Source organism: Aulonocara stuartgranti (genome assembly GCF_965226115.1).
Source record: "Aulonocara stuartgranti genome assembly, chromosome: 13".
Taxonomy (NCBI): domain Eukaryota; kingdom Metazoa; phylum Chordata; class Actinopteri; order Cichliformes; family Cichlidae; genus Aulonocara; species Aulonocara stuartgranti.
The window spans coordinates 330,222-452,500 of NC_138949.1; the positions used below are offsets into that span (position 1 = coordinate 330,222).

The 122,279-nt window shown below is 38.1% G+C and overlaps 1 protein-coding gene and 7 long non-coding RNA genes across 14 annotated transcripts; 5 read left to right on the top strand and 3 right to left on the bottom strand.

Annotated features, from left to right (window-relative positions):
• Positions 1-11,005: 11,005 nt before the first annotated feature.
• LOC309720326 lies at positions 11,006-17,717 on the bottom strand. The gene is made up of 3 exons (XR_014280471.1): positions 17,385-17,717; positions 11,296-17,196; positions 11,006-11,107 (listed from the first exon to the last, which is right to left on the bottom strand). It is a non-coding gene; the product is annotated as an uncharacterized lncRNA (long non-coding RNA).
• Positions 17,718-20,772: 3,055 nt separating this feature from the next.
• Positions 20,773-26,324, bottom strand: LOC309720202. 6 transcript variants are annotated; one of them, XR_014280431.1, is made up of 10 exons: positions 26,240-26,324; positions 25,831-26,152; positions 25,527-25,647; positions 25,078-25,160; positions 24,575-24,776; positions 24,314-24,463; positions 23,435-23,823; positions 22,824-23,318; positions 22,617-22,726; positions 20,773-22,130 (listed from the first exon to the last, which is right to left on the bottom strand). It is a non-coding gene; the product is annotated as an uncharacterized lncRNA (long non-coding RNA). The 6 variants fall into 6 exon arrangements; XR_014280434.1 differs by lacking the exon at positions 26,240-26,324 and having other exon boundaries at positions 23,435-23,582; positions 23,680-23,823; positions 26,063-26,128; XR_014280435.1 differs by lacking the exon at positions 26,240-26,324 and having other exon boundaries at positions 22,824-23,005; positions 23,253-23,318; positions 26,063-26,128.
• A 273-nt stretch (positions 26,325-26,597) lies between these two features.
• Positions 26,598-111,433, top strand: LOC309720204. Its single transcript, XR_014280438.1, has 3 exons — positions 26,598-26,675; positions 110,627-111,150; positions 111,351-111,433. It is a non-coding gene; the product is annotated as an uncharacterized lncRNA (long non-coding RNA).
• LOC309720443 lies at positions 29,095-30,812 on the top strand. Its single transcript, XR_014280487.1, has 2 exons — positions 29,095-29,650; positions 30,080-30,812. It is a non-coding gene; the product is annotated as an uncharacterized lncRNA (long non-coding RNA).
• Positions 36,431-41,019, top strand: LOC309720993 (ATP-dependent DNA helicase PIF1-like). The gene is made up of 5 exons (XM_082558299.1): positions 36,431-37,524; positions 37,847-37,927; positions 39,401-39,517; positions 39,634-39,737; positions 39,840-41,019. The coding sequence occupies exons 1-2, from the start codon at positions 36,476-36,478 to the stop codon at positions 37,869-37,871; spliced, it is 1,074 nt and encodes a 357-aa protein (XP_082414425.1). The 5' UTR covers positions 36,431-36,475; the 3' UTR covers positions 37,872-37,927; positions 39,401-39,517; positions 39,634-39,737; positions 39,840-41,019.
• LOC309721079 lies at positions 81,389-83,697 on the top strand. The gene is made up of 3 exons (XR_014280652.1): positions 81,389-81,708; positions 82,439-82,466; positions 82,886-83,697. It is a non-coding gene; the product is annotated as an uncharacterized lncRNA (long non-coding RNA).
• LOC309720806 lies at positions 90,682-93,032 on the top strand. 2 transcript variants are annotated; one of them, XR_014280568.1, is made up of 4 exons: positions 90,682-90,753; positions 92,417-92,533; positions 92,650-92,753; positions 92,856-93,032. It is a non-coding gene; the product is annotated as an uncharacterized lncRNA (long non-coding RNA). The 2 variants fall into 2 exon arrangements; XR_014280569.1 differs by lacking the exon at positions 90,682-90,753 and having other exon boundaries at positions 92,291-92,533.
• A 122-nt stretch (positions 111,434-111,555) lies between the features above and the next one.
• LOC309720203 lies at positions 111,556-114,821 on the bottom strand. The gene is made up of 4 exons (XR_014280437.1): positions 114,584-114,821; positions 113,318-113,412; positions 112,295-113,183; positions 111,556-111,631 (listed from the first exon to the last, which is right to left on the bottom strand). It is a non-coding gene; the product is annotated as an uncharacterized lncRNA (long non-coding RNA).
• Between the last annotated feature and the right edge of the window lie 7,458 nt (positions 114,822-122,279).

A 122,279-nucleotide genomic window follows, 5' to 3' on the forward strand; every position in this document is an offset into this window, starting at 1 on the left:
TCTCTTTTTTTTTTCTTTTCTTTTCTTTTTGCCTGTCCCGTTTGGCTCTTTTGCCATCAGAATTGTTGTCTAAAGGCGAAGAAAGATGCCCAACGGATTTACTTTACCAAATTGACCATCCCAGCCTTGCCGTAATGGTCCATTTGATTCACCTTTTATTGTTTATTTTATTTTAACTTGCTGAATACGGGACAGACTTGACTGGGGGAAAGAAGGGGAGAAAGAAAGAGGGAAAGAGAAACAGCTGAGAAGAGGGACGGGGGAGAAGGGCAAAAGACAAAAACCAACAGAATGTGCAGAAAAAAAATGCATATATCAATCACCTGGATCACCTGCTGAGAAAGAAAAAAGAGAACAAGCAGAAGAGAACAAGAGTAATAGAATAAACAACATCACAATGATATATGGGAATATGACAGTAAATACTAAATATTAAACATTATTGTGCAGCACATAAGATCAACAGAACACAGTGTGCTTTGAGGTAGGAGCCAAAAAGGGTGTAGTTTGTGGGTGTGATCACCCGTGTGTACACCTGTGAGCATGGACGCGCTTGTTTTTTTTTTAAAAGGTTCCTTCATGTAATGATCTGCTAGAGGGTGTGGGGGGGCCACAGCCCCGTCCACCAGGGTATGAAGCAGGTATGGAGGAGATCAAAACTCCAGACATCCAGAGGCCCCCAGAACACAAGAGACCAAGGAAGACCAACAGAGGGGCAGCCGCGCCACTGTCCCGGAAAGAGCTGAGGAGAGCCCCAGATGAGGGCTCACTTAGCAGCCGCGGAGCAGAAGCCAGGGAGAGTTGCAGTGACGCGCCCGTGAGCTCTGCCGGCAGCCAGCTGTGCCTGAGTGACCGAGCCCCAGGCCGAGAGGCCGGGGGCACCCCACCTCCGAAGTGGCCCGAGCGAGCCCCAGGCTCCAGGCCCCGATAAGCGGCCGCCAAGGAGTGAGCCGGTGTGTACCTGGACGCCCACCCCCAGACACAAAGAACCACCAACGCACCGACACCTGAGGGAGTCCGCCACTGGCAGGGGAAGTGGTGGGTGGAGATAGGCCTCCAAACCTTGGAGGGCCTGAGATGTCCCCAGAGAGGTGGCGTCTGATACCCAACCTGACATATAGACACAGACATACAGGCACACACAGATACAAACATCCATTCCCACCCTCATGCTCTCATATGCACTTACTCCACACTCAACCAACGTGGAGACAGACATAAAGAGACGCTGTACACACGATCACACTCCCCAAGCGTACTCTACGAACCGGGTCTAGGTACCCTTGCCCCTGGAGGGGGAAACTGCACCCAGACCCAGGTGGTGACCGCCCGACTACGCAGCAGCAGGGAGGCCCCACACTCCAGACCCCAGTCGGACGGCCAACTCCTCCTCCTAGCCCCCCGCTCCAGCAGGCCGCAGAGAATGGGGGTGAGAGAAGACTCCAAACCTCCCTCCACCCGCTCATTGTAGTGTTGATGCTTGTGTGTTCTAAGGTGCATTTAAAACCCAGGAGGGCATGGAGCTACCTGCCAGAGAGCAGCAGGTAAGCGCATGGTCCCTCCTGCTAGCCCTCAATGTCTACGTGTATTCAAAATTGAGAGGTGGGCAACGACGCCAGGGGTGAGGTGTACACCCTGATGGTCTATTGGAGTCCGTGTAGCGTGCCCACCCCCAAGATCCTATATGTATGTGTAATGAGAGTGTGAGTAATGTGAATGTCTAAGTTGTGGGATAAAATTGAGGCAGAGGCAGCCAGAAGGGGACGGGGGGGGGGGGGGGGGTAGCCTCCTCTGCACCCTGGTGACATACCCCTACTCCAAGGTCCTGCATGTGTGGGTGGTTGTGGTGGAGCGGGAAGAGGGAGGCAGCTGGAGATGGGGAGTGAAGGAAGGGAGGGGCAAGTGACCCCTCCCTGGGGCCAGCTCCCCCGCTGACCCCAGTAGGCACTCCCACCCTCCGCGACCCGCCAGGGAAAGGGGGGCCCAGGCCCATCCAGACCGGGCCCAGTGCAGCAGCGCTTCCCGGCCCCACAGAGCCCGGGACAGTCCACCCAACCCCACCACAGAGAAAACTGCACCCACCCCACCATCCACTCATCTTCCAGACTACATAAGACAATAGACGCCCAGGCTGAGATCTTCCTCCACCTCTCCTGTATCTCCCCCTCCTGCAGAGAGAGTTCCTGAAGAGCGGAAAGCTCCTGCAAGATGTGACAATCTCCCCCACCAGTTGAAGAGCCCCCCAGGTGGCTCGACGCACCGGCGGCACCCTGCTCCAGGGCTGGGCCCCCATGCACCCACCCGCCCACAACCCTGGCAACACACCAACCAGGACCCAAGGTCCCGAGGCCCGGCCAGGGCCCCAGCCCAGAGACGGAGCGCCCCCAGAACCTCACGCCCATCCCGGACCCACCCAGGGCCAGCCAGGCTACCAGGTCAGTAACCCACGTCCGTCAGCACAGACCCTCCCCTAGCCCCGCTGCACGCAGCCGCGAGGAAACAGTCACCTGAGAGCCAACAGAGCCCCTAACCGGACATGACCGCTACCCTGGGTTGAGCCCCCCAAGGAAGATGCCTCCGGGGAACCCCCCGACGCCCTAAGCCTGTCCCTACCCCCACACCAATCACAACAGTGAAGGCGGGACCAAACTATGACCCCCCACCCCCACTAGGTGATGGAGCTGATCAAAGGAGCCCAGAGCAATTGATCTGATGTGGTGGCAGAGGCTGTATCAAGACTAATGTAATCTAATAGATAATTTCTATATTGGTTAGAATTAAGATTGTTTTTATTTTTCTAGTTCATGAGGACTGTTTTCTTGGCTATGCATAGGGCAGTGAAAACCATATGGGTTATATTGTTTTCTGAAGTGACATTATCTAAGCTGCCCAACAAACACACTAAGGGGGAAGTTGGAATGTTACATTTCAGACACTTTGATAAGTCTTCACATATCTCGCGCCAAAACTTCTGAACTGGTGGACAGAACCAAAGAGCGTGGATATAATTGTCCGGTGAATTGGTTTGGCAGTGTGAGCAGTTGTTGGTAGACGTAAAGCCCATCTTGAACATCCGATGACCTGTATAGTGCACTCTATGTAATATTTTGTATTGAATTAATTGAAGACTGGGATTTCTAATTAGATGAACTGAGACTTTCTAATTAGAAAAAAAAAAAAAAAAACTAAACTGAGACTTTCTAATTAGATGAACTAATGATCTGAGACCAGAAGTTTAGGTCTAAGTTAACTGATAAATCCGCTTCCCATTTTGCAATAGGAAGTGATATTGATTCATCTGTTTTAGAAAGCATTCTGTATATTTTGGATAGTAATTTGGGGGGTTTAAGAGTAAGAAATTGAACCACACTTGGTGGTGTTTGTAGTTAAACTTGACCCGGTTTAAATTTCTTTTTTACTATGGATTTAATTTGTTGATATTCTAAAAATCTTTTCTTGTTGATCCCATATTGTGTAACTAGTCCGTCAAATGGAATAAATTCTGTTCCTTCTAGTATATGTTCTAAATATTTGATTCCTTTACCACTCCAATCTGAAAAGTTTATCATATTATTGTTTTGTAATATGTCAGGGTTGTTCCAGATAGGTGTACGTTTGCATGGGATTAATGAAGACGCCGTCAATTTTAGAAACTCCCACCATGCTGTCAGAGAAGAGCTGATGTTGATGCTTTTAAAGCATTCATGTCGTTGGATGTTTGAGCTGATAAATGGTAGGTCTGAGATCTCTAGATTATTGCAAAGTGCTTGTTCTACATCTAGCCAAGGTTCATCTAAGAGGGTATGTTTTAGCCATCCTGAGATAAACTGAAGCCTGTTGGCTAAGAAGTAGTGCTGAAAGTTAGGCAGTTCTAGTCCTCCTTTATCCTTGGTCTTTTGTAGTGTTTTTAAGCTTATACGTGAGGGTTTATTTTTCCAAAGGAATTTGGACATACATGAATCTAGAGATCTGAACCAATCTTGTGGCGGTTTAGTTGGGATCATTGAGAATGAATAATTTATTTTTGGTAAGACCATCATTTTTATAGCGGCAACCCTTCCCATGAGTGATATGGGTAGACATTTCCATCTAGCCAGATCATCTTCTACCTTCTTTAAAAGTGGGATATGGTTTAATTTAGTTAGATCTGCAAGCTTGGGAGAAACATTAATACCTAAATATTTTATATTTCCCGATTGCAGTGGTGTAGAAGAGGAATTATGGAAGGAGCAATTAATCGGTAGGACTGTAGATTTTGACCAGTTAATTGAGTAATCTGATATTCTTGTAAAAAGAGGTTATCAATTCAATCACCCCAGAGATATTGGTTTGTGAATTTTGGAGAAAGAGTAACACATCATCCGCATAAAGGCTGATTTTATGTTCCACGTTCTTGCATTTTATGCCCTTAATTACTGAATTCTGTCTAATTGCTGCTGCTAGTGGTTCAATAAAAATTGCAAACAGTGAAGGGGAGAGTGGGCATCCCTGCCTGGTGCCCCTCAAGAGACAGAAGCTGGAGGATGTCTGGTCATTTGTTCTAACACAAGCTGTTGGGGAATTATATAATATTTTTAACCAGTTTATGAAAGAGGATCCAAAACCAAATTTGTGTAAAGTTGCAAATAGAAATTTCCAGTTAACTCTGTCAAATGCTTTTTCTGCGTCTAAAGAGAATATTGTAGTTTCTAGGTTTTTACTGTATGAGTAGTCTATTAAATTAAGTAATCTACGTGTATTTGTTGATGAGTGCCTACCTTTTATGAAACCAGTTTGGTCAGGATGAATTAAGAGGGGGGTTATTTTCTCCAGTCTCTTTGAGAGAGCTTTGCAGATTATTTTAAGGTCTACATTTACAAGGGATATTGGACGATAGCTTGAGGGATATACAGGGTCTTTGCCTGGTTTTAGCAGGAGATTAATGTTTGCAGAATTCATATTTGATGGAAGTCTGCACTTTTCTTTGATTTCTAACAACGTTCTGTAGAAAACTGGTGCTAGAATCGACCAGAATTCTTTGTAGAATTCTGCAGGAAAGCCGTCTGGACCTGGAGCCTTATTATTGGGCATACTTATCAGGGCTTCCTGGAGTTCACCTGGTGTCAGTGGTGAATCCAGTGCCATTGCTTGAGTGTCCAATAATTTTGGAAGAGTTATGTTGTCTAAAAACTGATCAATTTCTTTTTTAGATGGGTTTATTTGTGGTGAATACAACGTTTTTGTCACGGCTGGCGGAGAGCTGTGTGGAGTGGAGGAAAAGGAGGGCCCAAAATGCAGCAAACTGATGATACGAGTGACGTTTATTTACAGGGTGGTAGTGGCAAAAACAGGCAATGAACCATGAGTAATTACAAACGGAAACCTAAACTGGGAGAAACTAAGTGACAAACCTGGGACCATACAAAAGGGGTGCGGGGCAGAGAGACGCAGAGACAGGAACACCATAGAACGCAGATGAATGTAGATTAACGCAGTGATACATGGATGAACGCAGACGAGCCGACGAGGAGCACAGGCAGACACCAACTATAAATACACACACCAGGTAATGAGGAAATGGCACACAGGAGGGGACACAGCTGGAACTAATGGGCATAACGAGACACAGACCTACAAAGTAAAACAGGAAATCTAGAACCCAAACCGGACACAAGGGGGGAGGACACAGAATAACTAGAACAGAGGGAAATAATCACAAAACACAAAACGCTGGGTCAACGACCCAGGACCATGACAGTTTTATAGAAATCCCTGAAAATGTTGTTTATTTGTATCGGATCATATATTGTGTTCCCAGATGAATCTTGAACAGCACATATAGTTGTTTTTTCTTTATTTATTTTTAGCTGGTTTGCTAGAAATTGACCGGATTTATTACCATGTTCATAATTTTGTAGGCGTAGTCTTTGTACTAAGAATTTTGTTTTTTTTATCAATTATCTCATTTAATTCTAGTTTTGTTTTGCATATTTTGTTCAATGTTTCCTGATCTTGGTGGGACGCGTAGGCTTCTTCTAGTGATTTGATGGTTTTTTTCTAATTCCTGAATATTTTTGTTTTCTTTTTTCTTTTTATGTGATGAGAAAGAAATTATTTTACCTCTCATCACAGCTTTCCCTGCTTCCTATAGAACAGAAGCTGATGTTTCGGGAGTGTCATTATAGTCCAAATATGAAGTCCACTCTTTTTTAAAATATTTGATAAAGTCTTCATCTTTAAGCAATGATATATTAAATCTCCAGTTTTTACTTGGTGTAGTGTTATTCTTGTGCATTAGTGTTAAAGATACAGGAGCATGATCGCTGACAGCTATAGGATGAATCTCAGTGTCTGAAATGTCGTTCAGCAGTGAGCTGCTGACCAGAAAATAATCCAGACGAGAGTAGGAGTGATGGACATGTGAGAAAAAAGTATATTCCTTACTGGTGGGGTGAAGGGAGCGCCATGCATCGCAAAGACCAAAGTCACTCATATACTGTTTGATTATATTTGTGGACTGCCAATTACGCTGGTCTTCTATCTCATTATCAGATGAGCTGGTCACTGGCAAATATGCTCTGGATAATGTGTCTACGATGTACATTTCACTTCCTGGCTTGTACTGTACTTGTACCTGATATTTTTGCAGTCTCATTAGGAGTCTCTGTATTCTTGCTGGAGCACTGCTCAATGGCTTTTTCATTATCACTTCTAGTGGTTTGTGATCTGACTCCACGTTCACTTCTCTTCCATATACATACTGATGGAAACGCTCTGCACCAAACACAATCGCCAACATTTCTTTTTCTATTTGTGCATAACGCTGTTCAGTCTCTGTTAATGAGCGTGATGCATAAGCAACTGTATTGCCCTCTTGTAGTAAGACAGCATCGAGTCCACTTTTAGAAGCATCGACAGATAGTGTTACTGGAAGCTGTACATCATAGTATCTGAGCACAGGAGCTTCAGTAAGAATTGTTTTCAATTTCTTGAACACGTGCTGATGCTCACCTTCCCACTGCCATGCAGCATCATCTCTGGTAAGGCCACGTAATGGCTCTGTGTGTTGTGACATGTTTGGAATGAACTTTGCTAGGTATGTCACCATACCCAGAAATCGCTCCACATCTTTTTTGCACTTTGGTGTAGGCATTTTTTTACTGCCTCTATCTTGCTCTGATCTGGTTTCAAACCATCTGCTGAGAAGATGTGACCAAGGTATTTAATTTCCTCCAGGCCTACCTTGCATAAACTTCTCTTCCTTCTCCCAGGAAGAGAAGTTGATGATGGAAGAGATCACTTCCCTTGCATCCATTCACTTGCATCCATGTTGCACACAAACGCTGTCTCAGCAAAACCTGTAATATCATCTAAGACTACTCCAGGTAGAGCACCGCTTTCCCCTCCTGAGACGCCTGACGGTTTGCCAGAATCTGTTCGAGGCAGTCCGAAAGTCTTTTTCCATGGCCTCTCTGAACTCCTCCCACACCCGAGTTTTTGCTTCAGCTACTGCCCGAGCCTGTCGGTACCTGTCAGCTGCCTCCAAAGTCCCACAGGCTTCCTTCACCTCTGGTGTCCACCATTTGGTTCCGGGGTTACCACCACAACAGGCACCAACCAATTTGTGGCCGCAGCTCAATGCAGCAGCTTCGGCAATGGAGATGCTAAACATGGTCCATTCGGACTCAATGTCCCCAGTCTCCCTTGGAATGCTGTTGAAGCTCTGCCGGAGGTGGGTTAATGTAGTTAGTACCTAATGTACACAGATAGCATTCTGTTATGTGTGGGGTTTTTTTTATTAATTATGACCTGGCCTGCTCAGAACCCAAATCTCAACATTATTAAAGCAGTACGGAATAATCTCAATGGGAACAAAAGATGGTTAGCGGGAACAGCAGGAACAAATCAGGAATAACAAGACATGGGAGATTAAACTTAGAACAAGGTACAAACAACTAAAGGCTATAAAAATAAAGGTAGAAATAACACCAAGACAAAGATTGGATCACAACAAGGAACAGAGCAGACCATGTTTTTGGTGTGGAAAATCAGAATTTCAGGCCAACTTTTCAACAACACAAGTGATTATAGAAGGTAGTGCACTTGTGGAGAATACAAAATTGCTTATGACGGGCAACCAAATAGAGCAGGGTTAAAAATGGTGATTAGGATGAGCCGGCAAGGATATCAAAACTAAATAAGCAGAAGAATGAGGCCAGAGGCTAGACTTGTATTGTGTACAGGGCTGACAGCCTTAAATGGAAAAGTCTGCCTTTACTATACATTACACCAAAAGTGTGATATTCTGCACCACATGATACTTGTCTAGTTGTAGGGAAAACAATCACACTACTCTGTCAAGCCATTAATAACTGTTTGTGAGTCACTTTGTGTGTGTGTGTGTGTGTGTGTGTGTGTGTGTGTGTGTGTGTGTGTGTGTGTGTGTGTGTGTGTGGGCTCCAGGGTGTTAATTTCCAGCGATGGGATGAGTCCTTGGCATCCCAGCGTGATTCATATTAAAAGTCAATTGGCCTTAAAATTTGGCCAGACCCCCAAAGTCTGCAGCAGTGAGGCATGACTGTCAACTAATGAGAGAGAAGTTCACAGTCATACTGGCTGAAATTGAATCTGACCAGAGAAGCCAATGGGCCAGAGACAGAGTGTCACAGCGACTGACCATTACACTGATGACAACTTTCCTGCTAACTGATCCATACTTGCCCACCCTGCTCCAGTACATTCTCCCCAGTGCTGGCGGCCAGTTGGTAGTGTGCTTCTGTATGTGTGTATGTCTACATGTGTTTCTGCATGCATGTGTGACACATTGAGATTGATGAAAACTTAAAGAACTCTTACATCTATAGCAACAATTTGCTAGGGATATGTACAAAGAGCAAAAACCTGTTTTGTCAGTAACCCCCTGGCCAGTAACATCAGCAAGTGCTATCAACGTATCCTTGCTCTTAATTTCTCGCCTTTGTGCCTGTCTGGTGAGGTATGTCAGTGCTGGCTGAGAAACAGAACGAGATGAAGCCAGGAAGGCAATCTCCCACCTGCTGGGCTGTGATTTCTGAACTATAATTACTGTGCACACAATTTGCTGCAGCGCGAAACTTTATCACTTAGGACCAGAGCATTCATTACTGGCTTGGAAACTTCTACAGTCTCCTTTCTAGACGTAACAGTTTTTCTCCTCTAACATTAATATATCTGGTTTATATATCTGTGAAAGAGCAATATCAGGCATTCACATTCAGAGGTTCTGTTTAAGTTCTGGGCTGATTAGATGAATGCCCATGAATAATTGTTTTGTTTTTCCTCATTTTGGTAACAATGCCTTACTGATTTGTTTTATTTTTTTCACTGATTTCTTTTAACAGTGTAGAGAGACACTCTCACAGATGTGAAGGTTTTTTAATGACGCTGGTATCCCATCTTTTTAAAAAGACATACTTACTTATATATACTTATACTTATAAGATTGCCAAACTTTAAGTCCTACTTAAACAGAGAAGAAAAAATGTATACATAATGGGAAGAAACAATTTATCTAGCAAATGTTACACACTAATATTAATGCATAAGATCTGTGAAATTAAGAGTAAAAGTGACTACATGTTACATTCTGGCCACTTGGTGGCAGTGAGACTAAAAACATGTCTTCCATTATCACTGAGATAGAAGACTAAAATATTTTACTGAACAATCAGCTGCAGATTGTTGCTGGACATATTGTTGCTGGGGGCTTTAATAAGACATGTTTGAAATCTGTACTCCTCAAATTCCACCAACACATGTACTACCAGGGGAATAGGACACTGGACCACAGTAACATCAAGCATCCCTACAGAACAACACCCCTCCCCCACCTCTCCCTGCTACTCATCCCTCCCTACATCTGCCTCAGGAAAAAAAACCTTCCAAGCACCTGGGCCATTAAAACATAGATGATGCTCTCCTCCAGCTACTGGACTGTTTTGATCTGTCAGACTGCTCCATCTTTCAACAGCAGGACCTGGAGACCTTCACTCACTCTGTCCTTTTCTACATTAAGTGCTTTGTATAGAATGTGACAGTGACAAAAACCATCAGAGTTTTTCTAACCGAAAACCTTGGATGACAAGTGAAGAACAGGTTCAGAATACATAACTCAGCCTTCAGACCGAGGAACAGTTCTCTGTACAGCACTGCCAGAGCTAGCCTGAGGAGGAGCAGGCCAAGGAGGCCTACAGGAGGTGGAGAGAGGGCTTGTGGAGAGGCATCCAGGCCCTCACCACCTGCAAAGGCCAGAGTCCCCCAACCTCTGTCTAGCAGAGAATATCAAGACCTTCTTTGCTTGGTCAGAGACCCATCCCAGAGACTGTGCTCAAATCCTCACCAGGCTGACTCATGCCACCATTGCCATCTGTCTGAAGGCCTCCACCATCATTCCTATTGCCAAAAAGGCTGGAATAGAAAGCCTTAATGACTTCGGATCTATAGCCCTCATATCTGTAGTCATGAAGTGTATCGAACGGATAGTGTCTCAGCAGAGACTGCCGACCTCCCTGTCTCGACCCCTACCAGTTTGCTTATACAGCAAATCGGTCCAGTGAGGGTGCCATCACCATTATCCTTCACTGAGCACTGAGACATCTGGAGAACAGGAAATACTACGTGATCATGCTCTTCATCCTTACCATCAAATCAGACCACCTCCACATACCCCCTGCTAGTGGTAGCAGCAGAACCCATCCTGCGACTGCAAGGTCTGGTTACTGGTTGTTACTGGTACTACTGCTACTGCACTGTCAACATAAGGCCCAACAGCTAATATGTCGTTTTTTTGATACAGTTTGTTGCATCTATGTCTAGTTTATATTTCTCTGAGCCTCTGAACATTTTTGCTGTTGTTCATACGTCTTTATCAGCCACTTCTTCCAACGAAACTCTTTTCCACAAGGTGCACAAGTACACAGGGAACGTAGAGGAGACGCTAGTTGCATTAAGAGGTTTGATTGGAAGAAGACAGATCAATCCAACTGTAACTACAGGGGTCCAACAAAGAATGGCCACGCATCATACTGTCGTCTTCAGAAATTTATTTCTCTCTCTCTCTCACTCTTATTGTCTTCAGACACCGTGAAAACTGAAGAAACACAAAGTTTACAACATAAATGTTTTGAGCTTTTCAGTCTCTCATATCAGTGTCCATAAACAGTCTTGTGCAAGCAGAACAGAGAAAATGCACAATAATGGATATCACAAAAATGTCCTCTCATTACCACTGTAGAACACGTATGCAACATTATACAAACAATATACATGGAACCATACCGTGTGCGCCTCTTGGACCACATGCAGAATAACATTAACGCTGAGGCTGTAGATGCATCTGTAGCCACGTATCCATGCTAGCTCCACAATGCCGTGATTGTGCTCTCAACCAAACTCTGGTCATGTGACAATTACAAACTTTACCTCATACAAACTTTACAGCACTTTACATATTTAACAAACCCATATTTTGTAATCACATATTTTAGACATGTTTTTTAATTAATGTTACACTTTTATCATCTTATCTTGTAAATAAAAGAACTAAATTGAGCATGAATCTATCACAGAAACATGAAATAACCAACTTTATTTTAACTGTCTCAGGGACAGTTACACTCCCACCAAATTACTATGATTTATGAAATCTGTAAATAATTTGAATAAATCTAGGAATTTACAGAACCAAACAGTACTTAATTGTGACAAACTTGCAAGTCAATCCTAATACTTTAACCATCCCATACACATTTACAGAAGTTCCACTGGAACATTCTAGTTACTTTCTATTAGGACCACTAATTTATGTATAGGGCGTTCAAGAGTGGATGGTTTATTGAGCCTTTCACCCTCTTTCGATAGTTTTCTATTTCTTAGTTGTATTCTGGCTCGTTTTGGCTAGTTGCTGAATCCTAGCAACTACATTTACTGCTGTATGCCATTTTGAGAACTTTTTGAGTCTCTCCAAGAAGTTCCTGTCCTCTACTACCTTTGTTTGTAGTATTTGTGTCGTTTTGACCTCTGGATCACCTACCAGAAGGTCTGGAGTTGAGTCTGGTGTGACAAGCTCTCTTTCCCACAGGAAATGAGGTCCAATGAGCCAATTTGAACTGATGAGTTCCGCTACTGTGAGGCCTCTGGAAACGTGATCCGCTGGATTTTAATTGGTGTCAACATAGTGCCACTGTGCAGGATCAGTTGCTTCTCTGATTCTTTGCACTCTATTAGCAACAAAAACGTGAAATCTGCGAGCTTCGTTGTTAATGTAGCCCAAAACCACCTGTGAATCAGTCCAGAAATACTCTTGGTCAATTTGAGCTCCAGTTCCTCTTTTAGCATTCTGCTGACTGCTGAGGACACCACTGCTGCTGTTAATTCCAGCCTTGGTATGGTTACAACTTTTGTGGGTGCAACTCTTGCTTTGCCCATGACTAAGGAGCAATGCACTTGGTCTTCACTCATCACCCGAACATATGAGCACTGACCATACCCACGATTGCTCGCATCTGAAAAGTGGTGGAGTTCTATTCTCTGGACTTTCCCAAGGCTTTCAGGTACATCTTGGGATTTGGAGTCTCTGCAGGTTCTTCAGATCAGTGACCCAACTCTCCCACCATTGTGGCTTCAATTCACCAGGCAGTGGCTCATCCCATCCAATGCTCTTTAGACACATTTCCTGTAGAATTTTCTTTCCTATTAGAAGCAAAGGAGCCAAGAAGCCTAATGGGTCAAACACAGAGGCTATAATGGACAGAATTCCCCGTCGTGTTACTGGTTTCTCCTCCAGGGCAACTTTAAAGGAGAAGGTGTCACTGCTTACACTCCACCTTACTCCCAACACAGTCTGAACTGGGAGTTCATGATGGCTGATGTCCACATCCTGGGCTCCACTAGCTCGTTCACTATGTGGAATTGACTCCAGGACTTCTCTGTTGTTGGATATGAACTTGTGGAGCCTTAGTCTTGCCTTTGCACACACCTTCCGCACATCTCTCACTAGTTCAATGGCTGCATTCACAGTTTTTACACTGATTAGCCCATCATCAACATAGAAACTACTTCTGATGAAGTTGGCTGCTGTGGGATGTTCCCTTTCATTTTGGCTCGCAAGATACTTCATTGCATAATTTGCGCAGCCTGGTGAGGATGCGGCCCCGAAAAGATGGACTTTCATGCGATATTCTTTTGGCTCTGTGTTTGTTTCACCATTTTCCCACCACAGGAATCGCAAGTAATTTCTGTCCTCTCTGTTTACATGAAATCTGTGAAACATCTTCTCTACATCACAGATGATTGCAATTGGGTGTTGGCGAAATCGGCAGAGTACTCCAGTCAAACTGTTAATGAGATCAGGTCCAGTCAAGAGGTGATCATTCAGAGCTGTGCCACTGTACTTTGCAGAGCAGTCAAACACAACCCTGATTTTTTCCGGTTTTCTCGGGTGATAGACGCCTTGATGTGGAATATACCACATATTTCCTTCTCTGGGATCATCTTCAGCTCTTTCAGCGTCACCTCCCTTGAAGACATTGTCCATGAACCTTACATAATCGTCCTTAAATTTGGGATTTTTCTCAACGCTTATTTTCTGGCAGCTCAGGGCGTGCCTTAAAGGGAAGTGGCATCTCTAGGTGCCCATCAGCATTCTGGTGTATTTTCTCATTTAGCAGTTGCGTGAACTGTATGTCATCTTGTGATATGCTCTTTTCTCCAGGAGCTGTGTCTTTGAAGTCTGACTCAAGCACTCTGATGATGGTGGCTGGTGTCAAGGGTGGAAGTTCCTTAACAGATAAGCGATGGCACAGGCCTGTCACTTCTGCTGATGTTGCCATTTTTTGTGAACTGCCAACAATGCTCCAGCCCAGGTCTGTCTTGATTGCATATGGCTCTTCGTCACCTCCCGCGATTACTTGCCGTGGTGCCAGTGCTCTAGGACAGTCGTAGCCTATTAACAGCCCGACCTTGCAATCCATTAACTCAGGCATCTCCTGTGCTATTCTGATTAGATGTTCCCATCTTTTGGCAGTTTCAGAGGTGGGAATGTGTGAACGTTCAGGTGGGATGAAGTCTCTGGTATAGGCAAGTGGCAAGTTGATAAAGCTTTTGGAGGAAAACCCTCTAACTCTGAGCCCACTAACTCTTTCGCTCTGAACAATGTAATCTCTTCCCATCATAGTGGTTAGCTTTAACTTCACTGGCTCTAAACTCATCCCCATCTCCTCACATACCCCTTGATCTACAAAAGTGTTGCTACTCTGTGTATCTAATAGAGCATACACTAAGGTCTCTCTCTCTGGAGTGGTGGTTGAAGAAACCCACACAGGCACGATCATGGATGTGCTCCCACCATCTCCTCTGTCCATGCAACAAGAAAGTGCAGATATGTTTTCTTCTGCCTGCATTCTATGTGATGATGTGTTCACTGGAGTCTTTGGACGGTCTTCGTGAAGAGCTGTTGGATGATGTTTTTTACAAACTCCACAAGTCGCCTTGCGCTTACAGTCTTTTGAATTGTGTCCTCTTCTCAGACAGCCAAAGCACAGGTTATTGTCAAGTATGAACTTTCTTTTGTTCTCCACGGACATTTTAGCAAAGATCTGGCATTTGTGAATAGAATGGCTTTCTCCACAGCAAATACATGTGACTGAGTTTGATAGCAAAGCATTTGCTTTTCTTTCTATATCAGGCTCATTTGAATTGTTCTCCACTCCGCTGTATCCTGTGGTTGTTCTCTCTGATGCTTTCACATTTGTGATGTATGCATTAGCTTTTGGACGCTTTATGTCTCTAGCTGACCTTTCTTCAGTGTGTTTCAAGGCATGAAATGATGTTACAGGATTGCATGCAACTTCCGCTTCTTGTGCAACAAAATCAGCAAATTGTTTGAAGCTTGGATATTCTTCTTTTTGCTGTAACTGCACTGTGACGCGACGATTCCAACGAGAAGTCACCCAGTCAGGAAGTTTTTGGAGCAATTTTTGATTCTCTTCACAGTCATTTAACACCTGCAGTTCTTTGATGTATGGCATAGCATTGCTGCAGGCTGTCAGAAAATCACTGAATTGTCTCAGTTTAAGCGACTCTCTTGAACCAATCTTTGGCCAGTTGTTCAGTTTTTCCCTAAATGCACGCTGAATTATAAAGGGGTGGCCATACCGAGCATTCAAAGCTTCCCAAGCTTGGTCATATGCTTCGTCATCCTTTCTGTAAAAGCTTCCCTCCAATACAGACCGTGCTTCTCCACTGATGTATTTGCGTAGGTAGAACAACCTGTCAGCTGGATTTGTGCATCGCCGCTCTATCAAAGCTTTGAAACTAGTGCTCCACTCTACGAACTTAAGTGGGTCCCCTGAGAAGACTGGGGGCTCAGGTGCAGGAAGTCTGGTGAGGACCATTGTGTCATGCAAGGCTTGCATTAACAATGACTCATTGTTATTATTGTTTGGTTGTTCATTGTTATTATTCTTGTAGGTTTGCTCTGGTATGATTTCTTCAGGAGCTAATGGAGGACAACTGACTGCCGCACTGTGTGCGCTTTTGTCTTCTCCACAGGCTTCACTTGAATCTGCTTGAGAATAAGCCTTTAGCTTTGCAGTTATTACCTGAAGATCTCGCTGATTTTCTAGTCTTTTAAGCTCTTGCCTTTGTGTAGCAATAGCCTCCTCCATCTCTATCTCGGCCTGCTTCGCGGCAAGCTGTGCAGCACACTCTGCCTTTTTTACATTGATGCTTTGCTGCTCCGATAAACAGCTTGAGCGGCAGCTACGTACAGAAGGTCGGGAGATTGTAGTCCCAAATATTGACCGAGCATATTCTCTGTCTAGCACCATGTGAAGTCTCGCATTTTCTGCCTTAGCATCAAACTCTTCTTGCCCCACTTCACTCATACGTACTTTAAGTATTCTCATCAAGTCCGCTGTTACTGCTGTGCAGGAATCAATTTTTCTTCTAGTCTCAGTAGAAGGGGCTGACTGCGATCTCATATCTTCGTATGTATTTTTCACTTGTGACTCTAGCCCTTCGACAGTATCCATCATGTCAGCTAATTCCTGGTCAGAGCACTCATCTTTAAGTTTGGAACGTGTAGCTTTAACTTGTTCTTTCCAGCTTTCATATAGTTTGATAAATTTACTCTCCTTCTGAGAAAACTCTTGTTGCTTAAGTTCTAGCATTTTGGGCGTTAACTTTCGCTCCCTTGAGGATTTCCTGGGCTCTAGTCTTGAAGTATTAGAGGCAGGCTTCTTCAACATTATCTGCTTGATTTCTATTTTAGCATGAATATCACCTATGAGTAACTCCAATTTCTCTCTTTCGACATCATCAGTGTGTAATTTCAATTGTTCATTCAATCTACTTAGCTCTTCCTTAAGGGAATCAATTTGTTCTCTGCATTCTTCAATATGTGATTTTTCTGTGTTTACTGACATTGTACATGTTTCAGCAAACCTGCTGCATAAACAAGTTGTTGCTATATGTACATGCGATCCTGGCAAATATACAATTCTCAGTACAATCTGATTCTTGCAACAATTTGCTTAACTACACCCCTTGTTATTCTTCTTTTAAGTTGAACTCTTAAACATTATTAGAACATTTTAAACAACACCACTTGTAAAATAAAAGGGAACACTTTGGCTATAATGACAGGTTGGTTACCTTTAACTCAGTACCTTTCTTAAACAAAATAAATTATTATTTTAATAGACCTCTCCAAACTCCAAACCTCTCCATGAAGTTGTGGATATATCACAGCCCAACCTGGCGCTGACTGAAGAGCCGTTATCTTTTCCTTGAAGACCGCCAGGGATTTTACAGTTCTTGCTGTGTGCAGCGGCAGAGATTTGCAGAGCTGTAGTTTATGATGGTCAATGTCGCCCTCTATTGGTGAAGTCGTAGTCGTTGCCGTCCAAAGCGCCAATAATGGTGTTTCCTCTTTTTAAGTTTGCAAGCCTCTTTTCCGCTGTGTTCTCGAACCACACACACTGCGCTGTCAAGAAGGTTTCTTCTTTTCTTATTCTGGAACATGCATTGCTTCTAACGTCGAACTTCCAGCCACGTTGGCGGTACGTTTTCACTGTAACTACAGGGGTCCAACAAAGAATGGCCACGCATCATACTGTCGTCTTCAGAAATTTATTTCTCTCTCTCTCACACTCTTATTGTCTTCAGACACCGTGAAAACTGAAGAAACACAAAGTTTACAACATAAATGTTTTGAGCTTTTCAGTCTCTCATATCAGTGTCCATAAACAGTCTTGTGCAAGCAGAACAGAGAAAATGCACAATAATGGATATCACAAAAATGTCCTCTCATTACCACTGTAGAACACGTATGCAACATTATACAAACAATATACATGGAACCATACCGTGTGCGCCTCTTGGACCACATGCAGAATAACATTAACGCTGAGGCTGTAGATGCATCTGTAGCCACGTATCCATGCTAGCTCCACAATGCCGTGATTGTGCTCTCAACCAAACTCTGGTCATGTGACAATTACAAACTTTACCTCATACAAACTTTACAGCACTTTACATATTTAACAAACCCATATTTTGTAATCACATATTTTAGACATGTTTTTTAATTAATGTTACACTTTTATCATCTTATCTTGTAAATAAAAGAACTAAATTGAGCATGAATCTATCACAGAAACATGAAATAACCAACTTTATTTTAACTGTCTCAGGGACAGTTACACCAACTCTTGATAATAGTAGTAACAGTGAATCAATGCTATCATGTTATTATTATTTCATAAAAATGTCCCTCAAGCATGCACTATAAAATGACATTTTTGTGTTAACTGAAGCATCTATTTTACTTAAAGCACATTTAAGCAACAGAAGCTGATTCAATGTCCTTTAGAGGCAAGCTCATTTATATTCCAGGTCTTCAAAAATACTATCATGATCTAGCAGAATGATCACCTCAGTGGAGAGTACTGTTTAAATTACACTGGTTTATTCACGGGAGAAACGTCTGTCAGTGATATGTCCCAGTATTAAGTAAAGGGGGCATATCCAAATGAAGCCCGTGTTGCGGTCCTTATTGTTCTTCTGAATATCACGTGACCAAAGATAAACGAAGTCCTGATTCTCTTAAATGTCTCTGCTTCGTTATCAATCTGAGCTGTAAAAAAAAAAAAGGCAGAAATTAGTTTTTGTATGAGCTGGATCTGAGGTGATTCTGAGGATTATCATTGTAAGGACATTACAGGCAGTGCAGAATTATTAGGCAAGTTGTATTTGTGAGGAATAATGTTATTATTGAACAACAACCATGTTCTCAATGAACCCAAAAAACTCATTAATATCAAAGCTGAATGTTTCTGGAAGTAGTTTTTAGTTTGTTTTTAGTTTTAGCTATTTTAGGGGGATATCTGTGTGTGCAGGTGACTATTACTGTGCATAATTATTAGGCAACTTAACAAAAAACAAATATATACCCATTTCAATTATTTATTTTTACCAGTGACACCAATATAACATCTCCACATTCACAAATATACATTTCTGACATTCAAAAACAAAACAAAAACAAATCAGCGACCAATATAGCCACCTTTCTTTGCAAGGACACTCAAAAGCCTGCCATCCATGGATTCTGTCAGTGTTTTGATCTGTTCACCATCAACATTGCGTGCAGCAGCAACCACAGCCTCCCAGACACTGTTCAGAGAGGTGTACTGTTTTCCCTCCTTGTAAATCTCACATTTGATGATGGACCACAGGTTCTCAATGGGGTTCAGATCAGGTGAACAAGGAGGCCATGTCATTAGTTTTCCTTCTTTTATACCCTTTCTTGCAGCCACGCTGTGGAGTACTTGGACGCGTGTGATGGAGCATTGTCCTGCATGAAAATCATGTTTTTCTTGAAGGATGCAGACTTCTTCCTGTACCACTGCTTGAAGAAGGTGTCTTCCAGAAACTGGCAGTAGGACTGGGAGTTGAGCTTGACTCCATCCTCAACCCGAAAAGGCCCCACAAGCTCATCTTTGATGATACCAGCCCAAACCAGTACTCCACCTCCACCTTGCTGGCGTCTGAGTGGGACTGGAGCTCTCTGCCCTTTACCAATCCAGCCACGGGCCCATCCATCTGGCCCATCAAGACTCACTCTCATTTCATCAGTCCATAAAACCTTAGAAAAACCAGTCTTGAGATATTTCTTGGCCCAGTCTTGACGTTTCAGCTTGTGTGTCTTGTTCAGTGGTGGTCGTCTTTCAGCCTTTCTTACCTTGGCCATGTCTCTGAGTATTGCACACCTTGTGCTTTTGGGCACTCCAGTGATGTTGCAGCTCTGAAATATGGCCAAACTGGTGGCAAGTGGCATCTTGGCAGCTGCACGCTTGACTTTTCTCAGTTCATGGGCAGTTATTTTGCGCCTTGGTTTTTCCACATGCTTCTTGCGACCCTGTTGACTATTTTGAATGAAACGCTTGATTGTTCGATGATCACGCTTCAGAAGCTTTGCAATTTTGAGACTGCTGCATCCCTCTGCAAGATATCTCACTATTTTTGACTTTTCTGAGCCTGTCAAGTCCTTCTTTTGACCCATTTTGCCAAAGGAAAGGACGTTGCCTAATAATTATGCACACCTGATATAGGGTGTTGATGTCATTAGACCACACCCCTTCTCATTACAGAGATGCACATCACCTAATATGCTTAATTGGTAGTAGGCTTTCGAGCCTATACAGCTTGGAGTAAGACAACATGCATGAAGAGGATGATGTGGACAAAATACTCATTTGCCTAATAATTCTGCACTCCCTGTATGGAGCCACCACAACGGTCAAAAATATCAGCAGTTAGGGAGCATTTTGACATGCTATTGTCCAATAATAACATAACGCGCATTCGTGTGTATTTACATTATACAGGACTTCACATGGGTATTCTGCAACTGACACACCTTTACGTTTAGGTATCCACTGGTATGTAGCCCACATGATTATCAAACCATGTATGTAATCAGAACGATGCCACCTTGAAACGAAACCGAAAAAAATATTGAAACCGAAAAAAAATATTGTAACTGAAATAAATGTACTGAAAAAGCTTGTATTGAAACCGGGAAAAAAAAATTGATAGTGAAAAACAATTAATTGAAACTGTAATTTTTTTGTTTTCGCTTACAATTTTTTTTTTCAGTTTCAATCCACTTTTCGGTTTCACTCTGCTGGCACTGTTTTGGCGTACGGGGGCGCGCTGGGGGGGGCGGGGATTCCGACCCGCATGTACTTGCATATGCTGACCAATGACTGTAGAAAAGCAGGGTGAAGCTGACCCCCCCACCCACTAGAAACGTAAAGGCAAATAGGCGGAGCGGTTAGTGCTACGTTTGTGCAGATTTGTGCAGGTAAAATTAGCGTTTGTGCTGCTACGGTTTTTGAGATATTAAACATTATTTTATAGGTCATTCAAAGGTCACCATCCCCCCAGACTGCTCCAAAACGGGCCAAAATGGTCTACTGTTTAGTGCTACGTTTGTGGTGATTTGTGCAGGTAAAATTAGCGTTTGTGCTGCTATGATTTGAGATATCCTGTTATGGTTTACTGCTGAAAAATGTCTTTTTCAAATGACCTTTCACTTTGTGTGTTCACTTGTTCAATAAAGTTCTGTTAAAAAAACCCTCTTGTTGTATTTAATTAGCTAAATTTGTAATGAGTGTATTTTTTTTTTACTTCAATTTCTTTACTTCAATCACTTTTTGTTCATAAAACCACGATGCAAATGCTTGAGTATTTTTTTTTTTTAGAGTGGATTAAAAAAACTTTATTGAAAACTACATTTGAACATTTTACACTCCCATGAACACTTTTTGAGAAACGAACAAGCTAGCAGTCTTTTGCATCAAATACACATTTTCTGGCAGAAAAAACTATTATTTGGCATTACTGTGTCTGAAGGATTCTTAGAACAGCGTTCATCTGATTTCTGAACAAGGTAAGCTTACATTTAAAATACTGAGGTTTTAGTTACTGAGTTAATACATGATATAGCTAACTGTCTGGATCAAAAGGATTTTTTTCAATGTTAAACATTTTCAAAAATGTCCAAGAAAAAAGTTTCTAAAGCACTTTAAAACATGTAGCACACTGGACTAAAGTGCTGTACAGTACATGGGTTAAATACTCAGACTCAATTTAATAAACTCACAAATTCAATAGCTCCATCTTAAAAACAATAATTCCACAAAATATGAAAGTGTAGATTGGTGGAGAACTTGGGGGAGGGGTTGCTCCTGGCTGTATATATAGTTCAGAAATCACATTTTGCTCCATCATAATCAGTGTGTTTTTTTTTTTAGATGTCTCGAAAGCCATCTGTAGACAAGGTTTCCATTTTTGCAGTTCTTTGCAATTCAAAAGAGGCCATAGTCCAAAATGGCAAAATAGCCACTCCAGCTACATCAGTCTGGAAAGAGCTGAGTCAGCAGCTAGAAGACAAGATGTCAGCAAAGGCCCTGTACACTTTTGTGAAGCTAAATAGACACAACATCTGGTCAGCTTTGGAAATCAGTGATCAGGAAAGTAATAGTGAAGGAGAGTTAGATTCACATTGCATTTCTCCTGGACAAGAAAACTGTCAAGCTTTTGAACTAGACGTCCCTTTTGAGGACTGGGTTAAATTTATTCCTGAAAAGGTTGAATACAATGACAAGTTTTCTCCTACCCAAAAAAGGGAATACACAATTTTGAAACCTGGCACTTGGACTCATATCATCAACGATCTTATATGGAAGAAGATCAAAAATACATGTACACTTGTGTTCCGTAGAGCAAAGGTCCATCCAACTGTCAACAATAATTATCTGGACATCAGAGGCGACTGTAAGGAGTGTCATGGCCAGTTAGAAATGTCATGTGACAGACAGCCAGCAATTAATAGTCCAATGGTGCTCCAGTGTTTCATGAGAAATACAGATTTCTCCCTGCACACTGGCCACTCCAAGCAGTTCATGTCTGGAAACCTGCGTGAACAGATCGCTAAAGAGCTGTGTGAGGGCAGAATGGAACCGGCTGTATGGAGGTCAGCGAGGGCAGCAGATCTGATGGATGTTGGAGATCCTGAGCCAAGCCACCTTCCAAATTTGGCCACTCTGCGAAAAGCCAAACAAGAGAGAAAAGACTTGTAATTAGGAGATAAGGACCCCATTGCATCTCTGCAATTGTTAAAATATAGTGTTCCTCACAGTGGTAGCATCCGAGATATTGGACTGGACAGGTTTTTCTGTCACTACTGGAGTCAAACACAGATGCATGTTTATAAGACATTGTCAAAAAAATCTCCCCCAACTGTGTGTTTTGATGCAACCGGTTCAGTTGTGAAAAAACTGCTGAGACCAAATGGCAAATCTGGCCATATCTTCCTTTATAATGGTATTCTGAAAGAAAACAATTGCCCCAGTGTCCCAGTGGTGCAAATGCTGTCAGAGAAACATGATGTTAATGCCATCGCAAACTGGTTGACAGAATGGATTCGTGCAGGTGCACCTGTGCCAAAGGAAGCTGTGAGTGACTTTTCTCTGGCAATTCTGGGAGCTCTGGTCAAGGCTTTCACTCCTCATCCTGATCTGAAGTCCTACCTTAATGAATGCTTTCATGCCCTTCTTGGAACCCAGTCTGCCAAACTCCCCCTTGTTATATCAGGGTTGATGTTGCGCACTGCATCAAGATGATATGCCAGTGGGACTGCCTGAAGAAGAAAACACATCGCGTTAAAGATTTCTTTGTCAGGTCATTAGCAAAACTTCTTCAGTCTCAATGTTTGGACCATGCAAAACAGCTCCTACGTGCTATCACTGTTGTGGCCCTCAGTGAGGCAGAAGGTGATGACAGTTCTGGAGCCCCTCTTCCTTCAGAAAGGTGCAAGAAATACTTGAAAGCCCAAATTGCTCAAGACTCCATCATCATTCCAGATGAACAGACGGAGGAAAGTGAGAGAGTGGATTCAGTGGATGAGATCCAGACTGACCTACGACAGTGGGTAACAGAAATATGTGAGGAGAGCAGGTCACCTGCTGCAGCAAACGGGGATAGAGATAATATTCACTTTCTCCCTGAGATTATTCCTCATATAATAAGACTGGCAAGTTACTTGCCACTCTGGACAGGAATAATGGTCCCTCTCTTCCAAAGCACCAGCATCACAGCAAGTTCAGCCACTGTTGAAGCTGAGTTCAAAAACATAAAACATGGCCTTTTCAAACATGACAACTTGCCTCTTCGAGTCAATTGCTTCATTGCTCGTCATCTTTCCTTCATCGAGGGAAATATGCGGATTTGTTCTGCAAAAGAAAAGGTCAAAGATGAGCCAACAGTGGGATCACTGAAAGTCACAGATGCCAATTCTGGATCCATGACGACTCACAATGCAGAAGACAAAATAAAAATGGATGCTCACCCGTTTGTGGGATCTGATGCTGCCACAAACATTCTTCCGGCTGATGGGGATGCAGTTGAGAACTGGAGGGGCCTAGCTGTTCCACCCAAAAAAAGAAAGATGACTTCCTACCTCTCTTCATGTACCGAATGGCTCCATGCAGATGAAACTTTTGGGGCCAAAAGAGTGAAAGTGGGATTATTAAAAAATGGAAACCTCCATCAGCCTATTAGATTAGGGGAATCGACAATCTCTGTGCTCAATACCTGTGCATTTGATGCATTTTTTCAGTGCTTATGTTGTGCCTTCTGTGACAGCTCCACATTTCAAAATGCTGTTCTGAAAGACAGTGAAAACCCAGTCCTGCAGCTGGTGAAAGCCATTGCCACAGATGGTGTGACCCAACAAACCTAAATGGTAAAATGGTAAATGGCCTGTATTTGTATAGCGCTTTTCTAGTCCCTAAGGACCCCAAAGCGCTTTACACAACCTGTCATCCACACATTCACACACTGGTGATGGCAAGCTACATTGTAGCCACAGCCACCCTGGGGCGCACTGACAGAGGCGAGGCTGCCGGACACTGGCGCCACCGGGCCCTCTGACCACCACCAGTAGGCAACGGGTGAAGTGTCTTGCCCAAGGACACAACGACCGAGACTGTCCAAGCCGGGGCTCGAACCAGCAACCTTCCGGTTACAAGACAAACTCCCAACTCTTGAGCCACGATCGCCCCAGAAGGAGAGCAGAGCTGCTAGTGTAATGTTTGAAGCTGTCTCGTTGAGGTCTGCTGCGATCCAAATCGATGCTCAGTGCAATATCTCTGCTGTAATTGCTAAGACAATGAGGAACATCTCAAGTGTTTATTTTACCAAACACTGCTCTTCACAGCACTGCTACCTCAGCAAAGGGATGACAAGGGAAGTGCCATTTGTTTCTCCTGCTATCTCTGTCCTCAAAGAGTCTGGTATGGCTCATCTTGGCACGGCTGTGGAAGCAGGACTTGGCCTACCTGAGTCTACCTGCCTCAGGCCACTCTCCAATCCATCTCTGTGTCCATCAGAATTCAAAACAGAAGACAGCACCACAGGAAATGAGCTCTGTGCAGGGACAGTTACTCACAGCTACAACATTGGAGATATCGTGTGGATTGATACTGACCTTGCAAACCAAACAGAATTTCCACTGAATGAATTTCCCTCCAACCTGGTTCTCCAAGGAAAGTCGTTCACTTTGAGGGCATTAATTGCTTTCCATGGAAAGATGACCACTGATGGTTTGGGGCATTACACTGCATACTGCAGGAGAGCTCCATGTGTGTGGGAGTGCTATGATGACCTGGGAAATGGAGTGACAGGAGCATCTGAAAAGAAAAAAATACAACCCCATGCCGTGTTATACACAGTATAATGAGTGCTGCCTGCATTTTTCTGTTTTATTTGGTTCATTACAGTTACATGTGTTCAAATGGCTAGTGTGTGTTATCAGTAAGTTCAGTTTTGCACATAAAGTTAAAGTTCTAAATTAAAAATCTTTTAACACTCTTTTCTTTGTCAGTCTGATGTATATTTGCGTTTACACACCCAGTCACCTTCACCCGTAGCCTTGAAAGTACCCGTTCCATTTTTCTGTCAATAATTTTTCTGTATTTGTTTTGTGTTTACCTGGTGGCTTAAGTCAGGGGTCAGCATCCTTTTCATTTCAAAGGGCCCCTTTTCCCCCTGCTGCTACAAAACCTGTCTAGAGCCTAAAAAAAGGAAGAGCCTATAAATATCTAGAAAATGAGTTGTTGTATCTGGTAAGCTATGGAAATGTAAATAAAAATGTTTATTTTTAGATTTGATAAGACAATGAATCATCAAAGCTTTATAACGGAAAAAAGTATTTGTTAAAATGAAGCCAGCTATGTGAGTCCTTTCCATAATAATTGAAAATTAGGAAAGATGGGCAACCAACTTGAAAATTACAGTAAACAGATTTGAAGCTAAGAAACATTAAATCACTTTTAAAAGCCTTGTACATTCAGTGAATAGTCAATGCAGATATTTCATTTAAAAAACAAACTGTTAACAGAACCCTTTCTTGTTGTCTTTATAATAAAAAAATGACTTACTTGGTCTTATAAGAGCCACAGTGGAGGGGCCGGAGAGCCACATGTTGCTTTAGAGCCGCAGGTTGAAGATCCCTCACCTGGGTGCTGTGGAATATTCAGTTTTCTACACGTAGGTAACAACCTATCAAAACAAACACTTCATTTTTTCTGAGACAGCTACATTAATAATAATGAACATATATAATTCAAAACAAAATCACAGAGGCCAACTGGGTATGTAAAAAATAATAATAATTTAGGGATACGTGAATCACTTCACATGAAACTCAGTTTTGCCACAGAAAAAATAAAAACTTTAGCCTACCTTGTGTACGTTTCTGCACTAGTAACAAAAGAAATATCGACCTTTCCGCTGAATAAATTGTGTTACTAAAGTGTAAACTAATAAAAGTTATTATGCAGCAAGCCTAGAAAAAGTGCAAAACTCCACAGCTGCTGAAACTCACTGCCACAGACACTGGTGTTATACAGCGTAGGCCGTAATAATTAAAATCATTATATCTCAGATACTGTAGCAGCAGAAACGCTAATTTTACCTGCACAAATCTGCACAAACGTAGCACTAAACAGTAGACCATTTTGGTTTGTTTTGGAGCAGTCTGGGGGGATGGTGACCTTTGAATGACCTTTAAAATAAAGTTTAATATCTCAAAAACCGTAGCAGCACAAACGCTAATTTTACCTGCACAAATCAGCACAAACGTAGCACTAACCGCTCCGCCTATTTGCCTTTACGTTTCTAGTGGGTGGGGGGTCAGCTTCACTCTGCTCTGGAAGCAACACTGACGACGCGGCTGCGGTCACGGACAAACTCGCACGTGTCTGTTCGGGAATGGCAGATGCCGAGAGGTCCAGCGTTTACATTACCGACTATTTCAAAGTGACAGCCTGAGGTGTTCTTCAGTAAATTGGACTACCGGACAGGAGGACCTGAGGCCCCACCGCATTATTTTTGCTAAATTAAATGTGTTTGTAAGCTAATCCGCAATCTAGCTAGCTAAGATGAGCACTCGGCTGTCGGGGAAACTAGTTTTGTAAAGTTCGTTTAGCTAACCCGTGCAGGTGAATGAATTTACCCTGACTAAAGAAATCAAGAGAAACGCACCGGGCTGCTCAGTGACTAACCACGCTTACTGTACTCTTATTAGTGTGAATGCTTGAAAAGCATTCACAGTATTGTTATTCGAATCTTTATTAGTGTGAATGCTTGAAAAGCATTCACAGTATTGTTATTCGAATCTTTATTATTATTAGTGTGAATGCTTGAAAAGCATTCACAGTATTGTTATTCGAATCTTTCTTATTAGTGTGAATGCTTGAAAAGCATTCACAGTATTGTTCTTCTAATCTTTATTAGTGTGAATGCTTGAAAAGCATTCACAGTATTGTTCTTCTAATCTTTATTATTAGTGTGAATGCTTGAAAAGCATTCACAGTATTGTTCTTCTAATCTTTATTATTATTATTAGTGTGAATGCTTGAAAAGCATTCACAGTATTGTTCTTCTAATCTTTATTATTATTATTATATATTCCGTACGTTTTTTGGCATCTCACTCCTTCAAAACCGTTCAACTTAGAAAAACCATTCAAACACCATTAGATTCCTATTCTTTTGGACATGACTGCTTCTATTTTTCATATTTTTAACATTTATATTTTTAATTTTATTCAACTTTATTCAACAAAAATTTCCCATGTATTTCAATGGGGAGACCCTTCAAATTCTCATTCAACTTACTCATTTTTAAACTCTTACTACTTCCACATACGTTGACATAGAGCCACCATTCAAACTTTAAAACGAAGACAAGACATTCAACTATTGAACTTGTATTTATCTTTTCAATATCTATTATACTTTTTCTTCAGTTCCAGTTTAAGTTTCATGATGTTTTTTCACCCGTTTCAGAGTTTATAATGGGTGTGTATGGGACGGAATGTTGGGGCTAGAGTGAGGCAGCTCAACTGCTAGAGTGAGAGGAGCAAAAAAATTAATCTTAAAATCTTTTTTAAAACTGCTGCTGTGTCCGCAGCGTTTGCTCTACAGGTATGATTTTACCCTCAAAACGTAGCCATCGCTGTCCTCTTTCATCCAATGTGTTTACTATTGTACTAGGTGTTATGGTTCTTTCGTAAATGTCACCAATGCACAGCCTCCTCCCTCCAACTCTTCCATAGACTCTAATGTTAAAATGGCTCAGAAGGTTCGTTTGAAAATCAGAAGAGCATGGTGTCTTTCCACTGTCACCACGTCCATATAATAAACTCCACAGGCATGAAAACTGAGAATTCAGTAGACTAGACATTGCTGTCGCTCACGGTGAAAGAATTTTGTCAATACGACTTTTACTTTTCATTTGGGAATGATTTGTTTCGGCCTGACTTTTCTGTTCATTTTAAGCAGCAAAAGTGAGGTGCATGTCTGTGTCCGTGTGTATGGAGCCCTTGGGTGCAGTCACTATAGCAACCAGGCTCACACCTGCCTGCTTAACGAGCTCTGTCTCTCACTCTGCCAAGATTAAATCAAAAATGTGTGTTACATCTAAGCAGTTGTAGTAAGATTAACTTTTTCAATACGTACAATAAGACAGGTTTGACAGGCTTTTGCCACAGATTAACAGTATGTCAGTAGTTAATATAGGCTAACTGAATAGAGCCCTGAATTATTGCCCTGTTAAATTCAAGTTGATTGTGTATTGGTGGACTTGTCTTCTCCACACAGGTTTTTCATACCTCGGCAGTTTTAGTCAGTTGATGACTTTAAAATAATCTTTTCTGACTGGATAATTAAAGCTCACAGCATCTACCTGTCTGTAGTGTATTTTCCCACATTTTAAATAATCGAATCTCATTTAATGTCTCTGTTTTTAGTCTGTATAGTTTATCTCCCCACGAATACGCTCAAAGTAGTCTTAAAATAAAATCCATAAAACAGTTCAAGATGACATACTTTTTATTTGCTAATTTAATGCCAGTTGCCCTCTTTCCTGAGTATAAGCGAATGAGTGACATAAAGAGAAAAAGTACCAATTTGTATGCTGGTGAGTCTTGTGTATTTTTTTCTCTGTCTCTCTATGACAGAGAAATATATATGCTCATTATTGATGTTCAAACTGATGCTCAAATTTCCAAGCACCACCTGAACGCCTCATCAGTCTTTAACTAATCACTGCACCAACTGCCGTCATTCCGCTTTGCTCTCTGCTGTGGTAAGTACAATACACTCAGTACAGCATTGTTTTAATTTTATGATGGTAAAAATACATGTTTGACATTTAAACTCACATATCAAGTCTTTTTAAAGTTCAACAGAGTTCAAAGAATAAAGAAAGCAAAAAAAGAATAACCTTTGCTACCATTTATATAGGTTTATGACTTTTGCTGTTAGCAGCAGTGCTAACGCTAGCTTCAATGCTAATGCTAGCTATAGTGCTAACACTAGCCTTAGCAGTTGTTAACTGACAAAAAGAATATTCTTGTGATATTCCTGTGATATTTATTGGCGGTCAGTGAGACAAAAGTAACAAATGAGATTTATTATTGCCATTGTGCCTCAGTTTTAACAGTAAGAGTACTTAATGACTTTTGCTGTTAGTAGCAGTGCTAATGCTAGCTTCGATGCTAATGCTAGCATCAATGCTAACGCTAGCTATAGTGCCAACACTAGCCTTAGCAGTTTTTAACTGACAAAAAGAATATTCCTGTGATATTTATTGGCGGTCAGTGAGACAAAAGTAACAAATGAGCTTTATTATTGCCATTGTGCCTCAGTTTTAACAGTAAGAGTGCTAGTTCTACCAGCAGTGCTAACACTAACTGAAGTGCTAACGCTAGCAGGAATGCTAGCGTTAGCAGCGATGCTAAGGCTAGTAACAGTCTAACAGTAGCCTTATATAAGTACTTAAATAAATACTTCAGTTAATTAGTTTGAATTATAAAATGGCTGCTGTATCAGCTGGTGTGCTATATTACTCTATAATTACCCTGCTGACTATAAGTTCAGTGTATCATGTCGTGTGGGCTTTGTTTTTTTTGTTAGTCTGATAACACTGTACAGACAACTAACATGTTATTTCTTGTCTTACACTTTCAGGAACTTGACTCACATCTGTGCTTTGCCTGGTAGGTGTGCACATACTGTTAGAGAAGTACACCAAAATTTAAAAAAAAGAGTCTGACTAATATAAGCTTTAAAGTGATGGGTTCAAACTTTGTGCTAGACCTTTTAAACACATTTTTATAATAAATACACATAAGTTCAGCTTAACAATTGGGCTAAAATATTTTTTTCGTACATTTTTGCACATTACATGTGATTAGTTAACAATTCACTCAATCATATTTGTATTTAAAAATATTATTGCTGAATTTAATTAAATATTTATTCTTTTAAAAAGTGCCAAATTGTGCAACTTTTTGCACATGGCAGCCGACAACAGTTTAGCTTGAATATTTGTTTTGTCCTTTTTCAGTAGTCACAATTAGTTCATACAATTACCATGTGATATAATTTTATTAAAATTATTTTTTTTTCTTGTTTTTTGTTCACAGTGTGCAGAAGAAGAACAAGGACCAGATCTCCAGTCTTCTATCTCACATCCCAACCCCCCAACCCCTCTATCTTCTGTCCTACTCCACCTGTTGTCTCTGCCTTCTTTCCATCTGTATTTCACCCTGTGGTTTGTGAGAAATTTTGCCAAACCAAGAATCTTATTGCGGTTTGATTTAAAGCCGTGTCTCTCCTGCTCTGTCTGTTCTCTCTGCTAAATTTTCTCTCTACCTGTTTTTCACTCTTTGGCTTGCTGCTGAAAAATGCACAAGCCAATAAAGCAATAAAGAGTGCATATTTTGCCTCAACCTGAGAACAAACTGAACAAACAAAGAAAACTCTGCGGTTTGATTTAAAGCCGTGTCTCTCCTGCTCTGTCTGTTCTCTCTGCTAAATTTTCTCTCTACCTGTTTTTCACTCTTGGCTTGCTGCTGAAAAATGCCAAGCCATTAAAGCAATAAAGAGTGCATATTGCCTCTACCTGAGAACAAACTGAACAAATAAAGAAAACTCTAATTCACGGTTTGATTGTGATTTCCCAGCCGTGTTTCTCCTGCTCTGTCTGTTCTCTCTTCTAAATTTTCTCTCTAGCTGTTTTTCACTTTGCGCTTGCTGCTAAGTTGTGCCAAGCCAATAAAGAGAGTGCATATTATTCTCTCGACTGACAAACTGTCAAACAAACAAAGACATCTGTTTCTGAGAAATAAAAACTGAAATATAAAGACAAAGAAAACATCTCCTGCTCTGTGCCACTCTTATTTTATAAACATATTTTTCTAAAGACTAAGAGAAACACTTGTGTAAAAATGCCAAGGAAGCAGAAAAAGTCACAAGCTGCAAAACAACGCTGGAAGAAGTTCCATGAGTTTCATGAAGTACCAACATGTGAACAAGCTGAGTGTGATTTTCCTCAGAGCTCTGCAGAAGACTTTGTGTCTGCAAAGACCAATGCTGATGGTGTCAAACAGGCAGGTCAACATGTTCCTGCACATGTACAACAGGTATCCTATGCAGATGCTGTAAAGATTGGATTGCAGCATGAATTTAATGATCATCAGGTAAACCATAGAGACCAACCTGAGGTGTCAAGTGCCCCACAGGTGGGTTATGCTGATATTGTAAAAAGAGGCCGTCACAGTGATGTGGCAGGACCATCTCATGCAGAAAGAGTGAACTTTGAAAACCAGCCCTCTGTTACACATATCTGTGCATCTCACAGCCAGGCTCATCCCAAATATGGAGACTCCAGAAACAAGCAGTGCACATGTAACTCACTCACATTTCTTGCATTCCTTCATGAGAATGATAACATGACTACAGCTGACCTTAATCTGGTCTTGGATAAAGGTGATGTGATGTACAAAGAGGCCAAGAAAAGATTTCCTAAAAATATTCATTTGGCTACCGATGAGCTGCCAGACAAAGTTGATGCTCGCAGGTCTATGTATGATGTCGACATGACACAGCCTTCCCGGTATGGGACATTTGAAGAACCTCCAGAGGAGGCAGTAGATACCTTTCTCAGCTTAGAAGCAGGACTGAGCTGCCTGTTGTCAGATGTGCAGTATGCCTTACTGATTATGAGTGGATTGTGTATCGCAGTGTTCAGATCCACATCGGGCAAATATGGTTTCTTTGATCCACACTCCAGAACAGCCAGTGGTCTTCCTCTAGCACTATGGTCACGTGATCGTGGTACGGCTGTGATGGTGAAATTCACACTCCTCAGTGACATGATTAAGAGACTCCAGGATTCTTATGAAATGATGGAGATATCACCTTCTTGTAACTATGAACTGAAGCCTGTGCAGTTCTACAGTATGAGCACAGTCAACCTGAGTGATACTATCACAGACACAGTCTGCAGACCAACAGCTGCCACTGCTGTGGCACCTACTCACTCTGATACAACTGTTGATGAAGCAAACTCCTCTTCTCCAAGGAGAAACACAACCACTGATCTTACTGAGATCTCTCCAATGTCTGTTTGTACACCACTGGAGAAACAACAAGAAGTCCGTATGACTCAGTTCACATCACACGAAGCTCCTCAAAATGAATTTACTTTTATAACTACCAAAGAACTATCGAGTGACTTTAATTTCCTTCCATCAAATGATGTTTTTTCCTGTCAGTCAAGGACTGCAATAAAAAATGGTGCTAACTGTGATCTTTCTGATACAGTTATACAAAAAATCTATAAACTGACAAAAGTTAATAAACAGCAAAGGCGCAAAATGAAAAGAAGATTAATGGCATCAGACAAACCAAGAAATCAGAGAAAAGAAAACCAAAAAAGGAAAGAACGACAAAAGTACGCTTCAAATAAAGATTACAAAGAAAAGAAGAAATCTTCTACAAGCGAGGCATATAAAAACAATCCTGAAGTTAGACAGAAACATCAACAATATATTAAAAGACGTTACTGTGAAAATGCTGAATTCAGAAAGAAACAACAACAATATATTAAAAGACGCTACTGTGAGAACGATGAATTCAGAAAGAAACAACAACAATATATTAAAAGACGCTACTGTGACAATGCTGAATTTAGACAAAAACAAAAAAACTATATCACTAAAAGGTATCAAGAGAGCCCAGATTTCAGAGAGAGACAGAGATCTCGAGTGACTCAGCGTTATGCACGTGATAACGCATTCAGAGTAAGACACAGACAACTAATGAAACAACTAATGCGAGACAGGTATCAAAGTAATCTTGCCTTCAGGATTATGCACAATATGAGATGTGCAATGAAAATAAAAAGGAAATACAGATGGGTGAACAGACAAACCCAAGAGAGTGACAACAGTGTGATTAACGAGGCCATATCTGTGTTCAAATCACAAATCAAAGCTGGACCATCATACCCATGTACTGTATGTTTCAAGGCTTCATTTCCAAACCAAGTACGACCCTGCAGAAGGTCAAATTATGTCAAAAACCCACATGTAGTTACAACATGTTTGACAGGAAAGTTTGTTCATGTTTGTGATGAAAACTGCAGAAATGAGCAGTGCAATGTTCCCGATGAGAGAAAGAGAGAGTGGATTTGTCACACCTGCCACGATCATCTTAAAAATGGATCCATGCCAGCACTTGCTGTTGCCAATAAGTTGGATCTTGCTGATATTCCAGCTGAACTGTCTGATCTCAACATACTGGAGAGACATCTCATAGCCAAGTGCATACCATTTGCCAAGATCATTCCTCTTCCCAAAGGCAGACAAAGAGCAATTAGAGGAAATGTGGTCTGTGTCCCATCAGAGGTACAGGAAACTGTTGAAACACTACCTCGATTGAGAATTAATTCTCAGGTGATCAGAGTGAAACTGAAGAGACGCTTGTCTTACAAAGGTCATCAGCTGTTTCAGACTGTAAGCTGGTCTAAACTTGTGCAAGCACTGCATAAACTCAAGCAGATTCATCCACAGTATAAGGATGTGAGCATCAGAGATGATGCTGAGCTGTGTGATCCAACTCTTCCTGATGAAGATGATGAGGATGATGATGATGAAAACATGAATGAGGAAGATTATGATGAGGCTGATTTAATGGAAATTGACAGCTGTGAGAAAAATGCACTGAGTGAAGCACAAAATATAAATGAACAGGACATTGACATGTTACCCTGTGATGGTGAACAATCGCATGAACAGATGAGAGATGATTCAGAGCAAGCAGATGGACTGACTAATGGTGGTTTTGCACTCGAGTCCTGTTTGCAGCCCCCTGATGTGGCTGAGGAGATATTATGTTTCAGTGAAGGAATCTACTCTGTTGCTCCTGCAGAGAGAAACAATCCAATAAGTTTTTTCAAAACACCTAAACTGGAGGCCATGGCCTTCCCTGTGCAGTTTCCTACAGGTCAAAACACACTTGATGAAAGAAGGCTGATCAAAGTATCCCCCAGTGGGTATTTCAAATCAAGACTTTTCTGCATTGATGATCGTTTTGCCAAAGACACAAACTATTTGTTCTTTGCACAGTTTGTGACTGAAATACACTTGGCTACATCCAGCATGACAGTACAGTTAAGGAAGGCAAAGCCTCTGACCAGAGATGGTAGAAAAATAACCTCAGGCATGTTACAAGATAAACATGAGGTGGAGAAACTGGTGCGAAATAAAGATGCAGTGAGATTCATGCAGCCTCTGAGAGGAACCCCAGCCTATTGGGAGAAAACAACAAGAGATCTTTTTGCCATGATCAGACAGTTGGGAACTCCCACGTTCTTTTGCACATTTTCAGCTGCTGAAATGCGCTGGCCTGAAGTGATTGAGGCAATAACAAGGCAGCAAGGTGAACAAGTGAATTTTGAAGGACTCGACTGGTCAGCAAAGTGTGACATCCTGAGAAGCAATCCTGTCACAACAATGCGCATGTTTGACAAGAGAGTTGAAGCATTATTCAGAGATTTACTCTTATCTCCCGCAGAGCCACTTGGCAAAGTCATTGACTACTTTTACAGAGTTGAGTTTCAGCACAGAGGAAGCCCACACATACACTGCCTCCTGTGGGTAGAAGGTGCTCCTGTGTTTGAGGAGGATGATGAGCAAACTGTTGTTGATTTTATAAACAAATACATCACAGCTCAGCTGCCTGATCCACATAAACAACCCGAACTGTACAAAAAAGTAACAGAAGTGCAAAAACACAGTAAGAACCACACAAAGACGTGCTTTAGGAGTTTAAGCTCCGGGTGCCGTTTTGGTTTTCCCAAACCACCCTGCAATGAGACAATGATCACAAGACCCAGTGAGGATGATGCACTGGAAGTAGAAACGGCAAAGAACAAGCTCAGACCACTGAACCAGCTGCTGAATGAACCTGAAACTGCTTCCATGAGTTTAGAGCAGCTCTTGGAAAGATGCAAGTTGACACATGCAGAATATGAGAGATACCTGAATAAAATGAACATGAGGAGTACGATCATACTAAAGCGTGATCCAAAAGACTCTTGGATAAATGGCTATAATCCACATCTGCTTGAAGCCTGGAACAGTAATATCGACATAAGCTTTGTTTTAGATGCTTTCGGCGCTGCAAATTATTTAATGAAATATATATCAAAAAAAGAGGGCGGGCTATCTGAGTACCTGAAAACTGTCATTGAAAACTCCAATAAGGACAGTGTAAATGAGTGCGATGAAATGAGAGCCGTCATGCAGGCATATTCAAAGAAGCGAGAGATCAGTGCACAGGAGTGTGTTGCTCGTGCATGTGGTCTTCACATGAAGCAATGTTCACGTGCTGTAATATTCATACCAACTGATGATAATCCTGTGAAAATGAGTCGTCCCCTGTCAGTTCTGGACAACACAACACCTGAGTCTTCCAATGTTTGGATGACATCTTTGAATGACAAATACAAAGCCAGACCTGAAACACCAGAGTATGAGGAGATGTGCATGGCAGACTTTGCTGCTACTTGCAGGATTGTCTATGGCCAACAGAAAAAAGGTAAAGATGTTTTGCCCCTTCTCAATGAGATGGGGTTTGTGCAAAGGCGCAAAAACAATAAGCCTGCTATCATCAGATTTCACCGCTGCTCACAAGAAAAACATCCAGAGCAATATTACGGAAGACTGCTTAAACTGTACCTTCCTCATCGTTCAGACCACGAACTGAAAACACCATCGTTGCCAACCTATCAGGCTTTCTATGGTGCTGGCTGTGTACAGCTACCAGGTACTGACCATCTTGAGTACGTGCAACACATTGTCAAAAGAAACAGAGAAAAATATGAGAAAAACAGTGAGGAGATCGAGAGCGCTGTTGAGGAATATGAGCAGAACAGAGGTGTGACTGACGAATGGTGTAATCTGGCACCTGAATCAGATCTCGTAAGGTTGCCACTTGTTGAACAAGAAAGAGAGCGAGACAATGAAAATGAACAGGAAGATGTGCCCGACTACAGCCGTCAGGCTGATGCTTCAACAGAAGTCAGAGCCATCAGGGAACCCCCTGCTATTGATCCCACATTGTTACGTCAGATGTTTCAGAATCTGAACAAGAAGCAAGCCTGCATATTTTATGCAGTTAGAGACTGGTGCATTAAAAGAGTCTGTGCTCTAAATCCAGAGCAGTTTTTCTTTTATATTAATGGTGGTGCTGGAACAGGAAAATCACATCTTATCAAATGCATCTACTCAGAAGCATCTAAGATACTGAGCAAAGTGCCCAGATATGCAGACAACGTTGACATATCAAAACCCACTGTCCTGTTAACTGCTTTCACTGGGACTGCAGCTTTTAACATTTCTGGAACAACACTGCATTCTCTTCTCAAGCTGCCTAGAAGCTTAAAACCTCCCATTCAGGGACTTGGCAATCAGCTGGATGAAGTCAGATCAGAACTTTTGAATGCTGAAATAATCGTCATTGACGAAGTGTCTATGGTGTCAAGACATCTGTTTGCATATGTAGATGCAAGACTCAAACAGATCAAAGGGACTCGGAGACCCTTTGGAGGCATGTCAGTCATTGCTGTCGGAGACTTCTATCAGCTACCCCCAGTGCGACAGTCTAAACCTCTCTGTGTGCACGACCCGTCTGAGATCGACCTGTGGCGGGAGCATTTTCAGATGATCACTCTGACTGAGATTATGCGTCAGAAAGATGATGTTGTCTTTGCAGAGATGCTGAACAGAATTCGTGTGAAAGGAAAGTTGGATGAGCTTTGCGAAGCAGATAGAAATTTGTTGTCACAGGCCATAACTGAACCAGCCCTTTGTCCAACTGATGCGTTGCACATTTTTGCAACTAATAAAGAAGTGGATGCACACAACTCTGCAACACTGGCTCTGCTCCACACTCATATCATTGACATCCATGCAGATGATTATAGAAAAGATCCTAGAACTGGCAGAATGGCACTTCAAGACAGACCATTGAAAGGAGGTAAAAACGAGTTACCAGACACACTGAAAGTTGCAGAAGGAGCTCGTGTCATGCTCACCAGAAACATTGACATACAAAATGGTTTGGTTAATGGAGCTTTTGGAATACTACTTAGAGTAGTTCACTCTGAAAACGACCAACACATCATCAAGCTTGGACTTAAAATGGATAATGAGACATCTGGAAAGAATAACCGCACACCAGCAGACGACATGGTGTACATTGAGAGAGCAGAGGAGAATCTGAAGCAGAAAGGAGTGGTACGAAGACAGTTCCCAGTGAAGCTGGCCTTTGCATGTACAATACATAAGGTACAGGGTATGACAACTACATCAGCTGTTGTCTCTCTTAAGAGCATTTTTGAGCCCGGCATGGCCTACGTAGCTGTCAGTAGAGTGACGTCTCTCAGTGGACTGTATCTTCTTGATATGGAAGAGAAAAAAATATTCACCAACCCAGAAATCACTGCAGCGCTTGAGAACATGAGACAAGCCAACCTTGATGACATGATGCCTCTTCTACACGTGAGGCAAACACTGAGCAGGTCAGAGGTTTTCACCATTGTTCATCATAATACAGAGGGACTGCCAGCTCACATTAATGACATCAAAAGTCACCATGAATTGTGTCTAGCAGATGTTTTGTGCCTAACAGAAACACACCTGCGGGGCTCTTTTGTCGCAGAGAGTCTCCACTTGGAAAATTACAATTTGTTCAAACGCAACAGACACCTGTCCTACACAAACTTTCCCCAGATGGCAAACAGAAGTGGTGGTGGAGTTGCTGTTTATGTGAAAAGTGACATTCAAGTGCATGAAAAACAGTACATCCATAATGTAACTGACCTTGAATTTCTGGCTTTAAAGGTTGAAGCACCAGTCAGTGCTCTGATTGCAGTTGTATACAGACCTCCAGACTACACTCTGAGGCCATTCCTGAAAAACCTGGTAAGCCTATTAGACTCATTGGAGATCATGGACTGTCATCCCATCATAGTTTGTGGTGATTTTAATGAGAATGTTTTATCCAGTGCAAACAAACCAATCCTGGAGCTGTTTGAGTCTAGGGGATACGCACAGGTCATCACTGCCCCTACCACAGAGAAGAACACACTGCTTGACCTAATTTTCATTTCTCAGTCAGATCGATGTCTCCATTCTGGAGTTATGAAGACATACCATAGTTACCATGACCCAGTATACTGTGTATTGTCCTGTGATGATTCATGATCTAGATCTTTGAATACAGTAAGTAATATCTATATTTTTGAATGACTTAAGAAAGTAGAGCGATATTTAAAAGTTGACGCCCTGCATTGCAGTATAATGTTTGATGACAATTTTATTTATTACAGAAAATCTAAAATTCACTAACAGTAACCTATAAATGTCAGAAAAATCAAATATAGCAGTTTAAAATGAATAGTGTAGGCATATCCTCTCTGCAGCCAGGCTTCAACATCCTGCCAGGCTGCCCCAGTCTCACTGTGGCTGGGAGGGAGGGAGGGTGGACCAGAGGATTGCCCACACAAAACATAAATGTTCAACAGCTTCTTCATTGTTTCTGAGAGAACAATAATGACTAAAGGTTGCTTTTTAAAAAAACAAACAAACAAACAAACAAACAAACAAACCTAATTACAGCAATAATGACAGTTAAGCCACTTTATGTGTGCCTCTATTTTGAAATACTATTTACAAAAATATTATTATTTTGGTTTGTTATAAACTTTAAACTTTTTCAAAAGTACACAATTATATTTTTGGACAAATTTTTCTATGAAACATAAATTTTTATGAGCTTTTATCATGTTTCTGGCCAGTGCAATCATCAGGGTGGGTCTGGGTTGATAACTGCACATTTCTGGCCAGAAATGTTTCAGCAGTGTTACATATGTAGTGCATATGTTACACTTGCTTTCTGTTACCAGCTGATACCCTACATTTGTATAGACATTTGATGGTGTGAGGTTGGGGAGTTGAGTGGGGGGGGGGTTTCCTTTCCTGTTAGGTTTCCTTTTTTTTCTTTTTTTTTTTTTAAGCAAGACACAGTCCTCCTGTGTCTTCTCCAATCTTCACATGTAAAATCCAACAATGTGAAGCACATAGCAGCCAGAAACTGTAATGCCACAGATCAGAGAAACTTCATCATCACCATCTTCATCGCCATACGATCAGAGCGTGAGACTTCACATCTGGAGCACAGGAGAGATTCTGTGATAAGTCTTCCTTCTAGCTTGTCCCACAAGCAGTCGGTGAGATTTACTAACAACAAAAAGGGTTAATGACATTATTTCCATGAAAACATGTATTCATTCTTTGTGAAGTGTTTAAATTGTGTTTTCACTTGACCTTAGGAGTGTTAGAGTGTATTGTAATGTCTGTACTCAGGTGTTTCCCTCTGTGATCCATCCCCTTCAGAGCCGAGACACTCAGGACTGAACAGACTGCACAGTTTCTGTGACTGAGCCTCCAAAACACCTTCTTTGAAACCACTCATGATAGAAGGGCTTCATATTTGCAGCAGCACTACTACAGGTATTCAGTTTATTACAGGATGTGTTTGTTTCTTAGGACCAGCTCTGAGTGCACACTACCTAACATATACACCTTTCTGTTTATTACAAACCAACTACTCTGGATCATACGGCCAGTTGGCAGGAATGTTGCTGCAGGAAAACATCCCTGGAGATCACCATCATTGTCAGACTGACTGTGCCTCCTCTGTGCAGTGTCAAGATCCTCCCTAAATGAGTGTGTAAGTTAACATTTTCATTATTTTATTCCCTTTGACAAGACAAGTATCACTGATATTTACATTTACAACTACATATTCCTGTTTTCTGCTCTTCTTTTAAAGTCCTCAGCTATCCTGCTTCTGTGCTGCTTGCCACACATCAAACACTGGCCGGATGACAGGGAGGATCCACTCTGAAGTCACTGGACATGATGAGGATCATATGGGACTTCATAGTTTCACAGAAACGTTGTGCTCTGTGATTACAGGTTTTAAATGGACATAATGACTGCCTCTCTCTGATCAACAGGCTAAAGGATTGTTGTCATTGTTAGTGCTCTGTACAATGTATGCTTATTTAGTATTTCATCACAGAGCAAACCTTTATTTATTTAACATATTTTTATTTTGTTTTAATGTTGAATTAACTGTGGGGATTTTTTTAAGTGGGCACTCGGGATGTCATATGACCAGAAATGTGGTAACTGGAATTCAACGTTATGGAAGAAAAAATCTGCTAAGAACAAAACACACACAAAACCCCCCAAGAAAATTCAAATTCATTCCATGTAATCCAATCTAAAACATTTTAAACTGCTGAACAGCAACACAAACAGTGTTAAAAAACAGTGTTAACAGAATGATTATGATGATTTTGTACCAAAGTTTCAGGTCACATGGCACACCTAGTGTGTAGTGTGGGGTATCAGCTGGTAAGTATAGGGTTTTTTTTCATATTTGTGTACTTAGAGTTTAGATAGATAAAGCCTTGTGTATAATAATTAGTCATAACCACAACTCAAAGTCAGGGACTAACTAATTTTGGGACTTTGTGTCTGAGCCCAGGTTAAAACAATGTGTAAAAAAGCATTTAGTGGCATGGCTGAACAATGCTGTATTGATACTTATTTATCCATGTTCACAAAAAGGACTAATGTGTTTATTTGATTATTTGCACGTGTTAAACTGTGTCACCACCTTAGGCTTTCATTTGAGTTTACTCAAAAATCTCTATACAGTTCTCTTTTACCACTGTGTGGACTCTGTTTACATTAAAACATAAAGAAGAATGAGTAATAAAAAGATGTGTAGACAGATTAAGTAGGACGATAGAAACAGCTGTTCAGCCATGTTCTAAGAAACCAACACAATTTAAAGGTTCAGGATTGTGGTTTTAAAAGTTGAATTTTCATGTATTTCATATCTTGCTTATTATTTTTTATTTAGTTATTTAATTTAGTTATTTTTATTTATTCTACTAGTCCTTTTCAGAAAGAAGCTGTAAAATATGACTTAAGATTTTTTTTTTATTTTCTATGACATACAAAACAAATTGATGTATGTAATACTATTAAACATGATATACACATGTGTATATGTCTGAAAAACATTATGCTGTATATTAAAGTTTGCATTTTCTCCAGAATTTTTGTTCATCTTTTAAGTTCATTTCAGTTAGAAGAATTTGAACTTTTAATATTCATTCAGAGATTTTCTGACTCTAAATTTTCTTTTGTCATTACTCATTTTTTTATTATTTACATTTTAAACATGTTTAGCTTTTTTCCAACTTCTTCTGTGTGAACATCAGCTTTCAAAAGTTCTGCACTTTTGTTTTCACTTTAAAAATTCTGTATTTTCCAGCTCATTCAGAATTTTTAACTTAACATTCAGCAATTAATTCATTTCAGTGCATACATTCAGATTCAAGCATTCACACTGCAGTTTCTTCAGAAAATGCACTTTCTAGTTCTATTTTATTATTAGTGTGAATGCTTGAAAAGCATTCACAGTATTGTTATTCTAATCTTTATTATTAGTGTGAATGCTTGAAAAGCATTCACAGTATTGTTATTCGAATCTTTATTATTATTATTATATATTCCGTACGTTTTTTGGCATCTAACTCCTTCAAAACCGTTCAACTTAGAAAAACCATTCAAACACCGTTAGATTCCTATTCTTTTGGACATGACTGCTTCTATTTTTCATATTTTTAACATTTATATTTTTAATTTTATTCAACTTTATTCAACAAAAATTTATAATGTATTTCAATGGGGAGACCCTTCAAATCCTCATTCAACTTACTCATTTTTAAACTCTTACTACTTCCACATACATTGACATAGAGCCACCATTCAAACTTTAAAACGAAGACAAGACATTCAACTATTCAACTTGTATTTATCTTTTCAATATCTATTATACTTTTTCTTCAGTTCCAGTTTAAGTTTCATGATGTTTTTTCACCCGTTTCAGAGTTTATAATGGGTGTGTATGGGACGGAATGTTGGGGCTAGAGTGAGGCAGCTCAACTGCTAGAGTGAGAGGAGCAAAAAAATTAATCTTAAAATCTTTTTTAAAACTGCTGCTGTGTCCGCAGCGTTTGCTCTACAGGTATGATTTTACCCTCAAAACGTAGCCATGGCTGTCCTCTTTCATCCAATGTGTTTACTATTGTCCTAGGTGTTATGGTTCTTTCGTAAATGTCACCAATGCACAGCCTCCTCCCTCCAACTCTTCCATAGACTCTAATGTTAAAATGGCTCAGAAGGTTCGTTTGAAAATCAGAAGAGCATGGTGTCTTTCCACTGTCACCACGTCCATATAATAAACTCCACAGGCATGAAAACTGAGAATTCAGTAGACTGGACATTGCTGCCGCTCACGGTGAAAGAATTTCGTCAATACGACCTATACTTTTCACTTGGGAGCGATTTGTTTGGGCCTGACTTTTCTGTTCATTTTAAGCAGCAAAAGTGAGGCGCATGTCTGTGTACGTGTGTATGGAGCCATTGGGTGCGGTCACTATAGCAACCAGGCTCACACCTGCCTGCTTAACGAGCTCTGCCTGCCACTCTGCCAAGATTTATCTTAAACACTTCTCTTTCAACTGCTGCTGTGTCCACAGTGTTAAAGCCATCATTTTACCCTCAAAACGTAGCCATCGTTGTTCTCTTTCCAACACTGTTTTTCAAAGCTCAGACTTTTACATTTTTTAAACTGTGTGGATCCAAGCAGAGGGATCAGATTTTAGCCATTCAGTGATTCAAAGAATATGACCTTTTAATATTCATTCAGATGTTTTCTGACTCTAAATGTTCTTTTCTCATTTCTTAGGGTTTTCTAATTTACATTTAAAACATTTTCAGGTTTTTTTCCAACTTCTTCTTCTGTGTAACGTTCAGCTTTTAGCAGTTCAGCACCTTTGTTTTCAGGTTAAATACGGTTTTTTTTTTGTTTTTTTTTAATCTCATTCAATATTTTTAACTCAAAATTCAGCAATTAATTCATTTCAGTGCATACATTCAGATTCAAGCATTCACACTGCAGTTTCTTCAGAAAATGCACTTTCTAGTTATTATTATTATTATATATTCCGTACGTTTTTTGGCATCTCACTCCTTCAAAACCGTTCAACTTAGAAAAACCATTCAAACACCATTAGATTCCTATTCTTTTGGACAACACTGCTTCTATTTTTCATATTTTTAACATTTATATTTTTAATTTTATTCAACTTTATTCAACAAAAATTTATAATGTATTTCAATGGGGAGACCCTTCAAATCCTCATTCAACTTACTCATTTTTAAACTCTTACTACTTCCACATACATTGACATAGAGCCACCATTCAAACTTTAAAACGAAGACAAGACATTCAACTATTCAACTTGTATTTATCTTTTCAATATCTATTATACTTTTTCTTCAGTTCCAGTTTAAGTTTCATGATGTTTTTTCACCCGTTTCAGAGTTTATAATGGGTGTGTATGGGACGGAATGTTGGGCCTAGAGTGAGGCAGCTCAACTGCTAGAGTGAGAGGAGCAAAAAAATTAATCTTAAAATCTTTTTTAAAACTGCTGCTGTGTCCACAGCGTTTGCTCTACAGGTATGACTTTACCCTCAAAACGTAGCCATGGCTGTCCTCTTTCATCCAATGTGTTTACTATTGTACTAGGTGTTATGGTTCTTTCATAAATGTCACCAATGCACAGCCTCCTCCCTCCAACTCTTCCATAGACTCTAATGTTAAAATGGCTCAGAAGGTTGGTTTGAAAATCAGAAGAGCATGGTGTTTTTACACTGTCACCACGTCCATATATTAAACTCCACAGGCATGAAAACTGAGAATTAGGTAGACTAGACATTGCTGTCGCTCACGGTGAAAGAATTTTGTCAATACGACCTATACTTTTCATTTGGGAGCGATTTGTTTCGGCCTGACTTTTCTGTTCATTTTAAGCAGCAAAAGTGAGGCGCATGTCTGTGTACGTGTGTATGGAGCCATTGGGTGCAGTCACTATAGCAACCAGGCTCACACCTGCCTGCTTAACGAGCTCTGCCTGCCACTCTGCCAAGATTTATCTTAAACACTTCTCTTTCAACTGCTGCTGTGTCCACAGTGTTAAAGCCATCATTTTACCCTCAAAACGTAGCCATCGTTGTTCTCTTTCCAACACTGTTTTTCAAAGCTCAGACTTTTACATTTTTTAAACTGTGTGGATCCAAGCAGAGGGATCAGATTTTAGTCATTCAGTGATTCAAAGAATATGACCTTTTAATATTCATTCAGATGTTTTCTGACTCTAAATGTTCTTTTCTCATTTCTTAGGGTTTTCTAATTTACATTTAAAACATTTTCAGTTTTTTTCCAACTTCTTCTTCTGTGTAACGTTCAGCTTTTAGCAGTTCAGCACCTTTGTTTTCAGGTTAAATTCGTTTTTTTTTTTTGTTTTTTTTTAATCTCATTCAATATTTTTAACTCAAAATTCAGCAATTAATTCATTTCAGTGCATACATTCAGATTCAAGCATTCACACTGCAGTTTCTTCAGAAAATGCACTTTCTAGTTATTATTATCTATTCCGTACGTTTTTTATAATCCTACTACTTCAAAACCGTTCAACTTAGAAAAACCATTCAAACACCGTTAGATTCCTATTCTTTTGGACAACACTGCTTCTATTTTTCATATTTTTAACATTTATATTTTTAATTTTATTCAACTTTATTCAACAAAAATTTATAATGTATTTCAATGGGGAGACCCTTCAAATCCTCATTCAACTTACTCATTTTTAAACTCTTACTACTTCCACATACATTGACATAGAGCCACCATTCAAACTTTAAAACGAAGACAAGACATTCAACTATTCAACTTGTATTTATCTTTTCAATATCTATTATACTTTTTCTTCAGTTCCAGTTTAAGTTTCATGATGTTTTTTCACCCGTTTCAGAGTTTATAATGGGTGTGTATGGGACGGAATGTTGGGGCTAGAGTGAGACAGCTCAACTGCTAGAGTGAGAGGAGCAAAAAAATTAATCTTAAAATATTTTTTAAAACTGCTGCTGTGTCCGCAGCGTTTGCTCTACAGGTATGATTTTACCCTCAAAATGTAGCCATCGCTGTCCTCTTTCATCCAATGTGTTTACTATTGTACTAGGTGTTATGGTTCTTTCATAAATGTCACCAATGCACAGCCTCCTCCCTCCAACTCTTCCATAGACTCTAATGTTAAAATCGCTCAGAAGGTTGGTTTGAAAATCAGAAGAGCATGGTGTCTTTCCACTGTCACCATGTCCATATAATAAACTCCACAGGCATGAAAACTGAGAATTCAGTAGACTAGAAGCTGCTGTCGCTCACGGTGAAATAATTTTGTCAATACGACTTTTACTTTTCATTTGGGAACGATTTGTTTCGGCCTGACTTTTCTGTTCATTTTAAGCAGCAAAAGTGAGGCGCATGTCTGTGTACGTGTGTATGGAGCCATTGGGTGCGGTCACTATAGCAACCAGGCTCACACCTGCCTGCTTAACGAGCTCTGCCTGCCACTGTACCAAGATTCATCTTAAGCACTTCTCTTTCAACTGCTGCTGTGTCCACAGTGTTACAGCCATCATTTTACCCTCAAATTGTCGCCATTATTGTTCTCTTTCCAACACCGTGTCTTTCAAAGCTCAGGCATTTAAACTTTTTAAACCGTGTGGATCAAAGTGGAGGGATCACATTTTCTTCATTCAGTGATTCAAAGAATATGACCTTTTAATATTCATTCAGATGTTTTCTGACTCTAAATGTTCTTTTCTCATTTCTTAGGGTTTTCTAATTTACATTTAAAGCATTTTCAGCTTTTTTCCAACTTCTTCTTCTGTGTAACCTTCAGCTTTTAGCAGTTCAGCACCTTTGTTTTCAGGTTAAATTTGATTTTTTGATTTTTTTTTTAATTTCATTCAATATTTTTAACTCAAAATTCAGCAATTAATTCATTTCAGTGCATACATTCAGATTCAAGCATTCACACTGCAGTTTCTTCAGAAAATGCACTTTCTAGTTAGTGTGAATGCTTGAAAAGCATTCACAGTATTGTTATTCTAATCTTTATTATTATTATTATTATATTTTATTCTGTATTCCGTACGTTTTTTGTAATCCTATAACTTCAAAACCGTTCAACTTAGAAAAACCATTCAAACACCGTTAGATTCCTATTCTTTTGGACAACACTGCTTCTATTTTTCATATTTTTAACATTTATATTTTTAATTTTATTCAACTTTATTCAACAAAAATTTATAATGTATTTCAATGGGGAGACCCTTCAAATCCTCATTCAACTTACTCATTTTTAAACTCTTACTACTTCCACATACATTGACATAGAGCCACCATTCAAACTTTAAAACGAAGACAAGACATTCAACTATTCAACTTGTATTTATCTTTTCAATATCTATTATACTTTTTCTTCAGTTCCAGTTTAAGTTTCATGATGTTTTTTCACCCGTTTCAGAGTTTATAATGGGTGTGTATGGGACGGAATGTTGGGGCTAGAGTGAGGCAGCTCAACTGCTAGAGTGAGAGGAGCGAAAAAATTAATCTTAAAATCTTTTTTAAAACTGCTGCTGTGTCCGCAGCGTTTGCTCTACAGGTATGATTTTACCCTCAAAACGTAGCCATGGCTGTCCTCTTTCATCCAATGTGTTTACTATTGTACTAGGTGTTATGGTTCTTTCATAAATGTCACCAATGCACAGCCTCCTCCCTCCAACTCTTCCATAGACTCTAATGTTAAAATGGCTCAGAAGGTTCGTTTGAAAATCAGAAGAGCATGGTGTCTTTACACTGTCACCACGTCCATATAATAAGCTCCACAGGCATGAAAACTGAGAATTAGGTAGACTAGACATGGCTGTCGCTCACGGTGAAAGAATTTTGTCAATACGACTTTTACTTTTCATTTGGGAGCGATTTGTTTCGGCCTGACTTTTCTGTTCATTTTAAGCAGCAAAAGTGAGGCGCATGTCTGTGTACGTGTGTATGGAGCCATTGGGTGCGGTCACTATAGCAACCAGGCTCACACCTGCCTGCTTAACGAGCTCTGCCTGCCACTGTACCAAGATTCATCTTAAGCGCTTCTCTTTCAACTGCTGCTGTGTCCACAGTGTTACAGCCATCATTTTACCCTCAAATTGTCGCCATTATTGTTCTCTTTCCAACACCGTATCTTTCAAAGCTCAGGCATTTAAACTTTTTAAACTGTGTGGATCAAAGTGGAGGGATCACATTTGAGTCATTCAGTGATTCAAAGAATATGACCTTTTAATATTCATTCAGATGTTTTCTGACTCTAAATGTTCTTTTCTCATTTCTTAGGGTTTTCTAATTTACATTTAAAACATTTTCAGTTTTTTTCCAACTCCTTCTTCTGTGTAACCTTCAGCTTTTAGCAGTTCAGCACCTTTGTTTTCAGGTTAAATTCTTTTTTTTTTTTTGTTTTTTTTTAATCTCATTCAATATTTTTAACTCAAAATTCAGCAATTAATTCATTTCAGTGCATACATTCAGATTCAAGCATTCACACTGCAGTTTCTTCAGAAAATGCACTTTCTAGTTAGTGTGAATGCTTGAAAAGCATTCACAGTATTGTTCTTCTAATCTTTATTATTATATTTTCTTTTTCCGTACGTTTTTTGAAAGCCTACTCCTTCAAAACCGTTCAACTTAGAAAAACCATTCAAACATCGTTAGATTCCTATTATTTTGGACATGACTGCTTCTATTTTTCTCATTTTTAACATTTATATTTTTAATTTTATTCAACTTTATTCAACAAAAATTTCCCATGTATTTCAATGGGGAGACCCTTCAAATTCTCATTCAATTTACTCATTTTTAAACTCTTACTACTTCCACATACATTGACATAGAGCCACCATTCAAACTTTAAAACGAAGACAAGACATTCAACTATTCAACTTGTATTTATCTTTTCAATATCTATTATACTTTTTCTTCAGTTCCAGTTTAAGTTTCATGATGTTTTTTCAGCCGTTTCAGAGTTTATAATGGGTGTGTATGGGACGGAATGTTGGGGCTAGAGTGAGGCAGCTCAACTGCTAGAGTGAGAGGAGCAAAAAAATTAATCTTAAAATCTTTTTTAAAACTGCTGCTGTGTCCGCAGCGTTTGCTCTACAGGTATGATTTTACCCTCAAAACGTAGCCATGGCTGTCCTCTTTCATCCAATGTGTTTACTATTGTCCTAGGTGTTACGGTTCTTTCATAAATGTCACCAATGCACAGCCTCCTCCTTCCAACTCTTCCATAGACTCTAATGTTAAAATGGCTCAGAAGGTTCGTTTGAAAATCAGAAGAGCATGGTGTCTTTCCACTGTCACCACGTCCATATAATAAACTCCACAGACATGAAAACTGAGAATTCAGTAGACTAGACATTGCTGTCGCTCACGGTGAAAGAATTTTGTCAATACGACTTTTACTTTTCATTTGGGAACGATTTGTTTCGGCCTGACTTTTCTGTTCATTTTAAGCAGCAAAAGTGAGGCGCATGTCTGTGTACGTGTGTATGGAGCCATTGGGTGCGGTCACTATAGCAACCAGGCTCACACCTGCCTGCTTAACGAGCTCTGCCTGCCACTGTACCAAGATTCATCTTAAACACTTCTCTTTCAACTGCTGCTGTGTCCACAGTGTTAAAGCCATCATTTTACCCTCAAAACGTCGCCATCGTTGTTCTTTTTCCAACATCTTGTCTTTCAAAGCTCAGAGATGTAAACTTTTTAAACTGTGTGGGTCCAAGTGGAGGGATCACATTTTAGTCATTCAGTGATTCAAAGAATATGACCTTTTAATATTCTTTCAGATGTTTTCTGACTCTAAATGTTCTTTTCTCATTTCTTAGGTTTTTCTAATTTACAATTAAAACATTTTCAGCTTTTTTCCAACTTCTTCTTCTGTGTAACCTTCAGCTTTTAGCAGTTCAGCACTGTTGTTTTCAGGTTAAATTCAGGTTGTTTTTTTATCTCATTCAAAATTTTTAACTCAAAATTCAGCAATTAATTCATTTCAGTGCATACATTCAGATTCAAGCATTCACACTGCAGTTTCTTCAGAAAATGCACTTTCTAGTTATTATTATATTTTATCTATTCCGTACGTTTTTTGTAATCCTACTCCTTCAAAACCGTTCAACTTAGAAAAACCATTCAAACACCGTTAGATTCCTATTCTTTTGGACAACACTGCTTCTATTTTTCATATTTTTAACATTTATATTTTTAATTTTATTCAACTTTATTCAACAAAAATTTATAATGTATTTCAATGGGGAGACCCTTCAAATCCTCATTCAACTTACTCATTTTTAAACTCTTACTACTTCCACATACATTGACATAGAGCCACCATTCAAACTTTAAAACGAAGACAAGACATTCAACTATTCAACTTGTATTTATCTTTTCAATATCTATTATACTTTTTCTTCAGTTCCAGTTTAAGTTTCATGATGTTTTTTCACCCGTTTCAGAGTTTATAATGGGTGTGTATGGGACGGAATGTTGGGGCTAGAGTGAGGCAGCTCAACTGCTAGAGTGAGAGGAGCAAAAAAATTAATCTTAAAATATTTTTTAAAACTGCTGCTGTGTCCGCAGCGTTTGCTCTACAGGTATGATTTTACCCTCAAAACGTAGCCATCGCTGTCCTCTTTCATCCAATGTGTTTACTATTGTCCTAGGTGTTATGGTTCTTTCATAAATGTCACCAATGCACAGCCTCCTCCCTCCAACTCTTCCATAGACTCTAATGTTAAAATGGCTCAGAAGGTTCGTTTGAAAATCAGAAGAGCATGGTGTCTTTCCACTGTCACCACGTCCATATAATAAACTCCACAGGCATGAAAACTGAGAATTCAGTAGACTAGAAGCTGCTGTCGCTCACGGTGAAAGAATTTTGTCAATACGACTTGTACTTTTCATATGGGAACGATTTGTTTCAGCCTGACTTTTCTGTTCATTTTAAGCAGCAAAAGTGAGGCGCATGTCTGTGTACGTGTGTATGGAGCCATTGGGTGCGGTCACTATAGCAACCAGGCTCACACCTGCCTGCTTAACGAGCTCTGCCTGCCACTGTGCTAAGATTCATCTTAAGCTCTTCTCTTTCAACTGCTGCTGTGTCCACAGTGTTACAGCCATCATTTTACCCTCAAATTGTCGCCATTATTGTTCTCTTTCCAACACCGTATCTTTCAAAGCTCAGGCATTTAAACTTTTTAAACTGTGTGGATCAAAGTGGAGGGATCACATTTGAGTCATTCAGTGATTCAAAGAATATGACCTTTTAATATTCATTCAGATGTTTTCTCACTCTAAATGTTCTTTTCTCATTTCTTAGGGTTTTCTAATTTACATTTAAAACATTTTCAGTTTTTTTCCAACTCCTTCTTCTGTGTAACCTTCAGCTTTTAGCAGTTCAGCACCTTTGTTTTCAGGTTAAATTCGGTTTTTTTTTGTTTTTTTTTTAATCTCATTCAATATTTTTAACTCAAAATTCAGCAATTAATTCATTTCAGTGCATACATTCAGATTCAAGCATTCACACTGCAGTTTCTTCAGAAAATGCACTTTCTAGTTCTATTTTATTCTTCCGTACGTTTTTTGAAAGCCTACTCCTTCAAAACCGTTCAACTTAGAAAAACCATTCAAACATCGTTAGATTCCTATTATTTTGGACATGACTGCTTCTATTTTTCTCATTTTTAACATTTATATTTTTAATTTTATTCAACTTTATTCAACAAAAATTTCCCATGTATTTCAATGGGGAGACCCTTCAAATTCTCATTCAACTTACTCATTTTTAAACTCTTACTACTTCCTCATACATTGACATAGAGCCACCATTCAAACTTTAAAACGAAGACAAGACATTCAACTATTCAACTTGTATTTATCTTTTCAATATCTATTATACTTTTTCTTCAGTTCCAGTTTAAGTTTCATGATGTTTTTTCACCCGTTTCAGAGTTTATAATGGGTGTGTATGGGACGGAATGTTGGGGCTAGAGTGAGGCAGCTCAACTGCTAGAGTGAGAGGAGCAAAAAAATTAATCTTAAAATCTTTTTTAAAACTGCTGCTGTGTCCACAGCGTTTGCTCTACAGGTATGATTTTACCCTCAAAACGTAGCCATGGCTGTCCTCTTTCATCCAATGTGTTTACTATTGTCCTAGGTGTTACGGTTCTTTCATAAATGTCACCAATGCACAGCCTCCTCCTTCCAACTCTTCCATAGACTCTAATGTTAAAATGGCTCAGAAGGTTCGTTTGAAAATCAGAAGAGCATGGTGTCTTTCCACTGTCACCACGTCCATATAATAAACTCCACAGGCATGAAAACTGAGAATTCGGTAGACTAGAAGCTGCTGTCGCTCACGGTGAAAGAATTTTGTCAATACGACTTGTACTTTTAATTTGGGAACGATTTGTTTCGGCCTGACTTTTCTGTTCATTTTAAGCAGCAAAAGTGAGGTGCATGTCTGTGTCGTGTGTATGGAGCCATTGGGTGCAGTCACTATAGCAACCAGGCTCACACCTGCCTGCTTAACGAGCTCTGCCTGCCACTGTGCCAAGATTCATATTACACACTTCTCTTTCAACTGCTGCTGTGTCCACAGTGTCACAGCCATCATTTTACCCTCAAAACGTCGCCATCGTTGTTCTTTTTCCAACATCTTGTCTTTCAAAGCTCAGAGATGTAAACTTTTTAAACTGTGTGGGTCCAAGTGGAGGGATCACATTTGAGTCATTCAGTGATTAAAAGAATATGACCTTTTAATATTCATTCAGATGTTTTCTGACTCTAAATGTTCTTTTCTCATTTCTTAGGGTTTTCTAATTTACATTTAAAACATTTTCAGTTTTTTTCCAACTCCTTCTTCTGTGTAACCTTCAGCTTTTAGCAGTTCAGCACCTTTGTTTTCAGGTTAAATTCGGTTTTTTTTGTTGTTTTTTTTTAATCTCATTCAATATTTTTAACTTAAATTCAGTAATTAATTCATTTCAGTGCATACATTCAGATTCAAGCATTCACACTGCAGTTTCTTCAGAAAATGCACTTTCTAGTTAGTGTGAATGCTTGAAAAGCATTCACAGTATTGTTCTTCAAATCTTTATTATTATTCCACATTCCGTACGTTTTTTGGCATCTAACTCCTTCAAAACCGTTCAACTTAGAAAAACCATTCAAACATCGTTAGATTCCTATTATTTTGGACATGACTGCTTCTATTTTTCTCATTTTTAACATTTATATTTTTAATTTTATTCAACTTTATTCAACAAAAATTTCCCATGTATTTCAATGGGGAGACCCTTCAAATCCTCATTCAACTTACTCATTTTTAAACTCTTACTACTTCCACATACATTGACATAGAGCCACCATTCAAACTTTAAAACGAAGACAAGACATTCAACTATTCAACTTGTATTTATCTTTTCAATATCTATTATACTTTTTCTTCAGTTCCAGTTTAAGTTTCATGATGTTTTTTCACCCGTTTCAAAATTTATAATGGGTGTGTATGGGACGGAATGTTGGGGCTAGAGTGAGACAGCTCAACTGCTAGAGTGAGAGGAGCAAAAATTTAATCTTAAAATCTTTTTTAAAACTGCTGCTGTGTCTGCAGCGTTTGCTCTACAGGTATGATTTTACCCTCAAAACGTAGCCATCGCTGTCCTCTTTCATCCAATGTGTTTACTATTGTACTAGGTGTTATGGTTCTTTCATAAATGTCACCAATGCACAGCTTCCTCCCTCCAACTCTTCCATAGACTCTAATGTTAAAATGGCTCAGAAGGTTCGTTTGAAAATCAGAAGAGCATGGTGTCTTTCCACTGTCACCACGTCCATATAATAAACTCCACAGACATGAAAACTGAGAATTTGGTAGACTAGACATTGCTGTCGCTCACAGTGAAAGAATTTTGTCAATACGACTTTTACTTTTCATTTGGGAACGATTTGTTTCGCCCTGACTTTTCTGTTCATTTTAAGCAGCAAAAGTGAGGCGCATGTCTGTGTACGTGTGTATGGAGCCACTGGGTGCGGTCACTATAGCAACCAGGCTCACACCTGCCTGCTTAACGAGCTCTCTCTCTCTCTCTGCCAAGATTCATCTTAAACACTTCTCTTTCAACTGCTGCTCTGTCCACAGTGTTAAAGCCATCATTTTACCCTCAAAACGTCGCCATCGTTGTTCTTTTTCCAACATCTTGTCTTTCAAAGCTCAGAGATGTAAACTTTTTAAACTGTGTGGGTCCAAGTGGAGGGATCACATTTTAGTCATTCAGTGATTCAAAGAATATGACCTTTTAATATTCTTTCACATGTTTTCTGACTCTAAATGTTCTTTTCTCATTTCTTAGGTTTTTCTAATTTACAATTAAAACATTTTCAGCTTTTTTCCAACTTCTTCTTCTGTGTAACCTTCAGCTTTTAGCAGTTCAGCACTTTTGTTTTCAGGTTAAATTCGGGTTGTTTTTTTTATCTCATTCAAAATTTTTAACTTAAATTCAGTAATTATTTCATTTCAATGCATACATTCAGATTCAAGCATTCACACTGCAGTTTCTTCAGAAAATGCACTTTCTAGTTAGTGTGAATGCTTGAAAAGCATTCACAGTATTGTTCTTCAAATCTTTATTATTATATATTCCGTACGTTTTTTGGCATCTAACTCCTTCAAAACCGTTCAACTTAGAAAAACCATTCAAACACCGTTAGATTCCTATTCTTTTGGACATGACTGCTTCTATTTTTCTCATTTTTAACATTTATATTTTTAATTTTATTCAACTTTATTCAACAAAAATTTATAATGTATTTCAATGGGGAGACCCTTCAAATTCTCATTCAACTTACTCATTTTTAAACTCTTACTACTTCCACATACATTGACATAGAGCCACCATTCAAACTTTAAAACGAAGACAAGACATTCAACTATTCAACTTGTATTTATCTTTTCAATATCTATTATACTTTTTCTTCAGTTCCAGTTTAAGTTTTATGATGTTTTTTCACCCGTTTCAGAGTTTATAATGGGTGTGTATGGGACGGAATGTTGGGGCTAGAGTGAGGCAGCTCAACTGCTAGAGTGAGAGGAGCAAAAAAATTAATCTTAAAATCTTTTTTAAAACTGCTGCTGTGTCTGCAGCGTTTGCTCTACAGGTATGATTTTACCCTCAAAACGTAGCCATGGCTGTCCTCTTTCATCCAATGTGTTTACTATTGTCCTAGGTGTTATGGTTCTTTCGTAAATGTCACCAATGCACAGCCTCCTCCCTCCAACTCTTCCATAGACTCTAATGTTAAAATGGCTCAGAAGGTTCGTTTGAAAATCAGAAGAGCATGGTGTCTTTCCACTGTCACCACGTCCATATAATAAACTCCACAGACATGAAAACTGAGAATTAGGTAGACTAGAAGCTGCTGTCGCTCACGGTGAAAGAATTTTGTCAATACGACTTTTACTTCTCATTTGGGAACGATTTGTTTCGGCCTGACTTTTCTGTTCATTTTAAGCAGCAAAAGTGAGGCGCATGTCTGTGTACGTGTGTATGGAGCCATTGGGTGCGGTCACTATAGCAACCAGGCTCACACCTGCCTGCTTAACGAGCTCTGCCTGCCACTGTACCAAGATTCATCTTAAGCACTTCTCTTTCAACTGCTGCTGTGTCCACAGTGTTACAGCCATCATTTTACCCTCAAATTGTCGCCATTATTGTTCTCTTTCCAACACCGTATCTTTCAAAGCTCAGGCATTTAAACTTTTTAAACTGTGTGGATCAAAGTGGAGGGATCACATTTGAGTCATTCAGTGATTCAAAGAATATGACCTTTTAATATTCATTCAGATGTTTTCTGACTCTAAATGTTCTTTTCTCATTTCTTAGGGTTTTCTAATTTACATTTAAAACATTTTCAGTTTTTTTCCAACTTCTTCTTCTGTGTAACGTTCAGCTTTTAGCAGTTCAGCACCTTTGTTTTCAGGTTAAATTCGGGGTTTTTTTGTTGTTTTTTTTATCTCATTCAATATTTTTAACTTAAATTCAGTAATTATTTCATTTCAGTGCATACATTCAGATTCAAGCATTCACACTGCAGTTTCTTCAGAAAATGCACTTTCTAGTTATTATTAGTGTGAATGCTTGAAAAGCATTCACAGTATTGTTCTTCTAATCTTTATTAGTGTGAATGCTTGAAAAGCATTCACAGTATTGTTATTCGAATCTTTATTATTAGTGTGAATGCTTGAAAAGCATTCACAGTATTGTTATTCTAATCTTTATTATTAGTGTGAATGCTTGAAAAGCATTCACAGTATTGTTATTCGAATCTTTATTATTATTATTATATATTCCGTACGTTTTTTGGCATCTAACTCCTTCAAAACCGTTCAACTTAGAAAAACCATTCAAACACCGTTAGATTCCTATTCTTTTGGACAACACTGCTTCTATTTTTCATATTTTTAACATTTATATTTTTAATTTTATTCAACTTTATTCAACAAAAATTTATAATGTATTTCAATGGGGAGACCCTTCAAATCCTCATTCAACTTACTCATTTTTAAACTCTTACTACTTCCACATACATTGACATAGAGCCACCATTCAAACTTTAAAACGAAGACAAGACATTCAACTATTCAACTTGTATTTATCTTTTCAATATCTATTATACTTTTTCTTCAGTTCCAGTTTAAGTTTCATGATGTTTTTTCACCCGTTTCAGAGTTTATAATGGGTGTGTATGGGACGGAATGTTGGGGCTAGAGTGAGGCAGCTCAACTGCTAGAGTGAGAGGAGCAAAAAAATTAATCTTAAAATCTTTTTTAAAACTGCTGCTGTGTCCGCAGCGTTTGCTCTACAGGTATGATTTTACCCTCAAAACGTAGCCATCGCTGTCCTCTTTCATCCAATGTGTTTACTATTGTACTAGGTGTTATGGTTCTTTCATAAATGTCACCAATGCACAGCCTCCTCCCTCCAACTCTTCCATAGACTCTAATGTTAAAATGGCTCAGAAGGTTGGTTTGAAAATCAGAAGAGCATGGTGTCTTTACACTGTCACCACGTCCATATAATAAACTCCACAGGCATGAAAACTGAGAATTAGGTAGACTAGACATTGCTGTCGCTCACGGTGAAAGAATTTCGTCAATACGACTTTTACTTTTCATTTGGGAGCGATTTGTTTCGGCCTGACTTTTCTGTTCATTTTAAGCAGCAAAAGTGAGGTGCATGTCTGTGTACGTGTGTATGGAGCCATTGGGTGCAGTCACTATAGCAACCAGGCTCACACCTGCCTGCTTAACGAGCTCTCTCTCTCACTCTGCCAAGATTCATCTTAAACACTTCTCTTTCAACTGCTGCTGTGTCCACAGTGTTAAAGCCATCATTTTACCCTCAAAACGTCGCCATCGTTGTTCTTTTTCCAACATCTTGTCTTTCAAAGCTCAGAGATGTAAACTTTTTAAACTGTGTGGATCCAAGTGGAGGGATCACATTTGAGTCATTCAGTGATTCAAAGAATATGACCTTTTAATATTCATTCAGATGTTTTCTGACTCTAAATGTTCTTTTCTCATTTCTTAGGTTTTTCTAATTTACAATTAAAACATTTTCAGCTTTTTTCCAACTTCTTCTTCTGTGTAACCTTCAGCTTTTAGCAGTTCAGCACTTTTGTTTTCAGGTTAAATTCGGGTTTTTTTTTTTATCTCATTCAAAATTTTTAACTTAAATTCAGTAATTATTTCATTTCAATGCATACATTCAGATTCAAGCATTCACACTGCAGTTTCTTCAGAAAATGCACTTTCTAGTTATTATTATTATATATTCCGTACGTTTTTTGGCATCTCACTCCTTCAAAACCGTTCAACTTAGAAAAACCATTCAAACACCGTTAGATTCCTATTCTTTTGGACAACACTGCTTCTATTTTTCATATTTTTAACATTTATATTTTTAATTTTATTCAACTTTATTCAACAAAAATTTATAATGTATTTCAATGGGGAGACCCTTCAAATCCTCATTCAACTTACTCATTTTTAAACTCTTACTACTTCCACATACATTGACATAGAGCCACCATTCAAACTTTAAAACGAAGACAAGACATTCAACTATTCAACTTGTATTTATCTTTTCAATATCTATTATACTTTTTCTTCAGTTCCAGTTTAAGTTTCATGATGTTTTTTCACCCGTTTCAGAGTTTATAATGGGTGTGTATGGGACGGAATGTTGGGGCTAGAGTGAGGCAGCTCAACTGCTAGAGTGAGAGGAGCAAAAAAATTAATCTTAAAATCTTTTTTAAAACTGCTGCTGTGTCCACAGCGTTTGCTCTACAGGTATGATTTTACCCTCAAAACGTAGCCATGGCTGTCCTCTTTCATCCAATGTGTTTACTATTGTACTAGGTGTTATGGTTCTTTCATAAATGTCACCAATGCACAGCCTCCTCCCTCCAACTCTTCCATAGACTCTAATGTTAAAACGGCTCAGAAGGTTGGTTTGAAAATCAGAAGAGCATGGTGTTTTTACACTGTCACCACGTCCATATAATAAACTCCACAGGCATGAAAACTGAGAATTAGGTAGACTAGACATTGCTGCCGCTCACGGTGAAAGAATTTCGTCAATACGACCTATACTTTTCATTTGGGAGCGATTTGTTTCGGCCTGACTTTTCTGTTCATTTTAAGCAGCAAAAGTGAGGCGCATGTCTGTGTACGTGTGTATGGAGCCATTGGGTGCAGTCACTATAGCAACCAGGCTCACACCTGCCTGCTTAACGAGCTCTGCCTGCCACTGTACCAAGATTCATCTTTAGCACTTCTCTTTCAACTGCTGCTGTGTCCACAGTGTTACAGCCATCATTTTACCCTCAAATTGTCGCCATTATTGTTCTCTTTCCAACACCGTATCTTTCAAAGCTCAGGCATTTAAACTTTTTAAACTGTGTGGATCAAAGTGGAGGGATCACATTTGAGTCATTCAGTGATTCGAAGAATATGACCTTTTAATATTCATTCAGATGTTTTCTGACTCTAAATGTTCTTTTCTCATTTCTTAGGGTTTTCTAATTTACATTTAAAACATTTTCAGTTTTTTTCCAACTCCTTCTTCTGTGTAACCTTCAGCTTTTAGCAGTTCAGCACCTTTGTTTTCAGGTTAAATTCGGTTTTTTTTTGTTTTTTTTTAATCTCATTCAATATTTTTAACTCAAAATTCAGCAATTAATTCATTTCAGTGCATACATTCAGATTCAAGCATTCACACTGCAGTTTCTTCAGAAAATGCACTTTCTAGTTAGTGTGAATGCTTGAAAAGCATTCACAGTATTGTTATTCGAATCTTTATTATTATTATTATATATTCCGTACGTTTTTTGGCATCTAACTCCTTCAAAACCGTTCAACTTAGAAAAACCATTCAAACACCGTTAGATTCCTATTCTTTTGGACAACACTGCTTCTATTTTTCATATTTTTAACATTTATATTTTTAATTTTATTCAACTTTATTCAACAAAAATTTATAATGTATTTCAATGGGGAGACCCTTCAAATCCTCATTCAACTTACTCATTTTTAAACTCTTACTACTTCCACATACATTGACATAGAGCCACCATTCAAACTTTAAAACGAAGACAAGACATTCAACTATTCAACTTGTATTTATCTTTTCAATATCTATTATACTTTTTCTTCAGTTCCAGTTTAAGTTTCATGATGTTTTTTCACCCGTTTCAGAGTTTATAATGGGTGTGTATGGGACGGAATGTTGGGGCTAGAGTGAGACAGCTCAACTGCTAGAGTGAGAGGAGCAAAAAAATTAATCTTAAAATCTTTTTTAAAACTGCTGCTGTGTCCACAGCGTTTGCTCTACAGGTATGATTTTACCCTCAAAACGTAGCCATGGTTGTCCTCTTTCATCCAATGTGTTTACTATTGTACTAGGTGTTATGGTTCTTTCATAAATGTCACCAATGCACAGCCTCCTCCCTCCAACTCTTCCATAGACTCTAATGTTAAAATGGCTCAGAAGGTTCGTTTGAAAATCAGAAGAGCATGGTGTCTTTACACTGTCACCACGTCCATATAATAAACTCCACAGGCATGAAAACTGAGAATTAGGTAGACTAGACATGGCTGTCGCTCACGGTGAAAGAATTTTGTCAATACGACATGTACTTTTCATTTGGGAAGAATTTGTTTGGGCCTGACTTTTCTGTTCATTTTAAGCAGCAAAAGTGAGGTGCATGTCTGTGTACGTGTGTATGGAGCCATTGGGTGCAGTCACTATAGCAACCAGGCTCACACCTGCCTGCTTAACGAGCTCTGCCTGCCACTGTGCCAAGATTCATCTTAAGCACTTCTCTTTCAACTGCTGCTGTGTCCACAGTGTTACAGCCATAATTTTACCCTCAAATTGTCGCCATTATTGTTCTCTTTCCAACACCGTGTCTTTCAAAGCTCAGGCATTTAAACTTTTTAAACTGTGTGGATCAAAGTGGAGGGATCACATTTGAGTCATTCAGTGATTCAAAGAATATGAACTTTTAATATTCTTTCAGATGTTTTCTGACTCTAAATGTTCTTTTCTCATTTCTTAGGGTTTTCTAATTTACAATTAAAACATTTTCAGCTTTTTTCCAACTTCTTCTTCTGTCTAACCTTCAGCTTTTAGCAGTTCAGCACTTTTGTTTTCAGTATAAATTCGGACTTTTTTTTTAAATCTCATTCAATATTTTTAACTCAAAATTCAGCAATTAATTCATTTCAGTGCATACATTCAGATTCAAGCATTCACACTGCAGTTTCTTCAGAAAATGCACTTTCTAGTTATTATTATTATTATTATATATTCCGTACGTTTTTTGGCATCTCACTCCTTCAAAACCGTTCAACTTAGAAAAACCATTCAAACACCGTTAGATTCCTATTCTTTTGGACAACACTGCTTCTATTTTTCATATTTTTAACATTTATATTTTTAATTTTATTCAACTTTATTCAACAAAAATTTATAATGTATTTCAATGGGGAGACCCTTCAAATCCTCATTCAACTTACTCATTTTTAAACTCTTACTACTTCCACATACATTGACATAGAGCCACCATTCAAACTTTAAAACGAAGACAAGACATTCAACTATTCAACTTGTATTTAGCTTTTCAATATCTATTATACTTTTTCTTCAGTTCCAGTTTAAGTTTCATGATGTTTTTTCACCCGTTTCAGAGTTTATAATGGGTGTGTATGGGACGGAATGTTGGGGCTAGAGTGAGGCAGCTCAACTGCTAGAGTGAGAGGAGCAAAAAAATTAATCTTAAAATCTTTTTTAAAACTGCTGCTGTGTCCGCAGCGTTTGCTCTACAGGTATGATTTTACCCTCAAAACGTAGCCATCGCTGTCCTCTTTCATCCAATGTGTTTACTATTGTACTAGGTGTTATGGTTCTTTCATAAATGTCACCAATGCACAGCCTCCTCCCTCCAACTCTTCCATAGACTCTAATGTTAAATTGGCTCAGAAGGTTCGTTTGAAAATCAGAAGAGCATGGTGTCTTTCCACTGTCACCACGTCCATATAATAAGCTCCACAGGCATGAAAACTGAGAATTAGGTAGACTAGACATTGCTGTCGCTCACGGTAAAATAATTTTGTCAATACGACTTTTACTTTTCATTTGGGAGCGATTTGTTTCGGCCTGACTTTTCTGTTCATTTTAAGCAGCAAAAGTGAGGCGCATGTCTGTGTACGTGTGTATGGAGCCATTGGGTGCGGTCACTATAGCAACCAGGCTCACACCTGCCTGCTTAACGAGCTCTGCCTGCCACTGTACCAAGATTCATCTTAAACACTTCTCTTTCAACTGCTGCTGTGTCCACAGTGTTACAGCCATCATTTTACCCTCAAATTGTCGCCATTATTGTTCTCTTTCCAACACCGTATCTTTCAAAGCTCAGGCATTTAAACTTTTTAAACTGTGTGGATCAAAGTGGAGGGATCACATTTTAGTCATTCAGTGATTCAAAGAATATGACCTTTTAATATTCATTCAGATGTTTTCTGACTCTAAATGTTCTTTTCTCATTTCTTAGGTTTTTCTAATTTACATTTAAAACATTTTCAGTTTTTTTCCAACTTCTTCTTCTGTGTAACCTTCAGCTTTTAGCAGTTCAGCACCTTTGTTTTCAGGTTAAATTCGGTTTTTTTTTTTTTTATCTCATTCAATATTTTTAACTCAAAATTCAGCAATTAATTCATTTCAGTGCATACATTCAGATTCAAGCATTCACACTGCAGTTTCTTCAGAAAATGCACTTTCTAGTTATTATTATTATTATTATATATTCCGTACGTTTTTTGGCATCTCACTCCTTCAAAACCGCTCAACTTAGAAAAACCATTCAAACACCGTTAGATTCCTATTCTTTTGGACATGAATGCTTCTACTTTTTTCATTTTTAACATTTATATTTTTAATTTTATTCAACTTTATTTAACAAAAATTTATAATGTATTTCAATGGAGAGACCCTTCAAATCCTCATTCAACTTACTCATTTTTAAACTCTTACTACTTCCACATACATTGACATAGAGCCACCATTCAAACTTTAAAACGAAGACAAGACATTCAACTATTCAACTTGTATTTATCTTTTCAATATCTATTATACTTTTTCTTCAGTTCCAGTTTAAGTTTCATGATGTTTTTTCACCCGTTTCAGAGTTTATAATGGGTGTGTATGGGACGGAATGTTGGGGCTAGAGTGAGGCAGCTCAACTGCTAGAGTGAGAGGAGCAAAAAAATTAATCTTAAAATATTTTTTAAAACTGCTGCTGTGTCCGCAGCGTTTGCTCTACAGGTATGATTTTACCCTCAAAACGTAGCCATCGCTGTCCTCTTTCATCCAATGTGTTTACTATTGTCCTAGGTGTTATGGTTCTTTCATAAATGTCACCAATGCACAGCCTCCTCCCTCCAACTCTTCCATAGACTCTAATGTTAAAATGGCTCAGAAGGTTCGTTTGAAACTCAGAAGAGCATGGTGTCTTTCCACTGTCACCACGTCCATATAATAAGCTCCACAGGCATGAAAACTGAGAATTAGGTAGACTAGACATTGCTGTCGCTCACGGTGAAAGAATTTCGTCAATACGACTTTTACTTTTCATTTGGGAACGATTTGTTTCGGCCTGACTTTTCTGTTCATTTTAAGCAGCAAAAGTGAGGTGCATGTCTGTGTACGTGTGTATGGAGCCATTGGGTGCAGTCACTATAGCAACCAGGCTCACACCTGCCTGCTTAACGAGCTCTGCCTGCCACTGTGCCAAGATTCATCTTAAGCACTTCTCTTTCAACTGCTGCTGTGTCTACAGTGTTACAGCCATCATTTTACCCTCAAATTGTCACCATTATTGTTCTCTTTCCAACACCGTGTCTTTCAAAGCTCAGGCATTTAAACTTTTTAAACTGTGTGGATCAAAGTGGAGGGATCACATTTGAGTCATTCAGTGATTCAACGAATATGACCTTTTAATATTCTTTCAGATGTTTTCTGACTCTAAATGTTCTTTTCTCATTTCTTAGGGTTTTCTAATTTACAATTAAAACATTTTCAGCTTTTTTCCAACTTCTTCTTCTGTCTAACCTTCAGCTTTTAGCAGTTCAGCACCTTTGTTTTCAGGTTAAATTCGGACTTTTTTTTTTTTATCTCATTCAATATTTTTAACTCAAAATTCAGCAATTAATTCATTTCAGTGCATACATTCAGATTCAAGCATTCACACTGCAGTTTCTTCAGAAAATGCACTTTCTAGTTATTATATCATCTTCCGTACATTTTTTGGCATCTAACTCCTTCAAAACCGTTCAACTTAGAAAAACCATTCAAACACCGTTAGATTCCTATTCTTTTGGACATGACTGCTTCTATTTTTCTCATTTTTAACATTTATATTTTTAATTTTATTCAACTTTATTCAACAAAAATTTATAATGTATTTCAATGGGGAGACCCTTCAAATCCTCATTCAACTTACTCATTTTTAAACTGTATCTACTTCAACATTCGTTGACATAGAGCCACCATTCAAACTTTAAAACGAAGACAAGACATTCAACTATTCAACTTGTATTTATCTTTTCAATATCTATTATACTTTTTCTTCAGTTCCAGTTTAAGTTTCATGATGTTTTTTCACCCGTTTCAAAATTTATAATGGGTGTGTATGGGACGGAATGTTGGGGCTAGAGTGAGGCAGCTCAACTGCTAGAGTGAGAGGAGCAAAAAAATTAATCTTAAAATCTTTTTTAAAACTGCTGCTGTGTCCGCAGCGTTTGCTCTACAGGTATGATTTTACCCTCAAAACGTAGCCATGGCTGTCCTCTTTCATCCAATGTGTTTACTATTGTCCTAGGTGTTATGGTTCTTTCGTAAATGTCACCAATGCACAGCCTCCTCCCTCCAACTCTTCCATAGACTCTAATGTTAAAATGGCTCAGAAGGTTCGTTTGAAAATCAGAAGAGCATGGTGTCTTTCCACTGTCACCACGTCCATATAATAAGCTCCACAGGCATGAAAACTGAGAATTAGGTAGACTAGACATTGCTGTCGCTCACGGTGAAAGAATTTTGTCAATACGACTTTTACTTTTCATTTGGGAACGATTTGTTTCGGCCTGACTTTTCTGTTCATTTTAAGCAGCAAAAGTGAGGCGCATGTCTGTGTACGTGTGTATGGAGCCCTTGGGTGCAGTCACTATAGCAACCAGGCTCACACCTGCCTGCTTAACGAGCTCTGCCTGCCACTGTACCAAGATTCATCTTAAGCACTTCTCTTTCAACTGCTGCTGTGTCCACAGTGTTACAGCCATCATTTTACCCTCAAATTGTCGCCATTATTGTTCTCTTTCCAACACCGTATCTTTCAAAGCTCAGGCATTTAAACTTTTTAAACTGTGTGGATCAAAGTGGAGGGATCACATTTGAGTCATTCAGTGATTCAAAGAATATGACCTTTTAATATTCATTCAGATGTTTTCTGACTCTAAATGTTCTTTTCTCATTTCTTAGGGTTTTCTAATTTACATTTAAAACATTTTCAGTTTTTTTCCAACTCCTTCTTCTGTGTAACCTTCAGCTTTTAGCAGTTCAGCACCTTTGTTTTCAGGTTAAATTCGTGTTTTTTTTTTGTTTTTTTTTTAATCTCATTCAATATTTTTAACTCAAAATTCAGCAATTAATTCATTTCAGTGCATACATTCAGATTCAAGCATTCACACTGCAGTTTCTTCAGAAAATGCACTTTCTAGTTATTAGTGTGAATGCTTGAAAAGCATTCACAGTATTGTTATTCTAATCTTTATTATTATTAGTGTGAATGCTTGAAAAGCATTCACAGTATTGTTCTTCTAATCTTTATTATTCTATTTTATCTATTCCGTACGTTTTTTGTACTCCTACTCCTTCAAAACCGTTCAACTTAGAAAAACCATTCAAACACCATTAGATTCCTATTCTTTTGGACATGACTGCTTCTATTTTTCTCATTTTTAACATTTATATTTTTAATTTTATTCAACTTTATTCAACAAAAATTTCCCATGTATTTCAATGGGGAGACCCTTCAAATTCTCATTCAATTTACTCATTTTTAAACTCTTACTACTTCCACATACATTGACATAGAGCCACCATTCAAACTTTAAAACGAAGACAAGACATTCAACTATTCAACTTGTATTTATCTTTTCAATATCTATTATACTTTTTCTTCAGTTCCAGTTTAAGTTTCATGATGTTTTTTCACCCGTTTCAGAGTTTATAATGGGTGTGTATGGGACGGAATGTTGGGGCTAGAGTGAGGCAGCTCAACTGCTAGAGTGAGAGGAGCAAAAAAATTAATCTTAAAATCTTTTTTAAAACTGCTGCTGTGTCCGCAGCGTTTGCTCTACAGGTATGATTTTACCCTCAAAACGTAGCCATCGCTGTCCTCTTTCATCCAATGTGTTTACTATTGTCCTAGGTGTTATGGTTCTTTCGTAAATGTCACCAATGCACAGCCTCCTCCCTCCAACTCTTCCATAGACTCTAATGTTAAACTTTCTCAGAAGGTTCGTTTGAAAATCAGAAGAGCATGGTGTCTTTCCACTGTCACCACGTCCATATAATAAACTCCACAGACATGAAAACTGAGAATTTGGTAGACTAGGCATTGCTGTCGCTCACAGTGAAAGAATTTTGTCAATACGACTTTTACTTTTCATTTGGAAACGATTTGTTTCGGCCTGACTCTTCTGTTCATTTTAAGCAGCAAAAGTGAGGTGCATGTCTGTGTGCGTGTGTATGGAGCCATTGGGTGCGGTCACTATAGCAACCAGGCTCACACCTGCCTGCTTAACGAGCTCTCTCTCTCACTCTGCCAAGATTCATCTTAAGCACTTCTCTTTCAACTGCTGCTGTGTCCACAGTGTTAAAGCCATCATTTTACCCTCAAAACGTCGCCATCGTTGTTCTTTTTCCAACATCTTGTCTTTCAAAGCTCAGAGATGTAAACTTTTTAAACTGTGTGGGTCCAAGTGGAGGGATCACATTTTAGTCATTCAGTGATTCAAAGAATATGACCTTTTAATATTCTTTCAGATGTTTTCTGACTCTAAATGTTCTTTTCTCATTTCTTAGGGTTTTCTAATTTACAATTAAAACATTTTCAGCTTTTTTCCAACTTCTTCTTCTGTGTAACCTTCAGCTTTTAGCAGTTCAGCACTGTTGTTTTCAGGTTAAATTCAGGTTGTTTTTTTTTTTTTTTATCTCATTCAAAATTTTTAACTCAAAATTCAGTAATTAATTCATTTCAGTCCATACATTCAGATTCAAGCATTCACACTGCAGTTTCTTCAGAAAATGCACTTTCTAGTTATTATTAGTGTGAATGCTTGAAAAGCATTCACAGTATTGTTATTCGAATCTTTATTATTATTAGTGTGAATGCTTGAAAAGCATTCACAGTATTGTTCTTCTAATCTTTATTATTATTATTATTATTATTATTATATTTTATTCTGTATTCCGTACGTTTTTTGTAATCCTATAACTTCAAAACCGTTCAACTTAGAAAAACCATTCTAACACCGTTAGATTCCTATTCTTTTGGACAACACTGCTTCTATTTTTCATATTTTTAACATTTATATTTTTAATTTTATTCAACTTTATTCAACAAAAATTTATAATGTATTTCAATGGGGAGACCCTTCAAATCCTCATTCAACTTACTCATTTTTAAACTCTTACTACTTCCACATACATTGACATAGAGCCACCATTCAAACTTTAAAACGAAGACAAGACATTCAACTATTCAACTTGTATTTATCTTTTCAATATCTATTATACTTTTTCTTCAGTTCCAGTTTAAGTTTCATGATGTTTTTTCACCCGTTTCAAAATTTATAATGGGTGTGTATGGGACGGAATGTTGGGGCTAGAGTGAGGCAGCTCAACTGCTAGAGTGAGAGGAGCAAAAAAATTAATCTTAAAATCTTTTTTAAAACTGCTGCTGTGTCCGCAGCGTTTGCTCTACAGGTATGATTTTACCCTCAAAACGTAGCCATGGCTGTCCTCTTTCATCCAATGTGTTTACTATTGTACTAGGTGTTATGGTTCTTTCATAAATGTCACCAATGCACAGCCTCCTCCCTCCAACTCTTCCATAGACTCTAATGTTAAAATGGCTCAGAAGGTTCGTTTGAAAATCAGAAGAGCATGGTGTCTTTCCACTGTCACCACGTCCATATAATAAGCTCCACAGGCATGAAAACTGAGAATTCAGTAGACTAGACATTGCTGTCGCTCACAGTGAAAGAATTTTGTCAATACGACTTTTACTTTTCATTTGGGAACAATTTGTTTCGGCCTGACTTTTCTGTTCATTTTAAGCAGCAAAAGTGAGGCGCATGTCTGTGTACGTGTGTATGGAGCCATTGGGTGCAGTCACTATAGCAACCAGGCTCACACCTGCCTGCTTAACGAGCTCTGCCTGCCACTGTACCAAGATTCATCTTAAACACTTCTCTTTCAACTGCTGCTGTGTCCACAGTGTTACAGCCATCATTTTACCCTCAAATTGTCGCCATTATTGTTCTCTTTCCAACACCGTATCTTTCAAAGCTCAGGCATTTAAACTTTTTAAACTGTGTGGATCAAAGTGGAGGGATCACATTTGAGTCATTCAGTGATTCAAAGAATATGACCTTTTAATATTCATTCAGATGTTTTCTGACTCTAAATGTTCTTTTCTCATTTCTTAGGGTTTTCTAATTTACATTTAAAACATTTTCAGTTTTTTTCCAACTCCTTCTTCTGTGTAACCTTCAGCTTTTAGCAGTTCAGCACCTTTGTTTTCAGGTTAAATTCATTTTTTTTTTGTTTTTTTTTAATCTCATTCAATATTTTTAACTCAAAATTCAGCAATTAATTCATTTCAGTGCATACATTCAGATTCAAGCATTCACACTGCAGTTTCTTCAGAAAATGCACTTTCTAGTTAGTGTGAATGCTTGAAAAGCATTCACAGTATTGTTCTTCTAATTTTTATTATTATATTTTATCTATTCCGTACGTTTTTTGAAAGCCTACTCCTTCAAAACCGTTCAACTTAGAAAAACCATTCAAACATCGTTAGATTCCTATTCTTTTGGACATGATTGCTTGTATTTTTCTCATTTTTAACATTTATATTTTTAATTTTATTCAACTTTATTCAACAAAAATTTCCCATGTATTTCAATGGGGAGACCCTTCAAATTCTCATTCAACTTACTCATTTTTAAACTCTTACTACTTCAACATACGTTCACATAGAGCCACCATTCAAACTTTAAAACGAAGACAAGACATTCAACTATTCAACTTGTATTTATCTTTTCAATATCTATTATACTTTTTCTTCAGTTCCAGTTTAAGTTTCATGATGTTTTTTCACCCGTTTCAGAGTTTATAATGGGTGTGTATGGGACGGAATGTTGGGGCTAGAGTGAGGCAGCTCAACTGCTAGAGTGAGAGGAGCAAAAAAAATAATCTTAAAATCTTTTTTAAAACTGCTGCTGTGTCCGCAGCGTTTGCTCTACAGGTATGATTTTACCCTCAAAACGTAGCCATGGCTGTCCTCTTTCATCCAATGTGTTTACTATTGTCCTAGGTGTTATGGTTCTTTCATAAATGTCACCAATGCACAGCCTCCTCCCTCCAACTCTTCCATAGACTCTAATGTTAAAATGGCTCAGAAGGTTCGTTTGAAAATCAGAAGAGCATGGTGTCTTTCCACTGTCACCACGTCCATATAATAAACTCCACAGACATGAAAACTGAGAATTTGGTAGACTAGACATTGCTGTCGCTCACAGTGAAAGAATTTTGTCAGTACGACTTTTACTTTTCATTTGGGAACGATTTGTTTCGGCCTGACTTTTCTGTTCATTTTAAGCAGCAAAAGTGAGGTGCATGTCTGTGTCCGTGTGTATGGAGCCATTGGGTGCGGTCACTATAGCAACCAGGCTCACACCTGCCTGCTTAACGAGCTCTCTCTGCCACTCTGCCAAAATTCATCTTAAACACTTCTCTTTCAACTGCTGCTGTGTCCACAGTGTTAAAGCCATCATTTTACCCTCAAAACGTCGCCATCGTTGTTCTTTTTCCAACATCTTGTCTTTCAAAGCTCAGAGATGTAAACTTTTTAAACTGTGTGGGTCCAAGTGGAGGGATCACATTTTAGTCATTCAGTGATTCAAAGAATATGACCTTTTAATATTCTTTCAGATGTTTTCTGACTCTAAATGTTCTTTTCTCATTTCTTAGGTTTTTCTAATTTACAATTAAAACATTTTCAGCTTTTTTCCAACTTCTTCTTCTGTGTAACCTTCAGCTTTTAGCAGTTCAGCACTTTTGTTTTCAGGTTAAATTCGGGGTTTTTTTTTTTATCTCATTCAAAATTTTTAACTTAAATTCAGTAATTATTTCATTTCAATGCATACATTCAGATTCAAGCATTCACACTGCAGTTTCTTCTGAAAATGCACTTTCTAGTTAGTGTGAATGCTTGAAAAGCATTCACAGTATTGTTCTTCTAATCTTTATTATTATATTTTATCTATTCCGTACGTTTTTTGAAAGCCTACTCCTTCAAAACCGTTCAACTTAGAAAAACCATTCAAACATCGTTAGATTCCTATTATTTTGGACATGATTGCTTGTATTTTTCTCATTTTTAACATTTATATTTTTAATTTTATTCAACTTTATTCAACAAAAATTTCCCATGTATTTCAATGGGGAGACCCTTCAAATTCTCATTCAACTTACTCATTTTTAAACTCTTACTACTTCAACATACGTTCACATAGAGCCACCATTCAAACTTTAAAACGAAGACAAGACATTCAACTATTCAACTTGTATTTATCTTTTCAATATCTATTATACTTTTTCTTCAGTTCCAGTTTAAGTTTCATGATGTTTTTTCACCCGTTTCAGAGTTTATAATGGGTGTGTATGGGACGGAATGTTGGGGCTAGAGTGAGGCAGCTCAACTGCTAGAGTGAGAGGAGCAAAAAAATTAATCTTAAAATCTTTTTTAAAACTGCTGCTGTGTCCACAGCGTTTGCTCTACAGGTATGATTTTACCCTCAAAACGTAGCCATGGCTGTCCTCTTTCATCCAATGTGTTTACTATTGTCCTAGGTGTTATGGTTCTTTCATAAATGTCACCAATGCACAGCCTCCTCCCTCCAACTGTTCCATAGACTCTAATGTTAAAATGGCTCAGAAGGTTCGTTTGAAAATCAGAAGAGCATGGTGTCTTTCCACTGTCACCATGTCCATATAATAAACTCCACAGACATGAAAACTGAGAATTTGGTAGACTAGACATTGCTGTCGCTCACGGTGAAAGAATTTTGTCAATACGACTTTTACTTTTCATTTGGGAACGATTTGTTTCGGCCTGACTTTTCTGTTCATTTTAAGCAGCAAAAGTGAGGTGCATGTCTGTGTCCGTGTGTATGGAGCCATTGGGTGCGGTCACTATAGCAACCAGGCTCACACCTGCCTGCTTAACGAGCTCTCTCTCTCCCTCTGCCAAGATTCATCTTAAACACTTCTCTTTCAACTGCTGCTATCTCCACAGTGTTACAGCCATCATTTTACCCTCAAAACGTCGCCATCGTTGTTCTTTTTCCAACATCTTGTCTTTCAAAGCTCAGAGATGTAAACTTTTTAAACTGTGTGGGTCCAAGTGGAGGGATCACATTTTAGTCATTCAGTGATTCAAAGAATATGACCTTTTAATATTCTTTCAGATGTTTTCTGACTCTAAATGTTCTTTTCTCATTTCTTAGGTTTTTCTAATTTACAATTAAAACATTTTCAGCTTTTTTCCAACTTCTTCTTCTGTGTAACCTTCAGCTTTTAGCAGTTCAGCACTTTTGTTTTCAGGTTAAATTCAGGTTTTGTTTTTTTTTTTTATCTCATTCAAAATTTTTAACTCAAAATTCAGCAATTAATTCATTTCAGTCCATACATTCAGATTCAAGCATTCACACTGCAGTTTCTTCAGAAAATGCACTTTCTAGTTATATTTTATTATTTTTCCGTACGTTTTTTGAAAGCCTACTCCTTCAAAACCGTTCAACTTAGAAAAACCATTCAAACACCGTTAGATTCCTATTATTTTGGACAACATTGCTTCTATTTTTCTCATTTTTAACATTTATATTTTTAATTTTATTCAACTTTATTCAACAAAAATTTCCCATGTATTTCAATGGGGAGACCCTTCAAATTCTCATTCAACTTACTCATTTTTAAACTCTTACTACTTCAACATACGTTCACATAGAGCCACCATTCAAACTTTAAAACGAAGACAAGACATTCAACTATTCAACTTGTATTTATCTTTTCAATATCTATTATACTTTTTCTTCAGTTCCAGTTTAAGTTTCATGATGTTTTTTCACCCGTTTCAGAGTTTATAATGGGTGTGTATGGGACGGAATGTTGGGGCTAGAGTGAGGCAGCTCAACTGCTAGAGTGAGAGGAGCAAAAAAATTAATCTTAAAATCTTTTTTAAAACTGCTGCTGTGTCCACAGCGTTTACTGTACAGGTATGATTTTACCCTCAAAACGTAGCCATGGCTGTCCTCTTTCATCCAATGTGTTTACTATTGTCCTAGGTGTTATGGTTCTTTCATAAATGTCACCAATGCACAGCCTCCTCCCTCCAACTCTTCCATAGACTCTAATGTTAAAATGGCTCAGAAGGTTCGTTTGAAAATCAGAAGAGCATGGTGTTTTTACACTGTCACCACGTCCATATAATAAGCTCCACAGGCATGAAAACTGAGAATTAGGTAGACTAGACATTGCTGTCGCTCACGGTGAAAGAATTTTGTCAATACGACTTTTACTTTTCATTTGGGAGCGATTTGTTTCGGCCTGACTTTTCTGTTCATTTTAAGCAGCAAAAGTGAGGTGCATGTCTGTGTGCGTGTGTATGGAGCCATTGGGTGCGGTCACTATAGCAACCAGGCTCACACCTGCCTGCTTAACGAGCTCTGCCTGCCACTCTGCCAAGATTCATCTTAAGCACTTCTCTTTCAACTGCTGCTGTGTCCACAGTGTTAAAGCCATCATTTTACCCTCAAAACGTCGCCATCGTTGTTCTTTTTCCAACATCTTGTCTTTCAAAGCTCAGAGATGTAAACTTTTTAAACTGTGTGGGTCCAAGTGGAGGGATCACATTTTAGTCATTCAGTGATTCAAAGAATATGACTTTTTAATATTCTTTCAGATGTTTTCTGACTCTAAATGTTCTTTTCTCATTTCTTAGGGTTTTCTAATTTACAATTAAAACATTTTCAGCTTTTTTCCAACTTCTTCTTCTGTGTAACCTTCAGCTTTTAGCAGTTCAGCACTTTTGTTTTCAGGTTAAATTCGGTTTTTTTTTTAATCTCATTCAAGATTTTTAACTTAAATTCAGTAATTAATTCATTTCAGTGCATACATTCAGATTCAAGCATTCACACTGCAGTTTCTTCAGAAAATGCACTTTCTAGTTATATTTTATTATTTTTCCGTACGTTTTTTGAAAGCCTACTCCTTCAAAACCGTTCAACTTAGAAAAACCATTCAAACATCGTTAGATTCCTATTCTTTTGGACAACATTGCTTCTATTTTTCTCATTTTTAACATTTATATTTTTAATTTTATTCAACTTTATTCAACAAAAATTTCCCATGTATTTCAATGGGGAGACCCTTCAAATTCTCATTCAACTTACTCATTTTTAAACTCTTACTACTTCCACATACATTGACATAGAGCCACCATTCAAACTTTAAAACGAAGACAAGACATTCAACTATTCAACTTGTATTTATCTTTTCAATATCTATTATACTTTTTCTTCAGTTCCAGTTTAAGTTTCATGATGTTTTTTCAGCCGTTTCAGAGTTTATAATGGGTGTGTATGGGACGGAATGTTGGGGCTAGAGTGAGACAGCTCAACTGCTAGAGTGAGAGGAGCAAAAAAATTTATCTTAAAATCTTTTTTAAAACTGCTGCTGTGTCCACAGCGTTTGCTCTACAGCCATCATTTTACCCTCAAAACGTAGCCATGGCTGTCCTCTTTCATCCAATGTGTTTACTATTGTCCTAGGTGTTACGGTTCTTTCATAAATGTCACCAATGCACAGCCTCCTCCTTCCAACTCTTCCATAGACTCTAATGTTAAAATGGCTCAGAAGGTTCGTTTGAAAATCAGAAGAGCATGGTGTCTTTCCACTGTCACCACGTCCATATAATAAGCTCCACAGGCATGAAAACTGAGAATTAGGTAGACTAGACATTGCTGTCGCTCACGGTGAAAGAATTTTGTCAATACGACTTTTACTTTTCATTTGGGAGCGATTTGTTTCGGCCTGACTTTTCTGTTCATTTTAAGCAGCAAAAGTGAGGTGCATGTCTGTGTGCGTGTGTATGGAGCCATTGGGTGCGGTCACTATAGCAACCAGGCTCACACCTGCCTGCTTAACGAGCTCTCTCTGCCACTGTACCAAGATTCATCTTAAACACTTCTCTTTCAACTGCTGCTGTGTCCACAGTGTTAAAGCCATCATTTTACCCTCAAAACGTCGCCATCGTTGTTCTTTTTCCAACATCTTGTCTTTCAAAGCTCAGAGATGTCAACTTTTTAAACTGTGTGGGTCCAAGTGGAGGGATCACATTTTAGTCATTCAGTGATTCAAAGAATATGACCTTTTAATATTCTTTCAGATGTTTTCTGACTCTAAATGTTCTTTTCTCATTTCTTAGGTTTTTCTAATTTACAATTAAAACATTTTCAGCTTTTTTCCAACTTCTTCTTCTGTGTAACCTTCAGCTTTTAGCAGTTCAGCACTTTTGTTTTCAGGTTAAATTCGGGTTTTTTTTTTAAATCTCATTCAAAATTTTTAACTTAAATTCAGTAATTATTTCATTTCAATGCATACATTCAGATTCAAGCATTCACACTGCAGTTTCTTCAGAAAATGCACTTTCTAGTTATTATATTTTATTATTATTATCTATTCCGTACGTTTTTTGAAAGCCAACTCCTTCAAAACCGTTCAACTTAGAAAAACCATTCAAACACCGTTAGATTCCTATTCTTTTGGACAACATTGCTTCTATTTTTCTCATTTTTAACATTTATATTTTTAATTTTATTCAACTTTTTTCAACAAAAATTTATAATGTATTTCAATGGGGAGACCCTTCAAATTCTCATTCAACTTCATCCTCTTTAAACTGTATCTACTTCCACATACATTGACATAGAGCCACCATTCAAACTTTAAAACGAAGACAAGACATTCAACTATTCAACTTGTATTTATCTTTTCAATATCTATTATACTTTTTCTTCAGTTCCAGTTTAAGTTTCATGATGTTTTTTCACCCGTTTCAGAGTTTATAATGGGTGTGTATGGGACGGAATGTTGGGGCTAGAGTGAGGCAGCTCAACTGCTAGAGTGAGAGGAGCAAAAAAATTAATCTTAAAATCTTTTTTAAAACTGCTGCTGTGTCCGCAGCGTTTGCTCTACAGGTATGATTTTACCCTCAAAATGTAGCCATCGCTGTCCTCTTTCATCCAATGTGTTTACTATTGTACTAGGTGTTATGGTTCTTTCATAAATGTCACCAATGCACAGCCTCCTCCCTCCAACTCTTCCATAGACTCTAATGTTAAAATCGCTCAGAAGGTTGGTTTGAAAATCAGAAGAGCATGGTGTCTTTCCACTGTCACCATGTCCATATAATAAACTCCACAGGCATGAAAACTGAGAATTCAGTAGACTAGAAGCTGCTGTCGCTCACGGTGAAATAATTTTGTCAATACGACTTTTACTTTTCATTTGGGAACGATTTGTTTCGGCCTGACTTTTCTGTTCATTTTAAGCAGCAAAAGTGAGGCGCATGTCTGTGTACGTGTGTATGGAGCCATTGGGTGCGGTCACTATAGCAACCAGGCTCACACCTGCCTGCTTAACGAGCTCTCTCTCTCACTCTGCCAAGATTCATCTTAAACACTTCTCTTTCAACTGCTGCTGTGTCCACAGTGTTACAGCCATCATTTTACCCTCAAATTGTCGCCATTATTGTTCTCTTTCCAACACCGTGTCTTTCAAAGCTCAGGCATTTAAACTTTTTAAACTGTGTGGATCAAAGTGGAGGGATCACATTTTCTTCATTCAGTGATTCAAAGAATATGACCTTTTAATATTCATTCAGATGTTTTCTGACTCTAAATGTTCTTTTCTCATTTCTTAGGGTTTTCTAATTTACATTTAAAGCATTTTCAGCTTTTTTCCAACTTCTTCTTCTGTGTAACCTTCAGCTTTTAGCAGTTCAGCACCTTTGTTTTCAGGTTAAATTTGATTTTTTGATTTTTTTTTTAATTTCATTCAATATTTTTAACTCAAAATTCAGCAATTAATTCATTTCAGTGCATACATTCAGATTCAAGCATTCACACTGCAGTTTCTTCAGAAAATGCACTTTCTAGTTAGTGTGAATGCTTGAAAAGCATTCACAGTATTGTTCTTCTAATCTTTATTAGTGTGAATGCTTGAAAAGCATTCACAGTATTGTTCTTCTAATCTTTATTATTATTAGTGTGAATGCTTGAAAAGCATTCACAGTATTGTTCTTCTAATCTTTATTAGTGTGAATGCTTGAAAAGCATTCACAGTATTGTTATTCTAATCTTTATTATTATTAGTGTGAATGCTTGAAAAGCATTCACAGTATTGTTATTCGAATCTTTATTCTATTTTATTATTATCTATTCCGTACGTTTTTTGTAATCTATCTCCTTCAAAACCGTTCAACTTAGAAAAACCATTCAAACACCATTAGATTCCTATTCTTTTGGACATGACTGCTTCTACTTTTCTCATTTTTAACATTTATATTTTTAATTTTATTCAACTTTATTCAACAAAAATTTCCCATGTATTTCAATGGGGAGACCCTTCAAATTCTCATTCAACTTACTCATTTTTAAACTCTTACTACTTCAACATACGTTCACATAGAGCCACCATTCAAACTTTAAAACGAAGACAAGACATTCAACTATTCAACTTGTATTTATCTTTTCAATATCTATTATACTTTTTCTTCAGTTCCAGTTTAAGTTTCATGATGTTTTTTCACCCGTTTCAGAGTTTATAATGGGTGTGTATGGGACGGAATGTTGGGGCTAGAGTGAGGCAGCTCAACTGCTAGAGTGAGAGGAGCAAAAAAATTAATCTTAAAATCTTTTTTAAAACTGCTGCTGTGTCCGCAGCGTTTGCTCTACAGGTATGATTTTACCCTCAAAACGTAGCCATCGCTGTCCTCTTTCATCCAATGTGTTTACTATTGTCCTAGGTGTTATGGTTCTTTCGTAAATGTCACCAATGCACAGCCTCCTCCCTCCAACTCTTCCATAGACTCTAATGTTAAAATGGCTCAGAAGGTTCGTTTGAAAATCAGAAGAGCATGGTGTCTTTACACTATCACCACGTCCATATAATAAACTCCACAGGCATGAAAACTGAGAATTAGGTAGACTGGACATTGCTGCCGCTCACGGTGAAAGAATTTCGTCAATACGACCTATACTTTTCATTTGGGAGCGATTTGTTTCGGCCTGACTTTTCTGTTCATTTTAAGCAGCAAAAGTGAGGCGCATGTCTGTGTACGTGTGTATGGAGCCGTTGGGTGCAGTCACTATAGCAACCAGGCTCACACCTGCCTGCTTAACGAGCTCTGCCTGCCACTGTACCAAGATTCATCTTAAGCACTTCTCTTTCAACTGCTGCTGTGTCCACAGTGTTACAGCCATCATTTTACCCTCAAAACGTTGCCATCGTTGTTCTTTTTCCAACATCTTGTCTTTCAAAGCTCAGAGATGTAAACTTTTTAAACTGTGTGGGTCCAAGTGGAGGGATCACATTTTAGTCATTCAGTGATTCAAAGAATATGACCTTTTAATATTCTTTCAGATGTTTTCTGACTCTAAATGTTCTTTTCTCATTTCTTAGGTTTTTCTAATTTACAATTAAAACATTTTCAGCTTTTTTTCCAACTTCTTCTTCTGTGTAACCTTCAGCTTTTAGCAGTTCAGCACTTTTGTTTTCAGGTTAAATTCGGGGGTTTTTTTTTTATCTCATTCAAGATTTTTAACTTAAATTCAGTAATTAATTCATTTCAGTGCATACATTCAGATTCAAGCATTCACACTGCAGTTTCTTCAGAAAATGCACTTTCTAGTTATTATTATTATTATTATTAGTGTGAATGCTTGAAAAGCATTCACAGTATTGTTCTTCTAATCTTTATTATTATTATTATTATTATTATTATATTTTATTCTGTATTCCGTACGTTTTTTGTAATCCTACTCCTTCAAAACCGTTCAACTTAGAAAAACCATTCCAACACCGTTAGATTCCTATTCTTTTGGACAACACTGCTTCCATTTTTCATATTTTTAACATTTATATTTTTAATTTTATTCAACTTTATTCAACAAAAATTTATAATGTATTTCAATGGGGAGACCCTTCAAATCCTCATTCAACTTACTCATTTTTAAACTCTTACTACTTCCACATACATTGACATAGAGCCACCATTCAAACTTTAAAACGAAGACAAGACATTCAACTATTCAACTTGCATTTATCTTTTCAATATCTATTATACTTTTTCTTCAGTTCCAGTTTAAGTTTCATGATGTTTTTTCACCCGTTTCAGAGTTTATAATGGGTGTGTATGGGACGGAATGTTGGGGCTAGAGTGAGACAGCTCAACTGCTAGAGTGAGAGGAGCAAAAAAATTAATCTTAAAATCTTTTTTAAAACTGCTGCTGTGTCCACAGCGTTTGCTCTACAGGTATGATTTTACCCTCAAAACGTAGCCATGGCTGTCCTCTTTCATCCAATGTGTTTACTATTGTACTAGGTGTTATGGTTCTTTCATAAATGTCACCAATGCACAGCCTCCTCCCTCCAACTCTTCCATAGACTCTAATGTTAAAATGGCTCAGAAGGTTCGTTTGAAAATCAGAAGAGCATGGTGTCTTTCCACTGTCACCACGTCCATATAATAAACTCCACAGGCATGAAAACTGAGAATTCGGTAGACTAGAAGCTGCTGTCGCTCACGGTGAAAGAATTTTGTCAATACGACTTGTACTTTTAATTTGGGAACGATTTGTTTCGGCCTGACTTTTCTGTTCATTTTAAGCAGCAAAAGTGAGGCGCATGTCTGTGTCGTGTGTATGGAGCCATTGGGTGCAGTCACTATAGCAACCAGGCTCACACCTGCCTGCTTAACGAGCTCTGCCTGCCACTGTACCAAGATTCATCTTAAACACTTCTCTTTCAACTGCTGCTGTGTCCACAGTGTTACAGCCATCATTTTACCCTCAAAACGTCGCCATCGTTGTTCTTTTTCCAACATCTTGTCTTTCAAAGCTCAGAGATGTAAACTTTTTAAACTGTGTGGATCAAAGTGGAGGGATCACATTTGAGTCATTCAGTGATTCAAAGAATATGACCTTTTAATATTCTTTCAGATGTTTTCTGACTCTAAATGTTCTTTTCTCATTTCTTAGGTTTTTCTAATTTACAATTAAAACATTTTCAGTTTTTTTCCAACTCCTTCTTCTGTGTAACCTTCAGCTTTTAGCAGTTCAGCACCTTTGTTTTCAGGTTAAATTCGGGTTTTTTTTTGTTTTTTTTTAATCTCATTCAATATTTTTAACTCAAAATTCAGCAATTAATTCATTTCAGTGCATACATTCAGATTCAAGCATTCACACTGCAGTTTCTTCAGAAAATGCACTTTCTAGTATTTTATTCTGTATTCCGTACGTTTTTTGTAATCCTATAACTTCAAAACCGTTCAACTTAGAAAAACCATTCAAACACCGTTAGATTCCTATTCTTTTGGACAACACTGCTTCTATTTTTCATATTTTTAACATTTATATTTTTAATTTTATTCAACTTTATTCAACAAAAATTTATAATGTATTTCAATGGGGAGACCCTTCAAATCCTCATTCAACTTACTCATTTTTAAACTCTTACTACTTCCACATACATTGACATAGAGCCACCATTCAAACTTTAAAACGAAGACAAGACATTCAACTATTCAACTTGTATTTATCTTTTCAATATCTATTATACTTTTTCTTCAGTTCCAGTTTAAGTTTCATGATGTTTTTTCACCCGTTTCAGAGTTTATAATGGGTGTGTATGGGACGGAATGTTGGGGCTAGAGTGAGGCAGCTCAACTGCTAGAGTGAGAGGAGCAAAAAAATTAATCTTAAAATCTTTTTTAAAACTGCTGCTGTGTCCGCAGCGTTTGCTCTACAGGTATGATTTTACCCTCAAAACGTAGCCATCGCTGTCCTCTTTCATCCAATGTGTTTACTATTGTCCTAGGTGTTATGGTTCTTTCATAAATGTCACCAATGCACAGCCTCCTCCCTCCAACTCTTCCATAGACTCTAATGTTAAAATGTCTCAGAAGGTTCGTTTGAAAATCAGAAGAGCATGGTGTCTTTCCACTGTCACCACGTCCATATAATAAACTCCACAGGCATGAAAACTGAGAATTCAGTAGACTAGAAGCTGCTGTCGCTCACGGTGAAAGAATTTTGTCAATACGACTTTTACTTTTCATTTGGGAACGATTTGTTTCGGCCTGACTTTTCTGTTCATTTTAAGCAGCAAAAGTGAGGTGCATGTCTGTGTACGTGTGTATGGAGCCATTGGGTGCGGTCACTATAGCAACCAGGCTCACACCTGCCTGCTTAACGAGCTCTGCCTGCCACTGTACCAAGATTCATCTTTAGCACTTCTCTTTCAACTGCTGCTGTGTCCACAGTGTTACAGCCATCATTTTACCCTCAAAACGTGGCCATCGTTGTTCTTTTTCCAACATCTTGTCTTTCAAAGCTCAGAGATGTAAACTTTTTAAACTGTGTGGGTCCAAGTGGAGGGATCACATTTTAGTCATTCAGTGATTCAAAGAATATGACCTTTTAATATTCTTTCAGATGTTTTCTGACTCTAAATGTTCTTTTCTCATTTCTTAGGTTTTTCTAATTTACAATTAAAACATTTTCAGCTTTTTTCCAACTTCTTCTTCTGTGTAACCTTCAGCTTTTAGCAGTTCAGCACTTTTGTTTTCAGGTTAAATTCGGGTTGTTTTTTTTTATCTCATTCAAAATTTTTAACTTAAATTCAGTAATTATTTCATTTCAATGCATACATTCAGATTCAAGCATTCACACTGCAGTTTCTTCAGAAAATGCACTTTCTAGTTCTATTTTATTATTATCTATTCCGTACGTTTTTTGTAATCTATCTCCTTCAAAACCGTTCAACTTAGAAAAACCATTCAAACACCATTAGATTCCTATTCTTTTGGACATGACTGCTTCTACTTTTCTCATTTTTAACATTTATATTTTTAATTTTATTCAACTTTATTCAACAAAAATTTCCCATGTATTTCAATGGGGAGACCCTTCAAATTCTCATTCAACTTACTCATTTTTAAACTCCTACTACTTCCACATACGTTGACATAGAGCCACCATTCAAACTTTAAAACGAAGACAAGACATTCAACTATTCAACTTGTATTTATCTTTTCAATATCTATTATACTTTTTCTTCAGTTCCAGTTTAAGTTTCATGATGTTTTTTCACCCGTTTCAGAGTTTATAATGGGTGTGTATGGGACGGAATGTTGCCGCTAGAGTGAGACAGCTCAACTGCTAGAGTGAGAGGAGCAAAAAAATTAATCTTAAAATCTTTTTTAAAACTGCTGCTGTGTCTGCAGCGTTTGCTCTACAGGTATGATTTTACCCTCAAAACGTAGCCATGGCTGTCCTCTTTCATCCAATGTGTTTACTATTGTACTAGGTGTTATGGTTCTTTCATAAATGTCACCAATTCACAGCCTCCTCCCTCCAACTCTTCCATAGACTCTAATGTTAAAATGGCTCAGAAGGTTCGTTTGAAAATCAGAAGAGCATGGTGTCTTTCCACTGTCACCACGTCCATATAATAAGCTCCACAGGCATGAAAACTGAGAATTAGGTAGACTAGACATTGCTCTCGCTCCCGGTGAAAGAATTTTGTCAATACGACTTTTACTTTTCATTTGGGAAGAATTTGTTTCGGCCTGACTTTTCTGTTCATTTTAAGCAGCAAAAGTAAGGCGCATGTCTGTGTCGTGTGTATGGGGCCATTGGGTGCAGTCACTATAGCAACCAGGCTCACACCTGCCTGCTTAATGAGCTCTCTCTCACTCTGCCAAGGTTAAACCTAAAAATGTTTAGTAAAATAGTAAGATTAACTTTTTCAATAGTACAATAAGACAGATTTGACAGGTTTTTGCCACAGCTTAATAGTTTGTCACTAGTTAGTATATGCCAACTAAGTAGAGCATTGTGATTAGCACAAAGGTTTTTCAGATCTGGGCAGTTGGAGTCAGTTGATGACTTCAAAATCGTCCTTTCTGACTGGATAATTAAAGCTCTCAGCATCTATTGGTCTGTAGTTAATTTCCCCACCTTTTAACTAACGTTTAACTAATCTAATCTCATTTAATGTTTCTGTTTATATTCTGTTTATCTCCCCACGAATACACTCAAAGTAGTCTTAAAATAAAACCCACAAAACAGTTCAAGATTTAATACTTTTTATTTGCTCATTTAATGCCAGTTGCCCTGTTTTTCTGTATGTCACTCATTCGCTTATACTTGGGCAAAAAGGACCAATTTGTACACTAGTATAGTGTATTTTTCCCTCTATCTCACACACAGAGACCAACACACAGACATGTATATGCTCATTATTGCTGTTCAAACTGATGGTCAAATTTCCAAGCACCACCTGAACGCCTCATCTGTTTTTAACCTTTCACTGGACCAACTGTCGTCATTCCGCTTTGCTCTCTGCTGTGGTAAGTACAGTACACTCAGTACTGCAGTGTTTTATTTTTATGATGGAAAAAATACATGTTTGACATTTAAACTCACATATCAAGTCCAACAGAGTTAAAAAGAATTCAAAGAAGAAAGAAAGAAAGAAAGAAAAAAGAATAACCTTCGCTATCATTTATATACGTTTATGACGTTTTGCTGTTAGCAGCAGTGCTAACGCTAGCTTCGATGCTAATGCTAGCAACGATGCTAATGCTAGCAACAATGCTAATGCTAGCTATAGTGCTAACACTAGCCTTAGCACTTGTTAACTGACAAAAATAATATTCCTGTGATATTTCTTGCCGGTCAGTGAGACAAAAGTAAGAAATGAGCTTTATTATTGCCATTGTGGCTCAGTTTTAACAGTAAGAGTGCTAGCGCTAGTAGCATTGCTAACGCTAGCTGCAATGCTAACGCTAGCTGCATTGCTAACACTAACTGAAGTGCTAATGCTAGCCGGAATGCTAGCGCTAGCAGCAATGCTAAGGCTAGTAACAGTCTAACAGTAGCCTTACATAAGTGGCAATACTTCAGTTAATTAGTTTGAATTGTAAAATGGCTGCTGTATCAGTTGGTGTGCTATATTACTCTATAATTACCCTGCTGACTAGAAGTTCAGTGTATCATGTCGTGTGGGCTTTGTATTTCTGTTAGTCTGATAACACTGTACAGACAACTAACGTATTATTTCTCGTCTTACACTTTCAGGAACCTGACTGACACTGTGCTTTGCCTGGTAGGTGTGCACATACTGTAAGAGAAGTAGACCAAAATAATAAAATAATCTGACTAATATAAGATGTAAAGTGATGGGTTCAAACTTTGTGCTAGACCTTTTAAACACAATTTTATAATAAATACACATAAGTGCAGCTTAACAATTGGGCTAAAATATTTTTTTCGTACATTTTTGTAGTCACACTACATGTGATTAATTAATGATTCACTCAATCATATTTGTATTTAAAAATATTATTGCTGAATTTAATTAAATATTTATTCTTTTAAAAAGTGTGCAACTTTTTGCACATGGCAGCCGACAACAGTTTAGCTTGAATATTTGTTTTGTCCTTTTTCAGTAGTCACAATTAGTTCATACAATTACCATGTGATATAATTTTAATAAAATTATTTTTTTTCTTGTTTTTTGTTCAGAGTGTGCAGAAGAAGAACAAGGACCAGATCTCCAGTCTTCTCTCTCACATCCCAACCCCCCAACCCTCTATCCTCTGTCCTGCTCCACCTGTTGTCTCTGCCTTCTTTCCATCTGTATTTCACTCTGTGGTTTGTGAGAAATTTTGCCAAACCAAGAATCTTATTGCGGTTTGATTTAAAGCCGTGTCTCTCCTGCTCTGTCTGTTCTCTCTGCTAAATTTTCTCTCTACCTGTTTTTCACTCTTGGCTTGCTGCTGAAAAACGCCAAGCCAACAAAGCAATAAAGAGTGCATATTTTGCCTCAACCTATGAACAAACTGAACAAACAAAGAAAAATCTGCGGTTTGATTTAAAGCCGTGTCTCTCCTGCTCTGTCTGTTCTCACTGCTAAATTTTCTCTCTACCTGTTTTTCACTCTTGGCTTGCTGCTGAAAAACGCCAAGCCAACAAAGCAATAAAGAGTGCATATATTGCCTCTACCTGAGAACAAACAAAGAAAACTAATTCACGGTTTGATTGTGATTTCCCAGCCGTGTCTCTCCTGCTCTGCCTGTTCTCTCTTCTAAATTTTCTCTCTACCTGTTTTTCACTCTTGGCTTGCTGCTGAAAAATGCCAAGCCAATAAAGAGAGTGCATAATATTCTCTCAACTGAAGAACAACTGTCAAACGAAAGACAACTGTTTAAGACAAATAAAAACTGAAATATAAAAACAAAGACAACATCTCCTGGTGTGTGCCACTCTTATCTTGTGAACATATTTTCTAAAGACTAAGAAACACTTGCAGGTGTGTGAAAATGCCAAGGAAGCAGAAAAAGTCACAAGCTGCAAAACAACGCTGGAAAAAGTTTCATGAGTTTCACGAAGTACCAACATGTGAACAAGCTGAGTTTGATTTTCCTCAGAGCTCTGCAGAAGACAGTGTGTCTACAAAGACCAATTCTGACAGTGTCAAACAGGCAGGTCAACATGTTCCTGCACATGTACAACAGGTATCTTATGCTGATGCTGTAAAGAGTGGACTGCAGCATGAATTTAATGAACAACATGAGGTGTCATGTGACCCACAGGTGGGTTATGCTGATTTTTTGAAAAGAGGCTGTCACAGTGATGTGGCAGGACCATCTCATGCAGAAAGACTGAACCTTGAAAACCAGCCCTCTGTTATACATGTCTGTGCATCTCGCAGCCAGGCTCATCCTAAATATGGAGACTCCAGAAACAAGCAGTGCACATGTAACTCACTCACATTTCTTGCTTTCCTTCATGAGAATGAAAACATGACTACAGCTGACCTTAATCTGGTCTTGGATAAAGGTGATGTGATGTACAAAGAGGCCAAGAAAAGATTTCCTAAAAATATTCATTTGGCAACCGATGAGCTGCCAGACAAAGTTGATGCTCGCTGGTCTATGTATGATGTCGACATGACACAGCCTTCCCGGTATGGGACATTTGAAGAACCTCCAGAGGAGGCAGTAGATACCTTTCTCAGCTTAGAAGCAGGACTGAGCTGCCTGTTGTCAGATGTGCAGTATGCCTTATTGATTATGAGTGGATTGTGTATCGCAGTGTTCAGATCCACATCAGGCAAATATGGTTTCTTTGATCCACACTCCAGAACACCCAGTGGTCTTCCTCTATTACTACAGTCACGTAATCGTGGTACAGCAGTGATGCTGAAATTCACACTCCTCAGTGACATGATTAAGAGGATCCAAGATTCTTATGAAATGATGGAGATATCACCCTCTTGTAACTATGAACTGAAGCCTGTCCAGTTCTACAGTATGAGCACAGTCAACCTGAGTGATACTATCACAGACACAGTCTGCAGACCAACAGCTGCCACTGCTGTGGCACCTACTCACTCTGATACAACTGTTGATGAAGCAAACCCCTCTACTCCAAGGAGAAACACAACCACTGATCTGACTGAGAACATCTTTTGTCAAATGTCCATTTGTACGCCACTGGTGAAACAAAAAGAAGTTCACGTAACTCAGTTCACATCATATGAAGATCAGAATGAACCTCCTAATATACCAACTGAAGAACTATGCAGTGAATTAAGTTTCCTTCCATCAAGTGATGCTTTTTCATGTCAATCAAATGCTGCCATAACAAATGTTGCTGCCTGTGACCTTTCTGATATAGTTTTACAAAAACTGAAAAAAGTTAATAAACAACAAAGGAACAAAATGAAAAGAAGATTAATGGCATCAGAGAAACCCAGAAATCAGAGAAAAGAAAACCAAAAAAGGAAAGAACAACAAAAGTATGCTTCAAATAAAGATTACAAAGAAAAGAAAAAATCTTGCACAAGCAAGACATATAAAAACAATCCTGAAGTTAGACAAAAACAACAACAGTATATGAAAAGACGTTACTGTGAAAATGATGAATTCAGACAGAAACAACAGCAATATATTAGAAGACGTTACTGTGAAAATGATGAATTCAGACAGAAACAACAGCAATATATTAGAAGACGTTACTGTGAAAATGATGAATTCAGAAAGAAACAAAAACAATATGTTAAAAAACGTTTTTCTGAGAATGCTACAGTTAGAAAGAAACAACAACAATATATTAAAAGATGTTACTATGACAATTCTGATTTCAGAGAGAAGAAAAAAAGCTATATCACTAAAAGGTATCGAGAAAACCCAGAATTCAGAGAGAGACACAGACAACTGATGAAACAACTAATGCGAGACAGGTATCAAAGTAATCTTGCATTCAGGATTATGCACAACATGAGATGTGCAATGAAAATAAAAAGGAAATACAGATGGGTGAACAGACAAACCCAAGAGAGTGACAACAGTGTGATCAACGAGGCCATATCTGTGTTCAAATCACAAATCAAAGCTGGACCATCATACCCATGTACTGTATGCTTCAAGGCTTCATTTCCAAACCAAGTGCGACCCTGCACAAGGTCAAAGTATGTCAAAAACCCACATGTAGTTGCAACATGTTTGACAGGAAAGTTTGTTCATGTTTGTGATGAAAACTGCAGAAATGAGCAGTGCAAAGTGCCTGATGAGAGAAAGAGAGAGTGGATATGTCACACCTGCCACGATCATCTTAAAAATGGATCCATGCCAGCACTTGCTGTTGCCAATAAGTTGGATCTTGCTGATATTCCAGCTGAACTTTCTGATCTCAACATACTGGAGAGACATCTCATAGCCAAGTGCATACCATTTGCCAAGATCATTCCTCTTCCCAAAGGCAGACAAAGAGCAATTAGAGGAAATGTGGTCTGTGTCCCATCAGAGGTACAGGAAACTGTTGAAACACTACCTCGATTGAGAATTAATTCTCAGGTGATCAGAGTGAAACTGAAGAGACGCTTGTCTTACAAAGGTCATCAGCTGTTTCAGACTGTAAGCTGGTCTAAACTTGTGCAAGCACTGCATAAACTCAAGCAGATTCATCCACAGTATAAGGATGTGAGCATCAGAGATGATGCTGAGCTGTGTGATCCAACTCTTCCTGATGAAGATGATGAGGATGATGATGATGAAAACATGAATGAGGACGATTATGATGAGGCTGATTTAATGGAAATTGACAGCTGTGAGAAAAATGCACTGAGTGAAGCACAAAATATAAATGAACAGGACATTGACATGTTACCCTGTGATGGTGAACAATCGCATGAACAGATGAGAGATGATTCAGAGCAAGCAGATGGACTGACTAATGGTGGTTTTGCACTCGAGTCCTGTTTGCAGCCCCCTGATGTGGCTGAGGAGATATTATGTTTCAGTGAAGGAATCTACTCTGTTGCTCCTGCAGAGAGAAACAATCCAATAAGTTTTTTCAAAACACCTAAACTGGAGGCCATGGCCTTCCCTGTGCAGTTTCCTACAGGCCAAAACACACTTGATGAAAGAAGGCTGATCAAAGTATCCCCCAGTGGGTATTTCAAATCAAGACTTTTCTGCATTGATGATCGTTTTGCCAAAGACACAAACTATTTATTCTTTGCACAGTTTGTGACTGAAATACACTTGGCTACATCCAGCATGACAGTACAGTTAAGGAAGGCAAAGCCTCTGACCAGAGATGGTAGAAAAATAACCTCAGGCATGTTACAAGATAAACATGAGGTGGAGAAACTGGTGCGAAATAAAGATGCAGTGAGATTCATGCAGCCTCTGAGAGGAACCCCAGCCTATTGGGAGAAAACAACAAGAGATCTTTTTGCCATGATCAGACAGTTGGGAACTCCCACGTTCTTTTGCACATTTTCAGCTGCTGAAATGCGCTGGCCTGAAGTGATCGAGGCAATAACAAGGCAGCAAGGTGAACAAGTGAATTTTGAAGGACTCGACTGGTCAGCAAAGTGTGACATCCTGAGAAGCAATCCTGTCACAACAATGCGCATGTTTGACAAGAGAGTTGAAGCATTATTCAGAGATTTACTCTTATCTCCCGCAGAGCCACTTGGCAAAGTCATTGACTACTTTTACAGAGTTGAGTTTCAGCACAGAGGAAGCCCACACATACACTGCCTCCTGTGGGTAGAAGGTGCTCCTGTGTTTGAGGAGGATGATGAGCAAACTGTTCTTGATTTTATAAACAAATACATCACAGCTCAGCTGCCTGATCCACATAAACAACCTGAACTGTACAAAAAAGTAACAGAAGTGCAAAAACACAGTAAGAACCACACAAAGACGTGCTTTAGGAGTTTAAGCTCCGGGTGCCGTTTTGGTTTTCCCAAACCACCCTGCAATGAGACAATGATCACAAGACCCAGTGAGGATGATGCACTGGAAGTAGAAACGGCAAAGAACAAGCTCAGACCACTGAACCAGCTGCTGAATGAACCTGAAACTGCTTCCATGAGTTTAGAGCAGCTCTTGGAAAGATGCAAGTTGACACATGCAGAATATGAGAGATACCTGAATAAAATGAACATGAGGAGTACGATCATACTAAAGCGTGATCCAAAAGACTCTTGGATAAACGGCTATAATCCACATCTGCTTGAAGCCTGGAACAGTAATATCGACATAAGCTTTGTTTTAGATGCTTTTGGTGCTGCAAATTATTTAATGAAATATATATCAAAAAAAGAGGGCGGGCTATCTGAGTACCTGAAAACTGTCATTGAGAACTCCCATAAGGACAGTGTAAATGAGTGCGATGAAATGAGAGCCGTCATGCAGGCATATTCAAAGAAGCGAGAGATCAGTGCACAGGAGTGTGTTGCTCGTGCATGTGGTCTTCACATGAAGCAATGCTCACGTGCTGTAATATTCATTCCAACTGATGATAATCCTGTGAAAATGAGTCGTCCCCTGTCAGTTCTGGACAACACAACACCTGAGTCTTCCAATGTTTGGATGACATCTTTGAATGACAAATACAAAGCCAGACCTGAAACACCAGAGTATGAGGAGATGTGCATGGCAGACTTTGCTGCTACTTGCAGGATTGTCTATGGCCAACAGAAAAAAGGTAAAGATGTTTTGCCCCTTCTCAATGAGATGGGGTTTGTGCAAAGGCGCAAAAACAATAAGCCTGCTATCATCAGATTTCACCGCTGCTCACAAGAAAAACATCCAGAGCAATATTACGGAAGACTGCTTAAACTGTACCTTCCTCATCGTTCAGACCACGAACTGAAAACACCATCGTTGCCAACCTATCAGGCTTTCTATGGTGCTGGCTGTGTACAGCTGCCAGGTACTGACCGTCTTGAGTACGTGCAACACATTGTCAAAAGAAACAGAGAAAAATATGAGAAAAACAGTGAGGAGATCGAGAGCGCTGTTGAGGAATATGAGCAGAACAGAGGTGTGACTGACGAATGGTGTAATCTGGCACCTGAATCAGATCTCGTAAGGTTGCCACTTGTTGAACAAGAAAGAGAGCGAGACAATGAAAATGAACAGGAAGATGTGCCCGACTACAGCCGTCAGGCTGATGCTTCAACAGAAGTCAGAGCCATCAGGGAACCCCCTGCTATTGATCCCACATTGTTACGTCAGATGTTTCAGAATCTGAACAAGAAGCAAGCCTGCATATTTTATGCAGTTAGAGACTGGTGCATTAAAAGAGTCTGTGCTCTAAATCCAGAGCAGTTTTTCTTTTATATTAATGGTGGTGCTGGAACAGGAAAATCACATCTTATCAAATGCATCTACTCAGAAGCATCTAAGATACTGAGCAAAGTGCCCAGATATGCAGACGACGTTGACATATCAAAACCCACTGTCCTGTTAACTGCTTTCACTGGGACTGCAGCTTTTAACATTTCTGGAACAACACTGCATTCTCTTCTCAAGCTGCCTAGAAGCTTAAAACCTCCCATTCAGGGACTTGGCAATCAGCTGGATGAAGTCAGATCAGAACTTTTGAATGCTGAAATAATCGTCATTGACGAAGTGTCTATGGTGTCAAGACATCTGTTTGCATATGTAGATGCAAGACTCAAACAGATCAAAGGGACTCGGAGACCCTTTGGAGGCATGTCAGTCATTGCTGTCGGAGACTTCTATCAGCTACCCCCAGTGCGACAGTCTAAACCTCTCTGTGTGCACGACCCGTCCGAGATCGACCTGTGGCGGGAGCATTTTCAGATGATCACTCTGACTGAGATTATGCGTCAGAAAGATGATGTTGTCTTTGCAGAGATGCTGAACAGAATTCGTGTGAAAGGAAAGTTGGATGAGCTTTGCGAAGCAGATAGAAATTTGTTGTCACAGGCCATAACTGAACCAGCCCTTTGTCCAACTGATGCGTTGCACATTTTTGCAACTAATAAAGAAGTGGATGCACACAACTCTGCAACACTGGCTCTGCTCCACACTCATATCATTGACATCCATGCAGATGATTATAGAAAAGATCCTAGAACTGGCAGAATGGCACTTCAAGACAGACCGTTGAAAGGAGGTAAAAACGAGTTACCAGACACACTGAAAGTTGCAGAAGGAGCTCGTGTCATGCTCACCAGAAACATTGACATACAAAATGGTTTGGTTAATGGAGCTTTTGGAATACTACTTAGAGTAGTTTACTCTGAAAATGACCAACACATCATCAAGCTTGGACTTAAAATGGATAATGAGACATCTGGAAAGAATAACCGCACACCAGCAGACGACATGGTGTACATTGAGAGAGCAGAGGAGAATCTGAAGCAGAAAGGAGTGGTACGAAGACAGTTCCCAGTGAAGCTGGCCTTTGCATGTACAATACATAAGGTACAGGGTATGACAACTACATCAGCTGTTGTCTCTCTTAAGAGCATTTTTGAGCCCGGCATGGCCTACGTAGCTGTCAGTAGAGTGACGTCTCTCAGTGGACTGTATCTTCTTGATATGGAGGAGAAAAAAATATTCACCAACCCAGAAATCACTGCAGCGCTTGAGAACATGAGACAAGCCAACCTTGATGACATGATGCCTCTTCTACACGTGAGGCAAACACTGAGCAGGTCAGAGGTTTTCACCATTGTTCATCATAATACAGAGGGACTGCCAGCTCACATTAATGACATCAAAAGTCACCATGAATTGTGTCTAGCAGATGTTTTGTGCCTAACAGAAACACACCTGCGGGGCTCTTTTGTCGCAGAGAGTCTCCACTTGGAAAATTACAATTTGTTCAAACGCAACAGACACCTGTCCTACACAAACTTTCCCCAGATGGCAAACAGAAGTGGTGGTGGAGTTGCTGTTTATGTGAAAAGTGACATTCAAGTGCATGAAAAACAGTACATCCATAATGTAACTGACCTTGAATTTCTGGCTTTAAAGGTTGAAGCACCAGTCAGTGCTCTGATTGCAGTTGTATACAGACCTCCAGACTACACTCTGAGGCCATTCCTGAAAAACCTGGTAAGCCTATTAGACTCATTGGAGATCATGGACTGTCATCCCATCATAGTTTGTGGTGATTTTAATGAGAATGTTTTATCCAGTGCAAACAAACCAATCCTGGAGCTGTTTGAGTCTAGGGGATACGCACAGGTCATCACTGCCCCTACCACAGAGAAGAACACACTGCTTGACCTAATTTTCATTTCTCAGTCAGATCGATGTCTCCATTCTGGAGTCATGAAGACCTACCATAGTTACCATGACCCAGTATACTGTGTATTGTCCTGTGATGATTCATGATCTAGATCTTTGAATACAGTAAGTAATATCTATATTTTTGAATGACTTAAGAAAGTAGAGCGATGCTTGAACTCCAGAAAGAAGTCCAGACGCTTTTCTTTGCAAGCTCCTTTGACTACGATGACCTGGATGACTGAGAACCTTCACAGACATAAAGTAGAGCGATATTTAAAAGTTGACGCCCTGCATTGCAGTATAATGTTTGAATTGTTTACATAAAATACAATTACATGAATTAAGTAATGATATCAGTAAAAGATGACAATTTTATTTATTACAGAAAATCTAAAATTCACTAACAGTAACCTATAAATGTCAGAAAAATCAAATATAGCAGTTTAAAATGAATAGTGTAGGCATATCCTCTCTGCAGCCAGGCTTCAACATCCTGCCAGGCTGCCCCAGTCTCACTGTGGCTGGGAGGGAGGGAGGGTGGACCAGAGGATTGCCTACACAACACATAAATGTTCAACAGCTTCTTCATTGTTTCTGAGAGAACAATAATGACTAAAGGTTGCTTTTTAAAAAAACAAACAAACAAACAAACAAACAAACAAACCTAATTACAGCAATAATGACAGTTAAGCCACTTTATGTGTGCCTCTATTTTGAAATACTATTTACAAAAATGTTATTATTTTGGTTTGTTATAAACTTTAAACTTTTTCAAAAGTATACGATTATATTTTTGGACCAATTTTACTATGAAACATAAATTTTTATGAGCTTTTATCATGTTTCTGGCCAGTGCAATCATCAGGGTGGGTCTGGGTTGATAACTGCACATTTCTGGCCAGAAATGTTTCAGCAGTGTTACATATGTAGTGCATATGTTACACTTGCTTTCTGTTACCAGCTGATACCCTACATTTGTATAGACATTGGATGGTGTGAGGTTGGGGAGTTGAGTGGGAGGGGGGGGGGAGGGTACGGTGGGAGTTGAGGGGGGGGGGGTTTCCTTTCCTGTTAGGTTTCCTTTTTTTTTTTTTTTTTTTTTTTAAGCAAGACACAGTCCTCCTGTGTCTTCTCCAAGCTTCACATGTAAAATCCAACAATGTGAAGCACATAGCAGCCAGAAACTGTAATGCCACAGATCAGAGAAACTTCATCATCACCATCTTCATCGCCATACGAGCAGAGCGTGAGACTTCACATCTGGAGCACAGGAGACATTCTGTGATAAGTCTTCCTTCTAGCTTGTCCCACAAGCAGCCGGTGAGATTTACTCACAACAAAAAGGGTTAATGACATAATTTCCATGAAAACATGTATTCATTCTTTGTGAAGTGTTTAAATTGTGTTTTCACTTGACCTTAGGAGTGTTAGAGTGTATTGTAATGTCTGTACTCAGGTGTTTCCCTCTGTGATCCATCCCCTTCAGAGCTGAGACACTCAGGACTGAACAGACGGCACAGTTTCTGTGACTGAGCCTCCAAAACACCTTCTTTGAAACCACTCATGATAGAAGGGCTTCATATTTGCAGCAGCACTACTACAGGTATTCAGTTTATTACAGGATGTGTTTGTTTCTTAGGACCAGCTCTGAGTGCACACTACCTAACATATACACCTTTCTGTTCATTACAAACCCACTACTCTGGATCATATGGCCAGTTGGCAGGAATGTTGCTGCAGGAAAACATCCCTGGAGATCACCATCATTGTCAGACTGACTGTGCCTCCTCTGTGCAGTGTCAAGATCCTCCCTAAATGAGTGTGTAAGTTAACATTTTCATTATTTTATTCCCTTTGACAAGACAAGTATCACTGATATTTACATTTACAACTACATATTCCTGTTTTCTGCTCTTCTTTTAAAGTCCTCAGCTATCCTGCTTCTGTGCTGCTTGCCACACATCAAACACTGGCCGGATGACAGGGAGGATCCACTCTGAAGTCACTGGACATGATGAGGATCATATGGGACTTTATAGTTTCACAGAAACGATGTGCTCTGTGATTACAGGTTTTAAATGGACATAATGACTGCCTCTCTCTGATCAACAGGGTAAAGGATTGTTGTCATTGTTAGTGCTCTGTACAATGTATGCTTATTTAGTATTTCATCACAGAGCAAACCTTTTTTTCTTTAACATATTTTTATTTTTTTATTTGTGGGGATAGGTTAATTGATTAATCCAAATTGTCACTAGGTGTGAATGTGCGAGTGAATGTGAGTGTGAATGGTTGTCTGTCCCTGTGTGTTGGCCCTGTGACAGACTGGCGACCTGTCCAGGGTGTACCCCGCCTTTCGCCCTATGACAGCTGGGATAGGCTCCAGCGCCCCCCACGACCCTGGAAAGGATAAGCGGAAGCGAATGGATGGATGGATGGATATTTTTATTTTGTTCTAATGTTGAATTAACTGTGGGGATTTTTTTTAAGTGGGCACTCGGGATGTCATATGACCAGAAATGTGGTAACTGGAATTCAACAGTATGGAAGAAAAAATCTGCTAAGAACAAAACACACACAAAACCCCCCAAGAAAATTCAAATTCATTCCATGTAATCCAATCTAAAACATTTTAAACTGCTGAACAGCAACACAAACAGCGTTAAAAAACAGTGTTAACAGAATGATTATGATGATTTTGTACCAAAGTTTCAGGTCACATGGCACACCTAGTGTGTAGTGTGGGGTATCAGCTGGTAAGTATAGTTTTTTTTTTCATATTTGTGTCCTTAGAGTTCAGATAGATAAAGCCTTGTGTATAATAATTAGTCATAACCACAACTCAAAGTCAGGGACTAACTAATTTTGGGACTTTGTGTCTGAGCCCAGGTTAAAACAATGTGTAAAAAAGCATTTAGTGGCATGGCTGAACAATGCTGTATTGATACTTATTTATCCATGTTCACAAAAAGGACTAATGTGTTTATTTGATTATTTGCATGTGTTAAACTGTGTCACCACCTTACGCTTTCATTTGACTTTACTCAAAAATCTTTATACAGTTCTCTTTTACCACTGTGTGGACTCTGTTTACATTAAAACATAAAGAAGAATGAGTAATAAAAAGATGTGTAGACAGATTAAGTAGACCGATAGAAACAGCTGTTCAGCCATGTTCTAAGAAACCAACACAATTTAAAGGTTCAGGATTGTGGTTTTAAAAGTTGAATTTTCATGTATTTCATATCTTGCTTATTATTTTTTATTTAGTTATTTAATTTAGTTATTTTTATTTATTCTACTAGTCCTTTTCAGAAAGAAGCTGTAAAATATGACTTAAGATTTTTATGTTATTTTCTATGACATACAAAACAAATTGATGTATGTAATACTATTAAACATGATATACACATGTGTATATGTCTGAAAAACATTATGCTGTATATTAAAGTTTGTATTTTCTCCAGAATTTTTGTTCATCTTTTAAGTTCATTTCAATTAGAAGAATTTGAACTTTTAATATTCATTCAGAGGTTTTCTGACTCTAAATTTTCTTTTGTCATTACTCATCTTTTTATTATTTACATTTTAAACATGTTTAGCTTTTTTCCAACTTCTTCTGTGTGAACATCAGCTTTCAAAAGTTCTGCACTTTTGTTTTCAGGTGAAAATTTCTGTATTTTCCAGCTCATTCAGAATTTTTAACTTAACATTCAGCAATTAATTCATTTCAGTGCATACATTCAGATTCAAGCATTCACACTGCAGTTTCTTCAGAAAATGCACTTTCTAGTTAGTGTGAATGCTTGAAAAGCATTCACAGTATTGTTATTCGAATCTTTATTATTGTGTGGATGCTTTAAGCATCCACACTATTGAGTTCCTGTTTCTCTTTATTCTTTATTATTATTCTAGTTGCTTCCGTACACTTTTTGGCACTTAACTACTTCCACAATTTTCAGCCGATTTTCACCGTTCAAATTTTAAACTATTCTGCTATTTCTGCTAATTTACGCTACGATTTTTGCTATTTTTAACTATTATACTTTTTAAAATATTAAGCTTTTTTCCTTTAATTTGTCCCATTGAAATGAATGGGAAACTTCTGCAATTCTGCTAAAATTTGCTTGTTTTTGAAACTTAACTACTTCCTCATATTTTCACCTAGAACAACCATTCAAACTTTAAAATGTTCATAAATTATTGGGCTATTCAGGTATGATTCAGCTTTTTCAAATCTTTTACTGTTTTACTTTTATGCCTCTTAAAGTTTTGAGTTGCAAAATTGTGATTTTTCACAAAATACATGCGTTGTTATGGTTGCTATGCTCTTGGCTTCCAGTGTGCCACTGAAGGTTTTGCAATTTTCACTTCATGTCCGAACAACTTCTTGCTACTTGCTCAATTTTCACTCAACTTCCACAAATTATACATCAAAACGTAGGTATTTTTGCTGGCTTTCAGAAAATGTCACTATCATTGTTGTGGGATTTATAGAATTTTTGCAAATCTCCTCAGACCAACACAAGGTCTCAAAACTCTCCATATAAAGTCAATGGAGAGCTTGTTCAAAATCATCGCTGGATTTCTGTAATGAGAGGCATATTCGAATCGTCATATCTCCTTAACGAAGCGACTTTAAGACATGAGGCTTGTCCCCGAATATCTTCAGACACCCCTGACGCTCACAATTCAAGAATTTCTTTCTCACCTATTACCGTTCTGAAATGAGTTGGACTTGTTTGAGGGTAGGAAATTCGTCCTTCGCTCAGATTTCTTCAGATTTCAAACTGTGGAAATGAACCACTTTTTTCTCTCGTCATAACTTTTTGTTGGATTTCCACAGAGACCTGAAAATTTCCATGATTGTTCACCAAAGCCTGCTGTCTCTTACGGTGAAAGAATGATATCGATACTCCAAATAGATTTCGAGTTACAAAGCGTTGTTTGAGGGCAAGTCAAGGCAGTTTTTGCTTCGCTCTACTCAGTTATGGTGCATTAGAAGTCAAATATCTTTAATAATTCATATTTTAATGATAAATTGTAAACACTGGAAGATTCCCCCATCTCTTCTGAACAAAACGGTGTAAGAATGACCGCTCTAGCCCCTACGGTTTGGAAATTATGGTCATTTGTTTGAGGGGAGTCCTCACTATGAGAAATAGGCTGCAATAATCCTGTGCATCTCTGTGCTGCGTGTGTAAAAAGAGGCACCTGTTTTGGCGGGAAAACGTAAACAGCCACTCTGATTGGTGGATTTAAATTCGGCAGCTCTCTCCCTCTGTGTGTGTGTGTGTGTGTGTGTGTGTGTGTGTGTGTGTGTGTGTGTGTGTGTGTGTGTGTGTGTGTGTGTTTAGTGGGAGAGAGAGGACCCTGCCCTTATTTGGCAGCATGTCATTGTAGGATTTAAATTGAATATAGTTAGACTGGTTGACTGGATTAGAGCCTGTGTTTGTGTGTCCCTCTGTGCATTTGTGTTTCAATAAGTTATTACTATTCTGCTAAATCATAGTATTTCTGGTACTTTTCGGTACTTGTGCTAAATACAGTGTTTCTGCTAAATCATACTATTTCTGCTTTTCATAGGATTTGTGCCTAACATAGTATTTCTGCTAAATTATAGTATTTCTGCTTTTTATCGGATTTGTGCCTAACATAGTATTTCTGCTAAATTATAGTATTTCTGCTTTTTATACTATTTGTTCTAAATTATAGTATTTCTGCTTTTTATAGGATTTTTGCCTAATATAGTATTTCTGCTTTTTATAGGATTTGTACCTAATATAGTATTTCTGCTTTTTATACTATTTGTGCCTAATATAGTATTTCTGCTAAATTACAGTATTTCTGCTTTTTATACGATTTGTGCTAAAACATAGTATTTCTACTAAATGTAGTATTTATGCTTAATCATACTATTTCTGCTTTTTATGGGATTTGTGCCTAATATAGTATTTCTGCTTTTTATAGGATTTTTGCTCAAACATAATATTTCTACTAAATGTAGTGTTTATGCTTAATCATCCTATTTCTGCTTTTTATAGGATTTGTGCTTAATATAGTATTTCTGCTAAATTATAGTATTTCTGCTTTTTATAGTATTTGTGCTAAAACATAGTATTTCTACTAAATGTAGTATTTATGCTTAATCATAGTATTTCTATATATTTCTATATATTTCTGCCAGGTCCCCAGGCAGCCAATCCTCTGTGAGGACTTAGACATTCAAATTTTCAAATCAGGGCCTGCACGGTTTCCCAGCCAATCATATATGTGTCCTGAGGCATTCAAATTTGCATATTGGGGCCTTCATGGCTTCTAAGCCAGCCAATCATATCTGAGGGCTGAGGAATTCAAATCCACAAATCAGGGCCTGCACAGCTTCCCAGCCAGCCAATCATGTATGTGGGCTCCAGGTATTCAAATTTGCATATTGGGGAATTCGTGGCTTCTAAGTCAACAAGTCATCCATGTCATATATCTCTAAAAATTCATATTTTAATGATAAATTGTCAACACTTGAAGATTCCCCCATCTCTTCTGAACAAAACGGTGTAAGAATGACCGCTCTAGCCCCTATGGTTAGGAAATTATGGTCATTTGTTTGAGGGGAATCCTCACTATGTGAAATAAACTGAAAGAAGCAGGTCTATGTCTCTGTGCTGCGTGTGTAAAAAGATGCACCTGTTTTGGCGGGAAAACGTAAACAGCCTCTCTGATTGGTGGATTCAAATTCAGCAGCTCCCAGGCTGACCTAGAAACTTAGTCCTCTCTCCCTGTGTGTGTGTGTGTGTGTGTGTGTGTGTGTGTGTTTAGTGGGAGAGAGAGGACCCTGCCCTTATTTGGCAGCATGTCATTGTAGGATTTAAATTGAACATAGTTAGACTGGTTGACTGGATTAGAGCCTGTGTTTGTGTGTCCCTCTGTGCATTTGTGTTTCAATAAGTTATTACTATTCTGCTAAATCATAGTATTTCTGGTACTTTTCGGTACTTGTGCTAAATACAGTATTTCTGCTAAATCATACTATTTCTGCTTTTCAAAGGATTTATGCCTAATATAGTATTTCTGCTAAATTATAGTATTTCTGCTTTTTATAGGATTTGTGCCTAACATAGTATTTCTGCTAAATTATAGTATTTCTGCTTTTTATAGGATTTGTGCCTAACATAGTATTTCTGCTAAATTATAGTATTTCTGCTTTTTATACTATTTGTTCTAAATTATAGTATTTCTGCTTTTTATAGGGTTTGTGCTTAATATAGTATTTCTGCTAAATTATAGTTTTTCTTCTTTTTATAGTATTTGTGCTAAAACATAGTATTTCTACTAAATGTAGTATTTATGCTTAATAATAGTATTTCTATATATTTCTGCCAGGTCCCCAGGCAGCCAATCCTCTGTGAGGACTGAGACATTCAAATTTTCAAATCAGGGCCTGCACAGTTTCCCAGCCAATCAAATAAGTGTCCTGAGGCATTCAAATTTGCATATTGGGGCCTTCGTGGCTTCTAAGCCAGCCAATCATATCTGAGGGCTGAGGAATTCAAATCCACAAATCAGGGCCTGCACGGCTTCCCAGCCAGCCAATCACATATGTGGTCTCAGGCATTCAAATTTGCATATTGGGGAATTCGTGGCTTCTAAGTCAACAAGTCATCCATGTCATATATCTCTAAAAATTCATATTTTAATATTAAATTGTCAACACTTGAAGATTCCCCCATCTCTTCTGAACAAAACGGTGTAAGAATGACCGTTCTAGCCCCTACGGTTAGGAAATTACGGTCATTTGTTTGAGGGGAGTCGTCACTATGAGAAATAGACTGCAAAAATCCTGTGTCTCTCTGTGCTGCTGCGTGTGTAAACAGATGCACCTGTTTTGGTGGGGAAAAGTGCACAGCCTCTCTGATTGGTGGATTCAAATTCACCAGCTCCCAGGCTGACCTAGAAACTTACTTCTCTCTCCCTGTGTGTGTGTGTGTGTGTGTGTGTGTGTGTGTGTGTGTGTGTGTGTGTGTGTGTGTTTGTGTGTGTGTGTGTGACAGAGAGAGAGAGAGAGAGAAAGCCTTTTAATGGGATGATCCCATTGTAAGATTCAAATTCAATATATTTAGACTGGTTGACTGAATTGGATCTTGTGTGTGTGTGTCTCTGTGCATGTGTGTTTCCTCATGTGTACATATTTGTAATTGTGTGGCAGTCATAAATTTTTTTGCTGATTTTTGTCATTTAACAAGTATATTTGCGGGAACCTCAGCATGTTCAGCATTTTTTCAGCTGTCCATTTTGCTTTTCCAATTTTTCTGTTTAACTTATTACTATTGTGCTAAATCACACTATTTCTGCTTTTATAGGATTTGTGCTTAATATAGTATTTCTGCTTTTTATAAGATTTGTGCTTAATATAGTATTTCTGCTAAATTTAGTATTTCTGATTAATTATAGTCTTTCTACTAAATCATAGTACAGTATTTCTGCTTTTTATGGGATTTGTGCTAAAACAAAGTATTTCTACTAAATGTAGTATTTATGCTTAATCATAACATTTCTGCTTTTTATAGGATTTGTGCTTAATATAGTATTTCTGCTAAATTATAGTATTTCTGCCAAATTATAATATTTGTGCTAAAACATAGTCTTAATTTAAAATTACAATATTCATAGTTCATCACAGTGTCTCTGGTAAATCACAATATTTCTGCTCTGTTGTACTATTTTTCTAAATCATAGTGTTTCTGTAATGTTTAAGTATTTTTGGCTAAATATATTCTTTCTGTTATCTTATACTATTTCTCCTAAATTCTTGTATTTTTGAGAAGTTATCATGTTTCTGGTAAGTTACAATATTTCTGCTAAATTCTGCTATGCTATTGTATTTCTGCCAAGTATTATGTTTCCTCTAAGATATTGCAGTTCTGCTAAGTTATTCCATTTTAGCAAACTTCTTTTGCTTCTGCAAAGTTTTTACAATTTCTGCAACTTTTCAGCTTTTTCAGCTACTTTTTGCATACAGCTTCAGCTTTAAGCATCCACACTGCATTTTCGCAGGAAATGCAAATTTTTCTAGTTATTATTAGTGTGAATGCTTGAAAAGCATTCACAGTATTGTTCTTCTAATCTTTATTAGTGTGAATGCTTGAAAAGCATTCACAGTATTGTTCTTCTAATCTTTATTATTATTATTATTATTATTATATTTTATTTTTCCGTACGTTTTTTCAAAGCCTACTCCTTCAAAACCGTTCAACTTAGAAAAACCATTCAAACATCGTTAGATTCCTATTATTTTGGACATGACTGCTTCTAATTTTCTCATTTTTAACATTTATATTTTTAATTTTATTCAACTTTATTCAACAAAAATTTCCCATGTATTTCAATGGGGAGACCCTTCAAATCCTCATTCAACTTACTCATTTTTAAACTCTTACTACTTCCACATACATTGACATAGAGCCACCATTCAAACTTTAAAACGAAGACAAGACATTCAACTATTCAACTTGTATTTATCTTTTCAATATCTATTATACTTTTTCTTCAGTTCCAGTTTAAGTTTCATGATGTTTTTTCACCCGTTTCAGAGTTTATAATGGGTGTGTATGGGACGGAATGTTGGGGCTAGAGTGAGACAGCTCAACTGCTAGAGTGAGAGGAGCAAAAAAATTAATCTTAAAATCTTTTTTAAAACTGCTGCTGTGTCCACAGCGTTTGCTCTACAGGTATGATTTTACCCTCAAAACGTAGCCATCGCTGTCCTCTTTCATCCAATGTGTTTACTATTGTACTAGGTGTTATGGTTCTTTCATAAATGTCACCAATGCACAGCCTCCTCCCTCCAACTCTTCCATAGACTCTAATGTTAAAATGTCTCAGAAGGTTCGTTTGAAAATCAGAAGAGCATGGTGTCTTTCCACTGTCACCACGTCCATATAATAAACTCCACAGGCATGAAAACTGAGAATTCAGTAGACTAGACATTGCTGTCACTCACGGTGAAAGAATTTCGTCAATACGACCTATACTTTTCATTTGGGAGCGATTTGTTTCGGCCTGACTTTTCTGTTCATTTTAAGCAGCAAAAGTGAGGCGCATGTCTGTGTACGTGTGTATGGAGCCATTGGGTGCAGTCACTATAGCAACCAGGCTCACACCTGCCTGCTTAACGAGCTCTGCCTGCCACTGTGCCAAGATTCATCTTAAGCACTTCTCTTTCAACTGCTGCTGTGTCCACAGTGTTACAGCCATCATTTTACCCTCAAAACGTCGCCATTATTGTTCTCTTTCCAACATCTTGTCTTTCAAAGCTCAGGCATTTAAACTTTTTAAACTGTGTGGATCAAAGTGGAGGGATCACATTTGAGTCATTCAGTGATTCAAAGAATATGACCTTTTAATATTCTTTCAGATGTTTTCTGACTCTAAATGTTCTTTTCTCATTTCTTAGGTTTTTCTAATTTACAATTAAAACATTTTCAGCTTTTTTCCAACTTCTTCTTCTGTGTAACCTTCAGCTTTTAGCAGTTCAGCACTTTTGTTTTCAGGTTAAATTCGGGTTTTTTTTTTTTATCTCATTCAAAATTTTTAACTTAAATTCAGTAATTATTTCATTTCAATGCATACATTCAGATTCAAGCATTCACACTGCAGTTTCTTCAGAAAATGCATTTTCTAGTTATTATATTTTATCTATTCCGTACGTTTTTTGAAAGCCTACTCCTTCAAAACCGTTCAACTTAGAAAAACCATTCAAACACCATTAGATTCCTATTCTTTTGGACATGATTGCTTGTATTTTTCTCATTTTTAACATTTATATTTTTAATTTTATTCAACTTTATTCAACAAAAATTTCCCATGTATTTCAATGGGGAGACCCTTCAAATTCTCATTCAACTTACTCATTTTTAAACTCTTACTACTTCAACATACATTGACATAGAGCCACCATTCAAACTTTAAAACGAAGACAAGACATTCAACTATTCAACTTGTATTTATCTTTTCAATATCTATTATACTTTTTCTTCAGTTCCAGTTTAAGTTTCATGATGTTTTTTCACCCGTTTCAAAATTTATAATGGGTGTGTATGGGACGGAATGTTGGGGCTAGAGTGAGACAGCTCAACTGCTAGAGTGAGAGGAGCAAAAAAATTAATCTTAAAATCTTTTTTAAAACTGCTGCTGTGTCCGCAGCGTTTGCTCTACAGGTATGATTTTACCCTCAAAACGTAGCCATCGCTGTCCTCTTTCATCCAATGTGTTTACTATTGTCCTAGGTGTTATGGTTCTTTCGTAAATGTCACCAATGCACAGCCTCCTCCCTCCAACTCTTCCATAGACTCTAATGTTAAAATGGCTCAGAAGGTTCGTTTGAAAATCAGAAGAGCATGGTGTCTTTCCACTGTCACCACGTCCATATAATAAACTCCACAGGCATGAAAACTGAGAATTCAGTAGACTAGACATTGCTGTCACTCACAGTGAAAGAATTTTGTCAATACGACTTTTACTTTTCATTTGGGAACGATTTGTTTCGGCCTGACTTTTCTGTTCATTTTAAGCAGCAAAAGTGAGGCGCATGTCTGTGTACGTGTGTATGGAGCCATTGGGTGCGGTCACTATAGCAACCAGGCTCACACCTGCCTGCTTAACGAGCTCTGCCTGCCACTCTGCCAAGATTCATCTTAAGCACTTCTCTTTCAACTGCTGCTGTGTCCACAGTGTTACAGCCATCATTTTACCCTCAAATTGTCGCCATTATTGTTCTCTTTCCAACACCGTATCTTTCAAAGCTCAGGCATTTAAACTTTTTAAACTGTGTGGATCAAAGTGGAGGGATCACATTTGAGTCATTCAGTGATTCAAAGAATATGACCTTTTAATATTCATTCAGATGTTTTCTGACTCTAAATGTTCTTTTCTCATTTCTTAGGGTTTTCTAATTTACATTTAAAACATTTTCAGTTTTTTTCCAACTCCTTCTTCTGTGTAACCTTCAGCTTTTAGCAGTTCAGCACCTTTGTTTTCAGGTTAAATTCGTTTTTTTTTTTTGTTTTTTTTTAATCTCATTCAATATTTTTAACTCAAAATTCAGCAATTAATTCATTTCAGTGCATACATTCAGATTCAAGCATTCACACTGCAGTTTCTTCAGAAAATGCACTTTCTAGTTATTATTATATTTTATCTATTCCGTACGTTTTTTGTAATCCTACTCCTTCAAAACCGTTCAACTTAGAAAAACCATTCAAACACCGTTAGATTCCTATTCTTTTGGACAACACTGCTTCTATTTTTCATATTTTTAACATTTATATTTTTAATTTTATTCAACTTTATTCAACAAAAATTTATAATGTATTTCAATGGGGAGACCCTTCAAATCCTCATTCAACTTACTCATTTTTAAACTCTTACTACTTCCACATACGTTGACATAGAGCCACCATTCAAACTTTAAAACGAAGACAAGACATTCAACTATTCAACTTGTATTTATCTTTTCAATATCTATTATACTTTTTCTTCAGTTCCAGTTTAAGTTTCATGATGTTTTTTCACCCGTTTCAGAGTTTATAATGGGTGTGTATGGGACGGAATGTTGGGGCTAGAGTGAGACAGCTCAACTGCTAGAGTGAGAGGAGCAAAAAAATTAATCTTAAAATCTTTTTTAAAACTGCTGCTGTGTCTGCAGCGTTTGCTCTACAGGTATGATTTTACCCTCAAAACGTAGCCATCGCTGTCCTCTTTCATCCAATGTGTTTACTATTGTACTAGGTGTTATGGTTCTTTCATAAATGTCACCAATGCACAGCCTCCTCCCTCCAACTCTTCCATAGACTCTAATGTTAAAATGGCTCAGAAGGTTCGTTTGAAAATCAGAAGAGCATGGTGTCTTTCCACTGTCACCACGTCCATATAATAAGCTCCACAGGCATGAAAACTGAGAATTAGGTAGACTAGACATTGCTGTCGCTCACGGTGAAAGAATTTTGTCAATACGACTTTTACTTTTCATTTGGGAACGATTTGTTTCGGCCTGACTTTTCTGTTCATTTTAAGGAGCAAAAGTGAGGTGCATGTCTGTGTACGTGTGTATGGAGCCATTGGGTGCAGTCACTATAGCAACCAGGCTCACACCTGCCTGCTTAACGAGCTCTGCCTGCCACTGTACCAAGATTCATCTTAAACACTTCTCTTTCAACTGCTGCTGTGTCCACAGTGTTACAGCCATCATTTTACCCTCAAAATGTCGCCATTATTGTTCTCTTTCCAAGACAGTGTCTTTCAAAGCTCAGGCATTTAAACTTTTTAAACTGTGTGGATCAAAGTGGAGGGATCACATTTTCTTCATTCAGTGATTCAAAGAATATGACCTTTTAATATTCATTCAGATGTTTTTTGACTCTAAATGTTCTTTTCTCATTTCTTAGGGTTTTCTAATTTACATTTAAAACATTTTCAGCTTTTTTCCAACTTCTTCTTCTGTGTAACCTTCAGCTTTTAGCAGTTCAGCACCTTTGTTTTCAGGTTAAATTCGTTTTTTTTTTTGTTTTTTTTATCTCATTCAATATTTTTAACTCAAAATTCAGCAATTAATTCATTTCAGTGCATACATTCAGATTCAAGCATTCACACTGCAGTTTCTTCAGAAAATGCACTTTCTAGTTAGTGTGAATGCTTGAAAAGCATTCACAGTATTGTTATTCGAATCTTTATTATTATTATTATATATTCCGTACGTTTTTTGGCATCTAACTCCTTCAAAACCGTTCAACTTAGAAAAACCATTCAAACACCGTTAGATTCCTATTCTTTTGGACAACACTGCTTCTATTTTTCATATTTTTAACATTTATATTTTTAATTTTATTCAACTTTATTCAACAAAAATTTATAATGTATTTCAATGGGGAGACCCTTCAAATCCTCATTCAACTTACTCATTTTTAAACTCTTACTACTTCCACATACATTGACATAGAGCCACCATTCAAACTTTAAAACGAAGACAAGACATTCAACTATTCAACTTGTATTTATCTTTTCAATATCTATTATACTTTTTCTTCAGTTCCAGTTTAAGTTTCATGATGTTTTTTCACCCGTTTCAGAGTTTATAATGGGTGTGTATGGGACGGAATGTTGGGGCTAGAGTGAGGCAGCTCAACTGCTAGAGTGAGAGGAGCAAAAAAATTAATCTTAAAATCTTTTTTAAAACTGCTGCTGTGTCCACAGCGTTTGCTCTACAGGTATGATTTTACCCTCAAAACGTAGCCATCGCTGTCCTCTTTCATCCAATGTGTTTACTATTGTACTAGGTGTTATGGTTCTTTCATAAATCTCACCAATGCACAGCCTCCTCCCTCCAACTCTTCCATAGACTCCAATGTTAAAATGTCTCAGAAGGTTGGTTTGAAAATCAGAAGAGCATGGTGTCTTTACACTGTCACCACGTCCATATAATAAGCTCCACAGGCATGAAAACTGAGAATTAGGTAGACTAGACATTGCTGTCGCTCACGGTGAAAGAATTTTGTCAATACGACTTTTACTTTTCATTTGGGAGCGATTTGTTTCGGCCTGACTTTTCTGTTCATTTTAAGCAGCAAAAGTGAGGTGCATGTCTGTGTCCGTGTGTATGGAGCCCTTGGGTGCGGTCACTATAGCAACCAGGCTCACACCTGCCTGCTTAACGAGCTCTCTCTCTCACTCTGCCAAGATTCATCTTAAACACTTCTCTTTCAACTGCTGCTGTGTCCACAGTGTTAAAGCCATCATTTTACCCTCAAAACGTTGTTCTCTTTCCAACATCTTGTCTTTCAAAGCTCAGAGATGTAAACTTTTTAAACTGTGTGGATCCAAGTGGAGGGATCACATTTTAGTCATTCAGTGATTCAAAGAATATGAACTTTTAATATTCTTTCAGATGTTTTCTGACTCTAAATGTTCTTTTCTCATTTCTTAGGGTTTTCTAATTTACAATTAAAACATTTTCAGCTTTTTTCCAACTTCTTCTTCTGTGTAACCTTCAGCTTTTAGCAGTTCAGCACTTTTGTTTTCAGGTTAAATTCGGTTTTTTTTTTTTTTATCTCATTCAATATTTTTAACTCAAAATTCAGTAATTAATTCATTTCAGTGCATACATTCAGATTCAAGCATTCACACTGCAGTTTCTTCAGAAAATGCACTTTCTAGTTATATTTTATTTTTCCGTACGTTTTTTGTAAGCCTACTCCTTCAAAACCGTTCAACTTAGAAAAACCATTCAAACACCGTTAGATTCCTATTCTTTTGGACAACACTGCTTCTATTTTTCATATTTTTAACATTTATATTTTTAATTTTATTCAACTTTATTCAACAAAAATTTATAATGTATTTCAATGGGGAGACCCTTCAAATCCTCATTCAACTTACTCATTTTTAAACTCTTACTACTTCCACATACATTGACATAGAGCCACCATTCAAACTTTAAAACGAAGACAAGACATTCAACTATTCAACTTGTATTTATCTTTTCAATATCTTTTATACTTTTTCTTCAGTTCCAGTTTAAGTTTCATGATGTTTTTTCACCCGTTTCAGAGTTTATAATGGGTGTGTATGGGACGGAATGTTGGGGCTAGAGTGAGGCAGCTTAACTGCTAGAGTGAGAGGAGCAAAAAAATTAATCTTAAAATCTTTTTTAAAACTGCTGCTGTGTCCGCAGCGTTTGCTCTACAGGTATGATTTTACCCTCAAAACGTAGCCATGGCTGTCCTCTTTCATCCAATGTGTTTACTATTGTACTAGGTGTTATGGTTCTTTCATAAATGTCACCAATGCACAGCCTCCTCCCTCCAACTCTTCCATAGACTCTAATGTTAAAATGGCTCAGAAGGTTCGTTTGAAAATCAGAAGAGCATGGTGTCTTTCCACTGTCACCACGTCCATATAATAAGCTCCACAGGCATGAAAACTGAGAATTAGGTAGACTAGACATTGCTGTCGCTCACGGTGAAAGAATTTTGTCAATACGACTTTTACTTTTCATTTGGGAGCGATTTGTTTCGGCCTGACTTTTCTGTTCATTTTAAGCAGCAAAAGTGAGGCGCATGTCTGTGTACGTGTGTATGGAGCCATTGGGTGCGGTCACTATAGCAACCAGGCTCACACCTGCCTGCTTAACGAGCTCTGCCTGCCACTGTACCAAGATTCATCTTAAGCACTTCTCTTTCAACTGCTGCTGTGTCCACAGTGTTACAGCCATCATTTTACCCTCAAATTGTCGCCATTATTGTTCTCTTTCCAACACCGTATCTTTCAAAGCTCAGGCATTTAAACTTTTTAAACTGTGTGGATCAAAGTGGAGGGATCACATTTGAGTCATTCAGTGATTCAAAGAATATGACCTTTTAATATTCATTCAGATGTTTTCTGACTCTAAATGTTCTTTTCTCATTTCTTAGGGTTTTCTAATTTACATTTAAAACATTTTCAGTTTTTTTCCAACTCCTTCTTCTGTGTAACTTTCAGCTTTTAGCAGTTCAGCACCTTTGTTTTCAGGTTAAATTCGGGTTTTTTTTGTTTTTTTTTTAAATCTCATTCAATATTTTTAACTCAAAATTCAGCAATTAATTCATTTCAGTGCATACATTCAGATTCAAGCATTCACACTGCAGTTTCTTCAGAAAATGCACTTTCTAGTTATATTTTATTTTTCCGTACGTTTTTTGTAAGCCTACTCCTTCAAAACCGTTCAACTTAGAAAAACCATTCAAACACCGTTAGATTCCTATTCTTTTGGACAACACTGCTTCTATTTTTCATATTTTTAACATTTATATTTTTAATTTTATTCAACTTTATTCAACAAAAATTTATAATGTATTTCAATGGGGAGACCCTTCAAATCCTCATTCAACTTACTCATTTTTAAACTCTTACTACTTCCACATACATTGACATAGAGCCACCATTCAAACTTTAAAACGAAGACAAGACATTCAACTATTCAACTTGTATTTATCTTTTCAATATCTTTTATACTTTTTCTTCAGTTCCAGTTTAAGTTTCATGATGTTTTTTCACCCGTTTCAGAGTTTATAATGGGTGTGTATGGGACGGAATGTTGGGGCTAGAGTGAGGCAGCTTAACTGCTAGAGTGAGAGGAGCAAAAAAATTAATCTTAAAATCTTTTTTAAAACTGCTGCTGTGTCCGCAGCGTTTGCTCTACAGGTATGATTTTACCCTCAAAACGTAGCCATGGCTGTCCTCTTTCATCCAATGTGTTTACTATTGTACTAGGTGTTATGGTTCTTTCATAAATGTCACCAATGCACAGCCTCCTCCCTCCAACTCTTCCATAGACTCTAATGTTAAAATGGCTCAGAAGGTTCGTTTGAAAATCAGAAGAGCATGGTGTCTTTCCACTGTCACCACGTCCATATAATAAGCTCCACAGGCATGAAAACTGAGAATTAGGTAGACTAGACATTGCTGTCGCTCACGGTGAAAGAATTTTGTCAATACGACTTTTACTTTTCATTTGGGAGCGATTTGTTTCGGCCTGACTTTTCTGTTCATTTTAAGCAGCAAAAGTGAGGCGCATGTCTGTGTACGTGTGTATGGAGCCATTGGGTGCGGTCACTATAGCAACCAGGCTCACACCTGCCTGCTTAACGAGCTCTGCCTGCCACTGTACCAAGATTCATCTTAAGCACTTCTCTTTCAACTGCTGCTGTGTCCACAGTGTTACAGCCATCATTTTACCCTCAAATTGTCGCCATTATTGTTCTCTTTCCAACACCGTATCTTTCAAAGCTCAGGCATTTAAACTTTTTAAACTGTGTGGATCAAAGTGGAGGGATCACATTTGAGTCATTCAGTGATTCAAAGAATATGACCTTTTAATATTCATTCAGATGTTTTCTGACTCTAAATGTTCTTTTCTCATTTCTTAGGGTTTTCTAATTTACATTTAAAGCATTTTCAGTTTTTTTCCAACTCCTTCTTCTGTGTAACCTTCAGCTTTTAGCAGTTCAGCACCTTTGTTTTCAGGTTAAATTCGTTTTTTTTTTTGTTTTTTTTTAATCTCATTCAATATTTTTAACTCAAAATTCAGCAATTAATTCATTTCAGTGCATACATTCAGATTCAAGCATTCACACTGCAGTTTCTTCAGAAAATGCACTTTCTAGTTATTATTATATATTCCGTACGTTTTTTGGCATCTAACTCCTTCAAAACTGTTCAACTTAGAAAAACCATTCAAACACCGTTAGATTCCTATTCTTTTGGACAACACTGCTTCTAAATTTCATATTTTTAACATTTATATTTTTAATTTTATTCAACTTTATTTAACAAAAATTTATAATGTATTTCAATAGAGAGACCCTTCAAATCCTCATTCAACTTATTCATTTTTAAACTCTTACTACTTCCACATACATTGACATAGAGCCACCATTCAAACTTTAAAACGAAGACAAGACATTCAACTATTCAACTTGTATTTATCTTTTCAATATCTATTATACTTTTTCTTCAGTTCCAGTTTAAGTTTCATGATGTTTTTTCACCCGTTTCAGAGTTTATAATGGGTGTGTATGGGACGGAATGTTGGGGCTAGAGTGAGGCAGCTCAACTGCTAGAGTGAGAGGAGCAAAAAAATTAATCTTAAAATCTTTTTTAAAACTGCTGCTGTGTCCGCAGCGTTTGCTCTACAGGTATGATTTTACCCTCAAAACGTAGCCATCGCTGTCCTCTTTCATCCAATGTGTTTACTATTGTCCTAGGTGTTATGGTTCTTTCGTAAATGTCACCAATGCACAGCCTCCTCCCTCCAACTCTTCCATAGACTCTAATGTAAAAATGGCTCAGAAGGTTCGTTTGAAAATCAGAAGAGCATGGTGTCTTTCCACTGTCACCACGTCCATATAATAAACTCCACAGGCATGAAAACTGAGAATTCAGTAGACTAGAAGCTGCTGTCGCTCATGGTGAAAGAATTTTGTCAATACGACTTTTACTTTTCATTTGGGAACGATTTGTTTCGGCCTGACTTTTCTGTTCATTTTAAGCAACAAAAGTGAGGCGCATGTCTGTGTGCGTGTGTATGGAGCCATTGGGTGCGGTCACTATAGCAACCAGGCTCACACCTGCCTGCTTAACGAGCTCTGCCTGCCACTGTACCAAGATTCATCTTAAGCACTTCTCTTTCAACTGCTGCTGTGTCCACAGTGTTACAGCCATCATTTTACCCTCAAAACGTCGCCATTATTGTTCTCTTTTCAACACCGTATCTTTCAAAGCTCAGGCATTTAAACTTTTTAAACTGTGTGGATCAAAGTGGAGGGATCACATTTTAGTCATTCAGTGATTCAAAGAATATGACCTTTTAATATTCATTCAGATGTTTTCTGACTCTAAATGTTCTTTTTTCATTTCTTAGGGTTTTCTAATTTACATTTAAAACATTTTCAGTTTTTTTCCAACTCCTTCTTCTGTGTAACCTTCAGCTTTTAGCAGTTCAGCACCTTTGTTTTCAGGTTAAATTCGGGTTTTTTTTTTAAATCTCATTCAAAATTTTTAACTTAAATTCAGTAATTATTTCATTTCAATGCATACATTCAGATTCAAGCATTCACACTGCAGTTTCTTCAGAAAATGCACTTTCTAGTTATGAGTATTATACTGTAAGAGCAACAGGCTGGACTCTGCTTCTGCTCCTGTGCAGAGCTGATTATTAAATATGTGCAAACAGCAGCATGTTTTCTGTCGCTTTCCACATGTGGAAGGACATTAAAGCCAACTTTTAAATTCCCCTCATTAGTCAATAGCTACGGATTAAATAGCAAAGCCCGATACTTATGTACTGAAACCAACTACTTCCGCTTGTCAGCTTAACTTAAAATGTTACATTTTTCCCCTGATTATTTTTTTAGCTTTTTTTTTTACTGAGTTTGTTACAAATATTCAGGTTAAAAAACTGTCCAAATTATTTTTAATGAGTTATGTTCACAAAGTCACATGTTCAGTACTCTGTACAGCTTGCATCCTTTAGGACAAATAATTTGAAGCATTAATATTTCTTGTTCAATACTGAGCTGATAACACCTCTGTATGTTGTGACCAGGATGCAGCAGCAGACTGAACCTCGACTGAAACCTGCTCCATCATCTCATCTTTGCAGATGTCCATTTATAAAGCATCAACAACTCAAAGGTAAACATGATATTAGAAAATGTGTTAGTATATAAGGCCTTTAAAACAAATAAAAAAATAAACAGCTGTCGGCAGAACTGTAGGACTGAACAACTTCAGATCCCGAGTGTGTGAGGACGGAGAAGGATCAGCTCTATTTCAGATTTGAGATAAACTTTATATTTCAGTTTGTGATGATTCTGTTCTGTTTGTGATTACAGGAGCCGTCCTCAGATTCAGACCTCAGCACCACCCAGTGACAGCAGACAGATCATCCTATAGCTTCAATCTTTGTAGTAACTCCAAAATTAACTGAAGAAAACAGTACAAAGGTTAAAGTACCACATGTGCTGTCAGTGAAAGCTGCAGCTGTTTTTATTGATAAATTTAAAGACAAAAAGTCAAAAGGATTAATCACCCCTGTAACTGTGTCACTATACATCAGCATTAACAGGACCTCAGTTTGGTGTTTCAGAAAACTGCTGATCTCAGACCTGCACAGCTTCTGTTTTAAACTAGTGATGTGTCCTGTGTGTCGAAGCTTCGAATCGTGCGTCGGGTAATCGCGGGGGCGTTTTTCTGAAGCGCGTATCGAGGCTTGCTTTGATTACGTAGGCAGTGACGTTCGAGGCCTCGCGGGCAGTCCGTACCACGTGACTGATTCAGGGACTGGTTCACCGGTTCGCGCCAGATTCGAAATAACATGGGCAGGAAAACAGCTGATTCCCCATCACACCGTGTTGTGGAATTGGATTACGTACGTGCTACATAGTTACTTGTGCATTTCTTCTTCGATGGAACCAGCAAGGAAGAGATGTTTTTTTTTTTTTTTAATTTTGTCTCTCCTAATAAAGTATGCACACAGTAATAAATATCACAAATGATAAACACCAAAATATAAATAAACAACACTACACATCCTATAATCTGATTTCTGTCTTTTAGTTTATTAAAAAGTGAAGCACCAAACACTATTGTGTCATTATCCAGATGTACATAAGGTTTACACATCATTATAATCAAAGAGCCCGCTTCACTTGAATTGTCCACTTGATGGCGCAGTAGAGCAAATGAATCATCACAATGCTTCGAACCATGAGTCGACCAATTGGATGGAAAGCTTCAGTTCATCATGAGGCTTCATCTCACCATCACTATTTTAAACACTGAATGTACTCAGCTACATGAAGAGCATGTGATGTTTTCTCTGACACAATTAAATAAAACCTGATTAAAGTCAAAGGTTGTTACTTGTATTTGAACTAAAAACTTGTGATCTGGAATTCTTTCACTGTTTTTGACAATAGTGTGTTATTTATCATAAAGTAATTCAGAGTCATTCATACCAGAGTAACCAGAGAGCACAACATATATTTAACTTTCTACAGGACTTAAAGCTATTACTATAGCTTATAGCTATTACTTACCTGCACTACTGTATAGTTCTGTGTAAATAATCATTCTGTACATATGATGATTTTTAATCCTACAACTGTTTATAATTTGCATAGTTCACATTTCTGTATAACTGTATATCTCAGATTTCTGTAGTTTTTCATATTTATATCCTGTTCATAGCCTGTACAGTTTGTACTCACTACAGCCTGTACATACTTATAGTTATAGAATATTCTTAACATACTTCATACCGTGTACATTGTAACATACCATAATAGACCCATTTCTGTAATATACTTACATATCTATACTATTGCTAATATATATTGTAATATATCTATATCATGGCTAAAGCACTTCTGGATGGATGCAAACTGCATTTCGTTGCCCTGTACCTGTGCAATGACAACAAAGTTGAATTCTATTCTATTATGTAAAAGTCCAGACCCTCTGAGGATTATCTGAGTACTTCTAACATTACACAAAGCAAAGGTCTCCATCAGTGTTCATGAAATGCTGGGTTTATCCTTCTTGTGAGGGAGCTGCTGGTGAAGATCACGAGCCCTGCTTGATCCTGGCGACGAGTTTCAGTCTTCCTGGTGTTTCTGAAATGATGCCTCTCACTGTGGGTCAACAGAACATCTGGCACAGGACAGCTGTGATGAAAGAAAGGGAAGAAGTTTTGAAAAAAATCTTGGAAATGCCCTAAATGTGAGAAGCAGATTGTGTATTTACTTTTCTTTTGCCAATCAAGATAACAAAGTATAATTTTCACCATACAATTACTAACCTTGTCATCTCCTGCACTGTCTGTTTTGGGCTCTGGGCTCGTCCTTCCCAGCACTCATGAGACTGCTTTGATGCACTGTGGTATGAGGTGCTAACCTGTTGACAGTGTTGGGAAGGTTAATTTTAAAATGTATTCTACCAAAGATTATAGATTAATGTATTCTGAATACTTTACAACTACATGAATGTGCTATTGCTGTGTGATTTATTACTATTACTGAAGGCTACTCGCCACACCAACACCAACTAGATGTTAAAATCTTAATATAAATGAGTAACTGTAGGTGGACATTAGGTAAGGCTGCAGCGATCTCGTGTAGAAAACTATTCAGCGCGTATATAAAACAGGTCAGCGGCTCCGAACCGTAGTAAAGGGACCTCTGGCTAATACGTCCGGTTCGTGTCGGGCTCGTAGCTGAAAACTAGCTTTACTTTGTTGTCTGGGTCAAGTTTGCTAGCGAGAGACAGAGAGAGGCGTTGAAAGGCTGCTTATTGTTTTGGAGGAAAACACGAACACGGTGTACAGTCGAGTCTTAACAGCTTACTTACAGCTGGGCTCGTCAGGCTCTCTTTTTGGCTTTAGTGGTTATTATTATATTTACATGCTTCCAGCTCCCGTTTCTGCTCCGTGACAGCTCGCACTTTTCCTTTCTCTCCCTCCCTCGCTCACAGACACATAACGGGTATGGCAGTCCATTCTCCCTGCAGCACGGACTACACTGCCCATGAGGCTACATTCTTTAGGGCGATGCCTGTAACACTCTGCTATTGCCTTCATATTAAATAATTTTTGTATAATAATTTTTAGAGGCTCTTATTGCGTGTTTTGTTTGGTTTCCACCAGCGTGGAATTACCAAAAATAGAGAGACCATAGCCTAACATATGAAACAGGAAAATACCGCCATGTAATCCATTTATTTCAACAAAGTAACTGTATTCTCAATATCACCTATTGAACGGTAACTGTAACGGATACATTTACTCATATTTTGTATTTTAAATACGTAACGCCGGTGCATGTATTATGTTACTGCCCAACACTGCCTGTTGAGATCCTGAGATCCGCTCCTAGAACACCGGCCTCCAACTCCTGAAGAGACACGGGTGTCCCTAAATTTAGCAAATATTAGCTTCAGGCTAGCTTGCTACGACGAATAGGCTAATACCAGCATTTTACCACAACTTCACCAGATGTAGCTAAAAAAACTAAACTAATGTCCAGTCCAGTGGGACAGCAAGAAAAGATGACAAAAAATGATTACTTACTTGCGGTTTGGAGGTTCAAGCTGAAATTGAAGCAGCCATTGAAAGACGGGTGTCACTACCCGATCCGTACCGGAAACCCGATCGGTACCCCGCATGCGCGAAAGGTTTCTACTTCCGGTCGTAGCGTTTTACGATAGTTATGGGTCAGAGTATCTGTTAAGATGTTAAGAATAACAAGTATATCTTAAAATGTTTGCAATAATGAAGCATTTCAGTACAATGTAGACAAAAACGAAAAATAAAAAAAGTTACGGATCAGGACTCTCCGATCTTTACTGCGCATGTGTAAAGTCTGACCGTACAAATCGGGTCTACCCGATCCGTACCGCGCATGTGCAGATGTTTTCTTCTTCTTCTGTTCGTTTAATGGCAGTTTACTCCCCAGTGTACGAGGATACCGCCACCTGCTGACCGAGCGAATAAACCCTATTATAAACTGATTTATCGTCATTACAAACGTGTGTTAAATCTGATTTAGCGATAGTCGAGTGTGTTTATGCTTGTCTGTGAGGAGAGGATTGTTGGAATAGTGATGATGATGTGCGCTATCACTGTCAATTGTCAGTAAACACTTCATCTGGCTGATGAATCTACACGTGAGATATTACAAAGTCTGCATTATTAACTCTGTAATTAGGCGCCATTCTTCTTATTTTACGGCGCTGTTGCTCAATCGGGGAACGCTCGAGAAAAGCATGAATTTCTTTGTATACGGATTATCCATTGTTTAAATGTCCCGGGCAGTCGAAAAGAAGGCAGAGCTGTTGAGAAATGCTAAGAGCTAACTGGGCGCTAACCGCATCATTCAAATATATTGAATGTCGCAAAGAGAGGAAGTGACGTAAGATTTGCGCATGCGGGGTACCGATCGGGTTTCCGGTACGGATCGGGTAGTTTTTTTTTTTTGTTTTTTTTTTATTAGTAATATAAACATACAAGGGGGAGAGAAAGATGGCGGAATAAGCGGTTGTACAATCTGCGGGTCTGATTAAGAAACGTGATTTTGATGTCCTGTAAAATACTTTACTGACAAACTGTTACTCCAAAGGAAGTAGAACGCAAGCGAAACCCCCTGGAAGTTACTTTGACAGACCTTCAGGCAGACACAAAGATAAACTTAGAGCGATAAAAATGGCTAACCCCAAGCTAACAGGTAGCCTCTCCGACCATGATTACAACCTTGCTGCTATGCGGGAAGCATGTGAGGATGAAGATATAGAAGAGATGGAACTTCAGAAAGAGATTGGAAGACCCATAGGTGACCACACTCCGTTACCAAGTCCCAATCCCAAAAAAATGAAAAGCAAAATAACTGAGAAGCAGGTGAGCATCGAGAATGTATATGAAGTTTTACTTGGCTTCACAAAGAGATGCGAGGAAAGGTTTGATTCGCTTGAAAAGAAGTTGGAAGCCTTCGAACAACGCATTGAAGTAAATACACAGGCGACCCAAAAAAACAGAGAGGAAATTGACAAGCTGACGACGAAGGTGGAGTCGCTGATGAAGGAAAACAAAGAATTAAAGGAGAGCTGTCGGGAGAGTGCACGTTACCGCAGAAGATGGGACCTCAGAATTTTGGGTCTGACAGAGAAGGACAACGAGAATACACGTGAAACAGTGATCGGCATTCTAACAAGAGTGGTTCCTGTATCAGTGGAAAAACTGCAGCTCATGGTTGATACAGTACACCGACTGGGGAAGAAAGACAATGCAGTGAGCAACAAGGTGCCAAGACCAATCATCATACAGTTCAGCATGAGGACGGCAAGGGATGAAGTATGGAGGAAATCCAAAGAGGCCAGGGTCTGCAAAGAACTGAACATAAAATTTAAAGAAGACTTCTCCAAAGAAGACCGTGAAGCTCGGATCAAGCTGTGGCCCAAGGTGCAGGAAGCTCGAAACAACGGCAAAAGAGCATTCCTAAAGGAGGGTTATGCAATAATAGACGGTAAAAGGATCGATCTGTGAGATGCACTTGAAGAAGTCACTACAAGTTAACCATAAAATGTGGGTATGTATGTGTATATATATGTTTATATATACATATCTGTTAAAAATACACAAATAAAAAATAGGAGAGGGTCAAAAAGCAAAGTCGTAGTTAAATGTGAGCTATACAGAGCTAAAATTGCCGCATATATAAAGGGGTAGTACTGTGATAGGGTCGGAGTACTGTTATGATTACATAGGTAGGACATTAGGCTTATTCCTGCTTCAAGCACTTTTTTTTCTTCTAGTAAGTGCCAAGGAAGCCGTTACTGTTCTTGTTTTGTATTTTGTTCCTGCGTTTTTTGTTTTTGTTTTTTCTTTATCTTATAGATGACTGTTCTATTAAGTTCCTTAAATGTTCGAGGCTTAAAAAACAATGTCAAACGTAAGGCCATGTTCTTATTCTGCAAGGAAATTAAGGCAAACATTTTGTTTTTACAAGAAACACATTCTGGTAAGGAAGAGGAAACATTTTGGAAACATCAATGGGGAGATAGTATTCTTTATTCACATGGTACTACTCACTCAGCAGGAGTTATGATCTTATTCAACAAATTTGCAGGGAGAGTTATTGATCATAAAAGCGACGGAATGGGGCATTGGATCATGGTGTTGGTAGAAGTCTGTGAACAGAAAATTATTCTTATTAACGTGTATGGATACAATAACAGGTCGCTAAATAGAAATATGATGTCTAACTTAAGTAAATTAATTGCAAAGTGGAGTACTACATATGGTTCTACCCAGGTGATAACTGGAGGCGATTTTAACCTGGCTCCTAACTCATGGCTTGACAGACAACCACAAAGAGGAAATCAACCAGAACACGATAGCATTACTTGTGACTTTTGTACGACAACCAATATGATCGATTATTGGAGGATGACAAACCCAAATACGAAGAAATATACTTGGTTTAGTCCATCAAATAAAAACGTATGTTCAAGATTAGATTATTGGCTTGTCTCCCAAACAGTATCATCATATGTTACGAAATGTGAGACCCAGTCAACCCCACTTACTGATCATTGTCTGATAAGTCTCTTATTATCTCTACGTAAACAACAAAGATCTGACAACATATGGAAATTTAACAATAGTTTATTACAAAACGAAGACTTCTGTAAACAAGTTAAAGAACTTAAATCAGAAATTAACAATATGAGCATGACTAATGTCAGTAAATGGGAATGGTTTAAATATAATGTGAAACAATTAGCTATAGAAACGGGAAAGAAAGTGTCTGCCCTACGCGTATGTGAACAGAAAAATCTAATTGAACAAATTCATTTATTATGTGGTAAACCCTGTATGACTGCGGAAGAGTCAGAACGCTTACAATCTTTACAAAATAAGCTAGATGAGGTGTACTTGATTAAAGCTAAAGGAGCATATGTAAGGTCTAGAGCCAAGTGGATTGAACATGGAGAAAAAAATTCATCTTATTTCTATAGTCTAGAGAAGCGTAGACAAACAAAGAAAAAAATAACTAAATTGAGTAAGGATGGTACTATAATTGAGGAACCAAACAAAATAAGTGAGGAAATTAACATGTTCTATAGTAATCTGTATAAATCAAGAACTGAAAAAGAAAATGCAGATATCTTTTTTGGTATGATTAAAGATCAGGTTAAAAAATTGGAAGAGGATGATAAAACATGGTTAGAAGAAGATTTGAAAATATCCGAATTAGATACAGCTCTAAAACAAATGAAAAATGGAAAATCGCCTGGAATTGATGGTTTAACGATTGAATTTTATAAAACCTTTTGGCAAGACATTAAAGATTTGTTATTTAATGGCTTTTTGGATTGTTTAAAAAATGAAGAACTATCCCCAACAATGAAAACAGGATTAATAACCTTATTACCCAAACCAAACAAAGATTTACAAATGCTAGACAATTGGAGACCCATAACACTTTTATGTAACGACTACAAATTATTAGCCTTAGTATATGCAAATAGGCTTAAAAGCGTCTTAACCAAATTGATTGATGAGTGCCAATCAGCGTTTATTAAAGGAAGGCAGATTCATAATAACATAAGATTAATATTAGATATGATTGACTATCGATCCTTTATTAATTCAGAAAGTTTAATACTATTTATTGACTTTTTTAAAGCATTTGATTCAATAGACCATAATTTTTTATTTAGATCTTTAGAACTTTTTGGATTTGGAAACAAATTTTGCAAAGTGATCAAACTGTTCTACAAGCAAATTTATAGTTATGTTTCGCTCAATCCAGGCATAACATCTAGGATAGACATATTCTGTGGAATTCGACAGGGTTGCCCAATTTCTCCAAAATTATTTATTCTTTGCACTCAATTAATGGCTTACCTCATTGTGAACCATTCAGACATCGAAGGAATAAACATTTTTGATATTGAACTGGAAATAAGTCAGTTTGCAGATGACACAGTAATATTTTTAAAGGATAAATCAATACTCGAGAAAGCATTGAATGTCATTTCAATTTTTTCTAAAGCTTCAGGCTTGTGTCTGAACCTGAAGAAGTGTGAACTTTTGCCACTTTATGATTGTTTGGAAAATAGCATGAGGACGATTCCAGTGAAAAATGAAGTTAAGTATCTAGGCATCTATTTAGACAAAGACATCAACACTAGAGAATCAAAAAACCTAAAAGACAAAATTGATGGCATGTCCAAAACACTAAATCATTGGTTGACGAGAGATATTACAATTTTTGGACGCAATCTATTATCCAAATCAGAGGGCGTCTCAAAGATGGTTTATCCAGCATACTCACTATACATTACCCCGAAAAGCATTAAAAAGATTAACTCTATAATCTATCAATTCATTTGGCGCAATAAAACACATTACATTAAAAAATCACAACTTGTCAAAGATTACGCTAAAGGTGGTATAAAGTCAATTGATTTTCAATCAATGGTTGGAGTATTTAAAATAAACTGGATAAAAGCCTTCCTCTTGAAACCTGACTCCATATGGTTCCATATCCCAAAAAATATTTTCAAAAAGGTGGGAGGGTTGGATTTTCTCCTGAAATGTGATTTTGATATATTGAAGTTGCCTGTGAAACTGTCAGAATATCATAAGCAGGTCTTGTCTTATTGGAAGATGGTGTTTGCCCATAACTTTTCACCACATTGCTCCACCTTGTGGAATAACAGAACAATTACAATTAATAAGAAGTCATTGTTTATTAAAGAGTGGTTTGAAAAAAACATAATCTTTATAACGGACTTACTTGATGAAAGGGGTCAGTTTCTCTCAGTGGGTGTTTTTAATGCTAAGTTTAACATTCAGTGTTCCCTTAGAGAATATGACAAGGTTTGTAAGGCAATCCCCTTACCTCTGTTGAGTTTGATTCAAGGTTATTTGTATTACTCTAAGGCACAAATTAGTCTACCTTCTTTACATCTAAACCAGATTCTTTTGACGGATAAAAACTGTAATAATAAAACCATGAACAAGATATTTAAAAACAAATTATTTCACGACTTTAACAGTAACACAAAACTAAAAGGGAGTAATGTTAAAATAACGAACAAATATACGCACTTTTTAAAATGGCCTATCCCCCCCAAAGTCAAAGAAATGCAATTTAAAATAATTAATGGATATTACCCAGCAGCCGAAATGCTTAAAAAAAAGGTTTGGGTTTGAGGTAGAGCCATGTGGATTTTGTTCACAAAATGCGGAAAGTATTGATCATTTGTTTTTTTCCTGCTCAGTAACAACTGACTTTTGGCAAGATCTAGTAGACTGGTTGAGTATAAGAATAGATGGGATGACCCCACTGACTCTAACACAAGTTTTATATAATAATGGTGATCCATCTAAGGAACTGTCCATGCTACACAAGGTGGTGATAATTATGGGCAAATACCACATACACAAATGCAAATGGCAAAGTAAAAGACCTTCCCTAACTGTATTGAAAATTGAATTAAAATCTTTTTTGTCATCTTTAGAATTACTGAGGGATTCATGTAAAGAGGCTGCTTTGATATGCGACAATGGGACTCAATCTCTATCCTTTTAATGATTGTGTTTTTGGTGTACTAAGTAAGCCACATGTATGTTAAAGTGTTCGCAGAAAGGAAACTGTTATGTCATAAAAATGGCCTTCATATATTTATGTATATGTATATATGTGGGTTTTTTTTTTTCGTTTGATTTCTTATTCAACCTTTTCAAGATGTTGTTGCACAAATGTTGTCTCCCAACGAGAGATTGTAATATGTGCATAAATTTAATTAAAGTATTAAAAAAAAAAAAAAAAAAAAAAAAATATATATATATATATAAACATACAAACAAAATGCACCATATATTACAGATTCAGAGAATAAACATTTCTTACATATTAGCAACTTTCATATATAGTGAAAATAAAATATAAAGATGGTGTAACCCATATCAACTACTCCCTGTCACATGACCCACGTCAGCTGATTTGAGGTCCCTCTTCTGATTGGCTCCTTCCATGTCGCGGCAACTCTGAAAACCGGCTGTGGAGGGATCAATTCATCTTTAAACTTTAAACTCAGCGGTAAGTGTCCTTAATATCTTTCAACCTTTGGTTGTCAGTAACCAGCCGATCGTTTTCGCGATTAAAAAATGACTTTGTGCTGCAGCGCTCCCACCGCAAGCAGAACTCCGGTTCAAAAACCGCTGTTTTTGAACACTTTCTTTACTTAAGCATTTTTATGGGCTTACTTTGAAACAAAGTGCGATTGAATGATTATTGTTATGTGTTGCCTTGAATTCGGCTATGCTGTCTGTTAGACAGTTGTTTTCCTTTATTGTTGTTTTTGTATTGTTTGTAGCGAACGCTACTGGACTGTATAGATTAAGCTACGTAGCTAAGATGATTAATGATTTAACTGTTGTACATGGATTGATGATGATTTATGGTTTGCATTGTTACCTAGACATGCAGAAGAATATACTTGTTTACCGGTAAACTGAATCGAACTTGATGTGCTAATGGACATTTTTCTGACCTACAGGTCAGGTTTTTTTTTTCCCTCTTTGAATTGATCTTCTTCATATTGAAGTGGCGAGCCGGTAGGACCATTCTTTCTTTTCCCCCACTTAGCCGTCTTTGGATTACGGACATATTTCCCCCTTGTATGAAGCTGGACCCTAAGGAGGAATACCTTAAAAGTGAACTTTAAAAAGAAAAGGACCAAAAAAAAAGGACTCTTAGCAAAAGGACTCTTGCACAGAAAAATCACAGCACTGATTTATTATTTAATTGTGGACATTTACGTTGTGTGTTGTGTTAATTATTTTGTTCCATTTCCCCTTTCCCCTATTTAATATATATATATATATATATATATATATATATGTGTATATATATATATGTATGTGTGTATGTGTGTGTGTATATATGTATGTGTGTGTGTGTGTGTGTGTATATATGTGTATGTGTGTGTGTGTGTGTGTGTGTGTGTGTGTATGTATATATATATATATATATATATATATATATATATATATATATATATATATATATATATATATATATATATATGTATATATATGTGTGTGTGTGTATATATATATATATATATGTATGTGAGAGCAGTCCCTTCTTTCAGAAGGTCTGCTAGATGATGTTAATGCAGCACTACGGGCAATACCTACAACCACGATTACCGACACTAACAAGCTGATCTACAATACGGCAGCAGTGATCAGT

What these genes read in the sequence shown, in the direction of transcription:
- LOC309720993 (XM_082558299.1), top strand. Translation starts at nt 36,476, where the DNA reads ATGGTGTCAAGACATCTGTTTGCATATGTAGATGCAAGACTCAAACAG. An exon ending in GTGAGGCAAACACTGAGCAG is followed by an intron (nt 37,525 to 37,846) that starts GTCAGAGGTTTT and finishes CTGGCTTTAAAG; the next exon opens with GTTGAAGCACCAGTCAGTGC.